This window comes from Muscardinus avellanarius (genome assembly GCF_963383645.1).
Source record: "Muscardinus avellanarius genome assembly, chromosome: 16".
NCBI lineage: Eukaryota > Metazoa > Chordata > Mammalia > Rodentia > Gliridae > Muscardinus > Muscardinus avellanarius.
In genome coordinates this window covers 50612827-50757005 of record NC_137802.1, presented here as the reverse complement: position 1 = coordinate 50757005, position 144179 = coordinate 50612827, and the positions used below count along the sequence as shown (strand labels likewise).

Genomic DNA, 144179 nt, shown 5'->3' with positions numbered 1-144179 from the left:
AATGCAATGCTTTAAAAGGCTCTTAACTTCATGAGGTTTAAAGTAACACTTAAGTCTTTTAAATGGTTTTTTTAGATTTCTGGTATGTGAACAACATTAAATGGTATGCTCCTTTTGGGGTTTGTTTATAGATAACAACAAAAGGATAGACGGAGAAAGTCTATAGATGTATTTCTTTATATGTTGGTAAATACAGAGAAAGGAGGTTTTGTGAGACTAAGAAAGCATGTTGTGAGGTTTGTCCTAAGGTTGTCCCTAAGGAAAACAAAGGACCATATAAAAAGTTAGAGGGTTAAAGCAAGGTATAAAGCATGGATGGAATTTGTTTGGTTGTAAGTTTTATCCCAAGATTCTCCCAAATGGGAAAAGTAAGGAACAGGATAAAACAAGAAGGTTAAAGCACGTTGCAAAAGGTGTGTGATAAGTTGCAAAACAGTGTTTGTGATATGTTTTGGGTATGTGATGAAGATGGATTATTAAAAGGAAATACTAAAGTTCACCAGCAGGGATATACTATGGATATAAAGGCTAGAGGATTACTTTTTGCCATAAAATTGGGAGCCTCAGTTCATGAAAACTTTTCCTTTAAAACTTGTGTGTTTAGAGTTAAGTAAGTTCAAAATTTGGAGACTTACCAGAGTTTGTCTGAATTCACACTACAAAAAAGCTTTAGAGCCTTTCCATCTAATTGTGCAAAAATTTATCATTTACAAGGTTAATAATATAACCAGATCCAAATCTCCACAGTTCTTACTATCCACATGTAGACAATTTCCTTGTGTGTAAGGTTCACTCTAGGATTTTTGGGAAGTCACTCTATTTTATCATATTTTAGTCATGTGAAGATTGAAGTTATTTTGTAATAATTTGGTATGCTGATGAAAGGCTTCACCTTTGAGCAAGGAGCTTAGCATTTATAAAATTCCAGTTTATTAATTAATGACTCCGAATTGCCTTCCCTGCTAGATTTGGTTTTTCTCCCCCCCCCTTTGATTAGGGACTGAGGTTAAGTGGGTGAGTGTATATAATGTGATTTGGCCATGTGCATTATGATATTTTGTTGTTTTATTGTTATATTATTTAAATTTGTTTATTTTCATTTTAGTAGATGGAATTTGTATTTTGAGCTCTCAAAATAGTTACTACCACCCTAGCATTAGGGGCATATATTGTTCCTTTTGGACCCAAATCATTATGTATAACTCTGAAAAACCTTCCCTTGAAAAGGCACAAGAAGCCCATGCCCTTTACCATCTTAATGCTAATACTCTACGTCTAAAATTCGCCATCACTAGAGAACAAGCACGACAAATTGTTAAAAATTGCAAGGGATGTTTAACATTTTTACCTGAACCACATTTAGGAGTCAACCCCCGAGGACTAATACCTGGGGAATATTGGCAAATGGATGTTACACATTATCCGTCCTTTGGAAAATTAAAATACATACATGTATCCATAGATACTTTTGGTGGCTTTCTTTGCACCACCTTACAAACAGGAGAAGCAACAAAACATATAATTAATCATGTTCTTTCCTGCCTAGCTTATATTCCCCTCCCAAAAACTATTAAGACAGATAACGGACCCGGATATACTAGTCAAAAATTCAAACAATTTTGTGCCCAAATGAACATCAAACATATAACAGGTATTCCTTATAATCCACAAGGACAAGGCATTGTCGAACGTGCTCATCAAACCTTAAAAAATATGATTTATAAACTCCGCACCGGACATCAATCCATTTATATTGCCAATACAAATCCTAAACTATTATTAAATTATGCACTTTTTGTATTAAATTTTTTAACAGTAGACCAAAATAATAAATGGGCAGCAGATCACTTTTGGCATCCTACCACTTCACAAACTTATGCACAAGCCTTATGGAAGGACCCTCTGTCGATCCTGTGCTAATCTGGGGCAAAGGATATGCATGCATATATGACTCCAAAAATCAGAATGCCCGATGGCTCCCAGAAAGATTAATAAAACCATATAATTCATCCAGGGACAACCATCCCTGAGAATTTCTGCATTTCCTCTCTTTTAGATAAAAAGAAAATGATGCCTCCTGCACAATGGCTGATAATTGTTATTCAGGTATGTATACCTCCTATTTTAGCAACATCTCCCCACCAAATATTTAATTATACATGGACTATTATCAATGAGGCAGGAGATATTGCTCTTGCCTCCTCTAGCATTGGTCCTTCTCCCTCTTGGATCCATTAGAAGTGGATTTATGTAAACTAGTCCTCGGAGGCCATCCCGATTGGGGAACACCCAGCACCTTTTTACCCTTATCATCTGCCCCCGAATTACAGGATAGTACCACCGATCCTGGGTCTAGTAATGCACGAAGGAGAGCCACCCTTGCTGTTTTCCGTGATGGAATATATATATGTCCTGGACCCACCCACAGAGATTGTACCCTAAATCATAAATGCGGGTTCCAGGAAGCTTATTTTTGTGCCTCCTGGGGATGTGAGACCACTGGAGATACATACTGGAATCCTAGCTCCTCCTGGGACCTCATAACCATTAAAAGAAAATATCCCCCTAAAAAGGTTTATTCTGCTGATGAACAACCCTTAAACTCTGAATATCCCTCGAAAAGCTCCCGCCATGTCTGGTGTAACCCCCTGCTTATTACATTTACATCAGCAGGAAAAAAATTTTAATTGAGCTTCCCCCTGGGGAGCAGAATGGGGCCTTCGATTATATAAGGACAATAAAGACTTTGGCCTCACTTTTAAAATAAAATAAAACTTATTAAAGATTCCCTCGTCTCTTTATCTGAAGTAGTGATACAAAATAGATGAGGCTTAGATTTACTTTTTTTTACAAGTAGGAGGACTTTGCGCTGCTCTTAAAGAAGAATGCTGTTTCTATGCAGATAAAACAGGTTTAGTTCAAGATAGCATCGAAAAGGTTAAAGAAAGCCTAGAAAAAAGAAAAAGAGAACGCGAAAAACAAGAATCTTGGTATCAAAACTGGTTTTCTTCCTCTCCTTGGCTTTCTACCTTGCTGCCCAGTCTTCTAGGCCCCCTCATGAGTATTTTTTTTACTTTTATCATTTGGACCCTGGGCCTTCAATCGTCTAACACGCTTTGTCAAGTCACAGGTCGATCCCGCCTTCAAAAACACCGTCTCCGTGCATTATCACCAAATAGCCGTCAAAGAAGAAGACAATCATACCCCAACCCCGGTCACGACTCATGGCCTACAATTTTCAAAACTTACCTCTGCCAGATCGCCCTTCTGGTCACGGTGGGCTCACAATATAAAAACTGGAGGCCATAAGCTGTGAAGTTGCCAATGACGGGATTATTGTGGTACCAAGGATCAGAGGCATGTCGCTCGATGCTACAGAGTTACCCAATGATGGGAATAGAATGAGGCCGAGATCCAGAATCCCACCGTTTATGGTACTGGAATCGGGAGCACCTCATTTAGCCTAAGACAGGGGCTCTGTCACTAATCGACACTGACCTTGGATGCATACCACATAGCCTAAGACAGGCGCTTTACCGACCTCCCTTTTCCCACCCTTCATTAATGAAAAAACAAAGGGGGGAATGTAGCAGACTGGAAAAATACTAAGCCCACCTCCTGGAGGCCTATGTGACCTTTCGAGAAGCGATATAGATCAACTATCCCAGGAAGGAGCCTGCAGCTGATACCGCAAGAATCTTTACAACACTGTTGCCCCCCCCTCCTCATTTACTTCCTTCTTTTACTCCCCATATAAACTGCCGCTTATCACTGAATAAAACAGACCTTGATAGGATTTATCTACTTGGTCTTGTCTCTCTTTCTCGCTCATTTTTATTTACAGATCGGGGTCCTCCTCGCCCCCCGAATTACTTGTCCTGCGGGTCGGGACACTCCGGGCTACACACTCCCAGACCTATTTTTTTCTTTATATTTGGAAACAGGGTCACTTAAGCCAGCGAGGCTGGCTTCGAACCTGCACGATCCTCCTGTCTCCGCCTCCCAAGCAAGGAGATTACAAGCGTGCGCCACCACGCCCGGCAGACAGTCACTTTTGATGATAAAGATAACCATTTAAAATAAAGACATAATCATATTAAACATGCATGAATCTAAAATTGGTGCACCTACCTATATAAGGCAAATACTTCCCTATACTTCTTCCTGAATCAAAGAAACTACATGCTAGTAAAAAAATAAAACTATAAACCACTTGTTATCAAACACCCATATCTATGTCCACACTCTATGGCATCCAGACTAAGACATCCATGTTCTTAGCCTCACCTAGTAGTCTTTAATGGTATTTTTCTACATTACTAGATCTGAGGGGCTTAGGGGTGGGCAGTAAAACTACGTTAAGAACTTCATTCTAAAGAAGGAAGCATTTAAGATGCTACCAATCTAGGCCATGCATGAGGATGCTATGTAAGAAAGTGCCCCCTTATAAAATGTGTGTTTTGTGAGGTTCACTAAAAGAGAACCTTATACTGGAGAAGCTTACACTAAAAGGAAAGATTGATAAAGAATTGATCTCACCAGAAATATGCAAGATACTGGAGGAAGCAAGTTGGACAGGCAGAAACATCTGAGCCAAACTACGTTTTCAGTAAATTCTACCCTCATTTCACCCACAGCAAGCTCTGCAGTGGTAGTTGACCAGCCCTGCCTCACTACTCCTCAGTTATCACCACCTGTGTATCCCCACTATGCTCAAAGAGAGGGTGCAGATAACGCAGACACCCAGATGAAGTGGCACCCATAGTTGAGGGCCATTATGTGGAGAACAGAGCAGGTGGACAGTGAGAGCCAGCAGAACTGTATATTCAAAACTGCTTCAGGAGGTAACTTGTGTAATCGTACCATACCAGAATGTGCTAATTTGCTCTTTCCAAGAATGTGTATCTATCACATCAGATACAAATGGCTCTTTTATTTGATAGGTCTCATGGTCATCCACTATCATTAGTTATGATCTTTTTTTATTTTGTGGAGGTTAGGATAGTGAGTTCTCTCAATGTATGATGAGATTCATTCTCCTTCAGTTTTAAGTCTCTGAAGGTAGTGCTATATTTGACTTTTACGTATTAGTCTACTTGGGTGAAGTTGTAAGGGATTGGTGGGAAGTTCCAAGGCCTTCACTTAGCCTTTTCTACTGTATCTGTTCTTGCTCCATAGCTCAAGTAAAGGATGTCCTGAGTTTGACCTGTATGAACTGATAAATGACTACATGGGTCTGTGGGCCCACTAAACACACTATGATGATCACCAGGGCTAAAGATTTTATTTTCTGACCATCACTGCTTAATAATTACTTTTACTATATAGATAATTTATACACTTTTAAGTATATATGTTTTTCCATAATCACCAAGAGTTTTGAAAATCTGGGGTGAATTAAAGTATTTTCTCAAAGATTAAAAGACAAGTTTACATGAATGAAAATATTCCAACCAATGTCAATTTCAGTACACTCTATTGAGAAGGGGATAAATGGGGAAGTCGAGGGGGGAGGCCCACCAAGTGCTGGGTACATGAATGTCACTTTCAACATGATTTACATTATGAGGTAAGACTATAATGCACCAATAAAAGCACATTATAAAAAAAAAGAACACAGAGATATTAAATCTATTGTGGTTAGAGATTTCTATCACTTTATTATTATAATATCAAGACTGGTAATGCAATGCAACATATATTCTTAATTTCTTATGTAGAGATTGATTTTTATAATAAAGTAACACAGTTGAACTAAAAATAGTTTAATTTTCCTATCAATTGTACATAGATATTGTAGGTGTCTCTATTTAAATAATGATGTATCACAAGTACACTGCAATTCACCTAATGGTAGTACCTTTTAACATAATATATACCATGTATGAGTAACAAAAAAAAATAAGAAAAAAACTGCATTAATCTAAGTTATACCTGACATGAAAAATCTTTTTTGAATGTCATTTTTTTCTTTCTTGGTACTGAGGATTGAGCCAAGGGAAATTGTATCTTCTAGATAGATCCAGAAAAATATTGTATCTTCTGGATAGATCTAGAAAAATATTCTGGTTCTATCCCAAACTTGGTTTGGGCAAGAGTTGTGGTTTTTAACATTCTCCAGGAGATGCCACTGTACAGCCAACTGTGTGAACCATTGATTTAGAGACTGTATTATCTAGGCATTGGTCTGTAATTGGAATGTGCTCTGACTTGTTAGCTATGGTGAAAGAGATTTCTTAATCTCCCTAAATTTATCTAAAAATTTTCCCCTAGTAATCATATATCTTCTTTTGTAACTTTTTAATATCCCTCTTAAACAGTAAATCCCATAAAATATACTTATCTCAGCACACAAAATTATTAAAATGTTTTATATTTCCTTATTTAAAAATATGAGCTTTAAAAATAAGAATAAGTTTACCATGCCTTTGCTAAGAGAGTTAACTTGATTAAAAAAATTGCAAGGGGCTGCTTCTTTAAATAGTCTTAAGACCTAATTAATATATTCAAGCATGACTTCATAGGGCTACCAAGTGCTGTGTGTCAGCCTGATTCTTGACCTACAAGGGTTCTTGACCCAGAACTCTTCTTAATTTTTAGAAAAAGTAGTCACCTAGGCACTTGGGCAGATATTTTGTACCCCTAAGATTTCCATCCTCACTATTAAAAAGTAAGCTGATATCCCTTGACAGGATTATCTACTCAGATGTCTTATTTTGTTTAACATTTTGAAAGTAAAACCTAAACATCTTGAAATCTGATCAACAACCTAAATGGTGATGAAGGAAAGGGCAGTGAGGAGGTAGAAAGGAAATAGGCAGATAGGGAAAAGGCCTTGGTAGAAAAAAAGTTAATTTCCTGAGTTTCCTGAAGGGCAACAAATGCCTGAAACTCCAAAGGCTCAGAGATAAGAAGGCCAGAGCTTCACAAAAGCCATCTGTTTACTAATCAACAAACCCACCTAGCAAGTCTGGCCTTCCTGAAAGGAAACCCTTCAAAGGACTTGCAAATACCCTATGCAAATTCTCCTTGGAATCCCAAAGTCACCCTAACCAAAAGCTGACTTGCCTGACCAGATGCCAAAAGGAGGGACTTTCCCTCTCGGGACCCCCCCTCCCCTTTTGGGGAGCTGTTCTCTCTCTCTCTCTCTCTCTCTCTCTCTCTCTCTCTCTCTCTCTCTCTCTCGCAGGTCGTGTTGGCCCTGAGAGAAGGCAGAGTGCATCTGAGAGCACGTGGCTCGGGCGACTCTCAAGTAGTGACCTGAAAGCCTCTGTTGGACATCGTGGCTTGCCAGGCCCCTAGGGGTGACCTGCATCTCTTTTCTGGCAAATCGCGTGGACTCTGGGAGAAAGTAGTTTGCAACTGATGGGCACTTGGCTCGGGCGACACTCGGGTAGTGACCCAGAAGGCAGCTACTGGACCCCGGAGTTCCGACTGCCCTTTTAGGCCACTTTTCTCTATTCCCTTCTGGCAGATTGCATGGACGCTGGAAGAAAGCAGCCTGCACCTGAAGGCAATTCGGCTTGGGCTACTCTCAAGTATTGTTCTGAAGGCAGCTGCTAGACCCAGAGTTCCAGCCCCTTTGGGGGTGTTCAGCCACCCTTGCCCCATTCCCTGCTGCTTCCAATAAACCTTTTACTCCCCTTCCTGAGGTCTGCGGGTGTCATTCTTCGCTCGCCGTAGACAAGAACTCGCCGGGTTTTCTCTCAAGAAACCCCCGTTTCAGCAGTGCATCTTCAGAGCCCAGTCACTCAACAAGAGAGTAAGATGGCAGGGAGTGAGTTACAGGAAGGGCCAGGAATTTCAGGCATCTTAATTGGGTTGCCAAGTGAGTCCTGGGGCAAAAGACATGAGTCAATGCACACTGTTCAAGTGGAGAGAGGGGAAGTCAGAACACGGGGAAACATTTCCCACAATTAGGAGAACTGAGGAACCTGAGCTGCATGGTAGATCTGACTCTACAGCCAGCTCCCTCCAAGAAAACCTAAAAAGTGTTTTGAAGATTTGTCTCTGGGGGAACAAAACAAGAAAAGTTACACCATGTAAGTTTCCATCTTATGGGATTGCTACGTATCCCATCTAAATATCTAGAAAAGAGGTCATGCTTGACAGTGGGAAAGTACACCTGCACTAATAATGGCCTGTCTGTTCTTTTGCCAGGAGCCAGTGCTTCACATAAAAATGTTTGCTCAAAAGGCCAAGAAAGAATGGGCTCCCCACTAAACACAGTTTTAAACTTCTGTGTTCACTGAAAAACAAAATGAAACTAATTAAAACATTGCTCAAGGACAGACAAGATACCCTATGCACATCGAGACCCAAAATAGAGTATAAAGGAAGAATGTCATGTGACATTGCTAAGACAGGAATTACACTGTGGAGGAGATTCAGGAAGACCTGATGGATGAATCCTAACACATCAGGAAAACAAAATCAAGTTTGCCATCGAACCTAAAAATTTACCCCAAAATAGACTTGCCTAATTTTATAATTGCCTATTTATTAATAAAAAATAATAACAAGGAAAGAGTGTCATATGAGAAGACAGCAGGCCCTCAGCGGGTTATAAAAGGAGACATGGGGCATGGAGATATCCAAACCTTCCAAACCCACCTTCCTGGAAACCCACCCAGAACCTCCACCCTCTGACACCATGTGCAACTCCTGTTGTGGCTCCTGCTGCTCTGGGCAGGGCTGTGGCTGCTGCCAGCGCACCTGCTGCAGGACCACCTGCTGCCGTCCCTGCTGTGTGTCCAGCTGCTGCCGCCCCTGCTGCTGCCGCCCCTGCTGCGGTGGCTGTGGCTCTAGCTGTGGTGGCTGTGGCTCTAGCTGCTGCCGCCCCTGCTGCTGCTGCCGCCCCTGCTGTGGTGGCTGTGGATCCAGCTGCTGCCGCCCCTGCTGTGTGTCCAGCTGCTGCCGCCCCTGCTGCTGCAGCCCTTGCTGCTGCCGCCCCTGCTGTGGCTCTAGCTGCGGTGGCTGTGGCTCCAGCTGCTGCCGTCCCTGCTGCTGCCGCCCCATCTGCTGCCAGACCACCTGCTGCCGCCCCAGCTGCTGTGGGGGTTCTTGCTGCTGAGCACGCTCACCTGACTCTCCTCTCATGACTCTCCTCACTACAGCAACCAGTACTCTGCATGGAGTCCATCTGGGAGCTCTGGCATGCTAGGCCAATTGTAAGACCTTAATTCCAACTGATAGTTAAATTGGCGTTGGCCTCTAAGTATATTGCCTTCTCCCACAAGTTTACTGTCTCTCAAAACAGCTGTTTGAATTTTCTCTGATATATGTTGAATATCACATAAGCCCACAAAAATATTTGGTTTCTGTCATGTTTCCTCATATTGAGATATTCCTACATCTTAAATAAATCTGGACTTTTCTTGCACACAAATGTAAAGGCCTCACGTCATTTTATTTTTTCTTCCTGAAACATGTCCCTCTCACTCTAATTGGAGTAGTTCATCTCTAATTAGCAATAATCTCGTAGCGGCTAATTTCAGATATGTAACCTTTATTCCATTAACACACTTCATTCCAATACAAAAAAAGATAGTTTTTAGAAGACAACCTTCGACTCTCTTACTGAGATTTTTTCTGGAATAGGAAAAAGCTCTAGAAAGGAGAGTTAAAGCCATTAGAAACTGAGCCCAACTAATGAGAGGGAGTTGTAATAACAACAACAACAAAAGTTCTCTAGTTCACTTTCCCTGCAGTTGGGAGGCCTATCTCTCAACTCTTCCAAATTCCAAACTGGGTTTGGACGCCCGCTACCACCCAGGCTGTTCTGTTTTCCATGTCTCCCTGCCCTGGGTCATTTCTCTACTTACCTATGGCGCTTCCTGAATCAAAGCAACTGCCTGATAGTCAAGCAACTACTTGCTCTTAAACCCTACATCTAGGCCTGCACCCAGGGCACCCGGGTTAAGACATCTTAATGTGTTCTTAATCTCAGTTTCAGTGCCCTTCAGCACATTTTTACAAAGTATGAGTAGTTGCCATGGTTTCAGGGTCAGCTCATGATTTTACTGTCCGCTGAGCTGGTAAATCTGAGTATGATGCTATTCCTTCCCAGAGTTTGCACAATTTATTGTAGACAAGTAGTGATTAATGGTATTCTTTTACATCACTGAATTGGAGGGGTAGGTAATAATATAACATTAAGAACCTTCATCCTAAAGGAGAAATTATTTAAGGTGCTACCATCCTAGGCTGTGTGTGAGGGATGGTGTGTATGAGGAAGTTCCTCCTTGTAAAATGTGTGTTTAGTGGGGTTCACTAAAAGAAGAACCTTACACTGAGTAATGTTACATAACTAAAAGAAAAAAATGGTAAAGATATCCTCTCAGGAAGCTAGGGTGAAAGGGGTCATAGGAGGAACTCCAGGTGAAAAAGGAGATCCTATAGAGGAGCAAATAAGGCATCCTAACTCTGAGGATGGGAGGGGGGAGAGGGAAACTCTTTAAAGCACATAATGTACTTATTCATATCAAAGTCAACCACTAAAGCAAGCATGGGAGGGAGGGCTGGGGAGGGAGCGGGTGGGGACTGGGTGGCGACTAGCTGAGTGATGTGTGCATATATGTCTACACATGTTTTTTACCCCATTATGATATATAAATACAATGCACCAATAAAAAATAGCATAAAAAAGGGAAAAAACTTGCAAGATACATTAGGAAGGAAGCAAGTTAGAGTAGCAGAAAATGTGGCTTCAGTGAATTCCACCTTCATTTGACCCACAGAAAACTGCAGTATGAGTTGACCAGCCTCCCCTTACTGATAGGCAAGATGGCTACTAGCCCTTTGCACTCTTACTCAGTAATCACCACATGAGCCACTGCAGAGCTTGGGGAGAGGGTAAAGATAAGGCAGACACCTCCAGATGACGTGGCACCTATGACGGAGGACATGGACGAAGCCTGAGGAATGAAAGGTTCTGAAAGGTCGAATCCTCCAAAACTCTGGGTGTGATTCTAAGGCCCACCAGTGAGGGCAGGGGGCTGATCTTAATCACAAGACCTGTAATCATGGGGCTGATCTTAATCACAAGACCTATGATGTCACAGGTCTTCCTTTTGTCTTGCTTATGATTGTATCTTAGTGATTTACATGTCCTTCACTTACCACCCCACTATTGTACTTTGGTGTTTACTCTTTTCTACTAGGATCTAATGATCAACCTAACTGGAGAAGGGTATAAAAACCTAGTTTTAGAGAATAAATTTTGTCAGTTGCACAAGAAGAGTCAATTGTCCGGGTCCGTCATTTCAGGTTTCTCCCTCCCAAGTCCCAGAGAGGAATCTCCACACACCTATGGCTAAGGATTGTTACCTGAAGACAGCAGGTAGACAGTAATAGCCACCAGCACTGTGGACTCACTTCTGTTTCAGGTTGGGGAACCATTTTTGTAAAAGGAATATAGGTAAATATATCATACTATATCATATCATATCATTTACTTTCCCTATTTTTTTCTTATTCATCTCACTCCAATTGACTACTCAAATTTGCTAGAAAATGTTATCTTAGGGGTTTTGGTGGGCAATACCTCTGCCGATTTCAGTAAGTTGCCTGGTAGAGTCATCTTTGTCTCCACCAGAATTCAGAGTCCTTGGTTCTTATGTTCTTATTGACTATTAGCTGCCATATTTGCCCTTTCGCAGTTAATGATGAACCAAGAATCGCCAGAAAAGCACCAGTTGATTCCCTAAATGCTAAAATTTGTAATCCTCAATGCTCCCATGTACAGAGGTGCTCTCATTTTCTCAGGGTGGTCAGTTGCTTTGAGGAATAGCTCTACTCTATGCATGCTTACTTACACACTGGCAGGAGAAGGCCAAAGTGACAAGATGACAGTCACAGCTTTCACTCCAATGGGACCTTACTATGCCATGGGGCAGCTCGTCTTTCAACTCCTTCCTAGTGTGTATAGGAATTTTAACACTTGGGGACACAGGTCTGCATATGGTTATAGGTATACACTGTACTCTGAAGGAGTGTCCCATCTTTATAGGGTGGTGTCACAAAGCTAACTTCTTAGTCATAATTTAAAGAGATTATAGCATTTTACTGTTGGTCAACTGTTTCCAAATGACATAGTAAGTTAGTAACAGTAATTTCCAGGGCCATGTCTTCACTGTCACATATCCTTTGCCATCTTTGTGGCTGTTTATCCCCGGTTCAGTCATTTAGGATTCAGTGATGCTAGATCGAATAGTTTTGAGCCCCCATATAAAGGTGCTGACTGAGGTTCTGTATTTTTAGGTAGCAATAGTTAAAAGTTAATTACTAAATAAATCAGTTAATTACTTTAGTCATGTCCGTTGTCAATCAATAGTGACATAAATGTATATGAGAGGAACATTTTATAGAGCTGGATCTCAAGCTTCACTCCTTATCAGAATAATCTAAGGATAATGAAAAGCCTCCCGATATCCTGGGTGTAGCCCAGAGCAATAAAATCAAACTTGGTTTAGGCAGGAGGCAGGAATAAGGGGTTTCTAACACTCCCCCATGGATGCCACTACACAGCTAAAGATGGCAACTTCTGGTTTAGGACTGTGATCTTCTCTATATTGGTCTGCATGGGAATACACTCTGACTTTTTAATCCATGGTGAATGGGTGTTCTTAATCTCCTAAATTTTTACTTAAAACAACTGTCTATTAGGGATCACATATCTTTCTTCTATGACTTTTTTCAATGTCCCTCTTGAACAGCACATCCCATGAAATATATCCTGCTCAGAACATAAATTATTAAAATATTTCATGTTTTCTGTTTTTAAATTACAAGCTTTAAAACTAAGAACAAGTTTATCATGCATTTCTAAGAAAACTAAGACAATAAAAAATCGCAAGGGCTGATTTTTTAGTCTTAATTAGGACCTAATTAATATATTAAGGAACAACTTCATAGAGATACAAACTGCCTTCTATCAGCCTGTTTAACCTACGGGTACAAACTAATGGACCAGCACCCTTCTTTATTTTTATTAACAGAAGTCATCTAGACACTTGGATGGACATTTTGGTACCCTTTAAGCTTTCTGTCCTCACTATTAAAATTTCCTCTTTAAAAAATAAATCAGAGAGAAAAATGAAATCAGATAATCACATCAAGGGATATCAGCTTATGTTAAATTAACACCTAACAGTGAAATATGATCAACAACCTTGATAATGATAAAGTAGGGAATGGAGCATCTTCAGAGACCAGCCAAACAACAGGAAAGGAAGAGGCTGGGAGTGAGCTACAGGAAGGGACCAGGAATTCCACACCTCTTAAGTGGGTTGGCAGGTGAGTCATGGAAACAGAAGACATGAATCAATATGAACTGTTAATGCTGGAGAGAGAGGAAGTCAAAGAACAGGGAAACACTGACCTCAAGTAAGAGAACTGAGGAGCTTGGACCTCATGATAGAACTGTCTCTGTAGTCAGCTCCCCTCAAGAAAATCTAAAAAGTGTTCTGAAGATTTGTCTCTGGGGGAATAAAACAACAAAAGTTTCACCATGTAGGTTTTTATCTTACAAGGCTGCTATGATTCTCATACAAAGATCTAGAAAATAAGTGTTGATTGGCAGTAGGGAAGGACATATGTACTAATGACATTTCTGTTCCCATGCCAGGAGTCAGTGTCTTACATTAAAAAAAAATAATAATAAAGTTTGGTGGGCGTGGTGGCACACACTTGTAATCCCAGAATTTGTGAGGCTGAGACAGGAGGATCATGGTTCATGGACAGCCTCTGTTATTTAGTGAGGCCCTCCGTAACTTAGTGAGACCCTGTTTCAAAAATAAAGAATAAAAATTGGGCAGAGGGTGTAGCTCGGAGGTCAAATGCCCCTGGGTTTCAACCCCAGAACAGCAAATAAATAAATAAATAAATTAATTAATTAATTAATTAATTAAATGTTTGCCCAAAAGACCAGTAAAAATGAGTCCCCAAACAAAACACACATTTAAATTCCTATGTTCACAGAAAAAAATAATGGACTAAAAGAAATGTTCCTAAGGGCAGATAAGAGGATGTTCTATGCACATTCAGACTCAAGAATATTGGATAGAGGAAGAATGCCATGTGGCAGCTCTCCAGGAGGAAGCTAAAGAACGAACTAAACTTTGGAGGTGATTCAGGAAGAGCTAACTGATAAATACTGACACATCAGGAAAAGAAACTCGGGTTTACCATAAAACCTAAAAATTTACTTCCAAATAGACAATTAATTTCATAATTGCCTACTTATCAATAAAAAAATATAAGGAAAGAGTATCACATGTGAAAGCAGAAGCCCTTTAGCAGGGTATAAAAGGGGGCATGGGGTATGGAGACTCCTAAACCTTCCAAACCCACCTTCCTGGAAACCCACCCAGAACCTCCACCCTCTGACACCATGTGCAACTCCTGTTGTGGCTCCTGCTGCTCTGGGCAGGGCTGTGGCTGCTGCCAGCGCACCTGCTGCAGAACCACCTGCTGCCGCCCCTGCTGTGTGTCCAGCTGCTGCCGCCCCTGCTGCTGCAGCCCTTGCTGCTGCCGCCCCTGCTGTGGTGGCTGCGGTGGCTGTGGTTCTAGCTGCTGCCGCCCCTGCTGCTGTGTGTCCAGCTGTTGCCGCCCCTGCTGTGGTGGCTGCGGTGGTGGCTGCAGTGGCTGTGGCTCCAGCTGCTGCCGCCCCTGCTGCTGCCGCCCCATCTGCTGCCAGACCACCTGCTGCAGGACCACCTGCTGCCGCCCCACCTGCTGCTGCCGCCCCAGCTGCTGTGGGGGTTCTTGCTGCTGAGCGCTCTCAGCTGACTCCTCTGGCTGCATCAACCAGTGCTCTGCATGGAGTCCATCTGGGAGTTCAGGCATGCTAGGTCAATTGTACAACCTTAATTACAAATGATGATTAGGTTAAATTGTCCTAAAAATATACTGCTCCCTCCCTGCCTGATTACTATCTTTCTCCCAAATGACTGATGTTTGAATATTCTCTAAAATCTGCCAACTATTATGTAACCTCCATAGGAATATTTACTCTCTATCATGTTTTCTTATATGGAGATATTCCCACATCTTGAATAAATCTGCATTGTTTTGCACACAGGTATAAAGATCTCATGTTTCTTTTGTACTAGTATTAGAAAGAGGTTTTATTTTTTTTTTTAATTTTTATTTTTGGTGGTACTGGGGTTCCTGGAAGCCCTTCTACCTCCGGGCTACACTCTCAAACCTATTTTTACATTTTTATTTGGAAACAGGGTCTCCTAAGCCAGCGCGCGCGGCTGGCTTCGAACCTGCGCGATCCTCCTGTCTCTGCCTTCCAAGCGCAGGGATGACAAGCGTGCGCCACCACGCCCGGCGGAAAGAGGTTTTAAAATGTATTAATGTATCAGTTTTGGGAAAGATTTCCAATTTTGAAAATATATCTCCTGTATACTAAAAAAAAGCCAGTACAGGCAGAAAGGAAAGATTTGTAATTTACATTTGTATAAGAGAAGGAAGAAGGCTGGAGCCAGAAAAAAAAGGCTTCTTTACATTTCTAAAAGAGAAACAATTTCACACATCTTGGGGGATGAAACAAAAGGTAGAGGCCTGTGTTTGGAGACAGGACTGCTCCTCCTCCTGCCCCAAATCTGACTGGAGAGAGCAGAAACAGAGCCAGGGCTGGAGATAAGGGATAGCATTATCTCCAGATCAAAGGACCTGTCGGGGACTTGGTCGGGATAAAACACTTAGTAAACTGGAGTTCTATGGTATTTTCCATTAGGATTGCTCCCCTGTGCCCATCTCTGGCACAGGGTTGTAACTATATCCTATATTTCTATCTTTTTAATAAACTTCTTTAAACCTTCAGCAGCTGTCCAAGCGATGAATATTTATTCTTAGCTTAGGACAAGAATCCACAGTTTTTCTGTTTTTCTGTTTGTGTAGTGGTGGTGGGGGAATTACTTCTCCCCACACACACACCAAACACATTTCACCCGCAACATCTTTATTTTTTCTTATTGAGTTGTTATTCTTCTCTGTCTAATTTTTTAATTTTGTATTGGTGCATTATAGTCATACATCTGAATGAGGAACAAGATGGTGGAGACATACATGCTCATATCACCCAATTAGACCTTACCCAAATCCTGCCTAACTTTTTGGTACTTCATCTCAAAAGAGTGAGACCCCCAAAATAGGCTATTTCAGGTGCTTCACCTTCTTTCCATCAGCACTCTCTATTTTTTTTTTTTTTTTTTTGAGATTTAACCCAGGGGCATTCTATTTCTGAGCTACACCCACAGCCTTATTTTTTATTTCTCATTTTGAAACAGGTCTCACTGAGTTGTAGAGGGCCTCACTAAGTAGCTGAAGCTGGCCATGAACCTGCAATCCTCCTGTCTCAGCCTTCCAAGTACTAGGATTACAAGCGTGCACCACTACACCCCACCAGGTTTTTAGAAAATAAACTGGGACTTTATTACTGAGGACTTTCTCTGGAATAGAAGCAAGATCTGGAAAGGAGAATTAAAGCCATTAGAAGCAGAGCCAAAACAGTGGGAGGGACTTGGTTTAAATACAGAAAAAAAAAATATATGTAGCTCACTTTTCCTATAGTAGGGGACCTATCCCTCCAGCCTTCCAGAGCTCCACACTGCAGAACCCTGCAGCCTCCTGGCTTCTGTTCTTCATGTGTCCCTGCCCTGGGTCATTTCTCTACCTCCCTACAGTGCTCCTGGATCAAAGTAACTGCTTGCTAGTCAAAGAAACTACTTGCTCTGAAACCCTATGTCTAGGCCTGCACCCAAGACACCCAGGTCAAGACATCCGTGCTAGTAGTCTCAGTATCAATGACCTCTCACACAGTTTTATAAAACATGAGTGGTTGCCACGGATTCAGGGTCTACTCTTCAGATCATTTTGAGCACTCAGAATGTGAATTTGAATGACCTGTTGGACAGTTTGCTGGAGACATGGTCCTCACAACTGGGACTTAATAAAATTTACCAGGATGTCCCTCCCAGAGTGAGAATTCTCAGGTAAGTGTTTTGCCTAGGGCCAGACCAGTGCTTTAGGCAGGAGGACGAGCCCATGACAAATCTGTTTCCACTTGATAGTGCTATTTCAAGAGTCAGAGCACAGCTCCTGATTCCTATCTGGCTGCTTCCTCAGTATAAAGAGGTCTGTATTAGGTTAGTCCATGCTGACATATAAAGGCTCTAACAAATGATGTTTCCTTTGCAGATTTTTCTTGTATGACTTTATCAGTGGCCTGATTTCCATTGGTTACAAAAGTGTCAGTCCTCTGGTAGCTGGGACGAAGCATGATTTTGGCTCAGTCACAGCATGTATTAAAACAAATATAGATAGGTAGATAGATGATAGATATAGATATAGATAGATAGATATAGATATATTTTTTTCCTTTAGTACTGGGGATTGAACTCAGGGGAATTCTACCTCCAAGCTATACTCCCAGTCCTAATTTTTATTCTTTATTTTGAAACAGGGCTTCACTAAGTTTCAGAGAGCCTCACTAAGTAGCTGAGGCTCGCTGCAAACCTGCAATCCTCTTACCTCAGCCTTCCAAGTACTGGGATTACAAGCGTGTACCACCGTGCCCAGCTTAAAGCCAGTATTTTAAGGACATATTTGATGTCCTTATTTGTAGGGGCAAGGACCCCCCTTTTTTCCAAATAGCTTTATGTGCATGTACTATCATGAAAACGTATTTTGAATCAGCGTGGAGGTTTACCTCCTTTCCTGTGGACAATCTGCGAGCTCTTGTTAGCTTGGCCTTCTGGGCTGATGTTTCAGAGGCAGAGCTTCAGCTTCTAGTACCTTCTGTCTGGTGACCACAGCACATCGAGCTTTCCGCTAGCCATTGTCCATGAAGTTGCTGTCATTGGTGAAATGATCCCACTCTGGCTCTGCTATAAGCTGACCAGACAAATTCAACCTGCTAGAGTAAACAATGTTCAAGATCTCTGGGCTGACCTGTTATACTAACCCATCATCACTTTCTGGCAACAGAGTCACTGGGTTTAGGGTGGACACAGTCTTAAGGCTGACATTTAGGATGTCTAGTAGGATGTCGTTGTATCTCCTCCTTTTTTCCAGCACTTGGCCAGTAATCATCCTTCTGGCTGAAAAGGACCAGTCCTTGTTGAGGAAAAAACACAGTAATAGGTTACCTTAGAGAAAGCTTTTTAGCCTCAAATAGTAAATCAAAAGTGGCAGCTACTGTTTAACAGCAGACAAGTCAGTCTTTTGTTGAGTGGTACAGCTTCCTTCACTAGTAGGCTATTAGCCACACTGGGTCTCCTAATACTGATAAATGCTTCTGAAACGGGGGTTTCTTGAGAGGAAACCCGGCGAGTTCTTGTCTACGGTGAGCGAAGAATGACACCCGCAGACCTCAGGAAGGGAGGTAAAAGGTTTATTGGAAGCAGCAGGGAATGAGAAAGGGTGCCTGAACACCCCAAAAGGGGCTGGAACTCTGGGTCCAGCAGCTGCCTTCAGGACAATACTTGAGAGTAGCCCAAGCCGAATTGCCTTCAGGTGCAGGCTGCTTTCTTCCAGCGTCCATGCAATCTGCCAGAAGGGAATAGAGAAAAGTGGCCGAACACCCCATAGGGGCGGTCAGAACTCCGGGGTCCAGTAGCTGCCTTCAGGGTCACTACCCGAGTGTTGCCCGAGCCAAGTGCCCATCAGTTGCAAACTACTTTCTCCCAGAGTCCACGCGATCTGCCAGAAAAGAGGTGCAGGTCACCCCTAGGGGCCTGGTCAGCCTTGATGTCCAGCAGAGGCCTTCAGGTCACTACTCGAGAGTCGCCCGAGCCACGTGCTCTCAGATGCACTCTGCCTTCTCTCAGGGCCAACACGACCTGAGAGAGAGAGAACAGCTCCCCAAAAGTGGAGGGGGTCCCGAGAAGGAAAGTCCCCATTTTGCAGTCCGGTCAGGCAAGGCCTGACCGCTTGCAAGTCCACTTTTGGTTAGGGTGACTTTTGGGAATTCTAGGAAGCAGCTCTCAGGGTTTGCATAGGGTATTTGCAAGTCCTTTGAAGGGTCTCATCTCCTTTCATTCAGTAGTAGTGTCCACTTGCTCTGTGCTGGCTCCTGGGTTTGTTGATTAGTGAAGCTCTGGCCTTCTTATCTCTGAGCCTTTGGAGTTTCAGGCATTTGTCGCCCCTCAGGAAACTCAGGGAATTAACTTTTTTCTACCAAGGCCTTTTCCCTATCTGCCTATTTCCTTTCTATCTCCTCACTTCCAGGGCTGAACCTTACTTTTTAATGCACATATTATTTGAACTTCCTCTTTAAGTTAGATTTAGTTCAGTGGCTGTCACAAGGCTTTTTTAACTTCTCAAGTGCCGTTTGCCACTATGAGGCTCAAGTCACAGGCTCTGTCTCTGTTTCTTTTAAAGCCTCATACAAGGGTTTTGTTATTAGTCCAAACTGTGGAATCAAAATAAAATAGAATACTGCCATTCCCAGGATTCCTTCTAACTGTTTCCAATCTCTAGATTCCTCAACGCTCAAAACAGTCTATTTTTATCTGACATCAGATATCAGGTGCCTTGGCTGATCTGAACTCCCAGATATGTGACTTACTTTTTGCAAAAATTAGGGGAGACCTTATGCCCACATGATGTCAGGTGGATTAATATTAAAATAGTGTTTAAAAAAGCAGTGTCCATAATCTGAGCTGGCTATAAACAAACCATACACATATTACAAAAGAATTCCATGATCCAACTGAAACTCTATGAAGTCTTTTACTGGACTTTTATCAAACGTAGCAGAGGAGTTTTCAAATCCCTCAGATAAAACAGCCCTGCAATATTGGGAGGTTATTGGGGTCCAGTTATTTAAAAGCAAACAACATTTGGAGTTGTTTTTTCAGTGGGATTAAGAAAAATACATCTTAAGTCCAATAATGTAAACCAGTCATAATTACCTGGCATCAGAGTCAGGATGGTACAAGGGAATGGGCAAAGCTAAATTAATCCATATTTTAAGCCAGGTGTGATGGTGCACACTTGTAATCCCAATATTTGGGAAGCTGAAACAGGATGATCATGGGGGTTCAAAGCCAGCCTCAGCTACTTAGTGAGGCCCTCTGCAGCTTAGAGAAACCCTGTTTCAAAATAAAAAGCCAGGCGTGGTAGTGCACGCTTGTAATTCCCACGCTTGGAAGGCGGAGACAGGAGGATTGCGCAGGTTCAAAACTAGGCGCACTGGCTTAAGAGACCCTGTTTCCAAATAAAAAAGTATAAAAATAGGTCTGGGAGTGTGGCCCGGAGGTAGAAGGGTTTCCAGGAACCCAGTACCACCAAAAAAAAAAAAGAATAAATTAATCCATATTTTAAAAATTTGCACTACAAATGATTTTACTCTATATCTCAAGAAAGAATGTGTGCATTTATCCTTATGAACCAGAAAAATGATGATCATGTGTATCTGTGAACACACTGTGAGACTAAACTGGGTTAAGACGTCATCCATTTTCTACCTGTCACTTCTTAACAATAACTTATATGATACACACTTTTTACTATATGTGTGTTTTCATAGTAACAAATAAACAATTCAGGTGAACTAATATTTTTTCTCAAACATTAAAAAACAAATTTGGGTATGAATGGAGATATTTCCAGAACAAAATGAAATTCAATCAATGATAGGTGGATATTTTATTAATTTAAATATTGTAATGTTGCTGTGATTACTTATACCATTTCATATCAAGAATGGTAATGCTGCTCAATATATGTATTTCAATTTCTTAAATGAAACCTGACTTTTATGGTAAAACAATGGAGTTGAGCTCAAAATATTTTAATTTTTCTGTCAATTGGACATGGCTGTTGCAGGTGTCTCTATTGAAATCATGAAATCATTATAAACACACTTTAACACATCTAATGGTGTTATATTTTTACAGACACAAAGCATACCATTTATTTATAAAAATTATTTTGCTCCAATTCAAATAAAACCTGACAAGAAAAATCTGTATCACGTGTAATTTCCAAAGGATATACTATTATTGATGTGTCTCAATTACTCTCAGACATTACCCAGTTCCTGAATGATGCTTGGAGATGAGAACTGGATCCACTTTGTTATTTCACTATTGCTTACTAAACTTAGTTCTTTTGTGTCATGGAATTCTAAGAAGACAAAGAAAAAACTAGCAGAAAAAAAGGTTATACTCTATCTAGTACTCTATGTTGTAAAAAAAAAAAAAGGTGCATTTTAGGTAATCTTTAAAAAACTTGTGAGTATGATCTAAATGTTTACTTTCTGTCCTATTTCACTAGACCAAGGATTAAATTTAGCAAGAAGTACTTAGGCCGATGATTCTCCTGTCTTCCATTTCCTTTTAAAACAATCCTGTGTGCTATTTGTAGTAATTTCCCATTGTGCTTCATGCTTTTCTGGTCTACTCTCATCCGTATGAGTCTGTTGGTTTTGATAATAGAGTCATCTAAAATAATAAAGAGCATTACAGGTTGCACACTGCAATCTTCAATTTTCAGTGTTTTCGATTCAGGATAACATTTCTGTTATTTAGGTACCATTCATTGCAATTTAATTATTTTAGCAACATCTGCTGTCATTTAGTTAAAACGGATACAAAGACATGTAATGGAAAAAATTCACAGAGCTAGGTCTCAAATTTCCCTTCCGAGGATGATAACCAACACAGTCTGAAAAACTTCCCAAGCCCTGGACTCACTCAAGAGCAATTAAATTAGAATTTTGGGGGCCAGAAGCCAGGCATGGTTCATTTTTAACCCCCTCCCTAGGTATTTCCACTGTGCAGACAACTATGAAAACTGGTTTAGGGCTGTGATTGTCTGTAGTGGGCATGTATTCTGCCTCATTCGTTGTGGTAAATTGATATACAAACCTTTCTTCTAATAATAAAAAAGTCCTTATTCTATACCTTAATGTTTTCTCTGATTCTATTGCACTGCAAATCCAGTAAATGTCTCCCTGTTCATGAATATAATCATATTGTTAATAATATCAATAATTAATGATATTAATAAGAATATTTCAATAATAATGTTGTTGTTGTTATTTGGTACTGGAGACTGAACCCAGGGACATTCTACATCTGAGCTACAGTCATATATGTGTGATATATATATATATATATATATATATATATTTTTTTTTTTTTTTTTTTTTTTTTAAAGCATGGGAGCCAGGTGTGGTGGTGCATGCCTATAATCTCAGTACTTGAGAGGCTGAGACAGAAGGATCACAGGTTGAGGACAGCCTCATAAGCAGTGAGACTTTAATCAACCTAGTGAGACCCTGTTTCAAAATAAAATTTAAAGAGATATGTCTGGGATGTGGTTTGGAGGTAGAATGCCCCTGGGTTCAATCTCCAAAAAAAATACCAACCCAACATGTTCTCACAAAGTTGCTGAGGTGCTGAGGCTAGTCTTCAACCTATTATCCTCCTATGTCAGCCTCCCAAGTACCAGGATTATAGATGTGCACCACTGCAACCATATCATGGTTAGATATAGACTGTCCAATGAAGAAATCAAGTATTAATGTTCCTAGTTGATGTAATAAAGTACCAAGAGTTGTAATCACATTAGCGTGTAAATCCCTTGTGATGGGTTTACTGAACCCATCACAGGTGGGGTATGGCTGGTGAAGGTGCGTCCCTGGGCGTGGCCTCAGGGACTATGCTTTTATCTTTGAATCCCCTTGCTTCCTTGCTCTCTTGCTTCTGGCCTCCATTGTGTGAGAGCAGAGACCTTGCTTTATCTCTCTGCTTCTCAATGCCGTCCTCTGAGCTTCATAGGCTTACCTGACATAGACTGAACTGTGGAATTTAAAAAAAAATAAAAACTGTGAGCAAATAAATCTTACGTCTTCTGAGTTGTGTAGTCAGGTCTTTTGGATCATAACAGTGAGAATGATGAACAAGACACCCAGTGAGGACATATAATTATTTAAATCTTTCATGTTCTCCAGTATTAAAAACATAAGCCTTAAATAGAAGAATGCATATATTAGGTGTTTGCTAAGCAAGCTAATATGAAAAATATTGCAAGAGACCTTTTCCTTAAGTGTTCTTAATTAAGACTTAATAAAGACATTTAAGGATGGTATCATAGAGATATCAACTGGCCTCCCTCTGCCTGTTTTGACCACAGGGGAACAACTGAGGAACTGGCAGAATTTTTATTTTTTAGAGAGAATAGTCACCTACCCATTTGAGTATATATTTTTATACCTTTTAAACTTTTACTACATCATCACTATCAAAATGTAAACTAATATCTAATATCTTATGATCTGTATATCTACTTTATTTTTCTCTCTGATGTTCTTTTTTTATGATTATCTTTTTTAAAATAAAACAGAAAGTGAGAAATGTGATCAACAAGCTGAATAACAGTGAAGGATAGAATCATGCGTCTTCAAAACCTCAGTGTACCTGATGTACATTCACAAACATATCAAAGTCAATCACGAAGCCAAACATGAGAAGGAGGGAAGGGGGAGAGACCGGGGAGGGAACTGAGCGAGGGCTAAATGAGTGATGCGTGCGTAACTGCCTCTATTATCTTGTACCCCATTAAGATGCATGATTACAATGCACCAATAAAAAATTTTAAAAAGGCATAAATAAACTTCACTCAACAGAGAGCAAGATGGCAGGGAGAGGGCTATGGGAAGAGGCCATGATTTTCAGGACTCTTAATTGAGTTTGCAAGTGGAACTAGAAAAATAGGAGATATGAATCCATATGGCCAGTTAAAGCTGAAAAGACAGGAAGCCAAACACAGAAGGAAACACTACTCACAAAGTTGAGAGTCAGAGACCTGAACCTTGTGGTGTAATTCTCTGCAAAAGGACAAAAAAAAAAAAAAATGTGTTGTGATCATTTGTTTTTGGAGAAAAACAAATATCAAATTTTCACCACTTAGGATTGCACCATACACAAGTTGTGTATATCCCATGGAAAAGAGGATATGCACTACGGCCTTCTTGTTCTAATGATGGAGTTCATGTTTCACCTTCCAAACTTATTTGCCTATTTATTAACACAGCCTTATGCTTCTGTGTTCCCATAAAATGATATAAATATAAGAGCATTATTACCAAAGTACAGATATGATGTATTATGCAAACTGAGATTCCAGCATACAGTGCAAGAGAAGGATATTATGTGGCAGAGGCTCTCTTTGAAGAAAGAAAAGTAAGGAAGACAATTCGGAAGTGATTCAGGAAGAACTGATAGCTGAATTCTAAAACGTCAGGAAAAAGCAAATGAAGTTTTCCATTCAACCTGGAAATTTATCCAAAAATAAACTTGCCTAATTTGGTAATTGTCTACTTACTAATACAAATAATAACAAGGAAAGAGTGTCTCATGTGAAGACAGCAACCCCTTAGCAGGGTATAAAAGCAGACATGGGGCAGGGAGACTTCCAAACCTCCCAAAACCTTCTTTTGTGGAAACATACCAGAACCTCCATCCTCTGATACCATGAGCAACTCCTGTTGTGGCTCCTGCTGCTCTGGGCAGGGCTGTGGCTGCAGCCAGCCCACCTACTGGACCACTACCTGCCTCCCCAGCTGCTGTGTGCCCCTTTGGCGCCTCTGTGGCTGCCGCCCCAGCTGCTGTGGGTCCAGCTGCTGCAGCCCTTGCTGTGGTGGTTCTAGTTGCTGTGGTGGCTGCGGCGGCTGTGGGGGCTGTGGCTCTAGCTGCTGCCGCCCCTGCTGTTGCTGTGTGCCCTGCTGTTGCAGCCCCTGCTGCGGTGGTTCCAGTGGCTGTGGTGGCTGTGGTTCTAGCTGTGGTGGCTGTGGATCCAGTTGCTGCCGCCCCTGCTGCTGCCGCCCCTGCTGCTGCCAGACCACCTGCTGCCGCCCCACCTGCTGCTGCCGCCCCTGCTGCTGTGGGTGTTCTTGCTGCTGAGAGCTTCACCTGACTCTCCATGAACCACTGTTCTTCATGGAGTCCATTTGGGAGCATAGTCATGCCAGACCTTAATTCCAGTGGGCCATTAGATTGAGTTTGGCCTCTGCAGCTGCTCCCGCTCTCTCTCCTAAAGGACCACTGTTTGAATTTTCTCTAAATTAACTGTCATGTAACCCCTCATGAACATATTTGGTCTCTGTCATATTTTCTACTATGCAGATATTCCTACCTCTTAAATAAATCTGAACTTTTCTGGCATACAAATATAAGAGCCTCATGTGTCCTTACTTTTCCTTCTTAAATTGTCCTAATTCTAATTTGTAAGTAGTTCATCGCTAATGAATGAGAAACCCGTAGCAGACAATTTTGGGTTCTTTATCTCTGTTTGTCAACATTCTTCATTCCTATATAGGAAGATGGTTTTCAGAGGAAGAACCTGTATTTCCTGTCCAAAGATTTTCTCTGGAGTAAGAGCAGACTCTGGATAGAAGAGTTGAGGTAAGTAGGAACAGAGCTTAAGCAGTAAGGGGGTGAACAAGTGCTCCAGTTCACCTTCCCTGGATTGACACAGCTTTCTTCAGTCCCCTAGAGGTCCTCCAGGGACTGAACCCAGCCCACTCTAGGGGCTTCTGGTCTTATCTTTACTGGCTTTCTTCCCTGTCCTGAATCATTTCACCAGTCTGATGCAGTGCTTCCTGGACTCGCTTCTCAGGAATGACCTGTTTATCAGCTGTTGGTATGTAGGTGTGAGAACTACATCAGGACTTAAGAGCGGAGGAGATCATGTCTTTCTACCACTCCGTGGTGTCTTTCCAAATTGATTGAAATTAGACTACAATAGTGACATAAGCATACCTATGTAGCCGCCCATTTATTCTTATGCTCTTTGAAATATCCTTATATGCATATATGTACTTCAACACATATGTGGATCCATGGAGCCTGCAGTTATGCTTTCCCATTCTGAGCTGCCCACGTTCTGTTGTGAGGAACAACAGGTTCTCTTATGACAGTCCATAGATTCCTGTGAGTAACACACAGCTCTGTGTCCGTGGCCGTTCCCAAGTTGCCGTCCATCACATAATTACACCCTCATGAATTCTTACAACTTAGATGGCCCATCTAGGCTTCGATCTTCTTCAATTGAATATTCCCGTTATTCTTGGGGAGTGAAGTCCCACAACAATATTTCCTACCACACGTTCCAACTCTCCTTCAGAAAACTGGGGAGCATGGAAAACTTCTGGCACCCAGGTGCTACCCTAGAGCAAATAAGTAAGGCTTGTTCTGGGCAGGTATCAGTCGATGCCAGTTTTTAACATTTCCCGGGGGATTCCACTCTGCCGCTAACTCTGAGAACCACTGGTGTGGAAGATATGATTGTCTTTACATTGGTCTACAGTGGGAATGTACAATGCTTTCTTAGCTGTGATAAAAGGGTTTTCTCAGTCTCCTGAAATTTATGTAAAAGTCTCTCCACTCATAACAAATAAATAAATAAATAAATTTGTCTTCTACAACTCAATATCCCCATGCCCCTCTGGCACAGAAATACTGTGACCTTTCTTCCTGCAAGGGTATATAATGGTTCAAATATTTTATATTCTCCAGTTTTACCAACACAAACCTAAACAACAAAGACAACCCTATTAGTTGTGTGCTAAACAAGCTAACATGATAAAATATTTAAAGAGGTGTGCTCTTTAAATATTTTTAATTAAGACTTAATTGTGGCCGGGCATGGTGGCGCACGTTTGTAATCCCTGCGCTTGGGAAGCGGAGACAGGAGGATCGCACTGGCTCGAAGCCAGCCTTGCTGACTTAAGAGACCCTGTTTCCAAATAAAAAATATATAAAAATAGGTCTGGGAGTGTAACCTGGAGGTAGAAGGGTTTCCAGGAACCCCAATACTACCAAAAAAAAAAAAAAAGACTTAATTGTGAAATTTCAGGATGACATCATCGGGACACCAATTAGTCTCTGTGTGTTCCTTGACCACAGAGGACCAACTGATGGACTGGGAGCGTTCCTCATTTTTATAAACAGTAGTCATTGAGCTGTGTGGGTGGGCACTTTTATACCTTTTAATCTTTCACTCTATCTTTAAATGTAAGTTAACATTTGTTGATCACATAACTGTTTTGTTGTTCTCTCTGATCTTCTTTTGGTTTTGTTTTATTTTTTGATCTTTGGAAATTAAAACTTAAGCAGTTAAATCTAGTCACTATCCTAAATAAGGAGAAAGAAGAGAATAGGATATGTTCAGAGGCCAGCAACTCAACTGAGAAAGCAATATAGCAGGTCTTGAGTTATAATAAGGGATTAAGGCCCTCAGGCATGGAACTCAGGTTGGCAAAAGAATCCTGGAAACAGAAGACATTCAATATGCCTATTAAAGCTAGAGAGACCAAAGTCAAACACAAAGGGAAAAATTTCCTTTTGAGGACACTAGACTTGATACAATGCTGATTTATGCAGCCAACTCCCATCAAGAAGCCCTCAAAAGGCATTCTGGGGAAATTTTTTCTGGGAGAAAAAAAAAAAAACAACAACAAAACTTCACCATTTGGCTTTCCTCCATTGAAAGAACAGGGAAAGAGGTCACAATTGACCATGGGAAAAGATATATGTCCCAAAGCCCTTCTTGTTCTTATGCCAAGGCCCATGTTTTATATTCCAAAGTTATTTATCTACCAGACTTTTAATGAACAAGCATCAGACTAAAGCACACTTTCACCCTTCTGTCTTCCCAGAAAGAATTACACGACTATAATTATTACCCAAGAATAGTTATTGTCTAAGATCAGACACGATGTACTATGCAACCTGAAAAGAAAGCATACAGTACAGAGGCAGAATGTCACGTGAGGCCTCTCTATGAGGAAGCTACAGCAGAAATACACCTTGGAGGTGACTCGGGAAGACTTGACAGATGAATCCTAATAAATCAGGAAAACAAATTTTCCATCCAGCCTAAAACTATAAACCTAAGGGAACTTGTCCAATGTGATAATTGCCCACTTAACACTATAAACAATAACAAGGAAAGACTGTGACTCGTGAAGACAATAGCACCCTGGCAGGATATAAAAGGGAACACTGGGTATGGAGACTTCCAAACGTTTCAAACTCACCTTTCTGGAAACCCACCCAGAACCTCCACCCTCTGACACCATGGTCAACTCCTGTTGTGGCTCCTGCTGCTCTGGGCAGGGCTGTGGCTGCTGCCAGCCCACCTGTTGCAGGATCCCCTGCTGCCTACCTAGTTGCTGTGTCCCCATCTGGCGCCTCTGTGGCTGTCGCCCCAGCTGCTGTGGATCTAGCTGCTGCAGCCCCTGCTGTGGTGGTTCCAGCAGCTGTGGTGGCTGTGGTGGCTGTGGCTCCAGCTGCTGCCAGCCCTGCTGCTGCCGCCCCATCTGCTGCCAGACTACCTGCTGCTGCCAGCCCTGCTGCTGCCGCCCCAGCTGCTGTGGCGGTTCTTGTTTCTAAGAGCTCACACTTGCATTCTCCTGGCTACCAGTGCTCTTCATGGAGTCCATGTGGGAGCTCAGCCATGCAAGGCCAACTGTAAACCATTAATTCCAAATGATAATTAGATTGAGTTTGGTCTCCAAATGTACTGCTCCCTCCCTGCCTGGTTGCTGGCTTGATCTCCCAAAAGACCAATTTGAACTTTCTCTAAAAATCTGTCTGCTATCATGTTATACCCTCAGAAATATTTCTTTTCTGTCACATTCCCTAATATACCAACATCTTAAATAAATCTGAATTTCTATGGAAGACAAACATAAGAGCCTTATGTCTCCTTTTCCTTCTTGAATTGTTCTTCTCAGTCTAATTTTTAGTTCATATATTAAAAAAGAGAAGACCATAGCAGACAATTTTTAAAAAGTGTATCTTAATGTATGCATTTATTGGTACATTGTAACTGTACATCATAGTGAGAGTCAAAGTGAGGCATTCGTGCCTACAGACATTGCTCTGTGTATTTCGCTCTGCATCCCACCCTGATCCCCTCTCCCTCTTGTACATTTTAGTGAAAATGGTAGTGATACCTTCACATAGAGACATAACACTATTTGAACTGTCTCCTTCCTCAATCCTCCTTCTGTCCTCCCCATCTCTCCCTCCAATCCCTTTCCACTGCTCTGTTGATCTCTCTCCTCATTTATCTGAAGTCTCTTTGGTTTCCTATTTTCTCTCTAGCTTCCATGTTGTTCTTAATGCATGACCCCAACGTACTGCCAAGAATTTCTAAAGACTTCCAGGCTCCCATGTTCATTTGAGTTTATAAACATATCTGGGCAGCAAACAATTTTAAATGCATTAAAATTAGACTCCTCGGTCTAATAATACAAGATTATTTTTAGCAGAAGTACCTGGGATTTTCTGTTTAAGGACTTTATTTGAATGAACAGCCAGTTCTGGATCAGAGAGTTAAAGCTACTAGGAACAGAGCTCAGCCAGTGAACGGAGTTGTGAACAAGTGGTCCAGCCCCAGCTGACCCCAGGGATTTCTGTCCTTCTCTTCAGAATCCATTGGCTTCTCCCCCATCTTTGGTCATTTCACCATGTCCTACATCGCTTCTTGGGATCATTTCTCAAAGAAACCACAGGCCCCAAAATTGCTGTACTTAGATCCACTCCCTAAGCGCTCCAACTAAGGTACCCGATTTCCTGATCCCAGAGTCAGTGCCCTTCAACATATTTCTCAGACAGTATGAAGGGCGGTCACGGTGTCAGGGTCAGCTCCTGGTGTTCCTGTACGCAGACCTGGTTCTTCTGAACATGATTCTGTTTCTTCTTCCCAGTTTTTGCAGTTTTCTTTTAGACTAGATTTGTTGAATGTTTCTTTTTTCCTATATCACTGGAACTGAAAGGTAGTCAATAATATGACATTAGTACAGCTCACCCCAAAGGAAGCAGTATCTCTAGGGCTGCCATCCTAGGCTCTGTGTGCAGAAGCTATATATAAGGAGTCCCACCCTGTGAAATGTGTGTTGAGTTAGATTCACTAAGTGCAGAACCTTATGCAGGTTTTTTTGCAGGAAAGACTAAAAAAAGGAAAAAAAGAAATGTGCTCAAGAGAAATTTGGAAGAAAATATAGGAAGAAAATTTTAGTAGTAGAAACAGCCAAGCCAAAATGTGGTCTCAGTAAATTTATCCTTATTTGACCCCCCCCCCCAAAGATAACAAGAGTGACCTTTACCCTCAGTTATCATTAGCTATAAGTCACCCCAGGACTGAAATGGCACAGGTATGGCAGACACCTCCAGATAAAGTATTCTATAGTTGCAGATAATTACCTCCAAAATGGAGCAGGCAGACAATGTAAGCCCACCCACATGTGTACCTCATCTGCTTGGGGATGGGGGACAAAATGGGCAAAATGTACATGGGTAGAGTATCTTACCATCCACCCCATCCTCCTACTTCTATTATCCAGATTAATCCAACTGATTAATCAAATTACTAGAGAAAGTTATCTTAGAAATGCTAATGGGCAGCACTTCTGCTGATCTAGGGACTTACCTGGTAGAGTCACCTAGGTCTCCACCTGAGAGTTCTGACTCCTTGGCAATTATGTTCTTACTAGCCTTCAGTTGCATTATTTGCTCCTTTGTGGTTAAAAGTGGACCCAGAAGTGCCAGGGATGCCTAAGTAGATACCCTAAGTGCTAAATGTATTCCCCCCTTCCCATTGTGCAGCAGCACATCTGTCTCATGATGATGAGTCAGTGACTGGCAGAAATAGCTCAGACAGAATAAACAGTCTGTGATTCCCTAGCCCAAGAGACTCACATTAATAAGTTTACAGTGATCATTTTCATTCTAATAGGACGCTTCCTATATCCTCTGTAGGTGGTTCCTCTGTTATATGATTCTTGACGTATATATCCACAAAGCCTAAAGTTATATAGGAATGATGTCCATATTCCCCCAATGGATTACTGGGAGTGCAGGAGAGTGAGACATCTCTTTTTTCTATGACTTGCTTTTCTGTATTAATGTATTCTAAACAACTAAATACATAGACCTATGTAATGGTCATTGGTTATGGTATACACTGCATCCTGAAGGACAGTGTCCTGTCCTCACAGACTGACACATCAGCCATGGCTTCAAGAAATGGTGACATCACACTCTCTGTACAAGTTTTTCTAGATGGGGCCAAAAAATACAAAACATGGTTCTCGTGGCTGTCCTTTGCTACATTTGAAAACCTTTGATTCTTTTAATAGTTATTTAGGATTCCATGGTACTAGATCAAATACTCTTAAGCCCCATTTAATCATGCTGACTGAGGCACAGTAAGCACAAGAGATAAGTCCAACCTGGATGATATTTCCTCCCCAGTCAGAAAAAAAAGTCACTTCCTAATCTAACAGCCAGAGAAGCTTGTAGTGGGCTTTTTGTTGGTCTCTTGCTACCTGGTTAGGTATTCAGCAGAGAATGCCTGGCTAAACATTTTTTTTAAGTTTTTATTGGTGCAATGTAGTCATACATCTTAATGGAGTACAAGATAGTGGAGGCATACATGCACACATCACCCAATTAGCCTTTACCCAATTCCCTCCCCCTCCCTCCTTCTCATGTTTGGCTTACTGATTGACTTTGATATGTTTTGAACATAGTACCAATGTGACAGTCTCTAGTGTGTCAAATTTATCTCCCATATTATAGAACATAGGTATCTTACTGAAAAACCCATAGAATTCATGTTTCCTGTTCATCTGGTCTCAGAAACATGGTATCATCAGTATCTTGACATTCTATGGAGTGTCAAAAAAGTCTAAATCCTTTTGGACCCTGTTGTGACAAAGATCAAGATAATTCAAGCCCTGATTCAAGATAGTGAAATTATATTGCTGTTGGTTTCATTTGAACTGGATCTACCTCTGCCTCTCCTCCCTTTGACATTTTAAAGGTTCTATTTGCTGGCTCAGTGTCTTTACATCTTATACTTGAGACTGATGTTAATCTTCTCTAGCACAATTAATTAATACAGCCATTACATCAGCTGCAATTGGGTCTTTTATTTGTAATTTTCATTCCCACTAATAGTATAGAAAAGTTCCAACATCCGGAACAATGGCAACCCCACACTACAAAATTGTCAAAATGACCAATGTAGAAGCCAAGGAGAGAATCTTAAAGGCAACAAAATCAAAAGGCCAAGTGACATTCAGAGGCAAACCAATTAGTATCACTCCAGACTTCCCAAACCAAGTCATGAAAGCCAGAAGGGCTTGGAGTAACATATTCCAAACTGAAAGAAAACAATTTCCAGGCAAAAATTTCCTATCCAGCAAAACTATCTATCAAATTAGATGGGGAGCCGGGCGTGGTGGCGCACGCTTGTAATCCTCCCACTTGGGAGGCAGAGACAGGAGGATCGTGCAGGTTTGAAGCCAGCTGCGCTGGCTTAAGAGACCCTGTTTCCAAAAATAAAATAGGTCTGGGAGTGTAGCCTGGGGGGTAGAAGGGCTTCCAGGAACCCCATTACCATAAAAAAAAATTAGATGAGGAAATAAGAAGCTTCCATGACAAACAGAAACTGAAGGAATTTATGTCTTCAAATACAGTGCTAGAGAAAATACTCAAAGAGATGAACTACAAAGAAGAAATAGGTAATACACACCAGAACCAGAGAAACAAGATTTTCCATCCACCAGACAACTAAGCAAAGAAGAATAAACAGTATTTCAAACAGAAATAAAATCTTAACATGTTAGGTATTAAAAGTTATCTCTCAATAATCACACTGAATGTAAATGGCCTCAATTCCTCAATAAAAAGACATAAAGTGGCAAAATGGATTAAAACCCAGAATCCATCCATCTGCTGCTTACAAGAAACACACTTTACAAGTAAGATAGTAACAAACTCAAGGTAAAGGGCTGGGGCAAGGTATTTCATGTTAAGTAGCCATCCTAACAAATATAAAGTAGTGTTCACTATAGTTTTTATTTGTATTTCCCTAATGATTAGTTATATTATGATAATGATAAGTGATATTCATGTGTTTTGGGGGTCATATAAAAATCTTTGGAGATTTATTTGCTATTTTAGTCTTTTAACTATTTCTAAATTGTATTGTTTGCTTTTATTGTTGCTAATTTTTAGGATTTTCATTTGGAATATTCATATACCTTCAGATATAGCATTTGGAAGTATTTTATCTCATTCTATCCGTAACTTTTAATTCTGTTTACATTGTCTTTGGATGTACAATACTTTTTTTATTTTCTATGAAGTTTGTTTGTTTTTTCTTTTGTTGCCTGTGCCTTTGGAATCATATCCAAGAAATCACTGCCAATTTCTATGTTGTGAAGTTTTATGACCCAGGTTTTCTTCTAAAAGTTTATAGTCTTAAGATTTGCATTTAGGTCTTTTATCTATCTTGAGTTAATATTTGTATATGGTGTTAGGTAAGGGCCCAATTTTATTCTTTTTCATGTAGTTATTATTTTTCAACAATATTTAGTGAAAAGATTATTATTTCTTTCACCAAATGTTCTTGGAAACCTTGTCAAAAATAACTTGACCATATATGGAAGAATTTATTTTTAGGCTTTTTATTTTACTCCACTGGTATATCCGCCTCTATAGAAGTACTACACTGTTTTGATTATTTTAGCTTTATAAGGTTTGAAATCAGAAAATGTATGTCTTCTAGCTATGTTCTTTTTCAAGATTGTTTTGTATGTTTAGAGTTCATATTTCATGTTAGGATTGATTTTTTCTGAAGAATAAGTCTCAAGACTTTTTTTTTTATAAAGATTACATTAAGAAGTGGAAACTCTAAACAAATTAGTGCAACCACATTGGAAAACAGTATGAAGGATCCTCAGAAGAATGGGAACAAATTTACCATTTTATCCAGCAATACCACTTCTGGGTATCTACCCAAAAGAATAGAAACCAAACTACCAAACTAATGCATGTGTATCCATGTTCATAGCTGCACAATTCACCATAGCCAAACTATGGAAATAGCCAAGATGTCCATCAACAGATGAATGGATTACAGAACTGTGGTACATATACATGAAGGAATTAATTTAATATTAAAAATAAAATAAAAAAAGAAAAGTTTCTATTTCCTTATATCCTCACCATCATTTATTGTTTGACATCTTGATGATTGCCATTCTAATTGGGGTTGGATGGAATCTCAGTGTAGTATTTTGTTATGTATTTGCTTGTTTGTTTGTTTGTTTGATTGTTTGTGACACTAGGGATTGAACCCATAGGCATTCTATCTCCAAGCTACACCCCAACCCTATTTTTATTCTTTATTTTGAAACAGGGTTTTACTAAATTGAGGAGAGCCTTACTAAGTAGGCCAGAAGGGCCACCAACCTGCAATGTCTTAGCCTCCCAAGTATTGGGATTACAAGTGTATGCCACCACACCCAGCTCTCAGTGTTGTTTTAATTTGTACCTCCCTGATTGCTAATTATGTTGAGCAATTTTTTTCATGTATTTATTGGCCATTTGTATTTCTTCCTTTTTTTTTTTTTGGTGGTACTGGGGTTCCTGGAAGCCCTTCTACCTCCAGGCTACACTCCCAGACTGCCAAGACATCCTGCTGCCTCGGCATCTATGTGTTGAGACCCCACTCCACATAGTTAATCGGCAAAAAAACCCCGAGAAGGAGGTATCGTCTCTGGCCAAAGTACCCCCCACTTTTAGATACCCTTCACTATTATTCCTTTTAACTTTCTACACGAACTGCTCCAGTGATGTGAGATCAGGACTATGAAATCGAGTCCGTGGAAATAAAACTTTCTAATAATTTGTCTAAACGTCCTTGGCTCTGCTCAATAATAATGAGAAACTGGCCAGAATTCAGGTACTGTGATAAGCACCCCAGCTGCAGCAATCACAAATGGCCTCCGACCTTCATCACTATCCATTAACTCCGACAAAGTAGCTCAGTTCAAAGTAATCGTTTACCCTTGAAATCCTGCCTAGAGACAAAGAAAAACCTTGTGTGTGACCTTAAAGCAATTTAATTGATAAACAACTTAGCTGCCCAAATACAATAGACCCAAAGAAAAAGACTGTTGACTGACCGCATAGTTAGAAATGAATATGACTAAATAAAGGACAGACGTTCTAAATATATATGTATGAAGGAAAGGAAATACCGTAAGAGTAAGAAAAGCATTTTTGCATGAAGAAGAGCTTATCATAAGAAAGTCCCAACTGGAAAAGAAAGGAATTAGAAAGTTAGAAGCAGGCTGCAGAGAGTTTGTGACAGGGAAGTGGATTATTAAAGATGAGTAGGCTTTTAATAGGCTTGTTGTCTAAAGAAGAGTGCTCAGCAGTTAAGGAAATACATCTGACAATTAAAACTAAGAACCTTGTGGTGTTGTTTGTGGTATTTTGTCTGCCAAACTGTGTTGTGAGTATGCTTAAGCTTTCAGATTTAGAAGATAAGATGCCAACACCTGAAGAAACTCCATCACATCCACCTGAATCACCACATCTCCCCACACTTGCTATATGAACTGAGCCCAAAAGATGAAAAGTTCCAGGAAAAGTCAAGATTCCCCGAGAAGCTCCCAAGCCTTGACTATTCTGGGAGGCTGCCACCTGGAACTGCTTATCTGCAAGACCTTGGAGAGGAATAGGAGTTAATTCTTCGAGGGCCAACAGCCAGCTGAAAGACACCCACCCCCCTTGTTCTCTTAACTTTACTGGTAAAGGGTATAAATTTCTTGGGGTTTTTGTAATAAAGTGTCATTGGCTCAAGAAGCCTTTGTCCACCTCAGGTTCTTTCCAAAGCGTCGTCATTTAGGGACCTAAAGAAAATTTAGTCCCTAAAGGGAAAGAATTGCTGCAGATAAGATTCTGCAGAACTCCACCTGCCTTTTGCCCCATCTTTCTGAGGATTTGACCAGGAGCGGACAATAACGACCCGACTGAGATTAGTCTGCAACATCAGACCTATTTTTTATATTTTTGAAACAGGGTCTCTCACGCCAGCGCGGCTGGCTTCGAACCTGCACGATCCTCCTGTCTCTGCCTCCCAAGCGTGGGGATTACAAGCGTGCGCCACCACGCCCGGCGTATTTCTTCCTTTTTGAAGAGTGTAATTGCCCATTTTTTGTTTGGGTTGTTAATTTTTTAGCATTAAGTCTTTTAAGTAATTTGTATATTCTAGATATTAGTCCCCTATCAGAAGAATAGATGGCAGATGGCTTTTCCCATTCTGTAGAACCTTTATACTCTTGATGGTTTCCTTTGATAAGTAAATTTTTTAGTTTGATGCCATCCCATTAATTAATTCTTGCATATCCATGTTTACAGCAACACAATTCAACACAGCCAAAGTAAGGAGCTAACCCGCATATCTATCAACAGATGAAAGGATTACGAAATTATAGAACATACAGACAGTGGAATTTTACTTAGCAATAAAAAAGAAACTATGCCATTTGAGGAAAATAAATGGACCCGGAGAACATTATGTTAAATGAGATTAGCCAGTCACAGAAAGTGAAGAGTCGTACGTTTTCTGCCATATTCATAAGCTAGAGAGTAATTGGAATATAAGAGGTACTTTACATAATGGAGGAGAAACTCCAGTGGAACCAGGGAGGTGGCCTTGGGGAGGGTAAAGGGGAGAGGAAGAATTAATGAAGCAAACGCATCTACTGGTGTCATGTACACATGGAGAATACTGATGCCAATCCCAGTATCTTGTATGTGGAAAGAGGAAGGGTGGGGAGACAGCGGAGGGAAAACTAACCAAGTGCTGTGTGCACATATGTCACTATAACTATGAACTGTATTATGATGTGAGACTGTAATGCACAAACAAAAGTATAAAAATAAGCCGGGCGTGGTGGCGCACGCTTATAATCCCGGCACTTGGGAGGCTGAGACAGGAGGATCACAGTTCTCGGACAGCCTCGGCTACTTAGTGAGGCCCTTTGCAGCTCAGTGAGACCCTGTTTCAAAATAAATAATAAAAAATAGGGCTGGGGGTATAGCTCGGAGGTAGAATGCCCCTGGGTTTCATCCCCAGTACCACAAAAAGTATAAAACTAAGATAAATTATATCAAATTAAAAATAAATAAATAAATAAATAGTCCAGTGTGTATGTATAGTAATTTCCCATTTTGCTTCATGCACACCCATGGTTACCTGGTTACCTCTCATATTTGTGGGACTATTGGTTTTGACACTAGAATGATCTTAAATAGTAAGGAGAATAATCGGTGTCTCAGACTGTAATACTTAAAGTTCAGTTATTCAATTCAGAATTATTTTCTTTATTATTTAGATATCTCCCATTGGAATTTAACTCACAGCCCAGAATTCAGGAACCTAAATATTATAGTATAGCTCAACTCCAAAGCAAACTTCCATAAAAACTGAGTTTTATGTTCACTCTGGTAAGAAAAAAAAAAAAAAAGGAAGAAAAAAGAAACATTGAAATTTCACTCTGTTTTCCACCTTCAATTTTTTTTTCTGGAATTACTATGCAACTCCTAGGAAATGGATCATGCCTCCTAGTGGTGAAGGAAATAGGTCAGAGTGATGTGGGATTTATGCTAAGGGGTTTGTGGTGTGTGTGTGTGTGTGTGTGTGTGTGGTACTGGGGATAGATCCCAGGGGCTTTCTACCTTAGGCTACACTCCCAGACCTATTTTATATTTTATTTGGAAACAGGGTCTCTTAAGCCAGCTGAGGCTGGCTTCGAACCTGATGCAATCATCCTGTCTCAGCCTCCCAAGCACGGGAATTACAAGTGTGCACCACCATGCCCAGCTGTGTTTCACATTTAAAAGTTCTTAGCGTGAAGATGGCAGTGGCTGCAGTCGCAGTGGCCAAAAAGGACATGCATTCCTCGGAGAGGCTCTGGACACCAGATTTTGGTTTAATATCTGATTGGGACAACTTAAGGAGACATTTCCAGCTATGACTTCCTATCTATAATACAGGAGAGAGAGTGGATAACAGCAAAATTAGAAGCAAGATGAAAAGGAGGCACCCATAACACAAGAAAAGTGATTTTTGGAAGAACATCCCAGAAGGGATTAGAGAAAATACCGCTTCAGCTGTGCATGCTGGGGACTCTTAACAACATACCTTGTAAGAAAAATGACCCGGGCATGTTGGAGGGAGCCCAGCAGTGCCAGGCAGGAAGCCTAGCCGCTCATCCCGGGGAGTTCAGTGCTCCTAGTTGCCACACTCCTCTGTGCAACGCTGAGGTTCATGTTGCACTCAAAACAGCCGATCCTGCTCTACACGGTGAGATTGGGGGGCCTCCGCTCTTGGAGGGGAAATAAAATTCATTGCTGCTGAGTGCTCAATCCTACAACCTCTTCAAAACACACATACTGTCTTCTCATTAAAAACAAAAATGTTGGAGATGGGCCAAGATGGCGGTGGTGGCAGCCAAGATTCAGGAGATGCATACAAATCCTATCCAATTCACCTAGAACTTTTGGGGGAAAATCTCCGTGAAGGGGGACTGCTCCTGCTGCACATGCTTAAGAATTCTGGACATCATATCATGTAAGGAATGAGCTCAGCATAGAACCAGGAGGAAGGCAGCAGCAGCGGTGGCTGTGGAGGCTAGTATTTGGGAGAGGCAGAGATCTGATCTAACCCACCCTGATCTTCTGAAGAAATTGCCCCAAAGATAGAGTGCTACCACCATGCATGCTCAGGAATTCTGGACAACATGCAGTGTAAGAAAAGTGTTTGGGAGAGAATTGAGATAGTGGAGGCAGCAGCAATGGCAGCAGCCAGTATTCAGGAGAGGCAGAAATCTGATTCAATCCACCTTGATCTTTTGAAGAAATTGCCCCAAAGGTAGAATGCTACTACTGCAAACGCTCAGGAACTTGGGACAACATGTTGTGTGAATAAGGTGCTCGGAAGAGAACCTAGATGACTGTGGCAGAAGCGGTGGTCAGTATTTGGTATAGGCAGAGATTCAATCCAATCCACCTCATAATTTTAAAGAAATATCCTCAAAGGTATACTGTTAACTGCTGCACATGCTCGGGAATTCTGGAAAACAAACTGTGTGGGAAAGGTGTTCAGGAGAGAACTGAGATGGCAGTGGTGGCAGCGACAGAGGTAGGTGACCAGAATTTAGAGGGACAGACAGATCCAGTCCAGTCCACCTTGAACTTTTGAGGAAATCTCCCCCAAAGTAGACTGCTCCTGCCACAAATGCTCAGGAATTCTGCACAACTGCTACGTGGTAAAAGGGTTTGGGGGTTTCAGAGGGAGCCCTGCATAGCCGGGGTGGGCTGCCATGCTGCATGTTCTGGGAGTCATCAGCCCTCATGGCCACCACTTTCCTCTGCGCGGAGCGAGAGGCCGGGATGCACGTGGAGCAGAAGAGCCTGCTCTCCAAAGTGAAGCTGTGGATCTCTACCTTTGGAGGGAAGTCAAAATTCATTGCCACTAGGTATTTGTGGTCCAAGCTTTCACAAAAGACATGTACTGTTCTCTCATATTAAAAGAAAAAAATTGAAGAACTCCGGGCGTGATCGCACACTCTTGTAATCTCTGCGCTTGGGAGGCAGAGACAAGAGGATCATACAGGCTCGAGGCAAGCCTCGCTGGCTTAAGAGACCCTGTTTCCAAATAAATATATATTTAAAAAAATAGGTCTCTTGGAGTGTAGCCCAGAGGTAGAAGGGTTTCCAGGAACACCAGTACCACAAAAAAAAAAGGAAGAAAAAAGGGAACATCTGTAGAAGACCTGCTCATAGTGACAGAGACCAGAGCCCAATGCACAGCAAGACTGATGCCGGTGCCTCTGAGGCCAAGATAGGAGCCTGCTGCGCGGCTAGGCCAGTGCTGGGGCCAGTGAGGCCGGGATCGGGGCCTGCCAAGGAGTGAGGCCAGTGTTGGAGCCAGCAAGGCTGAGATTGGAGCCTGCCATGAGGCAAGGCAGGTGCTGGGGCCTCTGAGGCTGGGATTGGAGCCTGCCATGCAGCGAGGCTGGTGCTGGGATCAGCAAGGCTGGGATCGGTGCCTGCTATGGGGTGAGGCCATAGCTAGAGCCAGCAAAGCTGGGATAGAAGCTTGCCTTAAGGCAAGGCCGGTGTTGGGGCCTCCAAGGCCGGGATTGGAGCCTGCCATGAGGTGAGGACAGTGCTGGGGTCAGCAAGGCCGGGATCAGTGCCTGCCATGTGGTGAGGCCGTAGCTGGAGCCAGCAAGGCCAGGATAGGAGCTTGCCTTAAGGCAAGGCTGGTGTTGGGGCCTCCGAGGCCAGGATCAGAGTTTGCCGGGTGGCCAGGCCGGTGCCAGGGCCTTCAAGAGCGGGATTGGAACTTGCAATGCAGCATACACAGAGAAATATCACAGAAAATAAAAAATCAGATGCTTTCCCTAATATGCAAAAACTAGGAAGAAATGGGTAATAGGAGGAAATCTAATTGAAGAAAGGGCCCTATGGAGAAGTAATTAAGGTGACCAATCAGAGGAAATGGGAGGGGGAAGATGGAATCTCTTTAAAAATACATGATATATGTAAACAAACATATCAAAGTTAATCACTAAATTAAGCATGGGATTGAGGGAGGGGGAGGGAGTTGGATGGGGATTGAATAAAGGCTAATTGGATGATGTGTGCTTGGATATCCTCACAGGTCTTGTATTCCATTGTGATGTTTGACTACAATGCACGAATAAAATATATTTAAAAAATTAAAAAAAATGTTCTTAGCACAGAGTCCTATAGTCAATAAGCCATCTAAAAACAATAACGAAATTCAGGTTACCCTCCTAGATCACCAGAAAGAATTATGGGCCTATAAGAATCATTATAAAGCAAGAGTAGAAACGATATGCTAAGCAAAATGAACCTGACGCACACAGAACCAAGAGGCTTACTGTTCTGTGGCAGCTCTCTCTGAGAGACCAAAAGCAAGAAAGACAATTTAGAGGTGGTTCAAGAAAAACCAACAGATCAATTCTATAACATCAGGGGAATAATACAGTACACAAGAATACAGTCCATAGGTAGCACCTCATGGCACAGCTCTCTTTGAGGAAGATAAAGGACACTTTCAAGGTGATTCAGAAAAATCAGATGGATGAATCTTAACACATCAGGAAAGGAAAATCAAGTTTTCCTTCCACCCTGAAATTGTACCCCAAAATAAACTTGCCTAATTTGATAATTGCCTTCTTATTAATACAAACATTAACAAGGAAATAATGTCCCAGGTGAAGACAGCAGCCCCTTAGTAGGGTACAAAAGGGGATGCAGGACAGGGAGGCTTCCAAATCTTCCAAACCCACCTTCCTGGAAACCCACCCAGAACCTCCACCCTCTGACACCATGTGCAACTCCTGTTGTGGCTCCTGCTGCTCTGGGCAGGGCTGTGGCTGCTGCCAGCGCACCTGCTGCAGAACCACCTGCTGCCGCCCCTGCTGTGTGTCCAGCTGCTGCCGCCCCTGCTGCTGCAGCCCGTGCTGCTGCCGCCCCTGCTGCGGTGGCTGTGGCTCTAGCTGCTGCCGCCCCTGCTGCTGCTGCCGTCCCTGCTGCTGTGTGTCCAGCTGCTGCCGCCCCTGCTGTGGTGGTTCCAGTGGCTGTGGTGGCTGTGGCTCCAGCTGCTGCCGCCCCTGCTGCTGCCGCCCCATCTGCTGCCAGACCACCTGCTGCAGGACCACCTGCTGCCGCCCTACCTACTGCTGCCAGCCCTGCTGCTGCCGCCCCAGCTGCTGTGGGGGTTCTTGCTGCTGAGCACGCTCACCTGACTCTCCTCACATGACTCTCCTGACTACAGCAACTACAGTATTCTTCATGGAGTTTATCTGGGAACACAGGCAGGCTAGGCCTGTTGTAAAATCTTAATTCCAACTAATAATTCAAGTGAATTTAGCTTCTAAATGTACTTCCTCCTCCTCCACTAAGTTTCTATATCTCCCAAATGAATAATTTGAAATTGCTCTAACATTTGTCAACTATCATGTAACACCCCCTCCCCCATGAAAATATTTGTTCTCTGTCATGGTTTCTCGTATGGAGCTCTTCTTATGTCTTAAATAAATCTGAATTTTTGTGGCAAGCAAATACAAGGGCATGAAGTCATTTTACTTTTTTCTCTTGAGTTATTATTCTCATTGTCAAATTATCTATAGTTAATCTCTAAAGAAGGAGACCACAACACAAAATTTGTGGTGCTCCTCCTCTGTTCAATCCATCCTAATGCAGGAAGATGGTTTTGAAGAACCTGGAATTCCCTGCCTGAGGACTTTCTCTGGATGAAAAGTAAAATCTGGGCAGGTGAGTCAAAGCCCCCTTGAGTGGGGTTGTGTTGCTCAACTATTCCTGGAGTCCTTGCTGGGACCAGTGCCCAGATACCTCCAGGGCCATTCTGCTATGAGGTAGCTCTGTACCGTCTTCCCTTCCTTGCCCTGAATCACTTCCCAAATTCCCTACGGTTCTTCTTGGGATCATTTCCCAAGCAAATTACTTCCTCTAAAACCCTGGTATCTAGGGCTACTCCAAGGGGAACCCAAGCTAAGAGACTCATGTTTCTAACTCAGTGTGTGTGCCCTGTAGCACACTTGAGACACAATGTGAAGGTTTCTATGGTGCCACGGTCAAGTCTTGGGGTACTGTGCAATGAGCTGGTAAATCTCAGCATCTAATTGTTTCTACTTTCTAATTTTCACACAGTTGTTTTTATACTCATTGTCTTCAATCTTTTTCTTGTTATTTTCTCACATTATGATGGGCAAGAACTCTTCCACTGAGCTGCATTCCCAGCCCAGTGCATCAATATATCTGAGGGCTAGAAAATGACAATGCTAGTTATTCTCGTCCTTAAGAAGGCTCTGTTTAAGAGGGTGCCCCCCCCACTGATTTATGTGCTCAGTGGAATTCATTACAGGCAGAACCTGAAACATGGATTTTTGCCCAACAATCTTACAAGGAAATGAAATATCAGATGAAGCTGCCAGAAGCAAGTTATAATAGAAACTAGCTGAGCCAAAATGTGATTTTTCAGTGAATTTCACTTTCATGTGACCCCTCCTAGACATTCTAGAGTGAGAGTGGGGCCACAGCCTAGCATCTCCTACAGGCCAGTTAGTTGGCTTGACCTGGAACTCCTGCTCACTAGTTGTGGACCACCCCAGGGCAGGAGAAAAGGATGTAGATAGGGCAGACATCTATGAATATCACATTGCTGCCATGAGCTGAGGATCAGTTACCTGGAGAACAAAGCAGGTGAGCCGAGTGAGCCACCTCCATTGTGTACCCACAATAGTTTAAGAATGGGGGACATCTTTCTCTTGGACTATTTGGGTATTAAAGTGATCAAAAGAGTAAAGGTCTGCAATGCTCAAAGTTCAACGTTTCCAATTCAGAATGATTTTCTTTTTTTATTGTGATACTATCAATAGTATTTCACAAGTTTAGCTACTTCAGTTTGAAATGGACACAAATGCATATAAAACAGAAAATTTAGAGAGGTGTGTTGCTGGCCTTGTTGCCAACTGGGATAATCTGAGGAGCTTTAAAAACTTCCAGTGAAATCAGAATTGTTCTGGGCAGGAGCCAAGCAATTTTTAACACTCCTCAGGCAATTCCACTTTTCAGACAGCTGTGCGAACCATTGGTTGGAGGCTTTGATTGTCTACACACTGGTCTGTAGTGGGAATGTAATCTGCCTTTTTAGTGCTTCTCTCTCTCTCTCTCTCTCTTTTCATTGGTGCATTGTAATCATACATCTTGATGAAGTTCAGGGTCACAAAGGCATACATGCACACAGTACTTTTTGAGCCCTCCCCCAGTTTCCACCCCACTTCCTCTCCCTGCTCACATTCTTATGCTTAACACGTTGATCAGCTTTCATAAGTCTGTGTGTGTGCACCATGATCATTGAGGTGTTGCCCTCTTCGTGTCTTCTTTCCCCTTTCTGTCTCCCGCAGGTCTCTTCCTTCATTCCAGGCAGGTTTGTCCTCCTTTTTCTGGAGTCCCTCCTGTGTTCCAATTTCTCCCTAGCTTCCACATATGAGGGAGAACACCTGATCCTTCACTTTTTGTGACTGATATGATTTTATACTTAGAAGACCTAATAAACTCAACCAAAAGACTTAGAACTGATTAACAAATTCAGCAAAGTGTCTAGAAACAAAGTCAACCTAAAAAAAATCAGAAGCTAGTCTATATGCTAACCACAAATCCACTGACAAAGAAATTAAAAAACATTTCTATTCACAATAACCTCAAAAAACAATAAAATACTTAGAAACAAATCTAACCAAGGATGTAAAAGACCTATGCAATAAAAATTATAAAACATTAAAGAAAGAAATTGAAGATCTTAGCAGGTAGAAGAATCTCCCATGCTCTTGGATAGGGAGAATAAATATCATCAAAATGGCTGTCCTTCAAAAAAAAAAAAAGATCTACAGATTCAGTGCAATTCCTGTAAAAATACCATGGTCATTCTTCACAGAGAAAAATCAGTTCTTAAATTCATTTGAAACAACTCTCTTTCTTTTCTTCTTTCTTTCTCTCTTTCTTTCTTTCTTTCTTTCTTTCTTCCTTCTTTCCATCTTTTGTTTTGTTTTGTTTTTGTACCTTTGGTAGTACTGGGGATTGAACCCAGAGGCATTCTACCTCTGAGCCACACACCCCCAGTTCTATTTTTTTTTGGTACTGGGGGTGGAACCCAGGGACTTTTCTACCTCAAGGCTACACTCCCAGACCTATTTTATATTTTATTTGGAAACAGGGTCTCACTAAGTTGCTGAGAGCCTCACTATGTAGGTGAGGCTGGCTTCAAACCTGTGCGATCCTCCTATCTCAGCTTCCCAAGCACTGGGATTACAAGCGAGCTCCACCACACCTGGCCTGTTTTATTTTTATTTTGAAACAGGGCTTATTAAGTTGTAGAAGGCCTTGCTAAGTTGCTGAGACTGCATGCAAACCTGCTATCCTCCTGCTGTCCTCAGCCTCCTAAGTACTAGGATTATAAGGGTGTATCACCACCCCCAACTTCAAAACTGTTTCTTAATCTATATTTTTATGAGAGCCTTTCCCTTAAAAATAAAAAAGTCTTGCTTCTATGTCTTTATTTTTCCTCAGCCTCTCACATATAGCAAATCCAGTGAGAATTGACACCTCTACCTCTACCAGAACACCATGTAGCCTCACATTATAAATTGCTCAAATGCTTACTGTTTTCCAGTTTTACACACACACACACACACACACACACACACACACACACACACACACACCATAAAATAAGACCAAGTAAACCAAGTGTTTGCTAACTATACTAACAAGAAAAATATATCAAAAGGGGCTTGGTTTTTAATAGTCCAAATTAATTTAAAGATTCTTTGTAACCAAATTATTTGTTTTCCCTGTTTGTTGTATATTTGGGGGGAACTCCTTTAGTCCTGGTAAATCAGGGAAAGTTGATTATCATGCCATGGAATTTGTTAGTGATGCTTAAAATGAAATCTTAATATTAGTCTGAATGAGTTGGTTTAGTTATGCATTGGCACAGAAAAAGCCACAAAGTACAGATTCCAGAGAAAAATGATGCCAGGTATCATTTACTTGAATTCTGGATCAAAACTAGTCTATGGGTAATTTTTATTAGAACTCTGGTTTGCCTCTGAGTTAAGGGAATTTACTGAAGGGACATTTAGGGACCTACTGGTATATATAAGTACGGGAGTTATATTTTTCAAAACTCAATAGTATAATTAAGAGACCAGGGATGTAGTTCAGTGGTAGAGCACTTGCCTATCATGTGATTGGCTCTGGGTTCCATCTCCAACACTGCAAAAACCAAAAGCAAAATCAGAAAAATTAAGCACAACGAAAACCAGTATGCATCACAAAGCAGTTCAGTATGCAAAAACCAGTTGTGCATTTCAATGTACAGAAACTAACCTCCTCATAAAAAGTAAAAACTGATAATAAATGTTAATTTAGGAATAAATCTACCAAATTGTTGTGTTAGCTAATCTGCTCCAAGCATATTTTAGTGAAATGCCACTATACTGAGTTCCTTTGATGTCCCTTCGTCACACTCAGTTATGCCTGTGTGGTCCTCCAGTGTGCTATGAATTCCCCAGCAGGAGACTCTAAAACATATTTCTAACCCCAATAGATGTCTCGTAGATCTGTTCAAGTGAGTTTTATAAACAAGCACCTGATCTAGGTGCTTCTGTAAAGCCTGAATAGAAAGCTTAAGCAGTAGTCTCTAAGTGTGTCCCTTTGGGCCTTTGGCATTAACACCATCTGGCCACTGGTTAGAAATACAGGGCCTCTGGTTCCCCCCAACTCTTACAAAATCTGGAAGCGGCCTAGGGGTCTATATATTCACATCTCCTCTGAATGATACAGAAGTATGCTCAAGTTGTACTACCACTAAGTAGGACGTAAGTGAAAGAGTCATTCAATAAGATGGAATTTAATAAAATCCACTGATATTTTGGATTCATCCAAAACACCTGCACCAGAGATTTCTCAACTCTGGAAATAAGCTCTAAAGAGATGCATACTCAACATGCTGAAGTGTTAAGAAAACATCAGAAAGAAAGAAATACACATCCAAAACTTTATTTATTCAAAACTTTCTCTTTACTAAAAATATTTAACTCAATTAATAAGAAATATAAACATCTTCCAGTATTTAAGAGATCAGCTGAACATGGTAAGGGCTAATTGAGTGATGTGTGCATGTATATCTACACCATCTTGTATCCCATTAAGATGTATGACTACAATGCACCAATAAAAATTTTTTAAAAGAAATATTTTAATTAATTAGATAAACAATAAAAATGAGGCTATGTCTTCCAGAATTTAATAGACTAGCTGGAGATACATGATATAAATACATTAAACAGCAAAGTAGCAATTTAAGAAATTGTGACGGTGCTGTAACAGCAACTAGACAGAGATATTGCCTGCCAGCCTTTAAAGGTATTGAATATGCAGCCATAAAGAAGAACAAAATTATACCATTTTCAAGAAGATGAAAAGCCCTGGAGAACATTATGTTAAGTGAGATCAGCCAAACACAGAAGGAAAAGGTACATATGTTTCCTCTAATATGCCCAAACTAGGAAACACAAAGGATACCAGTGGGACTCCTGATAATGGAGGGGAAATACCAGCAAAGTTTGAATGGAAAGATAGGAGAGGAGGAAGGCTGATCTTGATTAATGAAGGTCTACATCGGAACATGTGTAAAATTATGAATATGACATGGTTAACCTGGACAACCATTGGTGGGAGGGGGGAAGGGAAAATGGGGGCGGGGGAAAGAGGGCACCAAATATAGTTTAAATGTATACTATTTATCTTCAATAAAAAAATTGTTAAAATAAATAAATAAAATAAATACAATAAAATAAGAATATTCAGAGACAAAAAAAATAAAAATAAAAAAATAAAATAAAAATATAATCAAACCATCACTTGCTTAATAAAAAATTACCCTCAAAAAAAAAGGTATTGAATATGATCCAAAGTATGAAACATCCAGAGAAACCCATTCCAGTGGCATAGATGTCACCAACATCAACACACATAAGCCAGTTCCCTTCCTCATCACTCAGAAATGACCCTACAATAGGAACTTTTACCTGTAATGCCAGCAAATGCACACCAAGCAGATGCGCTTCCTCTCATTGGTCAGTGGAAGAGAGCATAACTGGAAACATTACTGACCACCTCTCACCACAGTATGGGATTCAGGAAGAGAGAGTGAGGAATGTCCATTCAGATGCAGAGCATCACATGATAGGCCAAGGTAGGGAAGATGAAGAGGTCGTGTTGCAAAGATGCCATCAAGTGTGAGTCAAGAGGAAATACAGAACAGCAGAATTCATTTCAACTGGACAAGAAAATATCGTTTCTAACAAATTAAACCACTAAATGGACAAACATTATTGTGTAATCTGATAATTACTTAGCTATTCAGGAAATAAAAACAAAGAAAACATATGGACAACAGGGAAACGGGCAGGGTATAAGAGGCTGCGACACAAAGAGGCTCCTAAACTCCAGAACCTCACTCGCTTGGAAACCCACCTAGCACCTGCACCCTCTGACACCATGTCCAGCTCCTGTTGTGGCTCCTGCTGCTCAGGCCAGGGCTGTGGCTGCTGCCAGCCCATCTGCTGCAGGACCACCTGCTGCTGCCCCAGGCGCTGTGTGCCCTGCTGCTGCAACCCCATCTGCTGCTGCGGGGCTTCTGGCTGCGGTGGCTCCAGCTGCTGCAGCCCCTGCTGCCCCTGCTGCTGCCTCACCAGCTGCTGCTGCCCCTGCCCCACCTGCTGTGGCTGCTGCACCCGCACCTGCTGCTGCGTGCGCCCCCCCTGTGGCTGTGTGTCCTGCCACACCAACTGCTACCGCCCGACCTGTGTCATCTCCACCTGCCCCCGCCCCATGTGCTGTGCTGTGCCTGACTGCTGCCCCTGCTGCTGAGTCTTCCCTCCAACACATCACTGCCTTATCCAACCTTCTTTGCTGACCTCTGCCTCGTACACACAGATGTCTTCATTAGTTATATAAAACACATCACAGCCAGTCAGTGACTGAGATGATAGACTCTTAGTTGCCAACCCCTTTTCCGATGTGGCATAAAGAGTTGAATTCAGTTCCTTTAGGAGATAACAGGTGTAAACACATTTTTGTTAAAAGATTTTAACCCAGGTCCCAGTGTATATGCACATTTTTGACACGTGATGTTTTTATTCTAAATATACACTAATTGTGATGATCTCATATAGCACTGTTTCTATGTATTCTCAATAAAGAGTCAATTTCCTGATACTAATCTCCTGATTTTTTAGTTGTGTGTGTGTGTGTGTGTGTGTGTGTGTGTTTCCGTGCCACTTCACATGAAGAGCCATCTTATTCCAAGTGCAGAAGAGCATGTTTAAGAGCAGGGTCTCTTGATTCATATCATCTGTGTTACATCAGGACTGCACTAAGTATTTAGTGTGTGACATGGGAGAGATTATTATCCTCTTTCAGGCCTCAGATTTATTTTTCTGTGAATTAGGAACAACACATTATATTCTTCAAAGGTTTCAGGACCCCATTTATATAATCCATTTGACATGGAGCCTGGTACACATATAGGATTTCAACTAATATAAATTTTGCTATTATTAGAATACTAGCCTAGGCTAGAATACTATTTTGCATAGTGTTCTCTCCTAATGAACAACAGAAAAATGTGTACAACTGTTTCTCTGTCCTCTATCACCTAAAATTAAATTTTGCTATATTTTTCAAATGTCCCTTAACAATTCCAATAAGTTGAATATCTTAAAGTCATCTAAATTTCATCTGATTATATTTCTTCTTCTATGATGCCCCATTATTGGCTGTCCAAAAAAATTTTTTTAGTGTTGTTTCTTCCTCTCTTCCTTCCCTTTTTTTGTCTCTAAATATAAAAATCTTTTTCAGAATACAAAGTGAAAACTTCTGGGAAATTATAAAATTCATAGCCATTTTTCCATAAGACCTTTTTTGCATTCATTTTTATTGGTGCATTATAGTCATACACCTTAGTGGAGAACAAGAAGATAATCATTCAGCCCTTTCCCAGTTCCTACCCCATTCCTTCCCCCCTCCCTCCTTCTCATGTTTGGCTTAGTGATTGACTTTGATATGCATATAAAACTTTTAAAATTTTAATGCTCAAAATTTTGGTATTTCCTGACTGAGATCCCTTCGTAGTTTTAGCCTCTCCCGTTATTGAGGTTTCTTCTTATTTTTACTCTCCCTCCTTTGGGATTTCCTCACCTTGTTGGTCGTTCATAAGTGGACATGGAGATCCAGCATGGCGGTCTACATTGCAAGAGGCTGGGAGTCATAATGGCTGGCGTGGAATCTTGAGACTCCACATTGCTGCTCCCTGTGCTGGCCTCTATCGCCAGCCATTCTTGAGTTCTAAAGTCATTCCTCCAAGGGGAAGAACAAATCCTCTGAAATTTCAAGTAGAAAGAAAAGATATGTTAGACAGGAGAACAGTACACCATATTCCAGAGTTCTAAGCTGGAGGTATACTAAGAGTTACCACAACCAGCCCATATGCCAATGAAACACCAGCGAGTCTGTGGGCTTTCATCCTGAGGAAGGAATACTATTGAAGAGCAAGGTGTTGAGATTTTCTTTGACCTGTATAATCCTCAAATCCAGGAGATCCGAGTGGTCAAGTCAGAGAAAGCGGTGGATGAGAGCTTGCTATGCTTCAAATGCCCTTTCTGAAGTCAGCGCTTTTGATATAAGTATGAAGCCTGTAACACCAGAGTCAACATGAAAGTAAAAATGAAGGCTAACTAGCACAGGGGCACACACCTGTGATCCCAGGATTGGGGAGGCTGAGAGGTGAGGGTGGCAGGTTGAAGACCAGCCTCAGCAACTTAGTGAGACCCTGTTTCAAAAAAAAAAAAAAAAAAATAGGGCTAGAGGTATAGCTCAAGGCAGAATGCCCCTGGGTTCAATCCCCAGTACCAAAGGAGAAAAGAAAGAAAAAGAAAAGCCCAAATCCTGGTCCAAATCCTGTGTATACACAATTTTTAATATTAAGAAATTGAATTTAATTTTTGTTTAACTTAACAAACGAAAGAAGCCCAGAAGTAAAGTCGGTTTGATATGATGAAGGAATATGGTTCTTTAAAAATGGAAGCTACTCTAAAACACACAATGTACTTAAACATATCGAAGTCAACCACTAAGCCAAGCATGGGAAGGAGGGGTGGGGAGGGAATGGGGTGGGAATTGGGCAGGGGCTAAATGGGAGATGTGAACATGTATGTCCACACAAGCCTTTTACCCCGTTATGATGTATGAATACAATGCACCAATAAAAAAAGTTTTTAAAAATAAATAAAAATAAATAAAAATGGAAGCTACATATGTAATTTTTTAGTGTGGATAGATGGGAGTGTTGCTTGTATGTTACCATATAGCCAACATGTATTTTTATCTATTCTTTATTATCTTAGTAATTTCATGCTGTGTATGTACCATAACCAACCTATTGCCTAAGAGAAACATGTAAGATATGTACAGCCATTGTTACAAGTTTATAATGTATTTTTCTATCTTGTTTTATATGTATGTTATATAATATTCAAAAAGAAATTTTTTCTTGATTGAGAAAACAATACAAAATTCAAAATCCATAATTTTCATAACTGAAAATTGCCAATTGTTTTGTAGTACTTTATTATATTGGGTGTCTTGTCTTTCTTGGGATTTTAGTTGATGAATTAATACATTAGACACTTTTGGGTTTTAGTTGGGATTTCACATAGCTTGCATTTTAATTTTTTGGTTCTTTGCTGTTTCTATTAACCCATAGCATTATTTTAATAAATGTTATAATATCAACCTACTAAAAAAAATGGAAGCTGCAATATGGGATGTAATTGAAGCATATTTGGTTACGACAGAGGATGTGTCAACTCTCCAAGGATTTATTTTGAAACCATTTAACATCATTTATAAGAACATAGTCATTAAATAAATTAAGCATCTCTTATTGTATTGATATTTTGTTGCTTTGTCTTGTTTTAGAAATTGATTTTTATTTTATTAAACTAATCCAGGTACATAATTTAAAAACCAATCATTGTTAAAACTATGATCAGTACTTTAAAAGACAAGTCAGACTTGGTGGTACATGCCTATAATTCTAGTCCTAGTGAGGCTGAGGCTAGAGGATCACAGGTTCAAGGTCAGCCTCAGAAACTTAGCAAGTCTCTCAACAACATAGTGAGAACCTGTTTTTTTTTGTTTTTGTTTTTGGTTTTTTTTTTTAATGGTACTGGTGTTCCTGGAAGCCCTTCTACCTCCAGGCTACACTCCCAGACCTATTTTTACATTTTTATTTGGAAACAGGGTCTCCTAAGCCAGCGTGCGCGGCTGGCTTCGAACCTGCGTGATCCTCCTGTCTCTGCCTCCTAAGTGTGGGGATTACAAGCGTGCGCCACCACTCCTGGCGAGAACCTGTTTTAAAATAAAAATGTGCCCAGCGTGGTGGCACACGCTTGTAATCCCCACGCTTGGGAGGCGGAGACAGGAGGATCGCGCAGGTTCGAAGCCAGCGGCGCTGGCTTACCTGTTTCCAAGTAAAAAAAAAGTATAAAAATAGGTCTGGGAGTGTAGCCTGGAGGTAGAAGAGTTTCCAGGAACCCCAGTACCACCAAAAAATAAAAAATAAAAATAAATAAAAATGTAAAAAGGGATTTGAGTAGCTTAGAGGTAGAATGACCCTGAATTCAATCCGCAGTGTCAAAAATAAAGTAAAATAAAATAAAACTTTCACACCACCATTAATAGCAAAAAGAGAACATACACAAGACATTTCTTTGAGGCTTAGTTTTCTTATCATCCAAACTCAGATAAGAATGATTCTTGTATAGGAAAGTATATCACAGTATTTACAATTCCATGTTTATACAAATATCAAGGTTTATAAGTCTTGTTTTTAATAATCCAAAATGTATTAAAATATTTTAAAATGCATTAAATTTTCACATATTATATATCATCCATGTTTATTTTCAAATAAGTAGTCAACCAAAAGCGTGATGTGTGCATGTATGCCTCTACCATCTTATACGCCATTAAGATGTATGACTACAATGCACCAATAAATTTAAATTAAATTTTAAAAGTGTTAAGATGTCAAGAGATGAAGAGAAGTTGGCATAGAGTGGGTCTTACCTCAATATAGGTTGTGTGTTATATTCTTCAAATATCATTAAAAGAAAGTCTTGCAGACATTTTCAGCTCCACCCTTTCCACTTACTCTGAATTGTTCTACAGAATACAGACCTGTCTTTTCATTCACCAGAATTAACACATCTTTTCTCCTTTATGTTCCTCTTTGACAACTGCTAATTACAGGATGCAAGCTCGAGTTTCAACAGCATCCTTTATTAGCTAGAGCTAAATCAAAGAATGGGGTTTTATATGGTATTTTTAGTATTAAGGTATATGAGGCTTATAATTCCCTCCTTTTACAAGTGCAAGGATGAGATGGCACACTGGATCTGTGTAATGAAAGGTCTGTTTGCAAATGTGTCGATGCAGTTAAGAGAAAGCTCGGTACCCCTGGGCGTGTAATAACCAGGAGCAGATCTAAGGCTCTATGCAATGATTCGGATGACGTGGTCAGAAGGAGGCAAGCAAATTGTCTTAGAACTAGCACATACAGGCATTCAATAATGGATCAAGAAAATGTGGTTTATACACACTATGGAATTATATTCATCCATAAAAAAGAAGAAATTTATGCCATTTTCAGAAAAATGACAACTGAAGAGTATCAAAGTGAGATCAGTCAGTCTCATAAAATCAAGTATTGTGTGTTTGCTCTTATATGTGGAAGTTAGAAAAAAGATAGGAAGCAAAGGTGTCCATCAATAGATGAATGGATAACATCAAAGTCCCAAAGACCGGGTGAAGGAAACGGTTCAAATGCTGCTATGAACCTATACACTAATATCAATAACATGTATGGAGAGGGAGGGAGTGGGACTGGATCCAGAGGGAAACATACCAAGTGCTGTGTAGATGTGCATTTCTATTACTCTGAACTTCATTATAATGTATAATTACAGTGCATTAATAAAAGCTTTTGACTGAAAGGATGGGGAGGGATAAATCAGAGTTTATGCTACTTGATGCAATACTGTGTAGCAATAAAAATTATGTTGTAAAATTGTAAAAAACTAAAAGTATATGGAAAAAAAAAAAACCCTGTTGTCTAAATTACACGACCTCAGCCTGGAGGACAAGTCTGAAGGTAGGAGAGATCAACCTCAGCTGACTCTTTTGTCCTTAAAAGCACTGAGTCACTGTTAACTGTTACAAGTTGCATCTGGATAATGAGAATGAACACAGCCTAGAATGACCTAGGAATCTCATGGGTTCAGTGACCACCCAGAATTCCACATGAATCATAAAGCTTCCTCTTCTCTCACACGGAAAAAGAGGAGCTTACTTCCTTTTTTGATACCAGCATTCCAACAGATTGAAACATGCATTTATTCACCAGAGGTCAGAAGCTATCAGAAGCTCCCATGAAGTCATGTGAAGAGGGGAACTAGACAAAAGACAGTGATGCTCACATGTAATATAATACCCAGAGTTTGAAGTCATGTGCTATTGTACTCAAGGGAGTAAATAGCAAAGGCGATTCATGTGAAAACATCAGGAAACTTGAGAACATGGAAATAATTATTTCTACACATTGGTTGTGAGTTTTTACTAGAAAATACAACTTATTAAGTGCATTTGTGTCATATAAACAAAAACAACAAAATTGATTTCTCATCATCACAGAAACTCCTCAGCTAGGTATAAAAAGGGAACTGGCAGCAAGGAGAATCCAAAACCCAAAACTCACTCTCTTAGAAACCCACATAGAACCTCCATCCTCTGACACCATGGTCAACTCTTGTTCTGGCTCCGTCTGCTCTGATCAGGGCTGTGATCAAGGCCTCTGTCAGGAGACCTGCTGCCAGCCCAGCTGCTGCAGGCCCCAGTGTTGCCAGACCACCTGCTGCAAGACTACCTGCTGCCGCCCCAGCTGCTGCGTGTCCAGCTGCTGCCGCCCCAGCTGCTGTGGATCCAGCTGCTGCCGCCCCAGCTGCTGCGTGTCCAGCTGCTGCCGCCCCAGCTGCTGTGTGTCCAGCTGCTGCCGCCCCAGCTGCTGTGTGTCCAGCTGCTGCAGGCCCCAGTGTTGCCAGACCACCTGCTGCAGGACCACCTGTTGCCGCCCCAGCTGCTGTGGGTCCAGCTGCTGCCGCCCCTGCTGCCAGTCAGTGTGCTGCCAGCCCTGCTGCTGCCCCAGTTGCTGCCGCCCCAGCTGCTGCATTTCTAGCTGCTGCAGGCCCTCCTGCTGTGGATCCAGCTGCTGCAGACCCACCTGCTGCATCCCCATCTGCTGCCGCCCAATCTGCTGCCAGACCACCTGCTGCAGGACCACCTGCTGCCGCCCCAGCTGCTGTGGTTCTTGCTGCTGAATGCTCACACCCAACTCTCCAGGCTGTATCAACCAATGCTCTTCATGGAGTCCATCTGGGGGCTCGGTCATGCTAGGTCAATTGTGAAACCTTAATTCAAGTGATGATTAGATTGAGTTTGGACTACAAATATTCTACTCCCTCTCTGTCCAGTTACTATTTCTCTCCCAAAAGACCAACGTTTCAATTTTCCTCAAATATGTCAACTATCATATAAGCCCCTTAGAAATATTTGCTTTCCGCCATGTTTTCTCACATGGATATATTCTTATATCTTAAATAAATCTGGATTTTGCTGTCATACAAATATAAGAACATCGTGCCATCTCATTTTTCCTTCTTGAATTTTCATGCTTATTTCTTAATTTATTTTTGTTTTTCATCTCTAAAAAATAGGAAGAACAGAAACAGACAATTTAGGTGTTCCACATATATTCCATGAGCACTCCCCATTTAATACAAGAAGATGTGTTAGTATTCCTCTAATGCACACTCCCTGCCTGAAATTTCTCTGGATGAAGAAAAAACTCTGGCAGGAGAGTCAAATCCAGTAGGAGCAGACCTCAGCCAGTGAGAGGGCTTGGTGAACATGTGCACTTTCTTCCCCTGAGTGGGGGTGTGCTGCTCCAGTCTTCCTGGGGTCCTAAGTGGGACTGCTCATTGTGTCATTCTATACTATGTTCCCTCCCTGTCCTGGATTATTTCCCAAGTTCCCTACAGTGTTTCCTGGGATCACTCTCCAAACAAACTTGCTCCCAAGCCTCTCTATCCAGAGATACTACAAGGGGCACCCAGTCTAAGCCACATATGTCCCTATTCTCTGTGCTAATGCTCTTCAGCACACTTCAACACACTAAATATGGATTTCAGAGTCAACATTGCTATACAATGAACTGGTAAATTTCTCAGCACTTTACTCTTTGTTTTCTAATTTTTACACAGTTGTTTTTACACTTGTTATTAGTCTTCTTGTTGGATTGAACCCAAGGATTCATGCATGCTAGCCAAGAGCTCTTCCATTAAGCACCCAGCTCAGAACCTGTGATTTGTGTGCTCAGAAAAAATTCACTGAAGGAAGAACCTGAAACAGGAATTTTGTTTGTGCAAACTTCTTACAAGAAAATGATCTCTGGAGAAATAAGGCAAAGTTGTGGGAAAGAATAGAATGAATTCTACCTCCTCTGATTCCCAGGAAGTTCTAGCATGTGAATGAGACCACAGCCTTGCCTCTCCTAAAAACAAGATGACTAGACCTTTGTGCTCCTGCTCAGTTGTCATCAGCTATGGGCCACCCCTGGGCAGGAGGGAGGGTCCAGATAGGACGGACACCTCCAGATCTCATTGCTGCGGTGAGCTGAAGACAACCACTGAAAAACAGATCAGGCAAGCAGAGTGAACCACCTGCATCATGCACTCACACTTGCTGGAAGATGGAGACACCTTTCTCTTGACTGTTGTTTTAGGTATTAGAGAGATCTGAGCAATAAAGGTAATTATCAGTGCTTCAGTCTCTAATGATCAAAGTTTAGTGTTTTCAATTCAGTATCATTTTCTTCAGTATATAGCTACTATCAATTTAGGATTTTAGTTTGAAATTGACACAAATGCATATAATACAGAAATTTCAAAGAGGTAGGTCCTAAGACCTCAGAGCTGAAAGTCATATAGTTCCAACTTGTATATCCTTTTACAGTGACATTTCTACATTCTATTGTTGCTGTTTCAAAATAAAGTTTCACTTTTCTGGCATAAGATATAGCTTTCTTGCATCTATTACTGTGTGAAATATAATTGTCTTCAGTTAGTGAAAAATAATAAACAAACACATTTAAATCAAGCTGTTCTATTCCAGCTCTCTCCTTCAAGAAAGTGCCAAAATATAATGACTTAAAAGAAGGAAAAAGGAAATAACAATACTTATATCTAGATACTTTTAAATAAATTGAAGAATAGTAAGGAATATTGTTTAAGTGTTTTAGGGGTATAAAGAAACATGACCTGTCAGAGTTATATCCACAGCAAACTTTCCTCTATTTTTGACAGCATATCTTTCCCTACAATTCTACTCTTGCTTACTTCATCCCTGAATTCACCCATCTTTCTTTCTCTCCCTTCTTTCATACTCTCTTCCTTCCATTCTTTTTTCTTCTGTCTCTCTTTTCCTCTTTCATCTCCTTTTTTCTGTCATTTTATCTTTTCTCCTATTCTTGAAAGGCCAGAGCATCCTCCCTAGGGTTCATTAATCACTCATGTGATTAAATTTATCATGTCTTTAATTTCATCTCTACCTATTAACAACAAAATAAGTATCTTTTAGGGAAATTAACCTTACTGAGATGTTGAGGGAATAGAAAACATGAAATATTCTAACTTTAATATTATCTTAATGATATTTCTGACATGTGTAGCTAACAGCATGATATAGATACCCTTGGTCCAAAAAGTCTATTAAAAATGTAGGAAATGACAAGAAAACAATTAATGGATTAATTTGGTTCCTAGGTAAGCCCAGAATACTACCAAATTTTTATCAATTCTATCCTGGGGGAAAAAGTAAAGATACTGTTTAATCAATTTATGCTAGAAGAAATATTTAGAAAGTTTTATATTAAATGTATATTCTAAGCCGGGCTTGGTGGCGCTCGCTTGTAATCCCGCGCTTGGGAGGCCGAGACAGGAGGATCACAGAGGTTCGAAGCCAGCCGCGCTGGCTTAGGAGACCCTGTTTCCAAAAATAAAAAAGTATAAAATAGGTCTGGGAGTGTAGCCTGGAGGCAGAAGGTCTTCCAGGAACCCCAGTAGCACTAAATAAATAAATAAATAAATTCTAGGATGTGTAGGAAAAATATTTAATAAAATGGTATTTGGTACTGATTCATAAATATCTTTAACTTCCATACATTCTACTACATGGATAATAATGGGAGGAGTACTGGAAATTGACCTGAGAGGCATTCTATCTCTGAGCTTTTCCTCCAGCTCTGTTTTCTTTTTTTTTTTTAACAAATTTTTTATTGAATATAAATGGTATACATTTAAACTATATTTGGTGCCCTCTCCCCCCACCCCTGTTTTTCCTTCCCCCTCCCACCAATGGTTGTCCAGTATAACCATGTCATATTCATAATTTTACACCTATTCGGATGTAGACCCTCATTAATCAAGATCAGCCTTTTTCCTCTCCTATCTTTCCATTCAAACTTAGCTAGTATTTCCCCTCTAATATCTGGAGTCCCACTGGTATCCTTTGTGTTTCCTAGTTTGGGCAATTAGAGGAAACATATGTACCTTCTCCTTCTGTGCTTGGCTGATCTCACTTAACATAATGTTCTCCAGGACTTTCCATCTTCTTGCAAATGATATAATTTTGTTCTTCTTTATGGCTGAATAGAATTCCATTGTGTGTATTTCCCAAAGTTTTGTATCCATTCATCTGTTGATGGAGATCTACAAGTTCTCTCTAGGTTGCTCAAAATCTTACTAAATTACCAAGGCTGGCCTCAAACTTGCAACCCTCCTGTCTCATCCTCCCAAGTACTGGGATTACAGTCACACACCAATACACCTGGCTTGGGCAGTAATTTAACCTGTGTGGTGACATTGTGTCTCCACTTCACTCACAGTGAACTCCTGATGGATCTGAGATGGTATGTAAGAATAGGTTGAGCTTTCATTTGGTCTCAGCAAATAAAATAGTTTTAAATGTCATATGACAGCCGGGTGTGGTGGCACACGCTTGTAATCCCCGCACTTGGGATGCGGAGACAGGAGGATCGCGCAGGTTCGAAGCCAGCCGGGCTGGCTTAACAGACCCTGTTTCCAAATAAAAATATAAAAATAGGTCTGGGAGTGCAGCCCAAAGGTAGAAGGGCTTCCAGGAACCCCAGTACCACACACAAAAAAAATAATAATAACAACTGTCATATGATTTTACATAGCTTCCTACATCATAGGGAACAAGAGATAAAATCCATGATCTAAACTATGAAACATTCCAACACTTGTAAGCAGAAAAAGGAGCAACAGCAACCACTGAAGACTAAAAAGGAGAATCCAGAGAAACAAGATGAAAAATTTGTAGGGTGTAAAGCCCACAATCCAAAGAAAAGAGAAGATACATGAAAAATGAAAGAATTTCACTTCCAGCTGTGACAACCTAGCTGGTATCAGATCTAATCTTTCACCAAGGATAACTGATAAGTGAATAAAATTAGGAAACCCGTGCTTGTAAACAATGGAAATTGACCTGTACAGGTAGGATTTGACGGACTCTGGTCTCAGAAGAAAATTCAAAAATTTCAGGTAGAAGATAAAATCATCTCAAGCCTCTAAAGCTTCTCATACATAATATCTAGTATTCAATTTAAAAAAAATTAACAGGAATATCAGGAATAAAAGAGCCAAATAAAGCTGTGTATAGTGACAGACACCTATAATCCCAGTACTTGGGAGGCTGAGACAGGACGATGCCAAGTTCAAGGCCAACCTCGGCAACTTAGTGAGACTCTCGGAAACTTAGAAAGACTCTATTTCAAAATAAAAACGACCAGGGGTGTAGAGTATACCCTGGGTCGGAGGTAGGATACCTCAGGGTTCAGTCCCCCTCCAAAAAAGGAAATAAAAGAAAAAGAAAAGAGAACCTCAAGTTGCAGTTATGAAAGATGAATAAATTTCGGAGATCTAATATCTAATGCATGCATTGCGCACTTGCAATTTCCAAAGGTAGCTGTTAAATGTTCACACACATGCGCACAGGTAGTGCTGTAAAGTGTGGATATGTTGACTAGCTTGCCTGTTGTGATTATTTCACAGTATATCAAAATATCATGTAGATCTTTTTGCATTATTTATAGGCAAAAGCCAGCAGGGATAAAAACCACAACACATCCTGTTTCAAATAGAAAAGTAAGCCGAGCATGGTGGCGCACGCTTGTAATCCCCGCGCTTGGGAGGCAGAAACAGGAGGATCGCGCAGGTTCGAAGCCAGCCCCGCGCGCTGGCTTAGGAGACCCTGTTTCCAAATAAAAATGTAAAAATAGGTCTGGGAGTGTAGCCCGGAGGTAGAAGGGCTTCCAGGAACCCCAGTACCACCAAAAAAAAAAAAAAAGTAAGCCTGGAATCCAACTGAAATGATGGAAACTGGAAGACAATGAAAAGATTAGGTGTCCATCAACAGATGGGTTACAAAATTATGGCAAATAGGCACAATAGAATTCTACTCAGCAATAAAGAAGAACAAAATTATGTTATTTGGAAGAAGATGGAAGGACCTGGAGAACATGATGTTGAGTGAGATTAGCCAGTCACAGAAGTGAAAAGTCCTGTTTTCCCTAATATGCACAAGCTAGGGAGTAATTGGGAATCCAGACGGACTCCAGACAATGGAGGAGAAACTTCAGGAGAGCCTGGGAGGAGACCTGGGGCAGGGAGGAGGAGGACTGAGGTTCATTAATGTAAATACTACCATCTACTCTGTGCACACAAGTGAATATACCAATGTCAGTCGGGGTACTCTACATTGGGAGGGAGGCTAATGGGGGAGGGGGAACCAAGAGCTGTGTGAACGTATGTCATTATCGACATGACTTATGATGGGAGACTATAATGCACCAATGAAAGCACACACACACAAAAATGCTGAGAGAAAATGCTGCTCATGTAGAATTATACACCCAGAGAAACAAAAAGAATAGTGACATAAAGTTATTTTCCTTCTTCAAGCAGGTCCTTAACTATTGTTTCTTCTTCCTGTTTGGCTTTTAAACTAATTTGTGGGTTCCTTCATAATCTTCAGTTATCTCATTTCTCTGAGGTTATATATTTCTTTTCCTACATCTACTGTGCTACTGACAATGAATTATTTCTTGTGTACTTTGTAATAGTGGCCTGTGCATTTGACCTACGCAGAAATTGTCCTCTATAGACATCTAGTGGAGTCTGTGTATGATTTCTTAGAGGTTTATCTCTTCTTGTGCTTGAATGCTTTTTCGTTTTGAGTTTTTCTTGGGGGGGGGGTATTTCCATGTGCTATACATTTTTTTAATGGTTGCTTGTGTTTCTTGTGATTCCAAGAACATTCTCTACTTAGTACAGTCTCAATCAACAATATCCCTGCTACAATCCAAAAATGGCCACACAACTTAGAAAACGGAAGATTTATTTGCTTACAGTTTTCTAGATATTCTGGATTCGGTCCATGTGAGGCTAGGGTCTGAAGCTCAGGTCATGGCAGCAGGGATTGGAGAGAGGAAGAGAGCAAAGCTCTGCTCAAACATTATGAAGGTTGGAAGCAGAAAGAGAGGGAGAGCAGAGAGTAAGAGGAACTAATATACAATCCCCAAGATCACAACCCAGGGACCCCTCCTGGCAACCAAGCCCCACTTCCAACATTGCTACCGTGTTTCTGTGAGGGCTGGGGTGACATTCTAAATTGAAACCACTACAATTACCAGTTAGTTTCTCACCTTGATTCCTTCTCTACCCAAATAAAAAACTTAATTACTGTACAGTTTAAATGTCTACGAGACACTTGATTGCCACATAAAATTCTTGAATTCAGACCCTACAAAAAGACTAAGATTTTTTTTTTTCTGCATCGTCTCAAAAGGAACCACATGAAGAATACAAATTTTATGCAGGGGCCACATTTCCTAGACCCTAGTTTGTGATAGTCTGAGGTCCCATTTCTTGTACCTTCCTGGATTTTAGCCTCCAATTCTGATTAGGCCAGAGGACATAAGCTAATTTTTGTAGTTTGAGTTCTCTCTTTGCTTCTAGAAAATTAGTGTTCCTTTTTCTTTCTCTTTCTTTCTTTTCTTCCTTCTTTCCTTTCTTTTTTTATTTGTATTGTTTTGCTTTTCCAAATTAACCTATGTAATTAAAATATTTTAAGATGTTTTTGAGGCAATTATATTTGTTTGTACTAGGAGGTACATCTGCAAAATCAGTCATGTGTACAAGAAGTATCTTATTTTTAAAGTTTAAAAAAGATGAGAGAGTTACTTGTTGTGTCTAACAAAAAAGAGTACTTATAGCTGAAGCTCCTGTAAAGTAAAATCTATTAGATACATAATAATTTCTCCCCAAAGACCTAGAACAACCCACTCTTAACATACTAACACTGAATAAAATATTTTTTCAATCCAAATCTATTTTTATATTTTTAACTTTTTTTTAATTAAACTCAGAATAGTTGAAAAAATGAATGCAGAAATGTACTTATGCCATGAAGCTTTCTTCTAGATGTATTATTTCCACACTTATCTTCTCTCCAGAAAGGTAGACCAGAAGATAGGTAGATATATAGTTGGGTGGGTAGATGGATGGATACAACAATTTTATTGATAGAATACTCTTACCTATTATCCAATATAAGTTCTATATCCAAATATTGCCAATACTATCTTATAGAGCAATTTTTATCCATGTCCATGCATTGCATTTGGATATCATATTTTTCGTTTCCTTAAATCTGAAGGCTTTTTATTAGATGGCTTTGATTTTTTTAAGCAAAGAGGCCAGTCATTATGCAGATGATTATTTAGTGTATGTGTATTTAATGTTTTTTTATAGTAAGACTCAGGTTATGCCCTTTGGCAGGAATACTGTATGTGATAAGTCTTTTCAGTGTGCGACTACAAGGGGAAAATGTCAATTTGTTTATCATTAATAATACTAACTTTTAATTTTTTTGTGGTATTGGGGTTCCTGGAAACGTTTGTTCTACCTCTGGGCTATACTCCCAGATCCATTTTTATATTTTTTATTTGGAAACAGGGTCTCTGAAGCCAGCAAGGCTGGCTTCGAACCTGGGCGATCCTCCTGTCTCCGCCTCCCAAGCGGGGATTACAAGCGTGCGCCACCACGCCCGGCAACAATACTAACTTTTTTCACAGCATTAAAAATATGTTCTCAATTTTCTTCACAGTAAAGTCAGCATTTTCCCTAGTTGATGGTGATACATTTTGAGGTATGCAAATGTCCTATTCTGAATCAAACTTTTACTTAATAGTTACAGCATTCATTGATGGCATTTAATCAAATTTTATTATGATGACTATATACAGTAATTTTGCAATGCCATTATTCCTTCTACATTTATTAATTGTCATTCTACTATCACAGATACTTGCCTCACCTCTTTTATTTCTCTAATTAGTTTCAGGGTAGATTCATGGATTCTTTTTAATATACTCTTATTGAGGCATTGTAACCATACATCATACTGATGTTTCATGTATAAAAGCATACATGTCTGGACCACCTGGTGCATTTCCCTCCAGACCGAACCCTGTTTACTTTTGCTTTACATTTATAATATTGAAATTGGTATTTATAGCTGCATAAATGTACACAGGATCATTAGAACTTATTCCTTCACCATGTTCCTCTCGTGGATTCTTAATTTATTTGATGGGTTAAAATCCATTCCTGATGTAATTCATTTTGATGCCCAAGTTGTCTCATATTGGACCAGTGAGAGTCCTTTAAGATGACTCAAATACTGTTCACACTTAAAATAAAAATGAGTCATTGGTAAGAGTTTTAAATTGAAAAAAGGAAGTAAAATCTGGTGCATACCTTGAAGTAGTCTAGAGAGCCCACTATCCAATGGACATTCATGACTCACAATTAGGATTCTCTTCCTCACTGCCCACAAGGAGCCAATTTATGAAGACGTGCTTTTGTCAACTTCCCTATTATAATTCTGTTTCTTTTTTGACATCAAAAGAGATAAGGGCATCATGAGGCCAATCCACCCAAAGAACATCATGAGTGATACACAGACCATAGGTTCATACCAGTGACCAAATCCATGGGATAGGCCGTTCTGAGAAGACAGTGGCCAAACAAGGATTATGTGAGGATGACCAAATTAAACAATCCTAACACATGAGGAAAAGGAAGACTTATCTTAAAATATCTTCATCTTTAAGACTTCATCTTAAAATACCCCCCCAAAAAAACCCAGAGTGATTAACTTAATGACTATTTCCTTAGGGGGAAAAAACTTGGAAGTGGTCTAGAAGATGGTTAGAGGAGAGTATAAAAGAGGATGTGTGGCAAAGGGGCTTTCAGATTCATTTAAACACACTCTCTTATTACCATCAGAACCTCCACCCTCTGACACCATGTCCAGCTCCTGCTGTGGCTCCTGCTGCTCAGGCCAGGGCTGTGGCTGCTGCCAGCCCATCTGCTGCAGGACCACCTGCTGCTGCCCCAGGCGCTGTGTGCCCTGCTGCTGCAACCCCATCTGCTGCTGCGGGGCTTCTGGCTGCGGTGGCTCCAGCTGCTGCAGCCCCTGCTGCCCCTGCTGCTGCCTCACCAGCTGCTGCCGCCCCTGCCCCACCTGCTGTGGCTGCTGCACCCGCACCTGCTGCTGCGTGCGCCCCCCCTGTGGCTGTGTGTCCTGCCACACCAACTGCTACCGCCCGACCTGTGTCATCTCCACCTGCCCCCGCCCCATGTGCTGCGCTGTGCCTGACTGCTGCCCCTGCTGCTGAGTCTTCCCTTCAACACCTCACCGCCTTATCCGTCCTTCTCCACAGATGAGGACCTTCCTTGTTTAGAGGGCTAATGAGCGCCTGGCCTGGACCTGCCATCCTCCATGCTGATTTCAGATATTTCATGTGTGCGCTCAACATTAGAACACATGGAGTGAGTTGGTGTCACCTAACTGAATTGAACCTCATGATGCTTATTCCTTGGGTCACTTTAGTTAGGCACAGATCTTCTCAAACCACCTAGCAGTTGGTGAAATCATTCTCCTAACTTCCTTTCTCCAGGATTTTTTGGGAACCTAATGTATTTCTATACCAAAATAAACTTATGCTTTATTGCAATATAAAGTCAGCATGATTGGTACTCCCTTGAGATTTTGTCTTCAGTTTGTAAACAAGTGTACTTAAATACACCTGCAAAACATAACAGGATCTTGTCACTTTTCAGGCTCCCTTATGTCTTCTTCCTGACTTTTTCCATTATGTCTTACTGTTTCTAATGCAAATCACCAAACACCATGAATCTTTCCTAGGAAAAGAACATAAAGGTTGAAACTAAGTGTTTGGACGGCTCCATGAATATAAAATCTGAAAGAGCACAAGCGCTTTCATGCATCACGTCAAACAGCCTACATGTTTGGTATTAAGACTGGCATTTAAACCGGGCATGGCAGCACACGCTTGTAATCCCAGCATTCGGGAGGCTGAGACCAGAGGATCGCGGTTCGCGGACAGCCTCAGCTACTTAGTGAGGCCCTCCGCAACTCAGTGAGACCCGGTTTCAAAATAAAGAATAAAAAATAGGGCAGGGGGTGTAGCTCAGAAGTCGAATGCCCCTGGGTTCCAGCCCTAGACCCACGCACACACACACACACAAAGACTTGCATTTAAAGACAAAGGTGTTAGCTGGGCGTGGTGGCGCACCCTTGTGATCCCAGCCTTCGGGAGGCTGAGACCAGAGGATTGCGGTTCACGGGCAGCCTCAGCTACTTAGTGAGGCCCTGTTTCATAATAAAGAATAAAAAATAGGGCAGGGGGTATAGCTCCAGACCTGCAAAAAAATAAATAAATAAAGACAAAGGTGTTTCCGTGCAGGAAATGTGCACCAATTGTGTCCATATTTACAACAGGACCTCAGCCATGCCTCACTCCTTCTTTCGATAAAAAGATTTCAACCAAGTACATTCAGTGGACAGGCAAGCAACTGAAAGGAGTGGAGCTGGTCCTAGAGAAAACATGTGGCTTATTGGAAACCATTGCAACTGCAAAACCACATCAGAAAGTTCTTCCCAGCTCCTAGCAATTGTTGCCAAATGGATATGCAGGCTCACCAAAAAGGGAGTTGGCGGCCGGGCGTGGTGGCGCACGCTTGTAATCCCCGTGCTTGGGAGGCAGAGACAGGAGGATCGCGCAGGTTCGAAGCCAGCCAAGTGTGCCGGCTTAGAAGGCTCTGTTTCCAAATAAAAATGTAAAAATAGGTCTGGGAGTGTAGCCCGGAGGTAGAAGGGCTTCCAGGAACCCCAGTACCACCAAAAAAAAAAAGGGGGGGGAGTTGGCTTCCGCAGGCCTTCCCAAAAGCCAATCTCTTCATTTATTCATTCAAATAGCTTTAACAGAACACTTATGAGGTAGACATTATTATAGGTGGTAAGATATTATGGTTGGAGCTTAGAATGCCCCCCTAAAACTCATGTTAAAAGCAAGGTTCCCACTGGAGGAGGGTTTAGAAGTGGGAGCATGGTCTTGAGGACCTTGAGCTGAGAGCAGTTTTTCTTTGCCCTACTTCTTGCCCCTGCAGTTTCTGCCAGCCAACTGTGGACTGAACCTCTCAGACAATGAACCTGAATAAATCTTTCTCTAAATTGTTCTTGTCAGACATTTTGGGCATAGTGATTTAAGAGCTAACTAAAACATAGGTAATGGTCAGAATTAACATGCACAAGACTGCACTTGTAGAATCTACATTCTAATGGAGTTTCTTAATGAAAATCGTGAATGTGCTTCCTTTTTTTAAGTATTGGGGATAGAACCCAGGGGTATTCTACTTCTGAGCTATACCCCCAGCCCTATTTTTTATTCTTTATTTTGAAACAGGGTCTCACTGAGCTGCAAAGGGCCTCACTAAGTAGCTGAGGCTGTCCATGGACTGTGATCCTCCTGTCTCAGCCTCCCAAATGCTGGGATTATAAGCATGTGCCATCACGTCCAGTTTGTGTGTTTCCTTTTAAATATCTGTCTATACATTTGTCCACTAGGTCTCACACAAAATATATCTGTGCATCCTTTTTTAAAATTTTTAATTGGTGCATTATTGTTATACATCTTAAGGGGAACAAGACAGTAGAGGCATACATGCACACATCACTCACTTAGCCGTCCCCCAATTCCCTTCCCGTTATCTCCCCCTTTCCTTCTTCTCATTTTTGGCCTAGTAATTGACTTTGATATGTTTTTGAATGTACAATACATTCATTAGGGAATTTCCCTCTCCCCCCTCCCATCCTTTCATTCATATGAATGAGATTAAGCTTTGGAGCTCCACTTAAGACACAAATGGAAATACAATCCCCAAGTGGATAGCTTTACTAATGACACGTCTCACCTTTCAATCCTAGAGCCCCCTAAACCTTACTTTAGAGAGGGAGCTTGGGGTACAGGCTCACTGAGGGGGAACGGAATGGAGAAAAACCAACAGTCATTTGCTTGGGGTGAGAACCAAACTATAAAATAGCATCTGAAATTAACATGTGAAATTAACAAAGACATGAGACACAAGGTCAATATGCATACATTAATTGTATTTCACCTCTTATCAAAAAACAGTTTCATAACTAGATTTAAGGAAAAGCAGTTTCACTTACAAAAGTATCAAAAGCATAAGGTGGGCGATGAGAAAAAAATAGAATGTGGAAGACCTCTGTCTCCAAAACTGCAAAACTTTACCAAGAGAAATTAAAGATCTGAATGAGTACTCCACATAAATAAATAATAATAACAATTCCCTAAATAGTTCTCAAACTTCTTCCTATGTATGCGTATTTCTTGTCTTAAATGTTTAAAGGGCAGAGACGAAAACCTAACCATTCATTTCTCATTTGTACCAAGCAAAATATTCCCAATATACATTGCCAAGAGAAAATAGCTGGGGATATAAAAATATATACCTTCAATAACACTTAAGTTATACAAACTCATTGGGTATGCTAACTTACCGAAGTGTAGGTAACAAATGTTCCCTTCTGATATCCCATCACTGAAAAATATGTCCATAATAATTTAAGAATTCTAAAAGAACCCACCATGTCAATGTGCTTTTACAATTGAAAGGTAATGATTCGGTGTATTACAACTGTTTCAAACTGGATATATTCAGTGAGACAAAACAGATAGGAACTTCTTTGGGACTCTTTATACCTCACTGCCTATTCAGAAAATCCAAATGAGTTATGGTATTTTCTCATTTTACTTCTCCAGGACCCCTCCCCATCTATGGGATTTTCATCTTATTTTCCTGCTAAAATTACCTATGACTTGTTTTTAATCTACTTGACAGAAAAAGTGATTTAGTCATCATAAAATCTATTCTCAACGTTATTTCCCAGAGGTAAATGCATAAATGAAGAATTAACGCTCGCAAGAGGGATCAGACAAAGGAAGGATAATGGAGCTGATTCATTTGGCTTCACCAAAATGGATAGTTCATAACACAACAGGAAAAGGAAATAAACACAATTATCTAATTAACTAAAACTAGCTGCTCTTCTCTTAGTATAAACAAGATTCTTTGAGTGGTCAGAGGAGCCCTTGGCAGGGTATAAAAAGCAGGAGAGAGCAAGGGGATATCAAACTTGTAACACACACTCTCGGAAACCCACCTAGCACCTGCACCCTCTGACACCATGTCCAGCTCCTGCTGTGGCTCCTGCTGCTCAGGCCAGGGCTGTGGCTGCTGCCAGCCCATCTGCTGCAGGACCACCTGCTGCTGCCCCAGGCGCTGTGTGCCCTGCTGCTGCAACCCCATCTGCTGCTGCGGGGCTTCTGGCTGCGGTGGCTCCAGCTGCTGCAGCCCCTGCTGCCCCTGCTGCTGCCTCACCAGCTGCTGCCGCCCCTGCCCCACCTGCTGTGGCTGCTGCACCCGCACCTGCTGCTGCGTGCGCCCCCCCTGTGGCTGTGTGTCCTGCCACACCAACTGCTACCGCCCGACCTGTGTCATCTCCACCTGCCCCCGCCCCATGTGCTGCGCTGTGCCTGACTGCTGCCCCTGCTGCTGAGTCTTCCCTTCAACACCTCACCGCCTTATCCATCCTTCACCAAATATGAGGACCTTCCTTGTTTAAAGAAAAAAAATAATGTAGTGCCAAAGAAAACTGAGTTCCATAAGCAAATCTCAGTCCTAGTCATTCTGTGCCCACATTCTGACTTTTGTCCAAATTACTTCCCTTCTCAGTGAAATGGATTCACTAAGAACTTCCTAATAATTTAACACATTGTCCCCAACATTTTCCCCTTTGTTTTCAAAACATTTATTACTCATGCTTAAAGAACTGGAAAATTACTTTTATCACTTGTAGGGCCACAGATTATAACTCTTCTGATATTGAAATCCAATGAAACATCTCTGTTATGGTTCTTTAGAGGATTTCCATGTACTTTGTTATTTTTATGTAATGAAATAAACCTCCATTCTATTGGCACTGAAAATTGAAGGTGATTGTCGCTCCCTTTCTTTTTTAAGAGGTTTTATATCTAGGTCCTGGGCCATTGTATTTTGCCTACACTTATAAGTTAGACAGCACACATTAGTCAACCTTAAATCAGAAGTCAAATGACATTGGTCACTGCCTGGTTTTCTCTAGAAAGTATTTTTAATCTCAGTCAAGTTAACTAACTACTTTTTAATCTTTAGAAACAAAAGAATGAAACTAAAGTCATGGAGATATCCACGAATATAAAAACAGGAGAAAAGTTTTGAAAAGATTGAACACAATACATGAGCTTTTATTATTTATTTATTTTTTTTTTTATTTATTTTGTGTGTGTGTGTGTGTGTGTGTGTGTGGTTCTAGGGGTGAAATCCAGGGACATTCTACCTCCAAGCTACACCCCTAGCCCTATTTTTTAGTCTTTATTTTGAAACAGAGTCTCACTGAGTTGCAAAGGCCTCAGTAAGTAGCTGAGGCCATCCATGAACTGCGATTCTTCTGTCTCAGCCTCCCAAATGCTGGGATTACAAGCATACACCACCACACCTGGCTAATTCATAAGCTTTTAAAATGCCTTCTTTAATATTATTTTAGCCAATAAACACAACTAACTGATTGTTTAGAAGAGAGAAGAGACAAAAAGAAAAAAGAAAGAAGAAAGAACAAAAGGAAGAAAGAAAGAAAATCATTTTGTATTGACCTCATGGTAAGCGTCAATACGCAGTTGATTCTCTAAGATATTCTAAGTTAGGCAGTCATGACAGCCCAATGCTTCCAGGCTTATGCATGCCCACATGGCTCACTCCCCATCCATCCACAGTGGTAACCTTATCGTTAACACAAACATGTGGTTTTTCTTTTTTATTGCTTATTTTTTCATTGGTGCATTGTAGTCATACATTTTAATGGAATACCAGATGGTAGAGGCATACATGCACACATGTATTTAGCCCTTCCTCAGCTCCCATCCTATTCCTTCCCCCTCCCTTCTTCTCATGACTGTGATTGACTTTGATATGTTTGTGAATGTACATCATGTACATTAGGGAATTTCCCTCTTTCCCTTTCATTCCCCTAAGTTAGGTAATCCTTATTTGATCTTCTATGGTTTCTCCTTCTTCATCTAGAGTTCTTCCTATGACCCTTTTTCTCCCTATCATCTGTATATTAAGGAGAGCATCTGATTTTTTACTTTCTGTTACTGGCTAATCTCAATTAGCATAATGTTTTCCATTCCATCCATTTCCCTGAAAATGACATAATTTTGTTCTTCTTTATGGTTAAGTAAAATTCCACATCTCATATTCTTGTAATCCATCCATCTGTTGATGGTATCTTGGCTGGTTTCATAGTATGGCAATTGTGAATTGTGTGGCTATGAACATAGATATGCATGCATTAGTTTGGTAGTTTGGTTTCCATTCTTTTGGATAGATACCCAGAAGTAGGATCATATGGTAGGTTCATTCCCATTCTTCTGAGGACCCTCCATGCTGTTTCCCAAAGTGGTTGCACTAATTTGCAGTCCCACCAACAATTAGAATTCCCACTTCTTCACACCCTCACCAGCATTTGTTGTTGTTTGTGTTTTGAATGATTGCCATTTTATTTGGAGTTAGGTGAAATCTCAGATTAGTTTTGCATCTCTCTGATTGCTAATGTTAAACATTTTTCATACATTTATTGGCCATTTGAATTTCTTCTTTTTAATTTTTTATTGGTGTGTTGTAGTCATACATCTTAATGGAGTACAAGACGGTAGAGGCATACATGCACACATCACTCATTTAGCCTTCCCGAATTCCCACCCCATTTCCTCCCCTCTCCCTTCTTCTCATGTTTGGCGTAGTGATTGACTTTGATATGCTTGTGAATGTACATCATGTGCATTAGGGAATTTCCTTCTCTCCCTCTCATCCCTCTCAGTTAGGTCGCCTTATTTGCTCATCTATGGCTTCTCCTTTGTCTAGAGTTCCTCATATAACCTTGGAGGTGTATCTTGGAGGTAAAGCACTCCTGGGTTCAATCCTCAATACTACCAAAATAGGAAAAATGAAAAATATTTAACCTCTTTTTGCATGCTTCTTTTTACTCTTCCACTAAAAGAGTAAAGAGAATGTACACTACTTTACAGGGTTACATTAAAGGTTGAAAATAAAGAATATTCAGTACAATGCTTGATATATAGCAAACACTTCACAAGTGATACCCACACACTGCAGGTGCGTGGAACTTATCTACACACTGAATTTTTTTGTTGTTGTTGGTGGGTCTGGGGATGGAACCCAGGGGCATTCAACCTCTGAGCTACACGCCCTGCCCTTTTTTTTTTTTTTTTTTTGAAACAGGGTCTTACTAAGTTGCAGAGGGACTCACTAAGTAACTGAGGCTGTCCACGAACCACGATCCTCCAGTCTTAGCCTCCCAAATGCTGGGATTACAAGCATGCGCTACCATGCCTGGCTTATACACTGTATTTTTATTTCAATTAAAATACTTGTAATTCTTTCATCTTTCCAAATTATGTTTTCTTTGCATGTGTCTTATTCAGTTACCTACAGGCACAATGTGGAGGTTCATGTCTCCTATTGTTAGAGTAGGTAAAATAAAATATAATGGATAAATAAAACATCTTAGGTACACATTTGTGGAAAGTTTAGTAATTCTAAAAATGGTTTATCTGTAACAAACGCTTCTGTGAATGGAAAATCCATTGTGTGATTTTGACAATCAAAAGATAAAATGAAGCCGGGCGTGGGGGCGCATGCTTGTAATCCCCGCATCTGGGAGGCTGAGACAGGAGGATCGCGCAGGTTCGAAGCCAGCCTTAGCTACTGAGTGAGGCTCTCAGCAACTTAGTGAGACCCTGTTTCCAAATAAAATGGAAAATAGGTCTGGGAGTGTAGCCCAGAGGTAGAAAGCCCCTGGGCTCCACTCCCATGACCACACACACAAAAAAAGGAAAGTCCCCTCTCTTTTTGATACTTTTATCAGTGAATTGTAATTATACGTCATAATGGAGTTCAAAGCTATAAATTCATATATGCACACATCACATGGTGCATTTCCCTATGCAAAAACTCCCCACTCTTAATCGCTATCCTGGGAGACATATGGTAGAAATGTGTTTTCATTATTTCCAAGCAGTGAGTCACCGCCAAGTGCTTCAGCTTGAGGCCCTGGAATGAGAGCTGGCACAGTTTGGAACTTCCTTGGATCTACCACCTTCCTGCTCACCCAAGAGGCCCACGGAGGATCGCACCATCCTCCCGGCAGATACGACATTCTCCTCCCTAGTGGGTCTTCCCTTCTAACTCCTCCCCCACATTTCACCCACCAGGACATTTTTTGACAACAAGATGGATCAGCCTTAATGAAAATCATCCCCATGTATTGTGTGGAGCAACGTGCAGACAGGAGGAAGTGTCACGTTTGAACACAAAATGCCGGAGTGTCATGTGGCAAGTACTTTGTAAAAGACAACTGCAGAGAAGTTAAAGGCAGCAGGCAATGAGGAATAAATGTGACAGGTTTCAAATAAAAAGAAGAGAAGGAGCTATGTTTTGTTTTTCTTCTGGAGCACTTAATTAGAAGCACACTATTATGTATTTAAATGATTATGTTTTCCAGGAACGTAAATAATAACAAGGAAATGATGCCATGGTAACAAGAGGCCTTCAGCAGGGTATAAAAGGGGCTTTGAGCCAAGAAGACTTCCAAACCCAACAACTTCACTCACTCTAAAACCCACCTAGCACCCGCACCCTCTGACACCATGTCCAGCTCCTGCTGTGGCTCCTGCTGCTCAGGCCAGGGCTGTGGCTGCTGCCAGCCCATCTGCTGCAGGACCACCTGCTGCTGCCCCAGGCGCTGTGTGCCCTGCTGCTGCAACCCCATCTGCTGCTGCGGGGCTTCTGGCTGCGGTGGCTCCAGCTGCTGCAGCCCCTGCTGCCCCTGCTGCTGCCTCACCAGCTGCTGCCGCCCCTGCCCCACCTGCTGTGGCTGCTGCACCCGCACCTGCTGCTGCGTGCGCCCCCCCTGTGGCTGTGTGTCCTGCCACACCAACTGCTACCGCCCGACCTGTGTCATCTCCACCTGCCCCCGCCCCATGTGCTGTGCTGTGCCTGACTGCTGCCCCTGCTGCTGAGTCTTCCCTTCAACACCTCACAGTTTTATCCATTTTTATCCATCCATGACTACTGAGCCCTCTCCCCTGGGACCACCTCCACCATCACCTCTCTATCAGTGTAGACCTTCCTTTTGTGTTGGTTCTTAGGACACAGGGAATCTGGTTAACATCATTCAAGGGGATGAACCTCATGATTCCAATGAGCCTGTCATCATCCTTCAAACGCTGTGAGAGTTCTTTTTAAACTCTCTTCTTTGCTTGTTACCTTCCTAATTTGGGTATCAAATGTTAACTAATTTGTAATCCACCAGCTAAGAAATTACCCTAACCTTACACGTCTCACATTCCCCTTATCATTTTGGGGCTCTAGATCATTATTTCCAAAATATTTGACATTAACCCGTAGCCTCTTGGCACTGATGCAGCCTGGGACCTGGAGGTCCACTCATATCCTATATTTTCTCTTAGAGTGAATTTCTTATGTTTTGTTGCTTCATTGCTTTCTAATAAACTTGTCTCTATATAAAATTTATTGTTCTATGTTGTTTTAATAATTATTTTATACTTTACTGGGCAATTATATTTTATATGATGACATGGGAAAAACAACCCATGTTGAAATAATTTTGAAAATAATTTTTTTTTTTTTTGGTGGTACTGGGGGTGGAACCCAGGGGCTTTCTACTTCTGGGCTATACGCCCAGACCTATTTTATATTTTATTTAGAAACAGGGTCTCACTAAGTTGCTGAGAGCCTCACTAATTAGCTGAGGCTGGCTTTGAATTTGTGCGACCCTCCTGTCTCAGCCTCCCAAGTGCGGGGATTACAAGCATGTGCCACCACGTCCGGCTTGGAAATAAATTTTATGTCAAATGTAAATAACAAAATACTAGTACAAAAGTGGCATGCATGTGTACATATATGCCTGTTTTAATATCCTCAATTAAGACAGATTTAATCCATGCTTTAGGTTTTAATTAAAACATATTACACACTGAATACAGTATATTCCTAAATACTATTGACTTTATTTTTGATAAAATGGTAAAGCTGACATTCTGGGGAGGAGGAAGAGGGCAATTCATGACTATAATAGCAGAAAAATTCCCCTTAAATAATTTAATGTACTAAATTCATTTAATTCAACAAATAGCATTTCAGAATTTGTAACACAACATAGATTATATTTTCCAAGGAGTTCTATTGAGAAAAAAATCACGGGCATTTTATTTCTAAGAAAATAGACCTCATCTGGATGGTCCAGTATATTTCTAAATATGATCTCTCTGGGTTTTCCTTATAATTCCAACATCTCTATTCTTAACATTTTAAGACCTATGGATCTTGGAAGGCTGGAATTTCACAATTTTTATCTCTCCTTAAAGATTTTTAAAATTAGAAATAGTTCGTGGTAATTCTTAGCTTAGGTGCTCATCAGATTTAGAATCTCCTGGATCGGTGCTTGTGTTTGAATTTGAAAGACACAGTGATTATAACATGTCCCTCCAAGAGGATTGCCTGCTCTCAGTGTGTTATTTATACTGAAGTTAGCCTATTGCCAGGCTGAGATGTCCCTAAACTATTGAAACAATCAGGTCAGAGATTATTTTTTTTAGGCATCACTGCTAAACTTCACATTTCTTGAAGCATCTTTAGAGAAATGTGGCCAAGGTATTTACGATGGAATTGAGATGCCTTCATGAAATGGTGACATTTTCTGACTATACAACTCATTTGAAATCTGCCCTGGCTACTTTGAATCAAGGAGGAATCGGAAGGATGAAATATACTGTAAATTTCACTCATAAGTATTAACAATGCAGTTATTTTTTCTGAAATCCCAGAAGAATTTATAAACTACAGTACCGAGGGCTTTACACATCCAAAACCTTTCATACATCAAAGGTAAAAGTGAAGAGCTTGAGTTTTATTTTATCTGCCACACTGAAGTGATTCACATTACAAGTTCACACTTGGAAGTCATGCTTTGGAATCACACTTTGAGATTTCTTTTCCTATTGCATTATCATCTCACTCTCCTCTCTTCACTAATCCAATGCAAAAGAAATATAAAAATAAATAATAAACGACTTTTAAATGATATATGACACAGACACCAAAACATAGATACTGCCGACCAATTACTGACAGTGGTGCCATTGGACAAAAAGACAGCCTTTCAACAACTATGCCGGGCAAACTGGATATCCACATATAGATAGATGATACTAGATCCGTATCTCTTACCCTGCACCACTTCGTCAACTCAAAGTGGATCAAAGAGTTAAGAATTAGACTAGAAATTTTACAATTTCTAGAAGAAAATAGAGGACCAACACTCCAACATATAGGTACAGGAAATGACTTCCTTAGTAAACTCATAAATGAATACCAAGAATTAATAAATTGGATGACATCAAATTAAAAAGCTGCACACCCAATAAAACAAGAGTGTGAAGAAAGAACCAACAAGATGAGAGCAAATCTTTGTTAGCTACTCTCCTGATGGAGGATTCATATCCAGAATACATAAAGCACTCAACAAAATTAATACCCAAAAGAAATAAAATAACCCATTCAATAAATGGGAAAATAAACTAAACAGACATTTCTCTAAAAAGTACACATATTAAACAAATATATGAAAAAGTTCAACATTCTTAGCCTTCAGAAAAATGCAAATTGAAAGGATATTAATACTTCTCACTCTAGTTGGAATGGCAATCATTAAGAATAGGATACAGAGGAAAAATTACACTTATACACTATTGGTGAAATTCCAAAATAATACAGCCACTAGAGAAATCAGTATGCTGGCTCCTCAAAAGACTAAGAAGAGAACCACATATGACTCGAATATAGCATTCCTTAATATTTCAATATTTATCCAAAAGAACTAATGCCAATGTTATATAGTAAGGTATTCATACCGATGTTTATAGCAGCACAATTCACAACAGCCAGTTTATGGAACCAGCATAGATTTCTGCGAACAGATGAGTAAAGAAAATTTGGTGTATATATACACAGTAGTTTTATCCAGCTAGAAAGAAGAATGAAAGTATGCCATTTGCATAAAAATGGACAAAACTGAAAAATATCATGCTAAGTGATATAAAAGAGTCTCAGAAAGTCAAAGGTCATATTTTTTTTTCTCACATGTGAAAGCTAAAGTGAAAAAGGGAGAAAAAAAAAAATCTCATGAAAGTAGAAAAGAGACCAGTAGAGTACTCTAGATATCTAAGGCCCACTCACATTAGGAGAGGCAGTGCATCCAGAATAGCGTCTGATCGAATGTGTCCTTTTAGATTTCCAAAAGTGTGGGGAGCAAATATTTAAAATATGACATGCTTATTTATAAAATAAAATACTAGCGATCAGGGAAATCATGTGAAATAGAACTAAACTTCTGAACATGGTTAAAACTTACGTATGATCTTGACTAGATAAGACAAGTTGTAGGAGAGCATTTGTAGTATGATGCCATGTATGTAAAGTGCAAGTGCATGTCCCTATACATGGCTTAGGGGTGCCACGCATAAAGTAAAAGCATAAACAGATGTATAGAAAAGTTCAGCAGCCAGTTCAGGACAGTGACGAACTTGAGTTGAAAAAATGAATAGAAATGAGGGAAGAGATGCCAGGGACTACAACTCTACAGGCAGTGTTTCATTTCCTAAATCATGTGAAACTACTATGCTTATCAGTCATTGTGTCATTTGTATATTCTAAATATTCTATAGTGAAATTATTTTCTACTGGAGACAATAACCTGATGGTAGGGAGAGAATGATCTGAAAACAGAAATATGATCCAAGAGTTCATAGAGAAAGAGTGGTTCAGAAGCAGAAAGGTTTAATAGACTAGTCAGTAATGGAAAACTTTGAGTTCTAGAAACTAAGCTTCACAGACAGAATAGTCTGGTCTTGAGTTGGTTTCAGATTGAACAAAATGGCATCTGAGATTTTTTTTTTACTTTATTTTAGCTTAGAAAGTTATATACAGAATTCCTATATCTATGTGGCCAGAAAAGAAAATCAGGCCAGGTGTGGTGGTGCATGCGTGTAATCCCAGTACTTGGGAGGCTGAAACAAGAGCATCACAGACTCATAGCCAGCATCAGCTACTTAGTGAGGCCCTCTGCAACCTCGTGAGACCCTGTTTCAAAAATAAAAAGTAGGGCTGGGGGTATAGTTTGGAGGTATAATGCCCCTGGGTTAAATCCCCAGTACAAAAAAAAATCATATTAACTCAAGTTCCTCAATTTTATTTTTCCCAATGACTGGTAAGTGGAATTTTCTCTTGAAAAAAATATAAGCAATGAAATGGCATTTTAATGAACTATTTGATTAAGCTAATACCTACTCTCACAAAATTGGTGTTATTCCCAATAGATATATTTCTCTCATTTGAATGCCTAATAAAATAAAAATAGGAGATAGACAATCTTAAATTTTTACAGAGAAGTCAGGCAGTCTTGGTTTAATCAATGACACTTGTTGGCTGACCAGAGAAAAAGGAAGAGAAGAAGATGCCCACATGAATAGAGAACCATAAACAAAATATAATCTGACTTTTTAAAGTTTTTACCAAGTTTTATAATAGAGATTACTAAAATAATCGATTCTCCACTTCAGTAAATTAGATTATTCTTCATTAATATTTACACTCTTCCTTCCTTCTCCCTGGAAGAAATATTTTTTCCCACTCAAGCAAAGACTTGAAACATACCTGTACAACTGGACTTGTTCTCTTCTGCTATGAGAAACAGGGTTGCCCAAGTACTGCCAAAAATTATTATTTAAGAAGTAGGGTTGTGGCTCACCACGTCCTGTGTATATGTATGTTTCTATCTCTCTGAACTACACTATGATGTGAGACTAACAATGCACCAATAAAAGTATATTTTTAAAAAGGTAGAGCTGTCAGCTAAAATACAGGATACCTCATTGCATTTGCATTTCAAACAACAAATATTTCTTAAATGTAAGCATGCCTCATCTATGCTCGGACATAATTATAATAAAAGTATTTGTTGTTTACCTGAAATTCAAATTTAACTGGGGAACCTGTATTCTTATTTGCTAAATATGGCAACTCTAAGAAGTCCCAAACCAATTTGTGGTCAGAGGCAAGCAAGCCCAGCCTGAACCAGTCAAACCTCAGCTGACCTGCAGACGCAAGACCAAGAAATAAATGTTTAGTATTGTATGTGATGAGAGTCTGTGGCTGCTGGTCATGCAGCACTAGCTGAGTAATTTAACCAGGGTAGCAATGAAAAACTAGATTAATACACCAGACAGTATGTAAAAATAATCTGCAAGGAAAATAAAAATGAGTAATGCCCAAGAATATGTACCAGGGTTTGTTATATTTTAAACTTTAATAACCTTTTCTGAATGGCATAGGTTAATAAAATTTTAGGTTAATAGATAAAATTAAGCTCATATAGATAGTATAAATTGAACCAATTGGTGTTAAATTGAAGAATAATCTTATTCATCTGTAAGCATATGTAAAAAACAAACAAACGAACAAACAAACAGGCTTATGAGCCCGGCGTGGTGGTGTATGTCTATAATCCCAGTACTTGGGAGGCTGAAGCAAGGGGATCACAAGTTCAAGACTAGCCTCAGTAACTTAGCAAGACCTTGTTTCAAAATTTAAAAACAAAAAGGACTGTGGGTATAGCTCAGACATAGAATGCTCTTGGGTTTATTCTTCAATAACAGAAAAACAAGTAAACAATAACAACATAAAACCAAAGGCTATGGTCATAAATGCTCCATTTGACTCTAGGCTCTATTATTAAACATCTGTGTAACCTTGGAAAACTTAGTTAACCTCTCTAAGCTTCAGGTTTCTCTATAGCTTCAGATTTTCTATAGTGGAGATCATAATATCTACTTCTATTGATTACTATGATCATTAATCAGATAAGATACGTAAGGTACCTGTGAAAGTCCCTGGAATATTTTTGTTCCTCAATAAACAATAACTTAGAGTTCTTATATAGTAGGCAGAATATCATATCAGCAGCTGAAATTCAGCATTGATATATAAAACTATCCATCTATGGGAAACTATGATAGATATAGACTGTTATTAGAAGAAAATGGATGTTATCTTCCAGTAATAGCCTGGTTATAAAAAATAAATTAGGATTCCTTTCAAAACTGTGATATGAAGACACTGACACAAAGATATATTGGGCCAAAAATGTCTGCAGGAAATTGTTCATTAATAAAAAGGCTATTTGTAAATAACTCAAATATTACCCTTCTACCAAATCATGATATTATTTTTGCCTAGAATAATGCATTGAAATCTAGCCAAAGTACCTCAGAGAATTATTTGGCCAGTGGTAAAAATCAACTAATATTATAAAGGAGCCGGAAAGATATCTTTGTGTGAGGGAAGATGAGAGTGGATTTGATGTAATTCATATCTATGATACCTTCCAAGTCTCTTCATGCACACCTATGATATCTTTCGAGGTCTCTGAATTCACCTCTATGATATCTTCCAATGTCTCTTCAATACAAAACAGGATTCATTCACTCATGACAGCAACAACAAAAAAAGCCTAACCTTGAAGCTTGAGAGGGCCAATTTAAAAATAAATGACTTTTAAAAAAGCATTTGAATGGAATTTTGCAAGATCTTTAGCCTTCTTTTCTACTTAGTGCTTTTACAACATAAATGGGGTTGATTGGACAGGAATTTATATCCACATGAAAAATATAGATCTACTTCAAAAGTAAGAGGTGTTTTTATAGAACTCAAAGCATACTGCATAAGGTGAAGGTACACATAAGTAATGAAGGAATTAGACAAAGGCCTATCTCACAACTTCACAATGTGTTACCAAGGGAAACCAGCTAGACTTTGAGAATGGCATCAGGAAAACAAGCAATCCAACAAGAAGTGCCCTCTGTTGACCCTCAAAGAGGATCCTCTGAGCAAGAGTCCAGGGATGATCTCAGCTGGAAGTCCTGATGTCTTCTCAGTTTACCTGTCACTGGGGTCAAGTGTTCCTCTAATCCTCTTCCAGTACACTTCTAGTCATTCTACTGAAATTAAATAAGGAACTTTCTACTTTAATAAAATCCTGGCTCACTTAACCTAATAAAGATAAAGTTCAATATACAAGCACTTACTAATGAATTAGGGGTCCTGGAACTCAGACTTCATATTGCAAGGTCACTATGTGGCCCCAGTCAACTGTTAAAACCTCGGCTGCAAAATCAGGATATTTTATCAGGTTTATCTACTCTGTAGTCTCTTCCTGATTCTACAGACATAATGACTAATCCCAAATAAATTACAAAGATGAAAACTGCAATGAATCTTTAAAGCAGCTTTCACAAGCAAGGTAGATGTTAAGTTTGAATTACAAGGACAAGGAGGGCATTCCAGGTGAACAAGGAGACGTCAACAACCAGGGCAGGAAAGCCCAGGTCCTATTCTAAAGAGAGTGACAGAATCAGCATGACAGGACCTAGGTTTCTATATGGTCCCTACTCACATGAAAAACCACAGAGCCACCTTTGGCTGAGTTGTGGAAGGAGAAATCAGGGGAGCAGGTGACTATGGTCTGCACTGGAATGATGCTATTAACCTGTAACCTTCATGTCCTCCTGTACTAACATGGTAAGTCATTGCTTGGGTGATACTCTTGAGCGTCTTTGAAGGTAACGAATAAGTTGCTCACATCCGAGCCAGAGGCAGAGTGATTAGATGCTATCTAGTTTAGAATACACATTCTTTTCTCTTTAATGGACTAGAAATATTTGGCAAATTCATCAGAATTGAATCCAATACCTAAGTTTGGTAATAATAAATGAAAAAACATGATGGCATACTTGTGATGTATGTCCCTGAATATGTGAGAGGTGGGGCTGACCCAAAACACCACTAGTCGAGGCTACTTCTTTACTTGATTGGCCAGAAAATTACCAAGGAATGATCTTGTGTATGGAGGGTTATCAGCACCTGGCCAGGGTATATAAAGAGCCCAGAGTGGGGAGAAAGACATCACACTTGAGAACACCCAACTCCTCTCCAGTCTTCATCCTCCCTCCAGCCTACACACCACCATGACTGGATCTTGCTGCGGTTCCTTCTCTTCCCAGAGCTGTGGGGGAAACTGCTGCCAGCCCTGCTGTTGCCGCGACCCTTGCTGCTGCCGCCCCGTGTCCTGCCAGACTACCATTTGCCGCCCCGTGACCTGCGTGCCCCACTGCACCCGCCCCATCTGTGAGCCCTGCCGCCGCCCCGTCTGCTGTGACCCCTGCGGCCTGCAGGAAGGCTGCTGCAGGCCCATCACCTGCTGCCCCACCTCCTGCACGGCCGTGGTCTGCAGGCCCTGCTGCTGGATGTCCACCTCCTGCCAGCCCATCTCTGTGCAGGCGCCCTGCTGCCGGCCACCCTGCTGCCAGCCTGCGCCCTGCCGCACCACCTGCAGGACCTCCTGCTGCAACCCCTGTGGCTTCTGAGCCCCAGCCTTCCCCAGAGCTGCACATTGGATTCTTTTAATCAATTTGAAAGAAGGCAAAGTTTTTTTTTTTTCTCCCAAAGGTGACAATGGTTAGTTTTACATCCTACCATCTGGATGCAGGCTGATATATATAAACAGGTTGTTATCAGCAGCCTCAACCAAATTCCCAGATGTCTACAGCAGTAGCAACATTACAGATGGTCAATTCTCCTCTAAAAGTACCCAGAAAACTCATCCCAAACCTTGAGGGTTTGGGCTGCTCAAGCTGTTACCATCATCTTTTGTAATGTTGCTCACTGATGTCAATAAACTAATTTTCCTGGCATAGCAAACTGCCCTGCTCTCTGATTCATTGATGAGTACGTGCTAATTAGTGTACAACGAAGGGCAGAAACTATTCAAGGGCACCAAAGCTTACCTAAGAAATACTGAAATCCCACTCATTAATTCACTCAGTAGCTGATACAGAGGACCTCCAAATGCCAGGTGCCGCCTGATTAGTGATGAACACGCCTCTCTTGTAGCCAAAGTGCTTTCAGTCAAATGGGCTCAATAATGAGTAAACACAGTGGGTCAACAGAGATAGAAGAGGTGGGGGTAGAATTTGCCAGGCCCACAGTGGCCAGTGGCAATCAGCTAAACAGCACGGCCCATCTCAGTTTCTTCCCACAATCCCCAGAGCAGCAGGTTTCAAGATGCCTTCTATGCCTCACCCATATCAGAATCTCCTAGGATGCTTATTAAAATCCACATTCTTTGACCTTAAACTCAACCTACTGAATCAGAATTTCTGCATGTGAGGCCACAAATATGCATCTTTAACGATCACTTTCATATAATATACATCCACATTAGAATTTCAAGACCATGATCTGAGGGGTAGATCTAGATGTGAAAACTAACTTGAGGGTTCAATGAAGCATGACCCTGGAAATCATCCAAGAACATCCACCAGGACAAGTCATAATGAATGCATTCGCAGGTAAAGGGGGAAAAAGAAATACAGTAGTATGATTGGATGGCACCTAAAATCACAAAGATCAACACGGAGGAGAAACATCTCTAAATGAAAGTGCAAAAAGAAGAAAAAAGAGATAAGAAGGAAGAAAGAGAAGGGGCGTTCAAGGAAAGGTGGAGAAGCAGTGGAGACAGAGATGGTGAGACGGGCAGGAGAGAAAAGTAGACAGGTGCTAGCCACCTGGTATGAGTATTCCAAGGGCACACGGGCGACCCAGGACAGTCCCCTGCCTGCTCACATGGATAGGGATCTGTATACTCCATCAGAGGTGTCCTCCTCCGACCTCTGCAGATCCATGTCTCACCACCCATTCCCCACCACAAGTAACACTGAACTTGCTCTCAGAAACTCCAAACTTTGCCTAGTTTTGGATATTTGTATGTAGTTCCACATGTCTCTGATTTCACTCATCTTCTATCATTTATCTTAAATATTTCTTCATCTACTCTTCCCTTCTACCTTCTTTATTTACATCATTTGATTCATTTTTAAAATTCAGCTCAGTCTTCTTCTCAAAAGGACGTGTCCTAACCTTCATACCACACATACATATATATGTGCACAAATGCACACATATGCCTGCACCAGCATCAGGCTAGGCTAAGTTTCCCCAGTATGCTCCAGTAGCATTCTGAGCTCGCCTCCCTTCCCAAAAGACATGGTCTTGAGATGACCTATTTCTTTGCTTTCAAGGCAGGACCTGAAATTTGTAAAATTGGCTCCTAATGCTAAGCTCTGTGTTCAGCACATAGCTGGTACTTGATTTCTATGTGTTGAATCAAACTAAATTGGAAGGGAATAAATTATCTTTTTTACGGCAAGAATTCTAAAAGCCAGACTTTTTAAAATAAAATACTTAGGCATCAGTGTAACTTGACCTGTCTGACCTTCTAGTTTACTTTCTGCAAAATGGAAAAATTAACACTCTGACTTAATGTATATAAAGTGCTCGGCATATAGTAACTGCCAGTACCACTCATTTATACTATTTGCTGTGCATGGGAACACCATGGTATCTAAGATAATCAAAAGAATTGCCCTTTCTTACACATTGAAGTCATCAAGAGTCAGAAAGGATGTGGGGGAAGATTTAACTAATCACATTTCAACAATTTTTTTAGGATAGTCCACATTGGCAGAAATAGATTTTCTAATAAGTGTAGTAAATTCACAAACATACCAAAGTCAATTGCTAAGCCAAACATAAGAAGGAGGGAAGGGGAGGGAATGGGGCGGGAAGTGAGGACAGGCTGAATGAGTGATGTGTGCATGTCTGCCCCTACCATCTTGTATCCCATTAAGATGTATGACTACAATGCACCAATTTAAAAAAGAAAAAAGATATTTTTTCATTCTAATAAATGTAGTAAACAATTTTTTCATTCTAACAAATGTAGTCATTTTTATTTTTTAAAAATCCATTCTAATAAATGTAGTAAAAACTTTTTTCCATTCTAATAAGTGTAGAAAACTTTTTTTTTTCAGGATAGCCCACATAAATGTAGTAAAGAAGGTATGAAAAATCCAGCTGGGTATCAGAGTAAGGTTGCCTCAGAATGAAAAAAAATCATTGATTCCAAAAATGTATAGAAATGAGTCCAAATGACAGAATATGTTAAGTAGGAGTTTAGCATCAGAAGAAAAGAAGAATTGGGTGTGACATAGTATCTGATAGTCAGATTCCCCACCACCACCACCAACCAGAACCATCGGAGGGGATTAAACAACAAAAATCAGTAGGAGATACTAAAAGAATGCATAGTCTATATTCCCTGATTTAGGCAGATAAATATCTTAAACCACTTAAGAGAGATATCTTCTTTTAATCCCAAAAACAAATTCACAAACTTCACTAGTTCTCCAATAATTGTTTTTCCAACTAAAACATTTTATCTTTTTAATTAATTATACACATTGGTCTGTCCTCCATGTTTAGTTGAATTCTATATAAATCAGCCCATAAAGAATATCAGACACTGAAGACTCTTCCCATTTACAGATGAGACTGGGAGAGTTTAAATGATTTACTGTCAGTTAGATAACTGCTAAATGGAAGGGGAAGAATTTTTTGCGGGGGTGGTACTGGGGATGGAACCCAGGGGCATTCTACTTCTGAGCTATACCCCTAGCCCTATTTTTTATTCTTTATTTTGGTGGTGGAACCCAGAGGCTTTCTACCTCTGGGCTATACTCCCAGACCTTTTTTGGAAACAGGGTCTCACTAGGTTGCTGAGAGCCTCACTAAGTAGCTGAGGCTGGCTTTGAACCCGTGCAATCCTCCTGTCTCAGCCTCCCAAGCGTGGGGATTACAAGCGTGCGCCACCACACCCGGCTTTATTCTTTATTTTGAAACAGCATCTCACTAAGTTGCAGAGGGCCTCACTAAGTAGCTGAGACTGGTCAGGAACCTGTGACCCTCCCATCTCAGCCTCCCAAGTACTGGGATTACAAGTGTGCCCACCAGGCCCAGCTGAGGGAAGGATTTAAATCCCTTTTGTCTTCCATGTTCTTTTTCTGCTCTTTCCCCCTCAACCTTTCTCATCCCTATATCTGACTTTTATGATTAGAGCCTATTTTTAAGATTATTTCTGAGACAAATTCCCCAAGGAATTCATATTCTGTGTCAAGAATTTTAGAAGTTTCCTGACATCCAGTGACCCCTAAACTAGTGCCTAGCAAAACACAACTGGCAAAACTATTAAATGAGACCAAGACTCGATGTCACAAAGCCACCATCACTGTAATTCTTTTTCAATCCAAACACAAAAAGTCCACAGTTATTACCATCATTAATATTTATTTCCTTTCACTGGTAATTATGGTCCTGAAGAATATGTGGAATTGGAATCATACAACTTAAAAAGCCCATATCCTAAACAGTAGGGACACAGCTCTTGTTCAACAAGTGTAGGTCTATTAGTGCATGGTAGTAAAGGAGCTCACACAGCAGAAAACCATGGGGAAGAGAAATGTCATAGTTCTGGTAACTTTGCATGAAGGGATGTTTGGATAGGTTCAGAAGAATCAGCCCCGGGACTGGGCTCTCAAGCAGATTGAAGGCCCTCCTTCACTATCTTGATAAGGTAGTTAAGATAAAGGGGCACTGTTGGTAGCTGAAACTCTGACCCTGAGCTGGACACTGAGGATGCTTCCCTGTATCCCGATGCCTTAGATCCTGTCCAGGTAAGAGTGAGATAGTCCTTTGATACTGGTGTGACCTTGACTGGCAAAATTTCTGGCAGTCTGCAATTTTAGAAAGCAAAAATGTCAGTACTGTGTCTTTTGTTAATTAACAAAAATGATAGATTCACAAACATATCCCGATTCCTAATCTGGGTCTCTGCTTACATTTTAAGCCAATAAATAGTATTCCCAACCATAAGTCAAGCAAATTCTTGCCTTGTTTCACCAGATGAAATACAATTTTTTTTTCTTTTTCTTTTTTTTGCGGGCTTGGGGATGGAACCGAAGGGCATTTGACCTCCGAGCTACACCCCCTGCCCTATTCTTTATTTTGAAACCTGGTCTCACTAAATTGCAAAGGGCCTCACTAAGTAGCTGAGGCTGTCTGTGAACCGCGATCCTCCCGTCTCAGCCTCCTAAATGCTGGGATTACAAGCGTGCGCCACCACGCCCGGTGAAATACATTTTTTAATAACTGCTGCTACATGTTGACTACTTTGAGTGACTCTGAGTTGGAAAAAGACTCAGAGTTGAGCATCAGTATTTATACGGAGAGGAAGAACTGTAGTAGTGTTGAAGATTTGTTACTTCTTTATCTGTAAGACTTTGGAGAAATCATTTCACCAATCTGGTCTTCTAAAAAGTGTGATGCATCATAAATTCAAAAGTCTCAGGGATCAGGATTATGGCAGACAAAAGAGAGTATAAAAATGAGCACACAACATAATTTTCTTCTTCTTCTTTTTTTTTTTTTTTTTGCGGTACTGGGAATGGAACCCAGGGGCATTCTACCTCTGAGCTACACCCCCAGACCTAGTTTTTATTCTTCATTTTGAAACAGTCTCACTTAGTGGCAAAGGGCCTTGGGTAGATGAGGCTGTCCCTGAACCGCGATCTTCTTTATGACTGTCATTCACAGGGATAATGGATGTAACTAGAGATGTGCTAAGTGAGACTAGCCAGTCTCAGAAAGTCCAGGGTGATATATTTTCTCTCATATATAGAGGCTGGAGAAAAAAATAGGAGACATACAAGATTTTAGATAAATGAGGGGGAAAGACCAGTAGAATAGTGGAAAGGGTTGGGAGAGATGGGGAAGGGGAAAAAACGAACTGAGGAAAGAAACAGTTCAAAGGATGCTACGTCCATATATGAGGGTATCACTACGAATCTCACTAACTGGTACTGGGAGGGAGGAAAGGGAGCAGGGTGGATGTGAAAGGAAACACACCAAGTGATGTGTGCATGTATTTTCGCATCACTCTGAGCCACAATGCAATGCATAATCACAATGCACTAATAAAAGTATAAAAATAAATAAATTTTAAAAAATAAGCACACAAAACAAAATCTACCTCAGGAGGCAAATTTGCTCTGAAGGTCACTAGCAGCCCTTAGACAATGTTATCTTTTACCTTCATATCTGTGGATATAAAGCACAAAGGTTGTTTTGTTTTGTTTTGTTTTGGTGGTACTGGGGTTCCTGGAAAACCCTTCTACCTCTGGGCTACGCCCCCAGACCTATTTGTGTGTGTGTGTGTGTGTATGTGTGTGTGTGTGTGTGTGTGTGTGTGTGTGTGTGTGTGTGTGTGGTACTGGGGTTCCTGGAAGCCCATCTACCTCCAGGCTACACTCCAAGACCTATTTTATATTTTTGAAACAGGGTCTGTTATGCCAGTGTGGCTGGCTTCGAACCAGCGCGATCCTCCTGTCTCCACCTCCCAAACACGGAGATTACAAGCGTGCGCCACCACACCCGCAGCACAAAGCTTTTTTTTAATCAGTCATCAGCTCACCTAATTCTCCTTGTTTTTTTTTTTTATAATCCTACCTACATAACTCATAAGCAATCAAAACCCTCAGCCGACCAACCACAGGGTCTACTATAGAAAGATAATCGATTTCTGTATAAATATTTTTAATTATGAAGAGCCTAATACAAGGTGCCATGTGCCACCTACAAAGATAAAATTACTCCAATTTCAATTCTATTTCCAAGACTATGATTAGAAAAGGGCATTCCAAAGGTAGGATATGAATAAAATTCTGACTTAGTTTGGCCTTATTGACCCATGAAAAGTTTCTCCCTATTAATTGCTTCATTTACTTTTATAATGCTTTCTAAACTTTGTGATTACCATCTGATAGAAAACTATGCAGAATTTTCTTTATTCTTTTTTTGCCCACTATTTACATACATAATAAGTATATCCTAAGTGTGAGTTATAGGTCAACTCAGACTAAAAATGAATTCACCCTAGTACCTTTGGTGATCATTTCCTTATAAACAAGGTAAAGCATATGTTTTCCAGAAGCACTGAGCCAATTTTTCCATAACAGAACAGATACACATCTTTTAAGAGGAGCCATTTGGGCTTTTAAGAAATTGTCACTTCCTCCGTCTCAATGACAATGAGAAACCAGGTCTGTGACTCATGAACAACACAGTCTCGCCTCATCACTGATGGTGAACAAGAGGAAAGTAAGATGCTGGCAGCACTGGGTCCTTCCCACTTTCAACCCGTCACACGACTTGATCCAGAAGGAATGGCTAGTGAATGAGCAATTTTTCTGATGATATTGAGCACTAAGTAGTCATTTCAAGGAAAAAGGCAGACAGAAAGGAAGGAAAACATCTCACCTGATGCTGGAAGTGTTGCCCCAGCACCTGAATCTTGAATACTCATTTCAACAGGCAGCCACAACTCCAGGAAATGATCAGGTGTACTGAGGATCATCAGAACCTGGCCAGGTATATAAAGGACCCAGAAGGAGGAGAGAGACATCACACCTGAGAACATCCAACTCCTCTCCAATCCTCAACCTAACTCCAATCCAAACACCATCATGACTGGATCCTGCTGTGGCTCCTGCTGCTCCCAGAGCTGTGGGGGAGACTGCTGCCAGCCCTGCTGCCAGCCCTGCTGCCAGCCCTGCTGCTGCTGTGACCCTTGCTGCTGCCGCCCCGTGACCTGCCAGACCACCGTGTGCCGCCCGGTGACCTGCGTGCCCCGCTGCACTCGCCCCATTTGTGAGCCCTGCCGCCGCCCCGTCTGCTGTGACCCCTGCTGCCTGCAGGAAGGCTGCTGCCGCCCCATCACCTGCTGCCCCACCTCCTGCACGGCCGTGGTCTGCAGGCCCTGCTGCTGGATGTCCACCTCCTGCCAGCCCATCTCTGTGCAGGCGCCCTGCTGCCGGCCACCCTGCTGCCAGCCTGCACCCTGCCGCACCACCTGCAGGACCTCCTGCTGCAACCCCTGTGGCTGCTGCTGCTGAGTGCCCGACACAAAACATTGCCAGGTGTGCAGAAAGGTACACAACTCCCCACTCCTGCTGGATCCAGTGAAAGACATCGTTTTTGCAGCCATGCTTTCTTTCAACATCTAACGCAACATTAACTGCCTATTTCCCCACGTAGGTATGCAGCTAATCCCTGGCCCTCTTTCACAATCTTTAGAAAAATTCCAGCTCTCATCCTCTGAATTCTTTGCTTTAAAAAAATGTGTAAACAAAGATCAAAGTTCCAATGACATTCCTCTCCAATGAAGCTCTATCCTGCTGACTCATTGTCATTTTTCTACTAGTTCATTTTTCTCTAAGTGGCATTTTTTTTCCAGAATATTATTTTATGCTGTGTTTTGTCATGGTCAATAATAAATAAAATTTTATTTCTGGAGAAGCAAATATGTTTCTTTTTATTGTTTCTTAATCTTCAAAGGCTTGTTTTTAGGTTAAATTATGCTATGTGGAATCAGAAGAAAAAAGAAAAAAAAAAAGGATTTTGAGCCTTAGCATAAGAGTGGGTCAGCAGGTACAGGTTTGTAATTATAATAGCAACTCAAGTAATTCAGATCATCTCATGTGATACAGCTCTGTATTTCAAGCCAGAGGTTTTGTGGTAACGGGAAGGAAATAATGCAAATAGGCCAGGTCCCTCTGATCATGAACTTGACCGGTGAATGACCCACACACATGGTAAGGGGAAGGATGCCTGAGCTGCAGCCCCATTTGCTTCCCAGTGTAGAAAACTGTAGTGATTGATGTCAAGTCGTGCCTGGGTGTCCCTAACCACTGCATAGCCTATGCTGGAACCCCCCACCATCCCATCCACATGGCTCCCGCTAGCATCTCCACAGCCAATTCTGCTCCCAGTGGACTTGCTGCTGCTGATAAAACAGGGACAAATGTAGCTTTAGTCAAAAGCAGCCAGATTCTGAACCTGACACCCATTTTACCACTGAAATAATGTCAAGATGGTTGAGAGAGTGATAACATGAATCCATACTGGATATAGTTTTGTTGTTAAGACACATTTAAGCCATCAGGAAGACTAATTACTGAGTTCCCATTTGTGATCGAAAAGGATTTTGAGAATGTGCTACTTGTATGTTCAGGTATATCTACTGCCTGTTGAGAAGAATCAGGCAAGTAAGGTTGGTGAGGGAAGGATCGTTGTGCGTGTGTGTGTGTGTGTGTGTGTGTGTGTGTGTGTGTGGTACTGGGGTTCCTGGAAGCCCTTCTATCTCTGGGCTACACCCCCAGACCTATTTTATATTTTTTATTTGGAAACAGAGTCTCTTGAGCCAGCGAGGCTGGCTCCGAACTAGCGTGATCCTCCTGTCTCCGCCTCCCAAGCGCGGGGATTACAAGCGTGAGCCATCACGCCCGGCAAGGGAAGGATCTTGATTGACTTTTTTCTCTCTGGACTCCCACTGACCTGCACAATATTTGACACATGGAGCTGAGAACACTCAGAAATTACCTTTTTAATAAAGAAGTATTAATGAAGTCAGAAGAGAGCAAGATATCACCATCACACCACAACTCTCTCCGCTCATTTTGGATATTTGCATTGTGACAAGAAAATAATGATATATATATGTGACTGGGGTGTGTCTCAGGGATAGAATGCTCCTGGGTTTCCAGCTCCAGTAATCCCCCCACATACACATACACATACACTCACAAATAAACCTCCTCACGAAGAAAAGTTTTTTTCTTGAAGCATGGCAAATATTTCTCAACATGAAGCCTATTATATTTTACAATTTTGGTATGTACACAATGAGGTTTTCTCTTTATTAAGGGTCTGCGAGTTTGCTAATGAACAAGTTAATGAGTCTAATATCTTTCCACATATTCATGATCACACTTTTCAAATTCTCTATTGTCTTTCTTTCTCCCCTTAGATGTCTAGAAACTTTTTTTTTCACTCTCGGTGTTTTCTCAGACAACGCTTTGTTTTATCCCAAACTCATCGCTATGCTGTTCTTGTTTGTTTACATAGTATACTCATACCCTGGTCAGCCACAGTGGCTGGAGGGAGTCGGGGTAAGTCTTAAGGGATTGTGAAGACAGCATGGTTGAGGAGAAGGAATAAACCACCATGCCCAGATCTAGATATAGAGAAAAAGGTCAGACCCAAGAAAATCAAGAGGCAAGGGCTACAATATGGTAAATGACATCATTTTTTATAAGTACTGGCAGTTTGAAAAAAATTGAAAGTCACTGTTGGTTTTGTAAGCAAAACTGAGCTCAAGCCTAGTAGACAAGGAGGTATTGGTAAAACTAGGTATGGGCAAGATGGGACCTGAGACCATTTTCACCTGGGGTCACTACCTAGGACATTTGCCCCATTGTGAGGTGCAACCTTCCCTTAGTCTGGCTCGGGTCCTTTGACTTCCTCACCATATTGGTAGCTTTGTTCACAGTGACCACTTAATTATGTTCAATTATGATGATATTTCCTTAAGGTATGTTTTAGAAGTTTCAGAAGGCTGAATGGCACATCATTCTTCCAATTCCTGAGGATATTGATAAGACATAAAATCATTTCAGATGACTGTACTACAAACAACAATTGTGTTAAAAGTAAACACAGTGCTTACATCCCTACATAAAGCAGGCATTCTTTAATGCCTGAGAATATGGGCCTCACCATTCATTCTTCAGCTCTTTGAGTTTATAAACAATGGCTCCAAAGATGTTTTTGGAATAACTATTGGCTCTAACACTTAATAGGTGTATGACTTTGAGCAAGTCACTTATCTGGTTCCTCCTAAGAAAAATGAGGAATATAATAATACTTGCCTCATAAGAATGTTATGAAGAATATTTAATATGTGTATTTCATTAAATATGTTTGCTTCAAACTCAATGGTACTCACTGAAAATTATAAGTATAAAATTCACTTTGGTTTGAAAATATAAAATCCAGGAAATAAGTGAGCAAATGTATCTAAAACAACATCAACAACAAAAAAAAACTACTAATGATGAAGGCCCACTAAGATGTATTACTAAAGTTCTGAAAAGAGACAGAAAATTGCTTCTTTTACTGAAAAACCTTGACTTTCAAAATATTCCTGTGGTATTATTCTCCACTTACTTTACAGAGTGGAAAACGATACTCATGACTTGGTAAATTCACTTCCACTCTTAGTAAGTGACCCTGAAGGCATGACAAGTAAACTATGCTATCCAAACACCAACTGGCAAAAGCATCATGAAATTCTAAAGATAATTGGAGACTTTGAAGTTAGGGTTATTATGTCCACAGGTGAACCATAAATAGCAAAATATAATGGATTCTCCATTAAATCAGGGCAACAAAGAGTCTTTTATGAGTACCCGAACAGCTAAAAGAAGACTGAAGAACTTACTACCCTGCCAATGTTATTTCAGAAAGAATAAATAAATACAAGGAAATTATCATGTGACCTGAGGGTCATGGGCACCTGACCAGGTATATAAAGGGCCCAGGGTGGAAGAGAAAGACATCACATCTGAGAACATCCAACTCCTCTCCAGTCCTCAACCTCACTCCAGTAAAGACTTCAACATGACCTGCTGTGGCTCCTTCTCCTCCCAGAGCTGTGGGGGAGACTGCTGCCAGCCCTGCTGCTGCCGCGACCCTTGCTGCTGCCGCCCCGTGTCCTGCCAGACTACCATTTGCCGCCCCGTGACCTGCGTGCCCCACTGCACCCGCCCCATCTGTGAGCCCTGCCGCCGCCCCATCTGCTGTGACCCCTGCGGCCTGCAGGAAGGCTGCTGCAGGCCCATCACCTGCTGCCCCACCTCCTGCACGGCCGTGGTCTGCAGGCCCTGCTGCTGGATGTCCACTTCCTGCCAGCCCATCTCTGTGCAGGCGCCCTGCTGCCGGCCACCCTGCTGCCAGCCTGCACCCTGCCGCACCACCTGCAGGACCTCCTGCTGCGGCCCCTGTGGCTTCTGAGCACCCATAATAGCTAAGGGCTCCCCAGTAGATGGCAGGCCCTACCCTGCTGCTGCTCACTGCATTGCTGCAGAACCTTCTGCGTTTTGAGAAGCTTAGCTGTCATCTCTTCAAACTAGCTCCTACTATGCATGGAAGACACCTCTTCAGACAAACTACTGATGGAAAATCTTCTCTCCTTTTAGACTCCTGTCTGATTCCTATATCATGGTGTCTGTTTTCTAATAAACTCAATACTCCTGGCATAGAAATCATGGTCTTTGTAATATTTCCTTTTGTTTGATTGTTTCTCTATTGTCCAGAGCTTTTCAAGGCCCAATATAGAATGATCCTCTTAAATTGTTCCCTGAAACAACCTGAGTATATTTCTTATAATTATTGTAACTGGCATATAGAGAGCACCAGAGCTCACAAAGGTGAAAATGACCAGATCTTCATCAGGTGCCCAGAATTCCAGACACATGTCAGCCACCTGAGAAATGTCTTACAGTAGCTTAGGTATTGGGAGGCTGCTGTATTGACACTCACTTTTCCAGTCTGAGGATTTGTTTATGGAACTGACTTGCTGGCACAATATGGCCTTTAAAATATAATCTTGCTGGGCGTGGTGGCGCATGCTTGTAATCCCCGCGCTTGGGAAGTGGAGACAGGAGGATAGTGCAGGTTTGAAGCCAGCCGCGCTGGCTTAAGAGACCCTGTTTCCAAATAAAAAGTATAAAATAGGTCTGGGAGTGTAGCCCGGAGGTAGAAGGGCTTCCAGGAACCCCAGTACCACCAAAAACAATAAAAAAATAAAAAATAAATATAATCTTATTTATATATTTATAAGTTATAAATATACAATATCTTATATATAAGACTAATAATTATGTATAATACATATATATATGTACATATATATATGTACATATATATATATTTTTTTTTTCTGGGTGTGGTGGCAAAGTATTGTAATCCCGGTACTTGGGAGGCTAGGATAGGAGGATTAAGGTTGGAGGACATTCTCAGCAAGTAATGAGACTCTCAGTAACCTAGTGAGATTTTCAAGACAAAAATATTTTAAAAGGGCTGGGGATGTATCTCAAAGGTAGAATGATCCTTGGCCTAATCCCCAGCACCACTTATACTAAATAAATAAATAAATAATACATGGTTTATTTAACAAATTCAAGACACAAAGTATCAGATACCGTTCTTAGTCCTTGTCAAGCCCTCATGAAAATACTGATAGGTACCATTATATGACTCAAGGACACAAGCCAGTAAGTGGCAGAGTGTGCGTGTTGCCTGGTTGTAGCAGTGTCAGAAATAGCATCTGACTTGCCACCAATGTCAGAGCACAAAGCCAAGCCCTCAAATCTGTAGCATGAATAACATGAGCATGAGCCCCGTGTCCCATGCCTGAAAAGGAAGTTTGGCTGGAGGCAGAGGGGAGATCCGTGCATTGAGTGAACAGATACTGGAAGAGTTTACTGGATGATTCTCAGACTCTGCCCTTGTGGGTCCTTATACTTAGGGGGAAAATACTCTTTTTGGAATGACTTGGGGTGAGAAGTATGTGCATCAGAGAAATTATCCCTGGTAGCTTCCTGATGCATTTGGTATCTGCTGAAGAGACGACTCTCACTGAAAGAAAATCAATCAGTATGGATTCCACAGCAAATGTGAAAATTGATTATGAGACAATGTGCCCTGAAAAAAAAAGAATATATACAACTTTTTTTTTTTTCGTCTAAGTTACTGTCCTGAAAACAATTCATGAGCAAAGAAAAGACTGAAACTTGAAGTCAAGGGTCACTGGGAATGAGACTGCTTGACTTCTCCCTCTTGTCTCCCCAAGCTGTGCTGATGTGTTCCGTCAATTTACATTCCTTTGAAAGTTTTGAAATTCCATTTGGAGAACTTTAGATCCTGGGGCCTGAGGCGCATTTTTTCAAATAATGAGAGTGATTCTAAAATGACCCAAATGCTGTCTAGCATCCGGGCATGATGGTGCATGCTTGTAATCCCAGTACTTGGGAAGCTGAGACAGGAGGATCGCAGGTTCCCAGGCAGCCTCGGCTGCTTAGTGAGGCCCTCCACAACATAATGAGGCCCTGTTTCAAAATAAAGAATGAAAAAATAGGGCTAGTGGTGTACCTTAGAGATAGAATGCCCCAGGTTCAATCCCCAGTACAGAAAAAAAAAATGCTGTCTAGCAAGTAATAGAACAGGTACAGCTGGACAAAATAGTCTTGTTCCCTCTGTAGGTCCTTTCTGCCCCCAATGATGCTGCCTGGAGAAGCATGTCTGGAAGATTTTTAGTTGAGCCGCGGCATAACAACTGTGTGGTAGCCTCCCATGCGCATCCCCTGACAGTGTATTATATAATACACTGCAATGTTGGATGAGAAAAACTCTATCAGGTCACTTGGAATGCTAAGTACATGTATTCCGAAAACAAATCCCATGGAAGGATATGTTTAACACCTCTCTAATTGACAGGTAGGTGCTTTCAGGGAATCTGTTAGGGTACAAAGATATAATTGCCATTTTCTCCAAGTTCCTCTATGTTTAATTTCTTTTAAAATTCAAATTCCCTTGGGACCATTTTATCTGGGTTCAACTGGGTGCTATCTACTCCCAATTCAGCATCAAAAGAGGCAGGTACCTAACAGGTACAAAGTTGCAATCAGAGAGGAAGAATAAGTCCTGGTGTTCCATCACACATAGAGTGATTATAGTTAAAAATATTCTATTGCATAATTTTAAATATGCAACACAACAGGAGGGAAGATTTTGAATGTTCTCATCACAAAAATCTGATAAATATCTGCATTGATGGATAACCTAAGTTAATCAATGCACAATGTATAAATGTACCAAAACATCACACTGTGCCCCATAAAGATGCACAATCATCTGCCAATTAAGAGAAAGCTCATATCATCTAAAATGGCTATGAATTCTTGGGTATTCATGATAAACAGTGTGAATACATTCATATTCAGAGATTCAAGAAGTATTCTTTAATGAGATAATGAGTATGTCACAAGCAACCATTAGTCAAAAAAATTCTACTTAATTGGCCAAAAGATAAACAAGAGAGGTCATGATCACCTGACCAGGGAATATAAAGGGCCCAGTGTGGGGAGAACAGGCATTACACCTAAGAACACCCAACTCCTCTCCAGTCCTCAAACCCACTCCAGCCAAGACTCCAACATGACCGGCTCCTGCTGTGGCTCCTTCTCCTCCCAGAGCTGTGGGGGAGACTGCTGCCAGCCCTGCTGCTGCCGCGACCCTTGCTGCTGCCGCCCCGTGTCCTGCCAGACTACCATTTGCCGCCCCGTGACCTGCGTGCCCCACTGCACCCGCCCCATCTGTGAGCCCTGCCGCCGCCCCATCTGCTGTGACCCCTGTGGCCTGCAGGAAGGCTGCTGCAGGCCCATCACCTGCTGCCCCACCTCCTGCACGGCCGTGGTCTGCAGGCCCTGCTGCTGGATGTCCACCTCCTGCCAGCCCATCTCTGTGCAGGCGCCCTGCTGCCGGCCACCCTGCTGCCAGCCTGCGCCCTGCCGCACCACCTGCAGGACCTCCTGCTGCGGCCCCTGTGGCTACTGAGCAGTGATTGGAATGCCTGGAGCAAGCAATCAACCTTCTCAACATCTTATTACCCTTTCTCTACCAAACAAGTCCCCCTACCATGAGCCACCAAGACCCCAAATCAACCAGCCTGTGAATGGAGACCCAGAGTCATCTATGAAAGATAGACTTGGGCTATCTTTCTAATAGAAGTAAAGTCCTTTTTTCCAACTTAGATCTAGGATCTTGGGGGATGTTTATTTTCTAATAAACTTCTCTTCTTTGGCCTCATAAACACTGATTTGTTTTTATTTCTCCTGCTAAATTTTTTCATTAAATTTCAACACAAGGAGAATTGTGCTTACTGCCTGCGACCCTTTAGTCACAGACTGCCTCCACTCCAGGGACATTACAGTTGAATGTTCCCCTCTTTAAAAAAAAAATCCTTCTACAGGGATGAGTCAAAACCACATGACTTCTCCAGGAGAATAGAAAAAGTAAAAGCAAAACATACTCTGGTGTCAACAGAGAAGTTGACTGGAAGGAACAAGAAGGATTAAAAGAAGCTAAGATTTCGTATGAGTTGTTTCTGGTACTCAGAGTAGAAGGAAGGTGGCGTTCTCGGCAATGGAAACAGGATGGACATAGATATGAGGAAGGAGACATAAGAACTGTGCATAGGACAATCTGGCTGAGAACAACAGATAGAAGTACAGTGATAGGAGAAGAAAAACTTGGAAAATGTATATGCTTTGCATGTTAGCCAAAGGAGTAGGCAAGTAGACACTAAAGTACTTTTGAAAACTTTAGGGAAGAAGATGACATGACAGCGTGGTTGCCTATGGAAGTCCCCTATAAAGACAGAGGCCAGAGTCTACAGATATAACAACCATGCAGAAATTAATTGGAAGGCCATTGCCCTAGTCCCAGTAATATACATAAGAGCTTAACTAAGGTGATGGTCATGGATTAAGAGAACAAGATGAGTATTACAGATGTAGAAATCCAGAACTATGTTAACTAAGATGAGTATAGAAAACAGAACACAATTAGGAAACAAATGTTACTTATTGAAGTTCTGGGAGGAACTCTTCTAGTATGAAGGCACTTATGGAACCTAGGTTTATTCTAACTCTGAGCTATACCCCCAGCTCTGTATTTTTTTTATTTATTTATTTATTTATTTATGTATTTATTTATTTATTTATTTATTTATTGGTGGTACTGGGGTTCCTGGAAGCCCTTCTACCTCCAGGCTACACTCCCAGACCTCTTTTTTTTTTTTTTTTTGAAACAGGGTCTCTTAAGCCAGCAAGGCTGGCTCCGAACCAGCGCAATCCTCCTGTCTCCACCTCCCAAGCGCAGGGATTACACGCGTGTGCCACCACATCCGGCCTTTTATCCTTTATTTTGAAACAGGGTCTCACTGAGTTGCAAAGAGCCTCACTAAGTAGCTGAGGCTGTCTACAAACCAAGATCTTCCTGTCTCAGCTTCCCAAATGCTGGGATTACAAGCATGTACCACCACACCCACAAGAATTTTAACATATTTATACTTATTGTGAGTTTAAAATCACTACTTCATAGTGTATCTGCCTACAACCTCATATTTTTCTTCTTGAGCTATTACAAAATATTTTAAATAAAAGCAGGAGAGTTTTACTAATACTAATTAACTCTGGAAAACAAAATGGTATAAATTTTTAAAATGCTTTAGAAAATATGATGGGGATTTTTATACCCAACTCTTCTGGCTATGCACTATGTGAATGCAGAAGGTCACATAACTTCTCCAAAATGTATCCATTCCCAAACTTAATAGTATCCTAGTAGTATCAACTGACACTGAGGACAACTTAAAAGTGGTCCATGCCACACCAGTGTTCTAATTTAAAACATTGAGTCTGGATGACAGCCACTAGCGAGGCTCTGCTGCTACACAGAGGCATGCTGAGGCTGCTCTGGCCATGGCCTGGTGCAGGCACGACTACCACAGAGCACCACTTTAGTCTCTCGCACCTTCAGAGTGCAGGCATCACAGAGCACTGGTGGAAGGTGCCACTGGCCCTAGAGGACCCAAAGCCACATCGATACCAGCAACATGGTGTCTATAGGCTGGTGGAGGAAAGAGAAGCACGGCCCCAAGGCAACATGAAGGTCATCCTCTGGCAGTCTGTGGAGGAGCTTGGAATCCAGGGTAACCTGGTCTCAATAAAGAAATCCATGGGTCATAACCAATTTCCACCTCAGGGACTGGTTGTGTGTACATCCGCTGAAAACAAGTAATTCTTTGAATAGGAGAAATTTCTAAGACAATGAGGAATACTGGAGAAGATCCAGACCAAGGTAGGGGAGGCAGCAATGAAATTTCTGAGAAACCGTCACACAGAAGCAGGAATGGAGAACAATGTCAAATGGGAGCTAAACCCAGAAATGGTGGCCCACCCCTTCCTCAAGAATCCTGGTTTCATGATAGTCTCCCATGCATTTAAGTTACCAGAGGAGCCCGTCACATAGTGGGGTGAATACTGGTGCGAGGTGATGGTAAATGGGCTTGATGTTGTGAGAGTTCCTGTGTCTGTCGAAACTTTGAGAGACCCAAGATCAGAAGATATAAATACTGGTTAGCCCACCAAGATGCCTAGGGCCTGAATCCTGCCAACTCCCAAACAATCTGAGCCTGCTCTCCCTCCAAAAACACAAAGCAAAATCCAGATCTGTGAAGCAGACCTGGGTCAGCACCCAGACTGTACTCCCAGTTCTGTTCAAATAAGAAATTCTGAAGATACATGAGTGCATCTGATTGAACTCCCTCTCCATATTTGACAGTGGCCACATCCACCCTTATTGGGGGGCAGTCTTGCTCAAGAAGTACCAGGCTGGTGATTTCACAAACTGGATACCAACAGAATGTGACAGTTTTGTTCCTATTTAGCCACTTCTTCCATAGAACAAATAGAGAATGTAATCTTGTCTCTAGCATTTGCCTCTTTTTCATTATCCAAACTGAACATTTGTATATTAAACAGAAATAAAGTGATGTGTTTTGCTGAGCTACTCAGGAAGCTGAAGCAGGAGGATTGCAGGATCAAGGCTAGCCTGGGCAACTTAATGAAATTCCATCTCAAAATTAAAAAATAATGATAATAAAAGATCTTGGGATTTAGCTCAGTAGTAGTAGTGGTACTGGGGATTTCAATTCCCAGTACCACTAAATAATAAATAAATAAATAAATAAATAAATAAATAAATAAATAAATAATCTCGGGATGTAGCTCAGTACCAGTAGTGGTAATAAATAAATAAATAAATAAATAAATAAATAAATAAATAAATAAAAATAAATAAGGCTGCATTGTTCTACATTTGACACATTTCCTTGATTAATCCCTCTATCAACATTACACTGATTTGTTTACTAGAGCAAGACATAAGACAGAAAAATAGGATCTTGCTTTTATTGGAATCCTTTAGTGCTCGTGTATAGGATAATTAAACACTTTATATTAAGAATAATGTTACTTTCTACACTTACAATATTAAGTGGTTAAAAATGGTTTACTAGGTTTTCTGTGTACATATGTGTGTGTGTGAGTGAGTGTGTATGTGTGTGTGTGTGTGTGAAAGAGAGAGACGAGAGAGAGAGAGAGAGAGAGAGAGAGAGAGAGAGAGAGAGAGAGAGAGAGAGAGAGAGAGAGATGCCTAGGGATATTCTGCCTCCAAGCCATGTCCTCAGCCACTTTTATTTTTGTTTTGAAATAGGGTTTCACTAAGTTTCTGAGAGTCTCACTAAGTTGCTGAAGCTGGTCTTTCTCCTGCAATCTTCCTGTCTCAGCCTCTCACGTACTGGAATTAGAAGCATGAAATTTACTAGTTGCTTTTTTTTTGTACCTCTACTATTCATTGATTATATATAATCATTTTCAACTTCATACTTACTTCCATGGTTACTATATGACATGAACATCTTTATTGAAACTGGGATGAATCATTTTCTAATGTAATTATATTCACCATACAAAACAATCTATCCACCTCTTAAAAAGCTAATTCTATGCTTCGATTCATTATTGGAAGGGAGTAATAAATCTCCCATAAGTAACAATAATATTTTTTGGGCCACCACTTTTTTTATTTCACCTCATGTAACCCTACACATTCAATGGAAAATCATAACCTTTCTTTTGGCAACTACCAGAAACTGTTTTGGCTTTTTGCTAAATTTATCTTTTTTTTTTGCATTTATAAATATTTAACCATATCTGGCCATTTATTTCCTAATATACATTAAAACACTGTGATCTAGAAAATAGCATCTTTTACAGAAAAAACTATGTATGAACATAAATTCACCAAAACTGAAAGTAAATCCTGCCTTTGAGAAATAAGCACTGTCCCAGTAATCCATATAGTGTTGTTTTTTATCTCCATGGGAAGAGGCATAAATTTTACTAAAATATTTTGAGATCTTTTTCAAGTATTGACTATGAATTTTATCCTCTTTTATATTAAATTGGAATGGAACAGATTTTGGTTGATATTCTCTCCTGAGTGTTTCCTCATGTATGAATGCCTGGAGTTCAGGAGAAATCACAAAAATTAGGAAGATGTGATATCCACTATGAGTTTCTACGAATATGGAGTTTGTTCAGGTTTCTACCTGGCTGTCTATAGAGACTATATTCTTACAATCTATAAATTTAAAGATGGTTGCCAGGCGTGGTGGCACACACGTGTAATCCCCGTGATTGGGAGGCAGAGACAGAAGGATTGTGCAAGTTCGAAGCCAGCCTCACTGGCTTAAGAGACCTTGTTTCATATATACATATACATATACATATACATATACATATACATATATGTATATATGTAGTAGGTCCGGGAGTGTAGCCTGGAGGTAGAAGGGTTTACAGGAAACCCAGTACCACAAAAAAAAAAAAAAAAAAATTAAAGATGGTCTTACGTGAAGGGCAGCCCATGATTAATCATTCCTTTCTGGAGATGTGAGGCGTGGAGAATATGATACCCAAATCCTATAACCTTACAAGGTGACACTCACCTTGTCAGGTGCTGTAACCACAAGCACCAAACTGAGGCTGAGGCTCCGGTGGAAATTACAGCATTGTTTGGAAACAAAGCATTAACATTTCTGCCAAGGACAAACATATTTTGTGAGCATTAGCTGAGCAATAGGGAAAACCCAATTTGGAGATATGTTTAAAGTAACTCAGCACTTGAAAAATCAGAGGGCCCTAGAAAAGCTGGTTTAAAGAGTAACAAGACAAAAATGCTGTCTGTCACAGAGGGACTGGTGGGACTTATAAATAGCCTGTGGTGGAATAGGCAGCCATAGCTCAGAAACTTCTCTTGACATCACAACTCTCCGTCTGAATCCTGACACCATGGCCTGCTGTGCTACCAGCTTCTGTGGATTTCCCTGCTGCTCCACCGGTGGGAACTGTGGCTCCAGCTGCTGCCAGCCCAGCTGCTGCCAGCCCAGCTGTTGCCAGAGCAGCTGCTGCCAGCCCAGCTGCTGTGGGTCCAGCTGTGGCACCGGGGGTGGCATCGGCTGTGGCCAGGAGGGTGGCTGCGGAGCCGTGAGCTGTCGCGTCAGGTGGTGCCGCCCAGACTGTCGCGTGGAGGGCACCTGCCTGCCCCCCTGCTGCGTGGTGAGCTGTGTGCCCCCAACCTGCTGCCAGCTGCACCACGCCCAGGCCTCCTGCTGCCGCCCATCCTACTGTGGACAGTCCTGCTGCCGCCCATCCTGCTGCTGCTCCTGCTGCCCACCCACCGGCTGTGAGCCCACCTGCTGCGAGCCCATCTGTTGAAAACCTCCTTCTGATAGAAACCTTAAGGAGATGGCACTTCAAAACTAACCAGCGGAGAGTCCCAACAAATTTCTGAAGTCTAACACCCATAACCCCACTTGCAACGCCCTGTTGTATGGCTTTGTGGTTTCTCAAGGAGGTAATATCATTTGCAATGGAAGACCAAAGATTTTTCTAGAACTGAGTATCAACAGAAGTCCTATGATGTGAAAAGGGCTGTGTAATATTTTGTTATATCATCTGAAATATTTCAACAACCCACTGAGAGTTGGATTTAATAAAAGCCATGTCCTCGATTATGAAGTCTTTGTTAGAACTTTCTTTTCTTTAGAATTTGTTAATGGTATTAGAATATTGGGTTTTTCAAACTCTTGATATGGCACTCTTTATTTTTTTCTTTTAATAATGTTCTTTAAAAGTGGTTTTCCTTTCTTATGCCATTAAGTGCTCCAAATTTTTGCAGCCAAAATATATAGTTAAAAGAACAGGACAGCCGGGCGTGGTGGTGCACGCTTGTAATCCCCGCGCTTGGGAGGCGGAGACAGGAGGATCATGCAGGTTCGAAGCCAGCTGCGCTGGCTTAAGAGACCCTGTTTCCAAATAAAAAGTATAAAATAGGTCTGGGAGTGTAGCCCGGAGGTAGAAGGGCTTCCAGGAACCCCAGTACCACCATAAAAAAAGAAAGAACAGGACAGTAGGTAGGAACTATGTCCCGAGTTTTTTAGCACATGCAAATGGTAGGCTCAGTGTTCCAGAAGATTTGTTTTACAGAAAGAAAGTTCATATCATTCAGCTTCTTGAGGTGTTGCCAAATGCATCCATCCATTCATACATGAGCCTGTGTATAATTTTAATGATCAAAGGCAGACAAAATCTCAGTACAAAATGGGAAAGATCATGAAAACAAGATATTAAGATAATAGCACCATGTGTAAAAGCATCCTGACTTCTAGTCCCAGCATGGTAACTAGCAATCCGTGACTTCTTTTTACTTAGTTTTTCTGGTACTGGGTATTGAGTGCAGGAGTACTTTATCACTGAACTACATGCTCAGATATTTTTAAGTTTTATTTTGAGACAGTCTCCCTAAGTTTTCAAAGCTAATCTCAAACTTGTGATCCTCCTGTCTCATCCTCCTGAGTAGCTGGGATTACGGGCATACACACCACACCAGACTCAAACCATGATTTCTTGAGAAAGACTGTTCACTTGCCTTGACAATTATTTCTTTCTTTTGATCTTATCATTGGTGCGTGCTAATGTTACAGAGTGGTGGGTTTTATTGTGGCGTATTCATATATGCATATAACATAATTTCATTCACTCCCTATTTTCTTTCTTTATCTTCCCCTTCTCCCTCCTGCTTATTTTTTTCTCTACTCCAATAAAACCCCTTCTATTTTTATGACTTTTCTTTATTCTCTTCTAGCTTCCACATATGAGAGAAACATATGAAATATATCTTTCTGTCTGGCTTATTTTAACATGATGTCTTCTGGATCTCTCCATTTTTCTGCAAATGGCATGATTTCATTCTTCTTTATGGCTGAATAAAACTCCACTGTGTATAAATACTGTGTATACAGTATATATACTGTATATGTATATATATATATTCTCTACCATTAATCTAGTCACAGACATCTAAGCTGATTCCATCACTTGCCTTCTGTGTTGCACAACTATTTCTAATCTGATAATTGAGTTGTATTTCTTACAATGTGCCTTCCAGTCATAGGCAAGTAGATCACCTCCTAAACATGTGACTCATTGACAATTAATCTCTTTCTGTGTCCAAAGGGGGAAAATATTATATGGTCAAGTAATACTATATGTTTTGTCACTGTATTGAAAATTTACAAAGCACATTAGATTATTAAGAGAGCTGAAATGACCTACAATAAAGAAATCTTTTTAACGACACTCCCAAACTGACTTAGCCAAGAAAGCCTCTGTTCTTATTTTACCTTATTTTATCCTGTAACACTAATACTTCTCAAAAGATGAACGAGAATATCAGTCTATATTTTCATAATATGTACACAGTCTTTTCCTGTATTATGAAGGAGAGAGCAAATGTTTATTATAGGAGTGAACCTAAATGAATACGATGTTGGTTGGACATTCACTATTCTTATTCTACTCTCTAGAAAGTGTTCTGGAATAAAGCAAGGATGAAATAAAAGACACACACTGAGATTTCTATTCCTCAAGATAAAACTTTTGGTCATAAAACCAACATAGGGAGCCACATATTAAGAGTAGAGGAACACAAGAAGCAATTACTTGAAGGTTATGGGTTATTCTTCTGGGGCAATGAAAGCTTTGAAACTATAGAGAGACAGTGGCTGTATAATATTAATGCACTAAATGATGCCCAATTGTACACTTTAAGATTATTCAAGGATATTATGTGAATTTCATCTCAATTTGTGAAAATCAGAAGAATGAGGTCTCCATTAGCACAATTTTACCAGTATTAGAAAAAGGTACCACCTCCACCTTGGGGTGGACAGACCTGGTACACAAGCCTGTGAGCCCACGGCATCCTGGTGTGAAGAACAATGTATTCTTTCCTTTGAGTGGACAGAGCTCCACATCAGGGCACAACCTACACAGATGCACTTACTGGCCCTATGGCATTATCAACATTCTATTCCCCTCATATACAGTTCTCTTGTCTCCTACCAGGATAAGAAGATTTAGCATCGATGCACCTTTTACTTAGAAGGACTTCAGCTTAGGGCCAGGCGTGGTGGTGCACGCTTGTAATCCCCGCACTTGGGAGGCAGAGATTGGAGGATCACGCAGGTTCGAAGCCATCCTTGCTGGCTTAAGAGACCCTGTTTCCAAATAAAAATATAAAAAATAGGTCTGGGAGTAAAGCCCGTAGGTAGGAGGGCTTCCAGGAACCCCAGTACCACAAAAAAGAAGAAGAAGAAGAAGAAGAAGAAGAAGAAGAAGAAGAAGAAGAAGAAGAAGAAGAAGAAGAAGAAGAAGAAGAAGGAGGAGGAAGAGGAGGAGGAGGAGGAGGAGGAGGAGAAGGAGAAGGAGGAGGAGGAGGAGGGAGAGGAGGAAGAGGAAGATGAGGAAGAGGAGGAGGAAGGACTTCAGCTTAGAAGTACCTAAATGACCTATGTTGGCATTCAGGAGAATCGATAAAATCTTGGTTATTTGGTTTAGGATGGAAAGTTGGGGTGAGAGAAGATTCAGTCTAAATCACTTGTAGGATGGAGCCCAATAGAGAAAGAAGCACATATGCCCTGGGCAAGAATGGCATGTGTGTTTTGCTTGTGTATCAAAAACATCTTACCCCTCAGAAACCTGAAAATCCTAAACTTCAGATGCAACTGTATTAGAGAACTAGTAAAATGGAGATGGGGGATTTAGAAGAAACACCAAAACCTATAACTAGGAAACAGGAACTTTAGAGTTATATATTATAACTCCAAACAATAGTATCTCTCTTATTTCAGGGTTAATTGTTCAAAATAACAGACAAATATGTTCTTTCTTCCTATGAAATGCTCTGGGCCTCTAAACTTGAGTGACAAAATGAAAACCAAAAAGAATAAGCACAGTAATTTTTCAAATATTTTATATATCAAGGCATGGGCATTTCTGCCTAAGGAGACCACAGATAGGGGTACCCAGCATTTAAACAAAATAGAATATCTACACAGAGAAACATCAAGAACCCTTGTGGTTTTTTTTTTTTCAGTCTTGACTAATTTTATTTTTTATTTATTTTTTTAATTAATTTATTTTTTAAATTGGTGCATTGTAGTCATATATCAATCACATTGGAGTACAAGACTTGAGAGGATATACAAGCACACATCATCCAATTAGCCCTCCTCCAGCCCCCGTCCCATTCCCTCCCCCTCCCTCCATCCCACGCTTCTTTGGTGATTAACTTTGATACATTTGTTTATGTACCTCCTGCGTTTTAAAGAGGCTCCGTCCTCCAGTATTACATACCCTCTGATTGGTCACATTAGTTGCTTCACTATAGGGCCCTTTCTATAGCTCAATCTCTTCCTGTTGCCCTTTTCCTCCTAGTTATTGCTGATTAAGAGAAGCGTCTGATTTATATTTTCTGTGATATTTCTCTGTGCATGCTGCGTTGCAAGTACCAATCCCACTCTTGATGGTCCCAGTAGTGGCCTGGCTACTCAGTGGACTAATCCAGACCTCGCTCGCTCAAGCAGCGGCCTTGCCTCATGGGAGGACCCAGTTCTGGTCTCGCTAGCCCCTGAACCGGTCAAACCCCTAAGCTGGCTTTGGTCCCGACCTTGGAGGCCGCAGGAGTGAACTTGCCTCACTCCAGGCTCCGATGCTGGCCATTGGCCCCTGCACCGGTCTAACCCCTTGGCAGGATTCCAATCCCGGCCTCGGAGGCCCCAACACTGGTAATGCCTCACGACAGGCTCCGATGCCGGCCTCACTGGCCCCAGCACCGGCCTAACCGCTTGACAGGATCTTATCCTGGCCTCAGAGGCCCCAGTACCGGCCTTGCCTCAAGGCAGGCTCCAATGCCGGCCTCGCTGGCCCCAGCACCGGCCTAACCCCTCGGCAGGCTCCGATCCCGGCCTCGGAGGCCCCAGCACTGGTCATGCCTCAAGGCAGGCTCCGATGCCAGCCTCGCTGGCCCCAGCACCGGCCTAACCCCTCGGCAGGCTCTTATCCTGGCCTCGGAGGCCCCAGTACCGGCCTTGCCTCACGGCAGGCTCCGATGCCAGCCTCGCTGGCCCCAGCACCGGCCTAACCCCTCAGCATGCTCCGATCCCGGCCTCGGAGGCCCCAGCACTGGTCATGCCTCACGGCAGGCTCCGCTGCCGGCCTCGTTGGCCCCAGCACCGGCCTAACCCCTCGGCAAGCTCTTATCCTGGCCTTGGAGGCCCCAGTACTGGCCTTGCCTCACGGCAGGCTCCGCTGCCGGCCTCGCTGGCCCCAGCACCGGCCTAACCCCTCGGCAGGCTCTTATCCTGGCCTTGGAGGCCCCAGTACCGGCCTTGCCTCAAGGCAGGCTCCGATGCCGGCCTCACTGGCCCCAGCACTGGCCTAACCCCTCGGCAGGCTCTTATCCTGGCCTCGGAGGCCCCAGTACCGGCCTTGCCTCACGGCAGGCTCCGATGCCGGCCTCGCTGGCCCCAGCACCGGCCTAACCCCTCGGCATGCTCCGATCCCGGCCTCGGAGGCCCCAGCACTGGTCATGCCTCAAGGCAGGCTCCGATGCCGGCCTCGCTGGCCCCAGCACCAGCCTAACCCCTTGGCAGGCTCTTATCCTGGCCTCGGAGGCCCCAGTACCGGCCTTGCCTCAAGGCAGGCTCCGCTGCCGGCCTCGCTGGCCCCAGCACCGGCCTAACCCCTCGGCAGGCTCTTATCCTGGCCTTGGAGGCCCCAGTACCGGCCTTGCCTCAAGGCAGGCTCCGATGCCGGCCTCGCTGGCCCCAGCACCGGCCTAACCCCTCAGCAGGCTCTTATCCTGGCCTCGGAGGCCCCAGTACCGGCCTTGCCTCAAGGCAGGCTCTGATGCCAGCCTCGCTGGCCCCAGCACCGGCCTAACCCCTCAGCAGGCTCCCGTCCCGTCCTCGGGGGCCCCAACACTGGCCTTGCCTCACGGCAGGCTCCGATGCCGGCCTCGCTGGCCCCAGCATCGGCCTAACCCCTCGGCAGGCTCTTATCCTGACCTCGGAGGCCCAAGTACCGGCCTTGCCTCATGGCAGGCTCTGATGCCAGCCTCACTGGCCCCAGCACCGGCCTAACCCCTCAGCAGGCTCCCGTCCCGTCCTCGGGGGCCCCAACACTGGCCTTGCCTCACGGCAGGCTCCGATGCCGGCCTCGCTGACCCCAGCACCGGCCTAACCCCTCAGCAAGTTCCGGACCCGACCTCGGAGGCCCTAGCACAAGCCTTGCATCATGGCAGGCTCCAATGCCGGCCTCGCTGGCCCCAGCATCGGTCTAACCCCTCTGCAGGTTCCAATCCCGGCCACGGAGGCCTCAGTAGTGGCCTTGCCTCACAGCAAGCTCCGATGTCGGCCACTGGCCCCGGCGCCCGCCTAACCCCTCAGCAGGTTCCGATCACTGTCTCTGTGGTTATTATTTCAAACGTTCCAGTTGTAATGTATCAGATCTCTTCCTCCCCCGAATATTGGCCACTGGCATTGCCACTGCCTCCACCGTTTCAAATCCTTCCCAGGCTCTTTTTCCACTCTGAATGTTGTCCAGTGTTCCTAAGCATGCGCGATGGTAGCATTCGACATTTGGTGTAATTTCTCCAAAAAAATAAAGTTGGTAAGATCCGGTTTCTGCTTCTCCTGAATACAAGTCTCCACCACCATCGCAAAGAACTCTTTCAACACCGCATTTCTCCTTGGTCTCCGCTAAACTCTCTCCTTATATGTGATGTCTGAGATTCTTAACAATATAGAGAAATAGCAGTCCTCTTTCACGGCGAATTTTTCCATAAGTTCCAGTGCATTTAGATAAGTTTTGTCTGCATCTCCAGTGTCCTGGCATCCATAACGGCTTTCTTACCACCTCTCCGATATTTTTCTTTATCTTTTTCTGTTCTGGGCCCGGTTTCTCCAGGGGTCTGGCGAGCTACTCGCAGTTCGGCCGGGACCCAGAGTCCCGCGATCCGGGCCCCAGCTGGCTTGCCCTGTGCTCGACCCCCGCCCAGAACCCAGCGTCTTACTGGGTCTGGTTTCTCCAGGGGTCTGGCGTGCTACTCGCAGTTCGGCCTGGGGCCCAGAGTCCCGCGACCCGGGCCCCATCTGGCGTGCCCAGCCCGCGACCCCCGCCCAGAACCCAGCGTCTTACTGGGTCTGGTTTCTCCAGGGGTCTGGCGTGCTACGCGCAGTTCTGCCTGGGGCCCAGAGTCCCGCGACCTGGGCCCCATCTGGCTTGCCCAGCCCGCGACCCCCGCCCAGAACCCAGCGTCTTACTGGTCCTGGTTTCTCCAGGGGTCTGGCGTGCTACTCGCAGTTCTGCCTGGGGCCCAGAGTCCCGCGACCCAGGCCCCATCTGGTGTGCCCAGCCCTCGACCCCCGCCCAGAACCCAGCGTCTTACTGGGTCCGGTTTCTCCAGGGGTCTCCCCTTGTGGTTTTTTATACTCTGTGTCCATAAAGGCCAATAAAAAAGAAATAAGTTCGAGTGGTAACAGAAAATATTCTGGTCAAAATCTCATTTTCTTGATTGATTTAGTGGAAGTAAAAGAATATTCAGACTAGCCTTCATTTCATGCCAAAGAAGTAAAATTTTTAAACTTTAAGTGTTGTATTTTCTTTTTAATAATCCCCAAGGGAGCTGAAGATGAGAAGCATGCAAACTAAGTTAAATTCTGTACCAAGGGGGATGCCGAAAGCAGGACCATCGTAGAAGAGCCCAGGAATGGAAAGCCAATAGCAGTAAATGGAAACCCAACTGCTACTGTGTCCAGTGCTCTTATCATTAATGTATTTTAACTCCTCAAGCATTTAAATTTTTGCGAGATCACTTTTCTTAGTATCAGAGTCTGACAAGCATAGATATGAATCAAATAGCTCCTAAGATTATAATCATAGCAAATGCCCATTTCAAGCATCCAAGGTAAAAAGCTATCTAATCGAAGAAACGGTGATGAACCTTTGCTTAAGAAGCAGCAAGACATTCACAAAGAATTCACACCCTTCAACTCAAATCTGACATGATATTTTAAAATACATCTTAATTCTGACTTGGGAATAGTTCTGACCTAACTTCCAATCTTTCATTTCTGGAGCAGCACAACAAGCCCTTGGACTTCTTGTCCAAACCCTACGGGTAGCATTTTCTCTGGAATACAGCCCATTCTCCGTGGAGGTCAGCTCACCTTTCATTTGACCCAAACAAAGTTCTCATCTTCACCTTCATCAGGAGCCTTATCCATCTGTTCAGCCAATTTGACCAGTCTCTAACATCTACAATAACCAGCACAGTGCGTATCTAACAAACTGTGGTAAGTCTCATGCTCCACTATTCATATGCTGAGTATTATTTTTGTGCGACTAAGACCACTTAAATCTATAGAGCATCCTGGGATAAAAGATTAGGCAAAGTCACAAGACAAGTAGGGTCACATTTTCAGCACTTGTTTGTGAAGCGTGCTTATGCTGCTAAAACAAATAAGTAAAATCTCTAGCAAAGTCTCTAACAGTGGTATTGCTTACCCTATGCTCTACGCTGTGCTCTCAAAAGCATCTGTAAGAAAGCAGGTAAATTTTCACAGCTGGCTTTCACACTTTGATTCTCCTTAGAACAGCCGCTTACATCAGAAAAGAGGAAAATGAATGAAATGGCTGAAAATTTACTGTGGAGGTTCAGATTTCAGACACCCTACTTGTTGGCATGATCTTGGGTGAGTTACTTAAATCTGTGTGTGGCTCAGTTTCCTCACCTGGGTCATGAGAGTAGCAGTGTTACCCATCCCCCCATAGAATCATTACTAAAATTAGGTAAACTGATATATATAAAGTATTTGGAAACTTTTGGGTTTATGTAAGCACTCCAAAATGTTATTAATAACAATATAATCACATTTACCAAGCCCCCCCCCAAAGCATCTCTTTTCTGGACAGTTGAATCTAGTCTTTTTTCACAATCAAAATTAAGAAGAGAAAGAGAAGGGATAAGTCATCAACCTTTGGGGGCCATATTGCTAGGAATTAAACTCTCATGTTAGATCCAAGGATCTAATTATAAGGGTCAACACTGAGGAATATTGTCAGTCCTTCAAGGTGATCAGCCTTAGTCAATTTTTCTTTGGGCAATAAAAATTTGAACAAACATGTGGTATTATAAGGTTATGTTCCAAATGAACGCTAGTGACTACTTCAACCATGGTACAGTACCCTAATTGAAGACCAAATAAAATCAACTTTTAAAGGCTTTCAGGAGGGTGAACAAATAGCCCAGAAACAGGCCAATTATCACTCACAGGCAAATTATATAAACATAAACAAGGAAGATATTTAGAATAAGGAAAATGGTACCTGGCCAAGGACTATAAAAGGCCCAGTGTGGCCGTCACTGTCAAAACTCAAAAACTTCTCTAAGCAACTCAAACCTTGAACTAACTCTAGACACCATGGCCTGCTGTGCTACCAGCTTCAGTGGATTTCCCTGCTGCTCCACCGGTGGGAACTGTGGCTCCAGCTGCTGCCAGCCAAGCTGTTGCCAGACCAGCTGCTGCCAACCAAGCTGCTCCCAGAGCAGCTGCTGCCAGCCCAGCTGCTGCCAGCCCAGCTGCTGCCAACCCAGCTGCTGTCAACCCAGCTGTTGCCAGAGCAGCTGCTGCCAACCAAGCTGCTGCCAGCCCAGCTGCTGTGGGTCCAGCTGTGGCACCGGGGGTGGCATCGGCTGTGGCCAGGAGGGTGGCTGTGGAGCCGTGAGCTGCCGCGTCAGGTGGTGCCGCCCAGACTGTCGCGTGGAGGGCACCTGCCTGCCCCCCTGTTGTGTGGTGAGCTGCACGCCCCCAACCTGCTGCCAGCTGCACCACGCCCAGGCCTCCTGCTGCCGTCCATCCTACTGTGGACAGTCCTGCTGCCGCCCATTCTGCTGCTGCTCCTGCTGCCCACCCACCGGCTGTGAGTCCACCTGCTGCGAGCCCACCTGTTAAGAGCCAGATTGCTGATTCTCAACTTGAGGTTTCAAGTTCCAACTCAGTCCAAGAACTAATTATCTCTTCAACCACTTCTGGACCACTAACAATTTCTTGAACATTTATTTGGCTTTTATTGCGGGGGTTTCCAAATAGTTGGACCTCACAGAATGATTTGCTTCTGTTCAGTACTGGAAAGACTTTGATCTATCCTCTGAGGATGCCAAAATACAAATTTGACTCAAGAAATGGGGAAGCCAATTTGCCTTGGGAGTAAGCCTCAGCAAACACTAGGTCCCACTCTCCAAGACTCATTGCTGCCTGGGCCACGAAAGAACTGTGTTCTCAGACATTTTCTCCTCTTCTCTTCCACCATCATGCAAGTAGTACCTCTCATGGAAGAAGAAGAATATACCAAGATCTAATAAACTGTATCTTTTGGTGCACAAAAAAATCTCCTTTTTTTTCATTGGGTGTGCTTATGATAGATATTTTATTAAAACTCACATGAAAGATTTTAAACTCTTTTTGCTATCCCACAATATTCTTCTCATATCATACTAGGAAATGTGAGGTGTGGTGAAGTTTAAGTACCACAAAAATACAGTAAAGTCAGTACAGAAGGCCTCAGAATTGTTTCAGGCTCTGTCACCATATTTTGACCTCACATAATAATTTCATAACCAGACAGATATATAAGCCAGGGTCTCTGAATGTAAAGCCTTTTTTAATAAGAGGGATGCTATTTCAGATTATCTTCAAACAGTGGCAATCTATTCTTATAAATCACACCTTTCTATTTACATGGAGTCTTATAGGATAGAGGCAAAGAATATAAGAAAAAAAAAACCCTCTCCAGAAAAAAATACTTTCAATCAGATGGATTTTTTTACTCCAAATTTTTTTTTCCTAGCTTCTAAACAGGAAGTAAGTATGACAACAGTTTTGTTCAATATTTAGAATTAGCACATTTTCTTCTTCAGTTTAAATTTCACTTAATAGAATACATGCATATTAATTATGTTAATACATTTGTAGAAAATTCATATGCATAATAAATTTAAAAATAAGTACCAGGAACTACTTCATGAATTTGAATGGGGCTTCAGATAAGAATCTGGATCAATTCATAGCTTGGACTTAAACTGGAGGGTGCTTAAGGTATTTTTTGTGTGTGTGGTACTGGGGTTCCTGGAAACCCTTCTACCTCTGGGCTACACTCCCAGACCTATTTTATATTTTATTTGGAAACAGGGTCTCTTAAGCCAGAGAGGCTGGCTTCAAACCTGCGCAATCCTCCTGTCTCTGTCTCCCAAGCGTGGGAACTAAAAGCATGCGCCACCATGCCCAGCTTAAGGTATTTTTTATATGAAGATTTTTTGCTTTAAATTACAGCACTTCATTCATTTTAAGATTAATGAAGATCAGAAAATTAGAAAATATTAACAAAGAGTAACAGGTAAACAAAGAATTAATTTCCCTGACATACCATCTAGAAATATGATCTAATCTGGAAAATACATATGAATGACAGAAAAGAAATGGAAACATGATCTATCCATTTGCCCCTTGATCCTAACTACTGACCACTTGCAGGTATCACAACCTAAACAGTTCCTCCTGAGAGAAAAAGGGATATATATATATATATATATATATATATATATATATATATGTAATTTGTTATATATATTTATTATATATCATATACATATATATGACAAGTGACTTTGGTAAAATAGAAACTCAACCTTCCATTCTTATCATACACTTCTTTTTCTTATCATATCACTCTTTATCATATCACTCTTTTGCCCTTTTATTTCACAAGTATTTACTAAGTGTCTACATGCAAAATGGTACCAGGGCACTCTGTAGGCTACTAAGGCAAATCTCACATGGGCAGATCATGCCCTTAAGAAATGAATGATCTCATAGAGCAATTATATACTTTTATCCCTAGAGTGCATCGAAGAGATCATCTAATTTTACAGATGAGTAAATCAATGCTCAGAGGGATTGAGTGACTTTTCTGAGGCCACACATCATATAGTTGTAGAACCAGTTTGAAAAGTCCATTTAGTTAAATTATTTCCTAGTTAAGATCTCAGTCCTCCTAATTACCTCAAGCTGGGCCCATTTAAAGCCCCTTCCAGCTTAACCAATGAGGTAAAAGACCTCTACAATGAAAATTACAAAACACTGAAGAAAGAAATTGAAGAAGACATTAGATGAAAATACCTCCCCTGTTCTTAGATAGGCAGAATAAATATTGTCAGCCGGGCATGGTGGCGCACGCTTGTAATCCCTGCGCTTGGGAGGCGGGGACAGTAGGATCGCACAGGTTCAAAGCCAGCCGCGCTGGCTTAAGAGACCCTGTTTCCAAAAAATAAAAAAGTATAAAATAGGTCTGGGAGTGTAGCCCAGAGGTAGAAGGGCTTCCAGGAACCCCAGTACCACCACCACCAAAAAAAAAAAAGAATAAATATTGTCAAAATGGCCATACCACAAATAGCAATCTACAGATTCAACACAATCCCTTTCAAACTACCAATGCCACTCTTCACAGAACTAGAACAAAATGGTCCTAAAATCCATATGGAAGGAAGGTCAAAAGATCTAGGATAGTCAAAGCAATTCCAAGCAATACGAACCATGCAGGAGGCACTAAAACACACAATTTCAAATTATACTATAGAACTATATTAACAAAGACAGCATGGTATTGGCACAAAAACAGACTCGTATACAAAAGGGAATATAAGATAGAGACAAATTTATACACATATCGCCAGATGATTTTTTTACAAAACTGCCTAATAAATATATTAGAGAAAATATAGCCTTTTCAACAAATGATGCTGAGAGAGCTGAATATTCATATGTAGAATAATGAAACTAGACCCTTATCTCTTACCCCGAACAAAGGTCAACTCAAAAATGGTTCAAAGATCTAGAAATTAGACCATAAATTTTGCAATTCCTAGAAGAAAACATAGTACAACTCTCCAACATACAGGCACTTGCAGAGACTTCCTCAGTGAGACACCTAAATCTCAGAAAATAAAAACAAGAGTCAATAAATTTGAATCACATCTAATTAAAAGCTTCTGCAAAGCAAAAGAAACAATCAATAATGTGAAGGGAGACCCTACAGAGTAAGAGTTAATTTTCACTGACTACTTCTCTTAGAGAGGATAAATATCAAAAATATAGAAAGAACTCAAAAAACATAACACCAAAAAACCTAAATAAACCAATCAAAAAATGAGCAACTGAATTTAATAAACACTTTTTAAAATAAATGGCCAATGAATATAAGCAAAAATGTTCAACATCATTAGCAATCAGGGAAATGCAAGTCAAAACTATACTGAGACTCCATCTAACTCCAGTTAAAATGCCGGTCATCAAAAACACAAACAATTAGTTCTGGCAAGGATGCAGGAAAAGGAACACCTATACTGCTTATACACCACTGCTACAATTGTAATTTAGTATAATCACTATGGAGATTAGTGTGGAGATTCCTCAGAAGACTAGGTATGGAACCACCATATACAATGATATAGCTCAGCTATATTATTCCTAGATATCTTTCCAAAAGAATTAAAGTTTAAATATTATAGTGGTACATGCATACCTATGCTCATAGCAGCACAATGGCCAAGTTATGGAACAATTCTAGGTGTCAGTGAACAGATCATTGGATCAAGAAAATGTACCATATACACATGGGTGGATTTACTCAGTCGTAATGATGAACAAAATTATGTCATTTGCAAGAAAATGTACGGAACTAGAGAATATTATTCCACATGAGATCAGCCAGTCTTGGAAATTTTGTGTGCATGGATGTCACTATCACTGTGAACTGCATTATGATGTGAGACCATAATGCACTGATAAAAGTATATTAAAAAGAAATTCAAGGGTCATATATATCTTGTCTTTTCTCATACAAGGAAGCTGAAGAGAATATAAGAAACAAAGGGACTTCAAATAAATGAGGGAGACCAGTAGAACAGTAGAAGGAGACTGGGAAAGGGAAGTGAGGATGGGACAACGGAGGTCTGGAAAAGGGCAGTTAAATAATGCTATGTCCGTATATGAAGGTATCACTACCAATCTCATTAACATCTACAGTGCAGATTGAAAGAAAAGGAAAACTCAAATCACTTATTTGGTTACAGTATTAATCTGCTCAGGCTGCCTAATACAATCCTGTGTTGATTGAAGAACACGGATTTGCTTCTCCTTGTTCTGGAGTCTGGCCCACTGATTTTTTGTGTGTTCTTTCTTCCTGTTTTGCACAGGAAGAACATCCATCTGGTGTGTTCTCCTGTGTCAAGAGAGGGAGTGAGATCTCTAGTGTATCTTCTTTTAAGATACACTACATCTTATCATGAGGGACGAGAACATCAGTTTTACAACATTATACCAAAGGTACCTTCCACACACCCAGTCTCAAAAAATAGCTATTTTTAAATTCAAAATCACTAAGTAAAAATGATTGAAGTCTTATCAACAGAGACACAATTCAATAAATTCTGGTATGACCAGATTCCAGAATATTATTCATTCTGGAATATTGTGTAAGCTATTAAGATGAGTTATATGCATATGACATATCATTTAGTTGGATAACGTAGATATATCTTATCCATTGATCAATATACTTTTGAATAAATTCCTAGAAACACATAACCTGCAAAACTTAATCATGAAGAAGTTGAAAATCTGAAGAGACCTAAAACTAATAAAAAAGATCAAATCAGTAATCAAAAACTCTCCAGCAATTAAAACCATGGGCCAGATGGAGTCACTGGTCCAAATTCTGCCAAACACATAAAAAAAAATTAGCACAAATCCCTAAATTTTTCCAAAAAATTTAAGAGGAGGGGACACTTCAAAACTCATTCTATGAAGCCAGCATTACTCTCATACCAAAGTCAGGCAACAACACTCTAAAAAAATAAAACTTCAGAACAAAAATCACTGATGATATTCATGAAAAAATAATCAACCAAATATCAGCAAACAGAATTCAGCAGCACATTTAAAGAATTTTTTTAAATGGCTGAGATTTTATTCTGGAATGCAAGGATGCTTTAACACCCAAAAATCAATCAATGCAATACAATCTACTAACAGAATGAAGGGAGGAACACGTATGGTTACTTGAAATGATGTAGAAAAAGCATCTGATAAAACTAAAGCCCTCTCATGCCTTAAAAACACCCAATAAATTAAGAAAAGAAACAAACTACCTCAATATGATAAAAGTCATATGTGAAAAAGCACAACTCATCTCATACTTAACAGTGAAAGACAAAACCTTTTCCCCTCAGATTAGGAATAAGACACTTTTGCCCATTCTATTTATACTGGTACTGGAAGTCCTAGCCAGAACAACTAGATAAGAAAAAGAAATAAAAGCCTACCAAACTAGGAAGGGAAAAATAAATTATTTCTGTTCAAAGACAACAAGTTCTTCATATATAGAAACCCCTAAAGATTTTACACACACACACCCCTGTTAAAATAATAAACACTTAACAAAGTTACATATATAAAATCAGCAGTCAAAAATTAACTTGAATTTCTCTACACTGACAATAAAAAATCTCAAAAGGAAGAAAGCAATTCCATTTATAATAACATCAAAAAGGATAAATTACTTGGGGATAAATTTGGCTGAGACCAAATACTTGCACACCAGACACTACAAAATATTACAGAAAGTTAAAGAATATGCAAATAAATAAGTGGAAAGACATACCATCATCATAGAGTGGGAAATAATATTGTCAAGCAATACCACCAATAGAACCTATAGACTGAATGCAGCTCCTCTCCAAACCTCAATTGTGCTCTTGCAAAAATAGAAAAGTCCATCCAAAACTCATACCCAATCGTAAGAGATCTCAAACAACAAAAACAATCTTGAAAAAAACAAAGATAGTCTCATACTTCCTGATCTAAAAATTTATTACAAAGTTGCAGCAATCAAAACAGTATAGTAATAACATAAAGATAAGACATATGGACCAAAGGAATAAAAAGCACAGAAATAAAATCTCGCATACAAGGTCAAAATATTCTCAAAAAGGATGACAAGAGAATTTGATGGTAACATATATTTTATATTATGGGTAATTTACCATGGTTAATGTTTTCAATTTAAATATATATGAGATCCAAACTTTTACTAAAGTAGATGTATGTGGACATGCACTTCTTTATAACTGCCAAAACAAATATTAAAAACTTTGAGGAATATATATATATATAGACCTAATTTTTTAATATTGATTATCTCTGGAATAGAAGTTCGAAAAAGATGTATGCGTGTGTGGGAGGCACAGGAAATAATATTAGTTTGTTTTTTGTATACTATGTCTGTTTGACTTGTTATACTCTGTATCTTATTACCAGAATATTTTTTTTTAATTTAACAAAGTCAGGAAACAATTTAGAGGCGAATCACTGAAGGCTTGAGTTGGTAATTCGTGCAATGGTGACTTGAAGGCAGGAATACTAATTAGAGCTCTAAGATCCTGTGGCTTGCACAAGCTGATCCTAGAAAGGCAAACTTGGTTTGTATGCTGATGAACCAAGTGATAGCTCGTGTTTTGTTGACACAAACATTATTTGTCTTTCCAAGACTGAAGAAATTGTTGATGAAATCATGGTCATGATCGATGACCACTGAGGAAGAAAATGTTCCGTTTAGATAAACTGTCCCTAAAGGTTGTCAAAGGACAGGTGTGACAAAGCAAGCCAGGGAAATGTTTTCCTCCAGTCTAGCTCGCCCTATGACTTACATAAAGAGGTGCTTCTGTGGTTGGCTTCCATGAAACACATTCACTTAGTCCAGTGGGCAGAAGAAACATAATAAGACTTAATTGAACAATGACCAAAGCAGACAACTGAGGTGCTATTTATAATTTCCTAAACAACTCAGGCCAATCAAAGACTGAATTTGCAATTGGCATCAAGGAAAGATGCTAAATGCTAGGTAAACTTGCAGCTCTGGGGAATATATAAAGGGCCAGGTGCAGAAGCTGCAGCTAAACTCAGAAACTCCTCCAAGCAACTCAACTCTCTACCCAAGTCCTGACACCATGGCCTGCTGTGCTACAAGCTTCTGTGGATTTCCCTGCTGCTCCACCGGTGGGAACTGTGGCTCCAGCTGCTGCCAGCCCAGCTGCTGCCAGCCCAGCTGTTGCCAGAGCAGCTGCTGCCAACCAAGCTGCTGCCAGCCCAGCTGCTGTGGGTCCAGCTGTGGCACCGGGGGTGGCATCGGCTGTGGCCAAGAGGGTGGCTGTGGAGCCGTGAGCTGCCGCGTCAGGTGGTGCCGCCCAGACTGCCGCGTGGAGGGCACCTGCCTGCCCCCCTGCTGCGTGGTGAGCTGTGTGCCCCCAACCTGCTGCCAGCTGCACCACGCCCAGGCCTCCTGCTGCCGCCCATCCTACTGTGGACAGTCCTGCTGCCGCCCATCCTGCTGCTGCTCCTGCTGCCCACCCACCGGCTGTGAGCCCACCTGCTGCGAGCCCATCTGTTAAGAGCCAGGTTGCTGAATATTTAAGAATGAAAGGAGAAACAAAGCCAATCTGTACTGATCTCTCAAGAATTGTTCCGTGTGATGGACACTTGTAATGCAATGTTGCTAAGATGTTCAATAAGTAAGCTTCGTCAGGACCCCTATGGATGTACTGATTTCACTCTTTGAGGCCATGTATTGGTCATCTAGCTCTGGAGACCCTGCCTTGCTTGAGTAAGGCGCGAGGACGAGGCTGTTCTTTATTTCAGTAACATCTCAGCTCTCCTCTGTATCTCTTTATCCCCGCGTATCTTCAGATCTGCTTTCTACTTGAATACCCGCTGAGACTTTCAAATAAAATGTTTTACTGTGCAAAGAGAACAGAGTTATGGCTTTCTTCCACCTTTAAGCATGTCTACCAACAGCTGGAATTCAAAGAGAATGGATTTGCAATCTGATAATAATCCTTGGGCAGAGGGATTTAGTCTAAATCAGAAAAATTAAATATATATTAAATTATGCTTGGATCCATCTGCTAATAAAATGTTTCATGCTTTAAACAACCTCCAGAGTTATTCAAATACTTATGTATCCTATTCTATATCAAGTCTAGACCAATACAGCCACTTTTAACTAAAATTTTTCAAATTAATCAAAGCTACGGATTCCCATCAATAAGGTACTTCTGTAATCTCTTCCTATTTAACATACCAGATGTTCTTTTTTCACTTACACACACTAGATAGATTTGGAAATACCTACTAGATACTATTTCCCAGGAGTATTTGGCTTTAATTCCTATAATTTAGCCTATCTCCTTATTTCCAATGATCCCCAAACTGCTCTCTAAACTTCAACTCTCAATATTCACCTTCACTTACTGAGTGTATAAGGTGCATCTCTAGTCACAGTGAGAATAGAGCAGCAGTGTAATAAGCCTAGTGAGTTCCACCACCACGTCAGATGAACACATTAAAAACCCGAAACGGCTATATCATGGTTTGGAATTTGCAACCCAATTAAAAGATGGTCTCTCAAGAAGCTAACACCAACCTAGAACAAAAAGAAATTGCTTTTATCATCAAAAGACAAGAAAACCAAAGAAAAGTACTTTCAAAGTTATTTTCAAAGCTCCCGGCACTTACCTCTCTTGTTTAGTTGGCAGCAGTAATGGTTTACACAAACACACACACACACACACACACAAGATGATGAATTTCAGAAAAGAATAAAGTAGACGACAGCACATCCCGCAAAATGCCATAGCACTTAAATGTTTTTGTCCAGATAAAAACAATTCAACGTTTCCTAGTTTCTTCTCACGGCAAATAACAAGCTTCCTTCGTGAGAGGTACTACAGCTTGAAAGTTCATTTATGAGTGGGACAGGAATCCATGAATCATGCCTTTTACTCCACCCATTCTATAAACATTTATTAAATCAATAGTAAATTTAATAAATGTTTATTAAGATTCTATCAAAAGCTAAGAATTGAGATGGATACCTTCTTTTACACCAAAATTATTTGGTTCACACACAAAAAAAATGATTTCTGGCCTGAAGCAGAAATAGTATTTACTCATTCCAAATTGGTTGAAAATCAAAGGAAATGTAATGGCAATTGATTTGATGTTGGAGTACATGAGGTGGAAATTTTAATTGCACATGACCAAATGGACTCCTGCAGTTCAGCAAATATCCTGATGTCCTAAATTCAATGGAATTCAGTCTATGTATGCAAGAGGGGAAAAATAAGACTTAAAAATAGCACAATTACCCTAAGCTTTAGAAGTCTGGAGAGACTGTCACGTGGAATGACTACTGTTTAAAATGAGGGTGTTGAGTTGGTCTAATATGCAAGGACTCTTTGAACATGGAAACCACAAACATACTCGAAAGAGCAAAGGACTGATACGACGAGTCCCAGGGACCTTATAAAACAAAATAATTTCCAAACTGCTGCTCATAATATGTCATAGGTATTTCAATGTAAGCCAATCAGAGGATGGACCACTGAAGAACGAATTTAAACAAAAACAAGAAAAATATGTTAAGAATTTATAAACGGCAGCTGCTCAGATATATAAAAGGCCCAACGTGGAACTCACCTCCCAAACTCAGAAACTCCTCCAAGCAACTCAACTCTCCACCCAACTCCTGATACCATGGCCTGCTGTGCCACTAGCTTCTGTGGATTTCCCAGCTGCTCTACCGGTGGGAATTTTGGCTCCAGCTGCTGCCAGCCCAGCTGCTATGGAACTGGCTTTGGCATCGGAGGTGGCATCGGAAGTGGCTTCGGCTGTGGCCAGGAGGGTGGCTGCGGAGCCGTGAGCTGCCGCGTCAGGTGGTGCCGCCCAGACTGCCGCGTGGAGGGCACCTGCCTGCCCCCCTGCTGCGTGGTGAGCTGTGTGCCCCCTACCTGCTGCCAGTTGCACCACGCCCAGGCCTCCTGCTGCCGCCCATCCTACTGTGGACAGTCCTGCTGCCGCCCATCCTGCTGCTGCTACTGCTGCCCACCCACCAGCTGTGAGCCCATCTGTTAAGAGCCAGGCTCCTGATTCTCCATTGCCCAAGACAGTACATCTTTGAGCTGCTTACCGCCTTGATCATCCCTGGACCACTCAGAAGTTCTTTGACCTCTATTTCATTTTCTATTATGGGGCTACTAAGTATATGAGCAACACAGTTCTACCTGATTCACTCGATAATGAATACCTTGATCCTACAGCCTACATAGAAGTGTTGTGGGCCCACCTCTGATCATTATCTTGCTTTGGATATAATATTTCTGACACTCTTACAGTGTCAGAAAATTGCCACCATGTTGTGGAATTTTTCCGTGAAAACTGTCTACAACTATATTTTTTCTATCTGCTTTATGATCTATTTTTATCTTCTGTTTACCTAAATTTTCCCAATATCAAGGTACCAGAGTATAGCCAAGAGACATTTCTCAGATGTCATTAGAGAGAATGAAAGATCTTCACACAGTATCTACCTTCTAAGTAGGCAGAATCTTTCCACATTTCAACATCTGACCCAACCCTTGATTTTGGATCATAATGATCTTGCCTGTTGGCTATTTCAATTATATCTGTGGTACAGTGTCTTCTGATGTTTCTTAATAAAGGTTATATGCTGGGCAAAGAAACCATGGTCTGTGTTTCTACTTGTGCATCTAGTGGCTCAACTACTTGTAATTAAGACTGTCTACTTGAAATAATTCAATCCTCCTTCCTCCTGAGTAGCTGGGATCAGGGGCATGTGCTGGCATACTTGACCAGATGTACCATTTTAATGATGCAAATTAACACAGCCCTTGATGTCTAGTGTGAAGTTATCAGCAAGAAAAAAAAAAAGCCTTTTTCCTCCATGTCAGGACAACCAGAAGTGATTTGCTTTGACCTGGTATGACCAACAGTAGCCATCTAAGTCCTGCCTCAGTATTATATCAACTCTCCTGCTTTTTCATAATATATGTAGGAGAGAGTTAAATCATATTGACATTTTATACATCATACCAGTCCACTACACTGATGACATCATGGGGGTTCCCTCTGATGTATAGGAATTAGCAGGAACTTTGCATGTCATAGTAAGATATATGTGAACTCCAGAATGAAAGAGAGATGACACCTACAAAAATAAAGAAGTGTACCACCTCAGTGAAGATTCTTGGAGCCTAGTTGTCTGAAACATGTTACGATCTCCTTTCCCAGATTTAAAAAAAAATTATGTATCTTGAAAATAACTTTAGCTATAAAAAGGTACAACTCTTGGGTATCTAGAGTCACTGAAGTGTGCTCTTTCAACCTATTTAATGATAACTCAAAATGCTGCTGATATTTAAAGGAACAAGAGCAAAAGAAAATACTGAAAAAAAGTCCCAGCACAATCAAGCTGCTATTTCATTTTAGTCTTAAAAGCCAAAAATCCCACGATGCTTGAAGTGTAATGGGAATTTTGGCTATGAAATGTAGTCTCTCATAAGTACCAATAGAAGAATTATACACCTGTAGGTTTTTTAAAGAAAACCCATGTTCTCTTCTGAAAATAACATTTTTTTTCTGGTAAACTACATCTGGCCTGGGTAATAGGCTAGAACTCCTGGGAATGACTGGGTGATCTTGTCATGAACTGAGTGGTATCTGGCCCAACAAGCTTCAAGATTGGGCGTGCACATGAGAAATGTAGTTAAGCAGAAATGCTATTGGAGAAATGAGGCTCAGGCATATCCAAATGGTACAAGTAAATCAACTGAGCAACAGCCCAGACTCTTTGGTCACCAACCCCCACCACACGGTCTCCTCTACTCCAATTCCCACATCAGGTTCATAGGTAATCCTTTATGAACAGTTTGTTGAGAAGGAAAGATAGACAGTTTGCAGATTATTTCCAAATGGCATACTAGAACAACCGAAAAGAGACAGCTTCACCATTACAAACCCATGTAAGAGTGGCCCTGAGGAACAGCGGGGTAGGAAGTACTTCAAATGGTACCTACATTTTTCAAATTGTCTGGACTAAAGAATTCCCAGAAGTACAGATCCACAGAAATATCCTATGTAATCACTAATAATTTGGCTGGACAATCAGAGACTTTGGAATAGGATTAGACTATGGAGCCGGGTGTGGTGGCACACGCTTGTAATCCCCGTGCTTGGGAGGCGGAGACAGGAGGATAGCGCAGGTTCGAAGCCAGCCACGCTGGCTTAAGAGACCCTGTTTCTAAATTTTTTTAAAAAAGTATGAAAATAGGTCTGGCAGTGTAGCCCAGAGATAGAAGGGTTTCCAGGAACCCCAGTACCACACACACAAAAAAAAAAGTGGAACATTTGCCTGTCGTGGTGGCGCACGCTTGTAATCCCAGTATTTGGGAGGCTGAGACTGGAGGATCGCGGTTCGCGGACAGCCTCAGCTACTTAGTGAGGCCCTCTGCAACTCAGTGAGACCCAGTTTCAAAATAAAGAATAAAAACTAGGGCAGGGGGTGTAGCCCAGAGGTCAAATGCCCCTGGGTTCTATCCTCAAACTTGCAAAAAAAAAAAATAGAATATGGGTGACAAGGAGGTCTAGGGAAGAAGTTTGCAAATGCATATCTCTCACAATGGACAGAGTATAAAGATACACCTGTCCCAGGAGAATGTTTACCAAAGGGCACCACAGCAGAGGATACTCTCAGTATATTGTCAGGGAGACAAGAAGGCATGTTCTACATACGTCAGTCAGTTCCTTACCCCAGCCACATCAACGTCTGTTCAATGGACCATTGACAACGTAGCTATGTTGGCAATGATAGAGTTATGCTCAGACTCCAAAACATAGACTCCTCCCACCTGATGTTGTTCTTCTGCTAGTGAGTACACAACATGCCAAAAGCATAATTTCACAACAAGCTCAAATTTGGCACCATCTACATAGCTGGGGGTAAGTTGATTGCGTTAAATCCCTTCTACTATAAGAAGGAACAGAGATTTGACTTACCTGGAAGAGGCCTTACAGACATGGAAATGGATTCCCTGCATTGCTACTCTCAGGTTTAAGGAATATTTTATTTTCCATAATGTTATCTGATATAACATTGATTCTGATCAAATAATTCATTTATAGGTAAAAAAAAAAATGTAGTACTGAGTCCAGACCTTTGGAATTAACTTGTCTTAACACGTGTGTCATTACTCAAAAGCAGGTAACCTGAACAGGCCCAATGGCCTCCCAAAAACTGTTATGGCATGAGAGGGAAGGTAACACACTGAAAGGAAGTGGCTCTTGACAGGGTGTAGAACATTCCTTGAATCCAAAACAACATGAGCTTTTGTCTCCCACCGCCAGAATTGGAGGATGGAAGGACAAAAGACTTCCCTCACTATTACACCTAATAATCCAGAGGCAGATTTTTTTTTCTTGCTCCTTGCCCCACAATGTTGTGTTTTGCTGATTTAGAGCTCTTTGGTCGTAAGGAAAAATGCTTCCACAAGAGGTAAACTAATGACTTAACCGTTAAGCCTCCATCTACCTATTTTAGGCTCCTCATGTCAGTGAACCACATAGAAAGAAGTTATTCTACTGGCTTTTGTAATGGATCTTGACTCCCAAAAGAAAGGTTGAATTGGTCGCTTCCACACAGTGACCTGGATTTCTCTGTAGGTATCCAGAAAGGACTGTATCTGGAACCCATAATATTAACCCACTACTTGGTTAAAGTTAATGGAAAACTAGAAGCTACTGTGAAGTGAGACCCTCCAAAAATGAAGGTTTGCATCACCTCACCAGGTTAAAAACCCCAACCACCTGGAGTTTTGACTGATTATAAACATGAAATGAACATTGGAGAGATTTATAAATGACAACTACAGAAGCAGGGCTCGGTGACACACATCTGTTAACCTCAGTACTTGGGAGACTGAGACAGGAGGATCACAGGCTCATGGCCTGCCTTGACAATTTAGCAAGGCACTCAGCAACTTTGCAAGGCTCTGTTTAAAAAAAAAAAAACTAAACTAAAAAGGGATAGAGGTATATAGCTCAGAGGTAGGATGCCCTGGGTTCAATCCCATACATACATACATATGTCAACTACAACTGCATGACCAATACAGAAACAAGGATTATAGAAACTGAACATTTCCTTCTTTGTGAATTTTTCTTCTCTTTGTTTCTTTGTTTACCACAGGCTAAATTAATTTCACATGAAGCTAATTTTATTTAGTACTTACATCAATCCTGTAAGACAGATATTGTTATCTTGGTTTTGTAGATGAATAAATCAAACCTAAAAACAGACTAGATAGCCTGCTTATAAGTCACACATCTCATAAGGGAAAACTAGAAAATGCATCCAACTCTGATCCCCAAACTCAGGAAGAGACAACGAAATTGAGGACTGGGAGAAGGGTGTGCAGGGATTCAGCCAAACTAATGGTGACTATTTTCAAAGCTGCAGAGTTCAGAACAAACTGCTCTTTGCACTAGTTATTAAGTGACTGTTTCTGGGCTCCAGGCCCCCCTTTCTGTGCTGAGCTTTGAGCTGCTGGTGATGAGACCCCCAAACCCTGTGGCTGCTCTGCTAGACTTTGCCACTAGGGGGCGAGAGAGGAAAACCGCAGGGCTTGTAAGAGGAGGAAGGTACTGTTCCTTTGTTCTTCATTAGGATTACATGCAGGGGATGGCAGTAACACTGCTTGGCTCCGGCAGGTGCAGACCCATGCCACAGCAGCACCTGAATTCATTTACAGTTTCTCAACACTCGTAGAACTGCCTAAGTTGCATCCCCATGGGTCACCAGCAGCAGCCAGCCAGTCCTCTCCTTCAACTTACTCTGAGTTTCAGCTCTACAGGGTAACCTCCTGCCCAAGTTTATAAGTTTTACTTCTTTCCCTGTTACCTTTATAGTTAAGGCTTTAAAGTTTCCCTTTCAAACAAAGCCTTCCTGCGTTTCTATTTTTATGATATCTTAGGTCCTCTTTCAACCCTTTCTGTTCCCTCGCTAACAATTTGTTTTAACACTCTTCTGATAAAAATTAATTCAGCCCAAATAAGAGTGTGGTACTTGTCTTCTGGATGGACCCTAACTGCTATAACTTTTATTGCCTTTAAAATGAGTCTGTAAGCTTTGAAGGTGACAACCAAAGAATCATAACATTTGGACCAGATTGAATCAGATTGAAAAGTAGAAGGATCGCTCAGCACCACTAAATTCTGTAGTCAACAAAGTCCACCCCCCCCCATTCTATCAAAAGCCTTTTATGGGAAGTGGACTGTGCCAGGGAGACCCTTTCTGGATTACTGACATTCCCCAAACCATAGCTCTGATGTAAGAAATCAGCTTTTCACCATGATTATTCTGCTAAATGTCAATAGGCAATATTAGTTTTAAAAGTCCAAGGGAACAGAGATTTTGAGAAAATCTAAAATAAAATCGGAATCATCATATTAACAAGCATGAAAGCTTTGGATAAGTCTGGAGATTTAAGTTAAGTAAAATTGTTGGGGTGAGGTTGAGAGAGACTTCGCCAAAGCAACAACATGCTCTTTTTTTTTTTTTTTTTTTGGTGGTACTGGGGTTCCTGGAAGCCCTTCTACCTCCGGGATACACTCCCAGACCTATTTTTTTTTAACTTTATGTGGAAACAGGGTCTCTTAAGCCAGCTGAGGCTGGCTTCGAAGCAGCGCGATCCTCCTGTCTCTGCCTCCCAAGCGCGGGGATTACAAGCGTGCGCCACCACGCCCGGCTCAACATGCTCTTTTTTAAAAAACTGATTTGTTCCTGAATTACAAATACAAGCCAGAGAAATAGGATTGATATACTACATGACCTTAAATATCAAAATGCCTGGATTCTGATGAGCTAATAGTTAAAAATCAAAATTTCAAGACTTGTGCTTTCTTAAAATTTTAATATGGTGCTTTGTTGTTGTTCTTGTTGTTGGACAAGATAAATCAAATGTTTCTCCAAAAAGATCAGAGGAACCTTGGTTTCAGACTTTCCACTTACTCCCTCTGGCATAAAAATTAGTCTGTAATGTTAATGGGGCCAGAGTAAAGAATTATAATGTTATCTACAATGTAGCATTGACTTGCTCAAAGGATGAGACCTGTGCACCTGGGGAGCGGAGGGGAAGACCCTACTGGAATGATAGTACTGTGGGATGAAGAAGTGACATAACTCAATTTTCAGATCAACTGCGGTCAGGAAGCATAAGGAAGCTGGAAAAGAGAATGACGTGTTGAGGGCAACAGCCACAAAGAGCTCCAAACAGAAGGAACTCGAGGTTCTCTGCTCAGACGGGGTGAGGTATGCAAAATAGTAGAATTCTAAAAGAGCATTCAGGAAGTTCTGAAGCTAGTATTTTTTTAACTTTAATTCTTACTGTTTGGGTGATCAGAAGAAACCAGAATGAAAGAGAACCGGATGAAGGCTGTGAATCAAAAATAGAATGTGCCGAGAATGGAAGACAACCTCTTGTTTTATGGGTTTCCATGTACTAAGCAAAACAGATCTCTCGTGATGTTGTGTTGAGCATAAGTTGTGCATTTTGATCACTCTAAAGATGTTTTCATTCTAAGGAGGGACTGAGAGTAAGATTAGAAAAGGAGTGAGAAGGCCCAAATTAAAACCTCAAATCTATTCCGCTTTGTAACTTCTCTGAAACTCAGTTTTAAATTGTACATTAAATGGGAATTCCAATATCTCACAGCACTGCCATAGCTAATAAGGTTTTCAAGAGTCATATTCTAGGCTGAGCGTGGTGGCGCATGCTTGTAATCCCAGCATTTGGGAGGCTGAGACCGGAGTGCTGTGGTTCACAGCCAGCCTAAGCTACTTAGTGAGGCCCCTTGCAACTCTGTAAGACCTGGTTTTAAAATAAAGAATAAAAAATAGGGCTGGGGGTATAGCTTGGAGGTAGGATGCCCCTGGGTTCCATCCCCAGTATCACGATAAGAAGTCATATTCTTAGCATATCACTCAATAAATATTCTTTCCTATTCCTCCTCTTCATTGAGGAGGAACAGAGAATCCTCAGACTATTGAGAGATTAGCAATAGCCAGATACTCACATGTGGCAAATCACTGAGGAAACAAGGAAGAGGGTTGCTCAGGACGATGTTTTTCTGCATTGGAGCGACTTATCCTTCTGTATCCAACACATCTACACTCTTAAAAATTAAAGCACTCTTCATATTTATGGAAGTCTTTTCTCATGCCAGGCCTCTTCCTTTCTGCTCTTTTCTTTCTTCACACACTTCTCAACAAACCAAGAAGTCAAACTTCCTTTCAGAAACACTGGCCAAGTAGGTTACGAGCTGTTCCACTACCTCCTACTCTCCAGCTAACATTTCCAACTGAGTTTACATGTAGGTCTCACCTCTTCATATAAATCACAGATATGAATGATAAATACAGGATGAGTAAGTATTCAGTGTTCATGCTGGTAGACAGTTGTCTCAGGCCTGAGTAATAAAACCCACTGAGGGTGGCGATGATACCTTCACAAACAGGTGACATGGCAAAAGGGACCCAGCACCCCAGCAGAGCAAGGCTGAGGGGCTGTAGTTCTCACCAAGGGGCCAGGGCCTACACTGTCTTCAAGTTACCATGGCAACAGGACCAGTCAAAGGACTCTCCAGGCACAAGAGACCAGAAAGCTAAACTTCAGATTTACCGGTAAGGCACCCCATTGTTGGAGAGAAAGAACATCTGTAAATGACAGGAAACACAGTCTAGTTTCTGATGGCTTATTTGAAAATAACTACCAGACCTCCTGGAACCATTTGCTGAGATGCTTACTATGTTCCAGACACTGAATTCAACATTTTAATGTGTTTTTAATGTATTCCTTGAACATCCTACCAGTGTGATGGTAAACCTTAGCCATATTTACAAATGAGGGGACTCATGGGATAACTTCATTGATGTAGCAAAACGTATTCCCATCGCTGCCAGGGGTGCCTAATTAGGTTCAAACTCCTTATCCTGGGAATCAAGGCTCTGAGCTATAGTTTTCATATCATGGGATTGTCGTCCAGAGACATTGCACTAGTCATTGCTTTCTAACAACAGGGCTCCTTTCCATGTCTGTGCACTTAATGTCCTTCTTACTCCTCTGCCTGGTATTGGAGCCCTGTGCACCCCAATAGATGCTCAGATGCCTGAAAGCACACCTGTGCGCTGCCTGTCCTTGCATGCCCTAAACTCCCAGCACCTGACAAGGCAAACAGCAGGTGCTCAGCAAAGGTTAAAATAAACAAAATTATATATCTTTCTTGAAAAAATATGATGACCAGCAATGATGAAATTATAGATTAATGTACAGTGATTAAGAACACAGACTCAAAAGCCAGACAGCCTTGGTTCAATCTGTTTCACCATTTTACCAGCTATTAAACTTGAGCAATGAAATCACACTGTTTCTCAGTTTCCCTTATCCATAAAATAAAAGCTAACTTTGATACCAGCCTCATAAAGGTGCTGCAATAATTAAATGGCAATACATATAAAGTACTTAAAACCTTGTGCCTTGTATAAAAAATGTATATGATTTGCTGTTACCCCATAGCCAGCTCTATATTTAGTGAACTAAAAGCTCAAAATATATTAAAACCCAAGTGTGGTGGTGCATACCTATATCCAGTATTTGGGAAGCTGAGACTGGAAGATCTAAGGTTCAAAGTCAGCCTCAGGAACTTAGTGAGATATGGTTTCAATTAAAAAAAAATAGGGGTGGAAGTGTAGCTCAGTGGTAGAATGCCTCATAGGTTTAATCCCCAGTACCACAAAAAAATAAAAATAAAATATATTACAGTTATAATGTCAGATAATATTTAAGTGTATAACATTTAAGTCTCTTAAGTGTATTATATATTATGAGTTTATATAACTCAATATTTTATTTACTATAGTAAAAAGATAAAATTTTATTTTCCCAGTACCAGGGAGAGATTGAGCACTCCAAGTTTATTGAATGTCCATTTTCCCAACCAAGTTAATCTTAGTTAACACATTTTTTCTATGTTACTTAACCGTGTATAATTCTCTATCTACATATTCAAACCTCAACAAAAGAATAAAACTGAAAACCTGGATTCCCAAGTAAAACGGGTAATACTTCCAGCCAGCAGAAGCTGGCTCAACAACAACTTGCAGAAATACTGCAGGTTCCACATGAATGAATGCTATGAGATCAGTTCTGACATGTTGCAAAGGGATCATGTAAGTCCACGTGAGACAGAGTAAGAGTTAGACACCTACAAGTAGAAGTCAACCTAAGCTGCCCTCGAGTGAAAAACACCACTACTTCCATTTAAAAGAAATCCAACTTGAGAATAATTTTTTGTGTAAGATCATAAAGTGGGTAAAAGTTTTATCAGACTTGACTATAACTTCAATCTGAAAAAAATTTCTGGTACAAGTAGAAAAACTATAATAACAAATTCCACCATTTAACCCATGCCCAAAAGGCTTTTCGTGAGTGCTCAGCAAAGAGCAAAGTGGACATTCTGCAATAAACAGATTAATGTTAATGACAGCCCTGATGCCGCCATTCTTTCTTTTTTTAAGTTTTTTTTATTATTGCATTATATTCATACATCTTAATGGGATACAAAATGGCAGAGGCACACATGCACACATCACTTATTTAGCCCTTCCCCAATTCCTCCTCTCTCCTTCTCGTGTTTGGTTTCCTGATTGATATGTTTATGAATGTACGCCATGTACTTTAGGGAATTTTCCCCTTCCTCCCTCCTATTTTCCTAAGTTAGGTCACTTCATTTTCTCATCTATAGTTTCTCCTCCTTCACCTAGAGTTCCTCCTATGACCCTTTTTCTTCCTAGCTTCTGCCTACTGGGGAGAGCATCCGATTTTTCACTTTTTGTAACTGACTAATCTCACTTAGCCTAATGTTCTCCAGTTCCATCCATTTCCCTGCAAATGATGTAATTTTGTTCTTTATTCAAAGCCCGGCGTGATGGTTCATGCCTGTAATCCCAGTACTTGGGAGGCTGGGACAGGAGGATCGCAGGTTCACAGCCAGCCTCAGCAACTTAATGAGGCCCTGTTTCAAAATAGAGAATAAATAGGGCTGGAGGTATAGCTCAGTGGTAAAATGCCCCTGGGTTCAATCCCCAGTACCACTAAATAAATAAATAAATAAATAAATAAATAAATAAATAATACTTTTATTAGTACATTGTAATTCTACACCACAGTGAGACTCAAATTGATAGACACACCATGTAGACATGGCTCAGTGTACTTCTCTCCATATACCCACCCCTCCCCTACATGCACACCCTGCCTGCCTCCCCACCCATCCATGTTAGTGAGATTGGTAATGAACCCTTCTTGTATGAAGGTAACCTTATTTGAACTATTCTCTTCCTCAATCCTTGTTTTTCCCATTTCCACTTCCCTCCCCCAATCCCCTTCTACTACTATTCTAATATTTTCTCTCCTCCTTTGACTGAAGCCCCTTTTGCTTTCTATTTTTATTCTAGCTTCTACATACATACAACCCTTGACTTTCTGAGACCAAATGGCTATTCTTTTTTTGTTTTCCTTCCATCTATTTTATAAAGGAGTTCACCAGCAATGTAAAAGATCACGCAGTTCCGGAAATGAAGACCAAATGTTTTTACTCATAGGCACTTTTATTAGGATGACAAACTTAAAAGGTTTCTACATCCTGCTTGCAGGGAGGGATAAAGCACTCCAACAGGCTTCAGAAACCTTGAGTGGCCCAGGAGTGGGAAGCTTCCTCACCTTCCCACCGACTCAGGAGCTGAGTTTGCCCAACAGCATCCCAGACATCCACTGAGTTGTTGGGAGATGGCAAGAAAAGGGTCAAAACAGAGTGTGACTAACGCATATAAAAGTAATCGCCTCGTTCCCATCTCAAGAACTGTGTAGTAAGCAAAAGTTCCATCTGCGTATTGGAGCCTCCCGGACCTTCGCTCCCTGCTCCCTCTCATGGGCTCCAGGCTGCTCACCCTCTGCAGGTCCCAAGCCTGACTCACCATAGACCCCGTCCCTTCTCTTTGCTATACTCCAGCTGCCCTGGCAAAGACCACCCCTGACCAACCCAACCAAAGCAGCACACTCCCTTCTCTACCTCCCTAGCACTCTGACACAAACGTTGCCCTGTTTTATTTCCTTTGGGCACTTGTCACCATCTGAACGTCTCATTTACGCATTTGTTTATTACTATCCATTTCCCTCACACCTCAACACTAAGGACCTTCCTTCCCATCCCATATGGCAGATTTTTTTTCCCAGGGTTACCCTCACCTCAAGTGAATCAAACCTTGGCATGATACCTGGGCACTCTCTCCACACATCCTCTCGATCAGCAACAACCTATCGCTCTGCTTTCAGAAAAGTCTCCCAGACTCTACCAACCACAGCCAGTTCATCATCTATGGCTGGCTGTTATCCACCACCCTGGACCCCATACTTGTGCTGCCTGCTTTCATGGTGACTCTGCTTTGCTTCATTTTCTTATCACTCCTGGCTTTAAGTCAGCCCATGGAGAAAAAAATAACTTCCAATGTTCTGTAGCACAGGAGGGTAACTATAGTTGACAATGATTCATTTGAATATGAAAATAGCTAGTAGAGATGGTTTTGAACATTCCCAGCATAAATAAATGATGGCTGTCTCAGGTGATAAATAGTCCAGTTACCCTGATCTGATCTCAGCACATTGACGATATGTGTTGAACTGATACACTGTAACCCATAAATATTTTTATGTGTCAGCTAAAAATACAGATATATTTAAATCAATCCATAATCCACGTGATTTACTTTGTTTTATTTTATTTTGTTTTTGGTAGTGGTATTAGAGATTGAACCCAGGTTCATTCTACCTCTAAGCTACATCCCCAGGCTTTTTAGTTTTTGTTTTGAAACAAGATCTCACTAGGTTGTTGGAGTCTCACTACACTGCTGAGGTTGCCCTTGAACCTGAGATTCTCCTTGTCTCAGCCTCCCAAGTACTGGGACTACAGGCATGTGCCACCACACCCAGCCATTCAGAGGATTCTTAATGCTCGTCTAATAAAATAGAAACTGTGTAGAACTAGGAAATCCTATCTAGCCTGCCACCTGCCAACCTATTTGACATTAAATCCTCTCATACATCTTCTCTCTGCTATACTCCAGGCACCCTGAAAAAGACCACCCCTGGACAAAGTACCAGCTCTCTTCTCTACCTCTTTATCATTTCTGCCACATTACATGTGGCATTTCCTTCTGGGACTCATCACTATCTGAATTTCTCAGATATTCATGTTTACCTTATTATTACCCATTTCCTCTTGGACAACAAGGACTTTACCTAAACAGTGCATTGCTATATGGTGAGCATCTAGCATGATACTGGGCATTTTGTTGAATGAAATAAAATAAATTGAAAAATGAATGGACATAATTTACAATTATATAAAATTTAATTCCACAAAAATACCAATTTCATTTGTAAGATATGAGCTCTTGCTCTAGTTTCATCATTCTTTAGAGTTGTAAGACATAAGAAAGAACGTGTGCATAAAATATGTAACATTATGCCTGGCACATAGAATGAATTCAATAAATACTAAGTTATAGTAGAGAGTTAGCATTCCAATTATCTTGAAAACAAGAATCTTAGAGCCAGGCATGGTGTTGCACACCTATAATCCCAGCACTTAGGAGGCTGAGACAGGAGAATCACAAATTCAAGGCCAGCTTCAGCAATTTAGGGAGACTCTTTGCAACTGAGTGAGACCCTTTATAAAAAATAAATAAATAAAGGGGTGGGAGTGTACCTTGGAGGTAAAATTCCTATGGGTTTAGTCCCCAGTACCAAAAGAAGGAGGAAAAGGAGGTTAGTTTTATTATGGAAATTAATGTACTACCCAACTAGTGGTCTCCTAAAACTGAATGATGCAATGAGAAATCCTGGATAAGTTTTCCTTCTCATTACTACTGAACTACAATGCACTCTAAGACAGGAATGTCCCCTATAACACCCAAATACCTTCCCCACCATTGTCCCTATCTTCAAAATGTCTCCTTTGTTGTACAGCAGAGTGCTTTGATTAAGAAAAGGTGTTCTAAAGTCAACTTCCTTTATGACCTCAAGTCATTCAATCATCTGGTCCCAACTTCCTACCAACCTTACATTCAACTGATACCGACAGTCTTCTATTCTACTCTTTACAACATCCCCAAAGCAAGAGAGAGTAGGAACTGATTAGAAACATTAAATGTGCAACCACACCAGTGGACTTCAAAGGCCATCTACTCACTAACTGGTTATTAAGCATCTCTTTGCCTCAGGTTCCTGGTCCATACAATGGCAAAGATAACGCCATCACATACATCATGAACTTGTTGTAAAAGTTGTATGAGATACGCCATGGAAAATGCTCAGTATAATTCCTAACGCTTAGTGATGATGATGGTGAGGACGATGATGATGATGGGCCCTCACTCAAAAACTACAAAATGCAAATCCACTCATGCCATGTCTATGTCTATTCATGTCATACGTTTATTCAAAATGTTTTTATTAACACCAATCACCTTTAAAATAAAGTTCAAAATCCTGAGTGTGGGATACTAGGCACAGTGTCGATTCTTCATACTGCAGCACTAAGTCTCTTTTCCAGCTTAATTTCGCATCATTCCCCTTCAAAGTCTCATCAAATCTAGAAACTGTGACCAACCAACACTTTTTGCCATTCCATGAGCACATCGTGGCTTTTTAAAATTATATTTTAATTGCAAAATCCACTTCCTATCCTTCCTACCTGCTATTCAAGATCTTCCTCCCTTCCAAAAAAAAAAAAGTTCCCTTTTTAATAAATTTCTCTCTAAGATTTCCAGGTAAAGTCAGTGGCTTCCACCTCTAGACTCCACATCATAACCTACAAATTCTGACTGTACAATCCTGTGTTGTCATTTGCTAGTTTACTTCTCTATGGCTCCTCAAGGGCCCAGCCTTATTTGCTCCTTTTTGTATAATGCCTGACTTGCAACAGGTATTCAGTCAATGAGCATTTGGCTGAACTCCAGCCTATGCATCCAAACAACAAAATCATTCTGGCAAGCAGATGGCTAAGATAAAAAGTTTAATGCTAAGAATTTCTGAGTCCTTATCTTGTTGATTTTCATTGTGTTTATCCTCTGATATCTCTATGTTGCATAATTTTCTGCCTATCTTGAGAGTTTGAGCCATTTTATCCAAACACGTCAAGAAACTACATCCATGCCGTTAAGCCTCTCAAAGTAAGCAGGTTCTAAAGATTTCACTGGTCTAGTATTTTTCTATTCTGAAGGAATTCACCTACATCATAAGCGATGTTATCATCCTATTTTTAATTATTATCAAAGCTTTAGTGGTTTGGGTATAATATGGAAATGCCTCTTTTCTCCTGGGTAGAAGAGCCTGTAAGGTATCGCTAAGCCCTCTCCCCCACCCCCACATCCCATAGTGTGCTCCAGAGAACACTGATCTCTGAAGCTAATCCAGTAAACTAATGAAGTGTTTGCAGCCAGATAACTTGGAGAAAAATACATGTCATACCTCTATTGAAAAGTCGCAGAGCACTTCAGCATATTAAAGGCCTTAAGAGGCCCACCATAAGTACTTCCCAACCTTATTTAAGAGAACTCTGTCATGTCCCTTAGAACAGGTGTTCATGGAACTCACTAGCAGAACACTGCACCATTTTGCCTCAAAATGGCCCAGTACATTTAATCTTCTCATCACAAATAATTCTAATTCATGGCATGACTGGATGAAGTTCTAGAGTGCATTGGGCATTGACTCCCATCCGTGTGTCCCTGGAGAAGCATATCTGAAGGGAGAGAGAGCAAGTGACTTGTTTGAGTCCTGCTAAAAAGTGCTGTTTCACACAGAATCAAACCCTGTTCCTCTAAGGATTTTATCCACTCATCCAGCTCAGCTTCTTGGAGTCACGAAGAATAAAAATGTTAAAAAATTATCACTTTTTCATCCAGAAGGCCTGAACTCTTAAACACAATCTTCTGTTGCTGATAGACTAGCAATCAAAAAGCCTACTTATCTCACGTCACACTGTGTTCTCCAGTTCCATCCATTTTCCTGCACATGACACACTTTTGTTCTCCTTTATAGCTGAGTAAAAACTCCCTTGTTTATGTATACCACATTTTCTTAAAACATCTATCTCCAGACAGACACCTAGGCCGGTGGCATAACCTGGCTATTGTGAATTGTGCAGCTATAAACATGAATATGCATGTATCCCTGTAGGATCTGTTTCTTTGAGATAAATACTGAGGAGTGGAGGTTATAAACTGCTTGTAGCCAGACATGGTGGACCACACCTGTAATTCTAGTACTTGGGAGGCTGAGACAGGAGGATCATATTTTTTCAGCCAGCCTCAGAAATTTAGAAAAGCTCTTTGCAACTTAGTGAGACCTTATTTCAAAGTAAAAAATAGAAATAGATCTGGGGTGTAGCTCAGAGGTAGAATGCCCCTTAATTCAATCTCCAATACCACACATACATAGATACATACATACATACATGCATACATATATACATACATACAGTGGTACCATTCCTTAAGAATTGGATTTCATGAAGAGAGACCAGTAGAGTAGAGGAGAGGAATTGGGGGTTGTGAAGCAGAGAGAAAGGAGAAGCACTAGACAATGAAATCAGCCAAATTATGTTATGCACATATATAAATAGACTACAATGAATACCACTATCTTGTATAATTATAATTCACCAATAAAAGAAAAAAAGAAAAAGAATACTACTTATCTCTTCATCTAAAAAGTAAACAAAAAAAACCACAGGGAAGATCTAGAGATACCTGGCATACCAAGCCATTATTAATGGTGTGCAATGACTAAAAGATAATGACCCAGTGCCTTTGAAGACCGAAATGAAGCTCTCCTTGCAATGACACCTGTCCAACGTGAAGAGCCCTGATTCGACAACAAAACAACCTAAATCCCTTTTATGGGGTGAGGAGTTTGTCTTAGGTAATAAACATTAAGTAATTAGATGGATTTTATGGAGACAGCTATAAACTGAAACATGGGGGAAAAAATCTTGGTAATAGGGTGACGCCCAGGGAGGTGGGTATATAAGAGCCAGGGCAGGAGAGAGGAGCATTAAGACACCAAGATACTTCTTCTCTCAGCCCAACAAAAACCCAGCTCCTGACACCATGTCCTGCTGTGCTCCCTGCTGTGTGACCCGCTGCTGCAGCGTCCCCACCGGCCCCGCCACCACCATCTGCTCTGCCGACAAATCCTGCCGCTGTGGGGTCTGCCTGCCCAGCACCTGCCCACACGACATCAGCCTCCTGCAGCCCTTCTGCTGTGACAACTGCCCCCCACCCTGCTGTCAGCCTGACACCTACGTGCCAACCTGCTGGCTGCTCAACACTTGCCACCCAACTCCTGGGATGAGCGGGATCGACCTGACCACCTTTGTTCAGCCTGGCTGCCAGAGCCCCTGTGAGCCCTGCTAAAGAGTCTGTCCATCAGCGCTCTTGGCACAAGGGCAGTGACCTTCCACCCTTGCTACTGCCTGCAGCAGAGCTGAATCAATCCCAGCTCCCAGGGCCACGTGTCCATGGATGTGCTTGACCTCTCAGTGCCTTGCTCCTTTAGTTCAGTTGGAGACCTGATATCATTTAGGGTGCCCCACTGCTCTTTGAGAAATAACCATTTTGACTGTTCACTAATAAACTTCATTCTGGCTTAGCAAATATGGCCTTGTGACTGTCTATTGCTGTGTTTTCTCTTAGAGAAAGTGGAATGCCTGTCTCTATCCAAACATCAGGTTATCATACTAGTCGAGATTTACCCCTGCAGAACAAAAGTACTGATGGTGGAATTAATTTTAAAAATTCCAAATGGGTTGTTTGTGATAGGTTGAAAAAGAAAAAAATTTAGTAGGTCCATTTGTAGGATCATTTTATTGAATAGATAGTTTTGTGTGAGTGTTTTTTTTTTGTTGTTGTTTATTGGTTGGTTGGGGTTTGGGGGGTTTGTTTGTTTGTTTGTTTGTTTGTTTTTAAGTACCAGAGATAGAACTCAGGAGCATTCTACCTCCAAGCTACACCCCCAACCCTATTTTTTATTCTTTATTTTGAAACAAGGTCTCACTAAGTTGCAGAGGGCCTCACTAAGTAGCTGAGGCTCCCCAGAGCCTGCAATCCTCCTGTCTCAGCCTCCCACATACTGAGATTACAAGCGTGTGCCACCATGCCCAACTAATAGATAGTTTTCAATTATCCACTGTGTCAAACACTATGCTAGAATCTAGAGATTCATATAATTTTTTTAAAGTTTGGTTTAATGGAACCCAGGGGCCTTCTACCTCTTAGCTCTACCCTCACACCCTATTTTTTTTTATTCTTTTTTTTTTTTTTTTGGCAATACTAAGGGATGGAACCCAGAGGCATTCTACCTGCAAGCTACTACACCCCAGCCCTATTTTTTTAGTTTATATTTTGAAACAGGGTCTCACTGAGTTGCAAAGGGCCTCATTAAGTAGCTAAGGCTGTCCACAAACCTTGATCCTCCTTTCTCAGCTTCCCAAATGCTAGGATTACAAGCATGTGCCACCACTCCCGGCTCATTTAATTGTAATATTGATTTTTCTTTCTTCCCTAAGTGACTAACTAAACAAATTGCTCATTGTGGTAGCATTTAGAAATAATTCTCATTCCCTTAGTTATAGCCATCAATAAAATTCCAAGCTCAAAATACTAAGCAATTTGAGGAATTATATATCCAGGATACATGGATGTATATTCATGTGGGAATACACATGTGTATACATATATAAATATGTATGTGTGTATATATAATACACATATTATATGAACAGAATACATATATTATAGTATATAATATTTTTCTGATACTTGCTGTCTTGCAGAAAATTCATTTCTAAATGGACCTCAGCAGATGTCCCAAGGGCTGAATTAAAGCCACATGTCACAATCATGTGAGTGACTCTGCAAGCTAGACCTGGTGGGGCTTTGATGCCCTCAGCTACCCTTGAGACCTCAAAGGAGGCTCACGTTGGCTTGCGTTAGCCATAACTATGCTTAGAAGTTTGTTAGTTCAAATGACATATTATGTCATTGAAATATAGTTAAAATATCAGGGAGCAGAGCAGTATTCACCATATACCACAAATTGCCCTACAGTTTTGAGGACAAAAACATACTATTCCTCTTAGAAAGAGAAAAAAAATAACTTTTGTGATACAAAACTTTTGGTTGTTCTGAAAAACATCCCAGCACAGTGACATCTTCTCAGAAAACACCCAGAGTGGAATGTAGTTTCAAGTTTTCCTGGACTTGCCTTAGGACTCTCAGTCTCAATCTCTATTACAGTAGTTTTCCACCTGTATCTCTTTTCCCACAGGCTCAATTTCCTTGTTATTACTCTCTGCCCTGCTTACACCTCAGGATTACTGTAAGAATCAAATTACCCAAAGCATAGAAACTATAGTGTCCACAACATCAATCTGCCCCTGTGAGGCTCTCACCACCACTGCCACATAGTGGGTCCCAGCTTTCTCACCAGATGGCATCTAATCTTTTCTTTTTTCTTTCTTTTTTTTTTTTTTTGGTACTGGAGTTTGAACCCAGGAGCATTCTACATTTGATCTTCAAGCTATACCCTAAGTATTTTTTATTTTGAAACAAGATCTTGCTAAGTTTCTGAGGTTGTCTTCAAACCTACAATCCTCCTGTTTCAGCCTCCCAGGTACTTTAATTACAGGCATGCATCATCACACCTAGGGTTTTTTTTTTTTTTTTTTTTGGTGGTACTGGGGGTGGAACCCAGAGGCTTTCTACCTCCGGGCTATACTCCCAGACCTTTTTTATATTTTATTTGGAAACATGGTCTCCTCACTAAGTTGCTGGAAGCCTCACTGAGTAGCTGAGGCTGGCTTCAAACCTGTGCGATCCTCCTGTCAGCCTCCCAAGTGCAGGGATTACAAGTGTGTGCTGCCACGCCCGGCACACCTAGTTTTTTTTTTATATCTTAATATTTTCCAAATGATTTCTTAAATAAAAATTTATTAGTTCCTTTAGTTTTGTTCACCAAATATGTGTAAGTATTAGAAAGAAATAAAGTATTAATATTACTATGGTAACTATGTCAAGCTATTAGAGGAAAATAATTAGAGTTGACTTTTAATATTGAAATTAAGTGTCCTCTTACTACCACTATGAGCCTCTAGCATGCAAGGGCCCTTGGCTGGTTAGGAAGCTCTAACCAGAAACCAGGAGATGTGCGTCTTACTCCTAGTTCTGCCTCCAGCTGTCTCTGTGACCCTAAGAAAGTTATTTAGTTTCTCTGGGTCTTAAATCAATAAAATGGGATGATATCAAAAGTCATTTTTACATTTTCAGACTTAATTTGCTAGATTCTAGATCATACAGAAGCATTCTAAGTAACAAGTACCCTGTGCTGACAACCGATCCCATACCACCTCATTACTTTTACTGTTTCAGTAGCAATAACTAACATTCAGTGAACAGCTATTAGATGATCCAGTTGGATGCCTTACATGCAGTATTTCATTTATCTTTAACAAAAGGTCCAAGAATTAACCGTCATTATTTCCCCCATATTGTAGATGGAGAAATTGAGGCTGAAAAAGACGATTACTTCCAAAAGGCACAGAATGCTAAAAAGTGTCTTAGTCAACATTCTCACAGCTATATCTTAAACAACTGACCAAGCAACTTAGAAAAGGGAACATTTATGTGTCCGTGGTTTTCTTAAGAATTTTGGAGTTCAGTCCATGTGAGGCAGGAAGCTGTAGATCTCAGGACATGAACACCAGAGTCCGAGAGAGAAAGATCATAAGGCTTTGCTCTCACATCGTGGAGGCCAGAAGCAAGAGAGAGCAAGCAAGGGAAAGAGAACCATATATAGTCCGCAAGGCCTCATTCCAAAGGAAGCCTCCTTAGCAACCAAAGGGCCACTTTCAACATTGCTACCTTGTTTCTGTGAGGGCTGGTGGGACCTTCTAAATCCAAATCATTACAGTAAGTGAGACAGGAAAAATTAAGCCTAAAACTGCCTAACCTCCAAATCCCTTTTCTTTCCACTAGATCGAAGCACTTACTTCCTCCAAAACAGCAATATGTCGAAGAGAAATTTTAATGCTTTCTGTATCAAAAAAGAAATACAATGACCAACAAATATATGAAAAAATGTTTGACATTTTTAGCAATCAGAGAAATCAAAAGTACACTGAAATTTTATTTCAGTTAGAATTGTAATTATCAAGAACACACACAAAAAATAATAAATGCTGGAAAGAATGTGAGGAAAAAGGAATGCTTCAACACTATTGTTGGCATTGTAAATGAGTACAACCACTATGGAGATCAGTATGGAGGTTCCTCAAAAGACTAGAAACAGAACCACCATATGGCCCAGCTATACCATTCTTTTTCAGGTGAGTAAATTGATACATGTGTATTTATGTTTTTTTTGCAGCACAATTCACAGCAGCAAGTTATGGAGCCAACCTAGGTGTCTGTCAACAAATGCATGAGCAAAGAAATGTCATACAGACAGTGGAGTTTTGCAAAACCATGAACAAGAAAAAATTATGTCATCTGCAGAGTCATGGATGAAATTGGAGAACATCATGCTTAGGAAGATAAGCCAGGTTCAGAAAGTCAAGGGCCATATGTTTTCTTTCATATGCAGGAACTAGAAGGAAAAAAAGAAAAAAAAAAAAAGGTACCTTGTGAAAACTGAAGTGAGACCAGTAGAGCAGTAGAAGGTCATCAGGCAAAGGAAGAGAGGAGGGAACGGAGAGGTACAGAAAAGGAAACAAATCAAATTATATGTACATATGAATGTATCATGAGGAATGTTACTATCATGTATAATTATAATGTGCCAGTAGAAAAAATTAATTAAATGTTCTCTGAAATTGATAAAAAAAAAAGAAGAGGAGAAAAATTGATTACACATGCCTCTCTACTCAGGAGAAAGCATATACCACTTAACAATACAGTCTCTCTCATTTGTGTACTTGGTTGTTTATAGTAACTTAGCTTTCTCTGGGGTGATTATAGTGTAAGACATGATGAATGTATATATAAAAGTATAAGAAAAATATTTACGTTTCTAAGGTGAGAATAAGCGATCTTTTTTTTTTAATTCAGACTAATTTTGATTGTCAATATCAGCACAGCAGTGTTGGCAGGGGTCATTAACCTTGAATTGAAATGCAGAATGTTTGGCCACTCAAACACATTTTTAATTAACTCCATGAGTTTCCATAACCTAGACCAAAGTACAACAAACTAACCTTACATTTTATAATAGATATTCTTAATAATAAACTAGAAAACCAAGGAATTTCACTTTTCCTTCAAATTGTTCCTGGAATCTGGGGATTTCCTTCCATTCTTAATGACTCTATACTAATCTAGACCTCAACACGGCCAGTCTTCCAGTTGACTTTGAGTGAAATATTCTATGCTCCTTCCTCCATCCAAACTTTACCTTGCTTAGAACAGATTTCTGGTCCTTTATAAGTACTGTTTAAACTGCTCAAAACACTACATTACAACACTATGTTATAACTCAAGTTTAAAACCAGCCCAGACCTCATATGGTAGACAGAGTAGCCATGTTGGATATAGGGCTTGGTTTCTGGGGAACGGTTCCTGGGGGCACAACCAGGTGCAGTGTGTGGCCCAGCCCACCCAGGTATAGCATCTCTCTGATGCTTTGGCTTTCTTCTCCCTGCCATGATGCCCTGAGGATGTGTAGCCACCACTCTTGTCTGAAAGCAAGCCCCAAAATGGGCTGGGACCTCTGAAATCTCCAGAACCCTGAGCAAATAAAT

General features: G+C 41.1%; 7 protein-coding genes and 1 pseudogene across 8 annotated transcripts; all 8 read left to right on the top strand.

Annotated features, from left to right (window-relative positions):
- Nucleotides 1-41258: 41258 nt before the first annotated feature.
- Nucleotides 41259-41663, top strand: LOC308275499 (uncharacterized protein; the record flags this gene model as incomplete). The annotated part of the gene is made up of 1 exon (XM_080713809.1): nucleotides 41259-41663. The coding sequence occupies one exon, from the start codon at nucleotides 41259-41261 to the stop codon at nucleotides 41661-41663; it is 405 nt and encodes a 134-aa protein (XP_080569935.1).
- Nucleotides 41664-54376: 12713 nt separating this feature from the next.
- Nucleotides 54377-122327, top strand: LOC308275703 (uncharacterized protein; the record flags this gene model as incomplete). Its single annotated transcript, XM_080714056.1, has 5 exons — nucleotides 54377-54943; nucleotides 111819-112224; nucleotides 116627-116684; nucleotides 119272-119517; nucleotides 122018-122327. 5 exons carry the CDS (start codon nucleotides 54377-54379, stop codon nucleotides 122325-122327), a joined length of 1587 nt encoding a protein of 528 aa, XP_080570182.1.
- Nucleotides 81388-81786, top strand: LOC308275005 (keratin-associated protein 2-2-like; the record flags this gene model as incomplete). The annotated part of the gene is made up of 1 exon (XM_080713016.1): nucleotides 81388-81786. The coding sequence occupies one exon, from the start codon at nucleotides 81388-81390 to the stop codon at nucleotides 81784-81786; it is 399 nt and encodes a 132-aa protein (XP_080569142.1).
- LOC308275004 (uncharacterized protein) lies at nucleotides 88837-89265 on the top strand (the record flags this gene model as incomplete). Its single annotated transcript, XM_080713015.1, has 1 exon — nucleotides 88837-89265. The coding sequence occupies one exon, from the start codon at nucleotides 88837-88839 to the stop codon at nucleotides 89263-89265; it is 429 nt and encodes a 142-aa protein (XP_080569141.1).
- On the top strand, nucleotides 96428-96826 carry LOC308275003 (keratin-associated protein 2-2-like; the record flags this gene model as incomplete). The annotated part of the gene is made up of 1 exon (XM_080713014.1): nucleotides 96428-96826. The coding sequence occupies one exon, from the start codon at nucleotides 96428-96430 to the stop codon at nucleotides 96824-96826; it is 399 nt and encodes a 132-aa protein (XP_080569140.1).
- On the top strand, nucleotides 98696-99432 carry LOC308275002 (large ribosomal subunit protein bL9m-like; annotated as a pseudogene). Its single transcript has one exon. The product of its transcript is annotated as a large ribosomal subunit protein bL9m-like (transcript).
- On the top strand, nucleotides 102190-102615 carry LOC308275497 (uncharacterized protein; the record flags this gene model as incomplete). The annotated part of the gene is made up of 1 exon (XM_080713807.1): nucleotides 102190-102615. One exon carries the CDS (start codon nucleotides 102190-102192, stop codon nucleotides 102613-102615), a length of 426 nt encoding a protein of 141 aa, XP_080569933.1.
- A 16168-nt stretch (nucleotides 122328-138495) lies between the features above and the next one.
- Nucleotides 138496-138801, top strand: KRTAP3-1 (keratin associated protein 3-1; the record flags this gene model as incomplete). The annotated part of the gene is made up of 1 exon (XM_080713813.1): nucleotides 138496-138801. The coding sequence occupies one exon, from the start codon at nucleotides 138496-138498 to the stop codon at nucleotides 138799-138801; it is 306 nt and encodes a 101-aa protein (XP_080569939.1).
- Between the last annotated feature and the right edge of the window lie 5378 nt (nucleotides 138802-144179).